Consider the following 120,878-nt stretch of genomic DNA (forward strand, 5'->3'; position numbering starts at 1 on the left):
CCCCTCTGTCCCATCGGGTTAAGCAATCTTGTAGTGTCGCAACATTTCTTCAACAGACATGATGAATTTTTCGTTGGGATTCTGGAGCCGACAATGCCAGGCTTGCTCTGCTCTCCTTTCTTTCGGCGCTGCTGTAAGGATCACGCAACTGCCGCCGAAATTCCTGTCAGGTGATAAGAAATCGCGCATCGCTTTGGAACCATCTTGAGGCCGAGTATTCGAGTGCAACATACACGTTCCTCAGCTAAATTTCCGTCGTGGTCCCAATGATTGAAAGTGGATACACGATCGAAATCATCCAGCCATTTTTCCCCGTCCCTGAAAGGGTCTCCGTGGAAGGACCGCGACATGCGCGTCGTGTAGTGAGCTGACGTGTACGCATGACGAAACGCAAAGTACTTGTGTTATATATGTGAATAAGTGTGGTATAGAAGTTACAAGAAAAGGAACCAAGTGGCTGAGAGAGGCTGGTCAACGTTTCTACAGGCCGACCAATCTGTGCTAAAGGCAGTCTTGTAATCCTCGGTGGGTTAGCTTTGAAGGGTTAGTAGTGTGACGTCACATGCTGTCGATGTCAGCGGCGGCTCTATCATCAAAAGCACCATGTCCATGTTTGTTTTGCCAGCACTCACGACCCCAGAAATCAGTCAGGCAAATCTATAAAAAATTTAGGAAACGTGGAAAAAGAAAAATTGCTTATTACGGGAAAAGAGTGCATGAAAAAGAACGAGGCGCTTTATCAGCTGTATTTAATTAGGCGACAACGAATAACGAAGCTAATAATACTGACTGTTGCGACTATAAACTTAATTGCATTGCATAGACTCATTGTATCAAATTGTAACTATTTATTCAATCAAGTGGCTCCGCTGCCATAGGTGTTTTAAATAAATAAGAATTTTTATAATCAGTAGCACGACAATTGTGCTCCTGTATTTGGCTTTGGTGATTTATATATGGCCTTGTAGAGGGCGTTGAAGTATGTAGTACTCATACTACTTAGCTCACTGCTAATGTTATGTAGTGTGTAACAGTTTTAAATGAAGACTGTAGTGCGGCCAAGTTCCAGGCGTTCGAAATCTCACATTTTTTCTGTGTTATTTTGATTCGCCAGAAAGCGTATTATGCGGCCACAGATGGCACCTTTTCCAGTTCACTTTTACCTCTCACTATAGAGTGGCACGGTATGCTCCATGCACATCCTTCAACAGACCTATAGCAGGCCGACTTCTCAATAAACACCCGAGTATTTTCAGAATAAGATAGGGTATACCGACGAAGAAATCAAGCTTTTACGCGCTTTTGCTACTACGTAGTCAACGTGCCGATGCTGAGAGGGCACATAAAGAACAACTAAACATCTGTACCCTCTAATTATTTGTTGAGTGCATTAATAATCATATGGTCAAAACTTCCCGCAGGCATCCCGTTCGAAAACCTCGTACAGACAATTTTCACTGAATTCACGTCGTGGGACGTTAGGCGTAATTTAACAGTAGGGATTCTAGTCTCCTATGCGGATGTGACACGTCAGCTTTTGCGTGCACGTGCGTACATATCCGCGCACCGATTTTTCCACGCAAGATGTTGTATGCTCATGCGCTGCGCATGTATTCAGACACGTACGCGCCGATCCCGCGTGCAGCTCTAGTGACGCATGCTCTCTATGGCGAAAACAAAGTTGCCATTGTGGAATGATTTGGTTTTGCAGCTCAGGTTCCTCTTCCTAACTTTGTTACTGATGCTTTACTTCAGCCGCCGAGGCCAAGTGCGTTGGAGGCGAGATTCACACTATAGTGGCGAACGTATTATTTTGCGTTCGAGGGGACGTCATCATGTAGAAGAACAAACGCTATTGTACAGATGCGCACCTGCGTATAATTCATTTCCGCACAGAGTTCAAGAATCCTCCCAGCAGGTGCGTCGGGAATGCCACGTGGATGCAGCAATGCAACATGGCTCGGCTAGCCGAGTCTCCTGCGTCACGTGGCTGAACTTGCTTAGCGGCATCAATATTCTCACCGTGTTATTGTCGTAAGTCGCGAGCACCTGCTGCTAAACATTAGAAATGTGGAAGCACGTGTTTTTTGCACCGCTCTCATTGCAACATCCCTCCCGCCACAAGAAAAATATATAAAAAAATAAGAACTGATTGTGCGGCATTGCGGCGTGCACATTGCCAAGTTCTTGGGATCCGTAAATTAACTGCTGTTTTTGCTAGCTGCGCAATTGAAGGACTGATGTGTACAAAACTTGGAAGCTATCAGCCTATATAGGCCCTACCAAGTTCTTTAAAAACTCGCAGAGCATGTTGTGAATATAAAACTTGCTAAATTATTTCAAGAGGTGCGCAATAATACGCGACACCAGCTTGGTTTACGAAAAGGGAAGTTTGCGCAGTTGCGCTGGGCTCAGTATTGGTCCCGCTTGTAGTTGGTGTACACTAATGATGATCTTGAAAACAGGTTTATTGAAAAGGAAGGAAAAATGGGAAGGGTTGCCCCTAGTCCGGTGCTCCAATAACATATTCGGCGATTGCCTGCAACCATCGAATCAGCGGCTGGCGGACCTCGGAAGCGCCGTCGCTGGGGATGCCTTACCACTGCTCTGCGGCCCTCGATGCAAGAAGGATACGGGGGAGGGGACGATATACAACTGGTACCAGTACCACAACACCTGACACTGGGCCCTACGCCAATCACACATCTTTTTGTTGTGCTTACGGCTACTGTGGGATTGACGCAACTCTCCCTATCCCACTTTCAGATGGCATTGTTAAGTCGTAATGCCAATAAAACCAAATGCACCATACTCATAGCTAAAAGTAAGCAATTTGACAATAATTTAACATAGAAATTGTGAGATTTCTGGGTTGAATGACTGGCCCGTTGCAAATTCTGGGTAGTTTACTTGGAGCAGCACTTACATTGAGAAAGACATGTCACTCGCTTGCGAACGAATTTATGAATATGATCGGTGTTTTCAATTAAATAAAATTCTGCTTTTCGAGATTGACTGAGCCCCAACTAGAATATTCAAGGAAAGTCTTTCTGTTGTATACTGTATCTTAATTTATGTTACTACCGTTAAAGGTAACGGTGAACTGCAATTTCTGAAGGACGTTGTCTCCATCGCGAAAAACACATGGTTGGCACGAATAAACATTGGCCTTTGGTTTTTTTTTCGATCCTTATGTATTTTGTCAGCGTGCAGTACTATTCATATTTAGTCACGTTATAAAATACACTACATTTCTGCCTTTATATAGTAGCCCAGGGTACCCCTAAGACCCATGGTCTCGAAAAGGATCACAAATACGTGCGCTATGCAATCATTTAATTTTAGCATACCACAATTATTAAAGGCTCATCCTGAAATAATAAAAATATTTGAACTTTGCAGCAGTGTACGTGCTTACAAAAACTGTTAAATATGTCCCGGTGTAAACAGTTCAGCTTATTAACGTGGCTTTTGTGTTTCGTTTATTAATAATGGAACTCCTGCTATGTGTGTAACTCAAAGCATCCTATTGTTTTTAATGCACTTAAATAATCTGCGCTATTTCATTCACATTTTAATCGATGTCATCTTTTAATTTCTCAAGGGCAATGTTCTCTTAACGTTCTCACGTTTCCTGAGAGACGATGACGAAGTGTCTCTTGGCGGAGTGTTGTTTTCTACCTATGGCTATTTCTTTGCAATCTCCAGTGTATCTATCAGTCGTCGTGCCTTGTGCGATGGCGATGGAAGTGGACCATCCAGGACATCTGCTGGAACCGGCGGCGTCAGCGATCCGTTTGTAGCCCGTTTCCTCCAGGAAACGGATCGGGCTACAGACTGACAGCAACAGCGAGGACCCTTCCAAGGACGATGACTTTGAATGTGTGCGGATCCGCAGGGTGAAGAGAAGGAACACCAGGACCTCTTCGTCCTCCAGTACACAAACTGTTGGGCCCACGCGGAGTTCTGATGCCAACACCAACCTGTTTACACATGTGATACCCAGCGGTAATATGATGCGGCTTAACAGGCAATCTATCTCTATTCAGCTGGACACTGGTGCCAAACGAAATCACGGACATTAGAGTGAACATCCGCAAAAATGTACTGGTGGTTGATGATCTGCATGTGGCTGCTCTTAGCGCTCTACGCAAAGTAACAGATCTTGATGACATGCAGGTGCGCTCTAACATCCCGCCGAGTTCTGATGCAATCACCGGTGTGGTATACGACGCTGATTTGGCCATCCTCAGTAATGATTTGCCGATCCTGGTTAAAGCAGCGAGTGATAGTGACGTCATTCTTGTGTCTTCCGCCTGGGCAAGTCACGCTGCTTGAAGATTGTGTTCAAGGGCATCTGTCTCCCCTCGCTTGTTAAGGTAGGCAACTTTCGTCATCATGTCCGGCGTTTCATTCCGAAGCGTCTGCAGTGCCACAAATGTATAAAACTAGGACACATGAGCATCGTCTGTGAGAACGAAACAGTGCCTCCGCTGCGCTGAGCCACGCGCCGCGCATAAATTTCAGCCATTGTCAAGAAACGTCCAAACTGCCACGCATCTCATGAGGCTTCGTCGAACTACTGCCCAAAAATTAAGAAGCAAATCGCTAACTTAAAAGAGATGGCAAGGGGTCATTCCTCTCATCGAGAAGCGACCGATAAAATCAGGAAGCGACGCTCCCGTCGCTGACGTTTTTCAAGGAAAACTTCTGCGTTGGTGACGCGTATGCCACGTCCACTGTCACCTCCTCCGCTGCCACTCAGGCCATGCACATCAGAAAGGTCTACAAAGCAAGGGCGCTCAGTAGAATATGGACACCAAAGACTGGCCTGTGTCGCCAAAACGGAAACCGCCAGCAGAATCACTGAGTGCCGATGGAAGTAGACCACCTCGGGCATCTCCTGCCGGTGAATTGGCTGGGTAGGATCGGCAACTGGTTATCATGGGGCGATCACTATTGAATACGATTCGAATGCTACTGAACAAGCCGCAGACACCGACAGCTCAACGCGCATTGCAAAGATTGGATGCACTGAATTCAGCACTTGCCAGCCCCATATAAGTACCGTGGTTCACTCAATACTTTCTTTTCGCACTGAAATAAGAAGTGCGACAATTTTTCAATGAAATGCCAGATGCTTGAAGTCCCGAGTCTGGGATTTGCACCAATTTGTCTTGAAGAATCGATTCCCATACTTGTTACTTGCGAACCATACAGATTATCTGGTTACGGAAGTTCTTGCTTCTTACACATGTGAGGAACGGAACAACGTTCTTATTGACATCCGCGCAGACTTGACCTATGTTTCGCATACTGTTCAGCCTCTTGACTGTAACCAATACGTATGCTTCCACGTCAGAAGAAACAAAGTGTCTTTCACTCTTATTTGTTTGGTACATCTCCCCATCAAGGCGGTTTGACTGTGAAATATTGAAATACATATTAAAATAAACTGATGACCCCTGCGTGATCACTGGGGATTTCAATGTACACCACCTGCTTTGGGGAAGCACAAATGTAAACTCCAGAGGAAAGAATGTTGTGTCGCTTGCCTCTGACTATGACCTCTGCACTATGAACGCGGGTAGCCCGACATATCTGCGGGGTCTTACGTAGAGCAGCTGCCTGGACTTGACCTTAGGGTCACAGAGTTTCACATCACTTGTTAAATGGGTTTGCTACGTTGAGACTCATGGGAGTGATTACGTTCCCACCTGCCTAAAGAGTATTGGACTCACGCTGTCTTTATGTCGTGGGGTCGTGAAGAGCACGGACTGGACTATGTTTACGTCGCTTGTAGAAGAAGCGTGTCGGGGAGATTTTGCCGGCAACGTCGACGACACCATCGCAGAAGCAATGAAAGCTGCCAGGTGTTCACTGTCGCTGTCGTCCAACTGAAATGATTTCCACACTGAACTTGAGAGACTTCGTGCGATCCGACGGCGTGCAGAACGATGAAACCGAGGCACTAAATCAACTTATGATATCAGACATGCACGGTGCATTCAGAAGAAAGTTTAGCGTCACATAGACAAATTAGAGACTGAGTGATGGAAGACATTCTGCAAATTCTGCAAACGCTGGAGGATAGCCTGTATCTTTTTTTCCTCCGTTTCTAATATTGCGGTATAATTATAGGGACTCTGTAGGTGCATTTCTGCTATCGCCGCCGCCTTGAGGTTCCGTATAAAATGCAATGGCGAGAAAATCTTCGCCGCATGTTGTGTGCTGGATGTGTGAGTGAAAGCTTGCGAGGGTGAGCCGTAGATGACGGCTCAATCTCACCGACGCAAGGAAGGGAGGCGGGAAGGAAGCGCGCCGTCTTCCCTCGCGTGCAAGGCTCGAGGGGGGCTGTGTAGGGAGAGAGACAGCCCCCCCTCCCCCCCCCCCCTGTCTTTCTCCCTATACTGCCCGCAGAGCCTTGTGTCACATTTTACTCCGGGCGGGCCACGCGCGCCTTCCCGAGGCGCCGTATCTTGAAAGCCATCTGTGACGGGGACCGAGTCCACGCGCGCAGTGTTTTCGCGGCTTATAATTAGCTCGCGTTGGTGCGAGACGCAGCACAGAGGTGAATTAGCTCTCCGATACTGTTGCCGCGTTTCCCCACTCCAGCGTATTGACAGCGAGTTTCTGCGGTAATCGAGTGAGGTGTATCCATGTTTGCTTGTGCGCACGTGACGCCATGCTTGTTAAATTAGTTAGTATGCCTATTTTTACAATTCGATATGGCCGATAAATCTACTATCGCTTTTGCGTGTAGCTGCAGACTAATTTGGTATCGCAATCGATGTTCCGCTTTTCAGGTGAAACTACGACTTTTTTATCATTGAGCAGGTTCAGTTCTTGCAGACCACGCACGGTCTTACATAATATTACACATTTCATGCTTTTCTTCATTGTAGTGGACATTGGACATACGGCCTTCGTATACGTCAACGCATTACATAAATCTATTCCGCCGAGTGCTTGCGTGTGGCACTAGTAGCCGCACAGATAGAACAGTAAAGGGCTTGACATAAAGGCCAAGATTGGGTTAGATACCTAGTCTCGCAAGCCCTGCACTTATGCCGCGCGCGTCAAGTTTGCGTGCTTTGGAATGCAATATCTTCTTTGCTCACTTGAAGTTCCGGTTTATTCATAGACAAAACAAGTACATAAATCTGGTTCACTGACGAAGGTCTCAGATTATTAATACTGAAACGGGACCCTCCTGACGCACTTCGGGCGAGTTTGGCGCATCTAGAATCTGGACTTCTTGCATTAACTTGCAGAAGAAAAAGAAAGGGTCAACCAAGTGTCGCCGCTAAAGAAGTCATGGTCGACGTAACTGCCTGTGAAATACAATAGAAATAAGATCCGCAATGAGTGAATGCTCAACAGTAAAGAAACAAAAAACAGAATGGCGGTACAGAAATCTTGATTCTGTGAAGAATGATGCTGTTAATGGTTACGATATTGTTGCCGGTAGGAACAATTGGCACGTTTTTTTATTTACAGCTGTATTGGCGTAAGTAACCACAATTGAAAACTGGAAGCCATACATTGCTAAAGCTATGATTAAGCGTGCGTATCATAGGTTACAACCTTTTCACACGGAAAGAACATGAACGATAATTGAGCTGCAATTCTTGCCATTGTTTTCAGTGTGGCGTTATTGCAATGCACATTTGTAAACTGTCCATGTAGGCAGTTTCAACATCTTGCTGGATCCTTAAAGAAAAAAAGAACGCGACCACTCAGTAGAATATGGTAGCTGTACAATATTTTTTATTTTGCGTGATACAACGCGTGAAAATCGCCGTTTATAACTGGGCAGTAGGTCCAGGGGGCAGGGGTGCAGTACATAGAAGGCTTCAAACAGGAACGTATTTTACGGCTGTTAAACAAATGCAATTATATTGTGAGAGTGGAGCAGTTTCAAAAGCAAGGGAATACTGCCACTCATGTAGTTCCCGTAGTTGATGTTCCTGTGGCCTGAACCCAAGAAAATTCGACGATGTCATCCTGATGCTGGATTCTGAGTGATACACATAGAAATAAAAAAAGAAAAAGAAAATAAGGCTTTGCTTACTGAACCACGCTAGCAATTATTAAGACAGCAAACCGTGCAACAAGTACTTCGTGCTTAAAGGTTGTGAAGTTGGTTGCATTGCTGTACATGTTAGTCATGCTTAGCTGCGATGCACGTCAGTTGGCCGTACTTGTGCCTGAAGGTTTCTGATTGCTCTAACAAAACTGTAGCTGATGCCTTGTCAATATTGCTAACAGGTTTACGAATAATAACACAGACAGCTTCGAATTACTTACTACTTACTCTGAACACGGAAAATCGTTTCTCAAAGAGAACGTTTAATGAATGGTAGTCGATAATTAAGCAATTAGCAATATGTTAAAAATGCATGTAATTTTTCTTATCCATATTATGTTAACGCTTAAAGAGGAATGCTACGCAAGCTATTCAATATCAGCGATTACGACGTTTTCTACTTTTAAAGCAGCGAAGCACTCAGCTTGTTGGCACGATTAGTGTTATTATTAGGAATTACAAGCGCACTTTGTAATAAAAACCTAATGGAATCATGGTCTGGTAACCATTACTAAAATAATGTCATATTATAAGTCACATTTTGTGTGCAGCTGGAAGGTTTTGTTGGATGAGTTTCCTAACGCAGTAATTACGTAGGATGTAACATAGTACTGTCATGCGTATTGTAAGAATATAACGTGACAATGCAATGTGAGCGCTTCTGCCCAGGTTTTAAAGTAACCGAATGATTACGATGTTCTGTGTACTACGAAGTACCTGATAAGCGAATGTTTGACAGCTGTCTAAAACGAGATCAGCAAGTTCTATTCGAAGTAACGGTGCATTCTGACTTCTTGTAATTCATCTTGTTTTCAGATATTTACCAGAGTGTTATAATAATGTTGCTAATCAACGGAATTTCAAGGAAAAAAGACCTTGACCCCTATTCCAAAAAATTTTCGCACTAGAATAGTACTCAAGAAAAAAATTCTAGCCAATGTTAAGGCTTGGTATATGATTACTGAAGACTGATGACGTGCAGTAATGAGATATAATAATAATTTAAGTTTTACGATTGCGCCCTCCTGATTTGTATGATATAGAGCGTCGAAATCGGGTAAATAGGCTAGAAGAACTCAAAACTAGGAAGTTCGTTTTGATATATATATATGTATGGTTCTGCCTCACCAAAAGTAGCATTTTTCTATCGATCACCAGTATTTCTTTTTATATGTAATCGAACGAGAGTTTGGATCCTTTAACGGCGCCGGCCACTCCCCTTCACCCGGAAAAAATATGGAAACATTGTGTTGGCGCTACTACTTAGTTTATTCATGTATATATGAAATGTAATATGGTAGTGTGAGTTCTTTGAAACATATTCTAAACCTGACGTTGACATTATTCTTCAAGTATCTTACATTTCAATCTCGATCGTAACATTTTAACGCCAGAAAAGTCTGAGAAGGTGCGAAAACTTACTTCGACTTGCTTAAGATGTCCAGGTGTGCTTACGCTCAATCACAGATTACTAGTGGAAAGAGGAAGTGGTCTAGAAGAAAAAAAAAGAAACAAAAAACATGGGCATAGAAAAACATAATTAATATGAAGGTGCGAACATCACATTTATTGATATGTATTAACTAATTATGAAATGAAAATGTTGTAATCCACCTAGCCGTAACACGAAGCTACTAAGGAAACACGAGTTTCTATAAAAAAGGCTTCGCAGGCGAAGTAAAACTCGTCGTGTTCTACAATTTTTCTTGAAGCGCGAAGATTTCCAGTTTCCTCGGTTGCTTGCTGCTACAGTCGGGTGGATGACAATGTACCACTTTCGCGAGCTTTCCTCCACATTTCGGACTTCCGCAGAACTAACTTGTCAGATTAACAACTTTTTTGAAAGTTTAGAAATAGCGCTTCGCGTCTGACATATACGTTAAACGCGAGCACCTTTGCGGGAAGTTATAGTTTGCGCTCCTTCTAAGTTTAGTGTAACGCATGGGAACACAAACGTAAAGACCCTAAAACAAAGAGCGACGTCTGCCGCTTCATGTCAAACATGCCCAAGCCGAGACAATTTATTGGCAAGCGTTCTGTTACTTCTGCTCCGAGGCGTCTGGCCAGGACTACGGTCGATCAGAATAGCCGAACGATCTGAGAAATTTGACTCGTTGTGCGCTCATATCTAGACCTGTGAGGTGAATGTATAACGTAACAGTTTTAGACACCGGGCAAGTTGGTATTTGATGACACAACTTCATAGTAGGGAACCAAAGGATGGGAGAGAAGGGAAACGACATACACTAGTTTAGAGGAAGCGAAAGCGCATTACAACCATTACTGATTAGCCATCACATCCATTTACGGTACAGGTGCCGGCATGTTTAACAACGGTGTTTCTTAGCGTACGTACTATATGTAAGTTAAGCTTGCCAAAAACGTATGTTAGACAGCGCGTGCTAAATCGCGCGCGTAAACCGTAGAAATCCGATAACGTGCAGTGGAGAAAATGTTACTTCACGAAGATAAGGCGTTTTCGTTTCCTTGGAAACGCTTATGTAAAACTGATACCTGTTCTTAAAAGTGCCGACAACAGGGGTGAACATAAGGTGAAATAAGCATTGACTGTAATCGACAGCGCCATCATACTATATAAAATGAGGCACAAAGTATTTCAACTTTTAAAAGAAACTTTACGTTCTTTAGTCTAGTCATGTATACTATAGCTTGTAATTGCTGGCCCGCATGCATGAATCTTAAGCAGGTTAGTTTCTCTTTCTATAGTAGGGAGAGAAGCACATTTCGACAGCTGACAATATTTTATTTCCGTCAGCACACTTATAAACAATTATGGTAGTGCCCAGCCTGAAGCTCAAATGCTTTCATAGCGTTTAAACTGCTCGTGTTTCGGTTTGTTGTAGGGGTACAAGGAAGCACGTGGAAAACTGAAGAGCTGTACAGTTACAAGAGTTTGTCATCACCAGCTAGATTAACAAAGGAGAACCTACAAGCAGTGCAGAGGACACACACACACAGTGCACACACACACACACACACACACACACACACACACACACACACACACACACACACACACACACACACACACACACACACACGCACACGCACACGCACACGCACACACACACACACACACACACACACACACACACACACACACACACACACACACACACACACACACACACACACACACACACACACACACACACACACACACACACACACACACACACACACACACGCTATACCTGTTTGCTTCGTGTCTTTCTCAGAGCCAATCATGTTAACATGAAACATCCATAGTTGGGAAAGGTTGAAGGCACAATGGCACTGCATATGGCGGCCGAAATTTCGGTTCTCCGGGGATGTCACGAGCAATGGAGCTCATGGCACAAGTGGACACGCGTATTTATTGACAGCTAAGTTCTTTGCGTTACCCCACGCTTGTTATTCAATTACAGGTGTCATTTCTAGGTCTCTTTTCCCTGCCATGTTGTGGAAAGCACAAGAATTTCATTCATTCAGGCGAGAAAAGCTATAAGAAAACAATCTAAGCGGATGGCTGATTCAAAGCAGGATATTGCGCTGGGTTTTTTTTTCTCTTAGAGAAATAAAATTGATTTTGAGCGGAATAGGATGGAAACACCTTTTCGAATGCACCAAGAGTGCGAGGAAGGCATCAATACAAATTTGCAAATATTTTCTCAGTTGGCAACAAGACTTCATCAGTGAAGTCCAATGTGGTTCTTTCCACACCGCCGACAAGGCGGGGGTATGGAGAGACAAGTTTAATAAGGTAATAGAAGGAAACATTCACGTGTGTCGTCAGAGCCGCAAGAATTGAAGCAGGCTGGCACCATTCGACCACCAATATCGCCCATTGCTTATCTAATCTAACCACTGCTACTACAGAGAACGGAAGATGCCACCGTTGCATAGTCATCAAAGCAACCTAAAGCATATACCAGTATCAAAAACTATAACATATGGGCGAAACCTGAGCTTTGCAGTGAATTTTGCGAGCAATCTTATGCAATACCTTTAGGTGAACCCCACATGCTAAGGCTACCAAATAACTACATTTTCAGTTCTAGGCTGCTTCAGTAGCTTGAACAGAATGTGCTGCCTTTCGGCAAAAAGAGCTCCTTACATTTTGGGGGAAGGCTGGGAGCTATGACCTCAAGCCATATTAGGGGGAAGTTTTGCCGCGTGCTTCTGTAGCACACCATTTCATTTTCGTAATCAAGGCCGTAACGCCAAACACAACTTTTTCTAGTTTTGCAATCTGCTGCAATTGCATACTTCAAATTTAACACTGGAAAAAAGTCATTCAGAGAAGGGTAGTGTTTCGGGGAAAAGTCTGATTCGCAAAAAGGATTAAGCAGAAACGGGTGAAGGAATGTTCAAGTAAGTGACGCTGGTTATGCAGGTTCACTTTGTGCTTCTGTTCACCTAGCGTGAAAGTTCTATAACTTTAAAGATGACTTGGCAGTTAGAATTTGGCCTGACATGTTTTTGGACTCACGTGTGTATATATTCTCTCGGTAGGGGTGACCTATGCATAACGCACTTACAGTGCGCTCATTAGGCAAGTACTTTCCTGTTCGATTCGACGCCCAGCAGATCCGCCTACATATTTCATTTTATGGAACGCCTGGTAGGCATCTATTGTAGTTGTATAGTATATGCAGCAGAACCATAAATACTGGGATATTGCTGTTGCCGCGTTGGGGCCGCCGAAAATAAATTGCTCGCCGATGTCCTTGAGTACATATATTGAAATTAAAATGCTGAACTTCCACGGCTTGAGTGCCCTACAGTGCTTTGTGGAATGAACGTATTAGGTGGAAAGTCCACGCTTTACACAGATCTCCCTACCACTAATTAACCGTATGGTAAGGGCAAAACCAAGAGGTGACATTGCCACATAAGTGACCTTTATTCAGCGATTTCGCTGTAACTCTCATCGCACCAGTGTGCAAATCACCGATACTGACGAGCTATCCGAAAAGACCACATGTAGCTCATCGATTATTCCGAAGTTATCAAATTTATTTATTAAAAGTATTGTTGTACTCACAATTTTGAAAAAGATTTCTTGACGCTCAAGGCATGGGCGGAACGAAAACGACCATTTTATTGGAAGTTGCAGCTTTAGAAATAATAATAATAATAATAATAATAATAATAATAATAATAATAATAATAATAATACTTTATTACACAAAGTTACAAAGAAAGAAGCGTACATATCAGGCCTGCCAAAGCCACGCAGGGCTTGAGCGGCAGTGCTTTGCAGGCAGCTGTACCAAACAGTTATTCATTTGACATACCTTTCACATTTAAAGTAGACTATGAAGGAAAAAAATAAACAAAAAGAAACGAGTAGTTCCCTGAGGTGACTAGTTGTCAATTTGCCTGAGTGCCTTATTTAATTTGTGTTTGGTTTGAGCGCGCAAGATGGTTTGAGACAATTTGTTAAAATTTACAGGAACATAGTAGTCTCGTATTCTCTTGCCATATCTTGTACAACGCCTGGGTACGACGTACAGATTCTTAGGCCGCAGACAACGTGAGGGAACGTACTTGACCTTGAAATTACTTTCCCAGAAACGCTGCAGCACAACCGTTTCCAGCAGTAGTTGATCAAAGTCGGGCATAAATATGGTTTTGAAAACGCACATTTGTCATTAAGATTTATATCATAGCTGATGTTCTTTAGAATAGAACGGAGAATAGAGTTGACCCTAGTTTGCCAACGAATTGCAGAACGACCATAAACTGTTACGCCGTACCTAATTACACTATAACACACCACATGCACATCTTTTTAAATAGAAAGGGGCATATAATATCTCAAACTGTGTAGCACACAAGATACCGCACGAAGTAGTTTGCATACATAATCTAAGTGGGAGTTCCAGGAAAGATCACTGTCGAAGTACAAACCGAGGTATTTTACAGAAGTCACATAATCTAAAAGTTTACACAGACTGTAGGGGTTGGCGGACGGACTTCGCGGATGAAAACCCAAAACTTGGGAGTGATTTATTCTACATTATGTACAGGGAGGTGAGCGTCAAGTAACATTCGTACAGACATTACGGGCCAGCAGCAACTCGGACGCTGCGGCCCGCGGCAAGAAGTTCGAGAGAGGTGAATCAGGGAATCAGGGCATGTCCCAGAATGCTCCGGTCTCTCTGGAAGGCTTCTTATAAACCCTTCGAGCACTGTAAGTCACGTCATGTTTCACCAATGGGAGAGTCCACTCCGATGACGCCACTTTCAGCCAATGGTAGGCGCCCGTGTCGTGGTGTCACACCTGGCGGCTTGCTGCGGTCTTGCCTCGCAGACTGGCAATGCACTTCGAACGAGGAGAAGGGGAGGGCTGCACCTGCTCCATTGTCGGATGCCCACCTGCTAATCCCGGCGGCGCACGAACTTGTTGGCACGTAAACTTGTTGCCTTAAACTTGTTTGCTCGGCCGCTTCTCTGGAATGCACTTTCCTGCTTCTGCATTCCTCAATTAGCTGTGCTGCCATCCGATGTGGTCTGGGGAACTCGAAGTAGCCTCAGGAAACAGCGCCATATCTAACAGCTCGTCCTCGCCCTGGTAGTTCTGAATGGCCGGTGAACTCAATTCGCTGGCCATGAGGAACGCTGAAAGAAGCTGCAGGGTACTGGGGTCGAGCCTCGTTTGACAACCCTCGGGATCCTGGGCCCTGGAGAACATACGTCAAACAAACCAAACAACACAGCGCTGCACCACGCGTAAGCGCAGGCTCTTCACCCCTGACTCGCCAGGCTATTACTGAGTCAAAATCAACCCTGATCTTTTATTTCCCCAATTTTGACAAAACAGTTCCAACCACCCTTCCAAACAGCTATCCATTTCTCCTCGATTGCCGACAAGACCAGAGTACTATTGTTGTTGCAAAACAAAAGGGTCGTTGACGATGCAAACAACAAATGAAAACAGCCGAACATAACTTAAGTGGCCTAGCTACACGAACAGCATGTTTCCAATCTATCGCAGTGGCGTACTTATCGCACGTATTGGTGCCACTGAACAATCTGGTCAACCTCACAAGCACGTAATCACAAGCGCACTAGCCTTGTGGTCACTAAACAGAACGCGTACTTGCGTTGTAGGCAAACTTTTCACTTACGCTTACTCACGTTTCTTCCCTGAAAGTCCTACAGGACATGTGACGTAAACGAACAATTAAACTTGCGGGACTTACACACTCCGCAGAACCCTTAAAATAATGCGTCTTCTACTAACTCTTTCCACGCACGTTCACTAAAGAAGTCAGAATACGGCTGCCCTCCACACACACTAGCAACCCAGTCATAAAGTCTGCTTCCTTCCGTCCACACAGGACACGCGCTAATGGAACTAAGAACGCTTCTCCGTGCAAATGATGCACTCACTGAAAATCTACGCGCTTAACCTTAGAAAATTCAAAAACGCATAAAAATAAAGAAGGTTAAATAACACACACGCGCGTTACGATAGGCCTCTCAACGATTACCTTGACCTTCAGGTTACTCACACACACATAAAAAAAAGCCTATCTACTTATTAATGAGCATCTCGCGAGACTACATGTTTACACAAACGCGTCTTTCAAATCTTGAGCTTCTCGAACGAAAACATAAACAAAGCTCAAACCTTACATATTGAAAGAAATCCTAGTCTCAAATCGCGAAAACATTCCGATGCTCAAAATAACAAACAAAACAACACGTTTTTCTGCTACGGAAGCTCTCTTGGCCTTCCGTTCCCGATTGCTTACGACTGACTCATACTTTCAGCCGTACCCGGGGTGGTCGCAGTTTCAAAGCTACTCTGGCTACGGAGGAACAACAAAAGGGCTGACTCACTATCAGCTCCTTCAAGACGTTACAGTCTCCTGCCAATTTGCGTCCTCCCGCCCCGCTTTCAACAGGACCTCGACTGACCGCGTCGCTACTCCCCACCTGGTCTCGTCCTGCCACCTTGCGTTTCTTCGAACTGCACGCTGAGCTGTGAAAAGAACTACGGAACGACGAGGAGCTTAACTGCCTCGTGCCCTTTGTCCGCGTCCGTGCAGAACATTCTTCGCGGTCCCCTTTTGACCTGTGGCTCGAACGTTCTGGATGCGTCAACATCGTCCTAGACGACCGCATCTTCTTCCTCGCGCCCTGCCCTTTTGGGTTTCTCGCCATCTTTGGCGGCGCTAAATTAATTACCGACTTTCGGTCTTTACCGCGCTTCTTTTTACGGCGCTTTCTCTTTGCACTCGCCTTCATGTCGCCTTTTCGTGCCTCGTGCTGGCCGGTACACATTTCGTCGGCCCGGATCGGCCTCTTACCCGCACAGTCTGAGTGATTCTTACTTAAACCAACACTCTCTCTGCCTCGACTGGCGGACAGCTCAACCGACTCTGGCACAATGCAGCAGGCTTTACTCGAGTAAGACAACTCGCACTCTTGCGAACTGCCCTCTACTACATTGCCCAGCTCACGCTGTGCATCGGCACACAGCCCGTCGGTATCGATCGCTGTCTCACGCGCACAGTCCGAATGATTAACTGAATCATCCCTATCTAGGCCATCTAGACTGGCGGAGAGCCGCACCGATCCCTGAACAATGCAGTTGTATTCTCTTGAGCTACGCAGCTCGCAATCCTGAGAATTACCCTCAACTGCACCGCTCAGCTCGCACTTCACTTCTGCACGCACCTCTGGCTCTACATGGGTGCTCGCGTCTGTCGCGTCAACAGTACCCTTTTCTTCGCTAGCAACCTCGCTAACCTTACTAGCGACGCACACACGCGGTAACTGTGCCAATTTGTTCGCAGCTGGCCTAGCTGTCTCCACAGTCATCTGTTGGCACAGCACCTCGTCGCTCTCACTCTGGCCTTTAACGGCCTCTATTGCCACTAAGGCATCGTTAGCAGCTAGCCTTTTCCCTTCGCTTATGAATCGGCAGCCAATCTCACAGGCACTGCTCTTCTCGTCGGCTTCTGGCGAAAGTCCGCTAGACACTTCCTCATTCTTTCGCTCTGTGCTACCTACAGAATTCTCAGACAGCCGTTGTCTCTGTGCCAATAACTGATCACAATACTGTATCTCTTTGATCAGTGCTGCCTTCTCTCTCTCATACTTTTCGTCTCGCTCACGTTCGCGTTCATTCTCACGTCCGTGACGCTCACACCTAAGAGTAAGTTCTTGAAGCTCATGCTTCCGTTCATTCTCGCGTTCTTCACGCTGACGCTCACTCCTAAGCTCACGACGCTCTCGCAAACGTACACGACGCACACGCTCCCGTGGCTCCTGTATCACCTCCCAAGCAAGCTTAATGCTTTCATCATCATTGCCACTATCTTGAATCGCCTTTATGATAGCTGGCGTTTCCATCCGTTCGTCCGCCTCAACTCCCAAATCGTCGCACACCAACAACAAGTCTAACCTCGTCAACCTTCTAAGATCCATGGCAGCTGCCCCGACAGGTGGTTAAAACTGTTTTCCTTAATTAATTTGTGCAAACACACAATGCAACAAACTCCCGATTCCCAGAACTATCAAAATTGAACACACAACCTTTGAGTCTGGCGAATCATAAGGAAAAAAACCACGCGCTCACTTACGGTTGCAGCACCCTGCCATCCGGTTCATTTGTCCGCTGTTCCCGGTTCCTTCCGGACTCCCTGGGTCGAAGGCTCGCTCCTTCTTCGATACTCCCAGTCTCTTCGGACCTCTTTCGACGAAGGCTCTCTCTTCTTCGCTCTTCCCGGTTCCTTAGGGTCTCTCTCGACGAAGGTTGATCCGTAGCGCTGCCACCAGCTGATGCATTCGGAGGCGATCCTACCGCTGCCAACCAGATGTAGGGGTTGGGGGACGGGACGTCGGGATGAATACCCAAAACTTGGGAGTGATTTATTCTACATTATGTACAGGGAGGTGAGCGTCAAGTAACATTCGTACAGACATTACGGGCCAGCAGCAACTCGGACGCTGCGGCCCGCGGCAAGAAGTTCGAGAGAGGTGAATCAGGGAATCAGGGCATGTCCCAGAATGCTCCGGTCTCTCTGGAAGGCTTCTTATAAACCCTTCGAGCACTGTAAGTCACGTCATGTTTCACCAATGGGAGAGTCCACTCCGATGACGCCACTTTCAGCCAATGGTAGGCGCCCGTGTCGTGGTGTCACACCTGGCGGCTTGCTGCGGTCTTGCCTCGCAGACTGGCAATGCACTTCGAACGAGGAGAAGGGGAGGGCTGCACCTGCTCCATTGTCGGATGCCCACCTGCTAATCCCGGCGGCGCACGAACTTGTTGGCACGTAAACTTGTTGCCTTAAACTTGTTTGCTCGGCCGCTTCTCTGGAATGCACTTTCCTGCTTCTGCATTCCTCAATTAGCTGTGCTGCCATCCGATGTGGTCTGGGGAACTCGAAGTAGCCTCAGGAAACGGCGCCATATCTAACAAGACATGGAGGACACCGTGAATTGTGTAGCACAAACGGGTAATCGATGTCTAGTTTTTTCAGAGGATTGTGAAATCAAATAAGTTTTGCCTTTGACGTATTAATATTGATTAAGTTAGCGCAAAACCAGTCCATAGCTGTAGTCGCCATTGCGTGTAAGGAAGTAATACCGTGCATAAAGTTTTTAGATTGAGTTATAATGACAGTGTCACCTGCATACTGATACAGTCCAACAGGCGCCATGTCAGCAAGGTCATTCACATAAATATTATATAACAGTGGAATGAAAACCCGCTTTATTAGTAAATTTTCTTCAGAATACTAAGTTCGCAGATAGGTTAGGGTGCTTGAATTATAAAAAAAAAAAGTATCCATGCTCTAGCCGCATAACTGCCCCAGACATATGCATGTTTTGCATAACAGTCTTCTCGTGAACCGTTATGAGCCCGCACGCTGCTGATGCCTGCCGCCAACTTTTACATCTATTGAGTTAAACACGTGGTACCACTTTGGCCTCACTTAATAACTTATTACTTACGGAGTCTCTATACAGAGGAAGTTGTCAATGTCTTGCATAAAAGTTAGCTGGCCATAGTGATACCGTAGAAGTTTATGCAGTGGTAGCTTACCAAGTCATATAGCTACTGCAGGGCACCGAGCTTGACGTCGGTGCTGTCTAGCAATTGTGGGAACTCTCACGGTGATGCTAATATACATAAATGAAATTATAACGTTTGGTAGCTTATGCGGCGCGTCAAGATCGACTAAACGAGATGCTTAATTTTGTGCTTCAACTAGATCAAGGAGAAAGACTGCCTGTATCGATGATATAATTGGCGACATCTGCCTACAAAAGAAAAATGCAGCGCTGTAAATTTCACGCTTTAGTGTGTGGCAGCTAAGCTTAATGCAAGTTATAGTTCTGCTGGAGGTGCCTTGTTTCTTGCCATAGTCAGGGCTAAAGTGGTCATTCAATGAACAGTTTTGCTTGTGTAAGGAGGTTTGTAGGACTCGTCTATTATTGTATTAGCATGTAATTGTTACGAGAGAGGCACGCAAACACGTAATTCCAGCGGCTGATTTGTCTGTCATTTGTCTGCTAAACAAAAGCAGGTTTTTTTACACTTTCTATAAAATCTTACCCATTGCTTTGCAAAGAATTTCTTCTATTCCATGCAGCGGCTTCTTGGCTGGATACGGACGAGTCAAGACGCCTAGCTGTGCCAGGTGAGAAAACCGGAATGTAACCTTGTTGGGCACGGTTAGCATTGTTGCCAAAGTAATCAGCAGTGCTACTACGGCTCGTACCTCCATTGTTGCCAGCGAAGGAGCTGTCGTAATGAAGGAATTCAGCATATATGGGGTAGCCTGTCTGTCGTCTAGGGCCAAGTTCATTCGAGACAAGGGAACCAGCGTCGTTGTATCTGACAGTGTTGTAACGACCGTCAACGAAACTGTCGACGCTGGCGAAGCGACGAGCTCGATTTTCCCTACGGTAGGAGTGAACCCTGGATCTCTTGGAGAAATCATACGAGCCAGGGAAGCTTGAGCTGAAACCTCTTAAGCGTCCGTCGCGAATGTAATTTCTGGAATCCTCTGAATTGGGCGATCCATTGCTGCCACTAATAAAGGCAATCGGTTCATTTCTAAAAACAGATGAGCTGTATCCGCTGGTACTTCGAAGTTTTCCCCTCGTGCTACGCCCAGTGAAGCCTCCGGAGGATACAGGAGGCTGGTCTAAACCATATTTCCAGCCGAGTGTGCCTCCAGCTTGAGTTATTCCAGAACCGGCGTTGGCTCCTAATCGATCGGAAGCATCGGATATTCTGGAGCCCACTTCATTGAAAGAACTTGCTACTCCCATGTTAGGGTTATATGGTCTGTCGTCAGGTATGATAGCGTATCCGCTAGTACCTCCACGTTGCTCCCTAGAGACACCTAGGGATCCTGCTTCGAACTCAGGTCCATTGGCCGATTCGGACTGCCGTCTGAGATTCCCTCCCACTGTGTTGATTGCAGAGCCGGTGGAATCTCTAAAGTGTCTGGCGGCATTCGAAATCCTCGAGCCTGCTTCATTAAGGGATCCTGTAATGCCAGTGGCAAAGGCTGATGGAACCATTTTAGGAAAAAGGAAGCTATCACCACCGGTACTTCCAGAGTACTCTCTCCCTCCGCTGGTAGGTAAATCTCCATCGCGTTTATATGCCTCTCCGAACCCAGGCTGCTGCCCAAAGATACGTCTAAGTCCAGTCATCTGAGAACCACTCGTATCACCTAGGCGTATGACTGGTTGGGAAGTTCCGTCACCTTTTTCAATGACGGACCCTGCGTTACGAATGGTATAGCCATTTGTTGAGCTTTTGGGAGCGAAAACTTCATGGCCACTGCTTTCTCCTGACAGTTTTTTCCAGCTATCAGCAGTGACATCATCGAGTTCAGGTACTCCTCCTTGGCCGTTGAACAAACGAAGGCGGTTCCGGCGAAGGTCCGAACTCCTAAATTCTCCTAAGCGTCTTCCAGGTCTGTAGAAGCGGGTGGTTGTTCCACTGGGTAATTCCGGTCTTTCAATCTTAGAACTAGGCGAAGAATTTATTGGAGAATACTCGTACGCAGTATTAGGTTCAATCTGTATTTTCCTACTATCAGCACTAAAACCTCCTTCGGATTTAGTTTTATAGTCAGAATATCTTGACCATTCGATGGTGCCTCCAGTGCTTGTGGCTGGCGAACCACCAGAACCAGCTCTACGGCTAGAAAAGTCTGAGAATTTGGAGACCGCTATACTAGGTGACATTGGGGGGGCCAATGCCAATTTCAGAGTTTGGCATTTTGGGATAACGTGAGCCATAATTAGCAATATTTCCAGACTGCACTGGTTGAAGCCACCTCCTCTCACTAGCAGTTGGGAAGCCTCCTTCATGTTGAGCTGTTCCGGCCAAGGCGGGCTGAAATTTCATGGTGCTTGCGGCTTCGGCGAATCCGGTGCCGGCCAATTCTCCCATGTGTCCTGGAGGGTGGAAGATTCTGTCTCGCGCATCACTTGGTGATCCCCTGGTGCCGAGGTTGCCATGTCCTACACTATCAGACGGAAAGTTGTGTCCACCTCTGGTAGCGGAAGACCTTATCGAGCTGCCAAGGATACTTCCGGTGGATTGAGGTACCTCGTGTAAGCCGCCCACCATCGCAGGCTGGCCTACAATGGCAGCGTTTCCTGAGTTAGGGGAACCTTCGAAACCTGCAGAAGAATGATATGTCATTGAGGCAGCAGGTGGTTCTGAGGTGCCAATAGTATAATAATATGGTGGTCTTCCAAGTACCCGAGATCCATACTGGCCAGCACTTTCAAGCTGTCTTCTCACATTACTAGCAGGGAATCCTCCTGAATGCTCACGTGTTTCACCTGAGACGAAACGTCGCCCAAGAGTGCCGCGAGTTTCAGTAATTCCAGATGCACCAGAACCTCCTATGCGTTCGGAAAAGCGGAATATATCGGACCCTGTTTTTATAGGTGCTCCTGTGCTGCTAATTGAAAAGTCGGATGGTAGACTTGTAGGCAGGAAGGAGTCGTAAGTTCCGGTCCTTACAGCAGATTGAGGTGGCTTGCTTAAGCTGGGCGCCTCTGCCAGCCTATCTACACCTCCAGCATTTCCAGAACTAGGAGCTGTTTCAATGTGTACGAAAGGAAGCGAGGTCTTAACGTCTGCAGGTGATTCAGAGGTGCCAACGGTAAAATGGAATGGTTGCCCTTGAAGGACGTGAGGTCTATACTGACCGCTATTTCCAATTTGTGTCCTGGCGCTACTAGCAGGGGAACCTCCTACACCTTCACGGCAATCGAATGAGCGCATAGGTAGCCCAAGAGTACCGCCAGCTCTAACTATTCCAGATCCGCCAAAACCTCCTAAGCGTTTAGAAGAGTGGAAGACATTTGAACCCGCTCCTATGGGTGCACCTGCACTGCTAATGAAAAAGCCGGACGGTAGACTTGTATCGATGAAAGAGCCGTATGCTCCGTTCCTTGCGGCAGATGGACGTGGCTCGTTTAAGCCGGCAACGTTTGCCAGTGCGCCTACGGCTGGAGCGCTTCCAGAAGTAGGAGAAGTTTCAATGTGTGCAGGAGGAAGCGGAGATACAGGGGAGTTTGAGGTGCCAACGGTAAAACGAGATAGTTTTGTTTTAAGGACTTGAGGTCTATAAGGACCGCTATTTGCAAGCTGTATTCTTCCGCTACTAGCAGGGGAACCACCTGTATTGTCACGTGAATTGCGTGAGGTTAGAGGTTGCGCAAGACTACCGCCAGCTCTAACAATTCTAGATCTGAGAAAATCTCCTAAGTGTTTGGAATAGTGGACGTAGGAACCCGCTCCTACGGGTGTACCTGGGTTGGTAACTGAAAAGCCGGACAGCAGATTTGTATCGATGAAGGAGCCATACGCTCCAGTCCTTGGGGTAGATGGAGGCGGCTCGCTGAAGCCGGCAACGTTTGCCAGCGCGCCTACAGCTCGAGCGTTTCCGGAACTAGAGGATGCTTCAAGGGGTACTGATGGAGGCGAAGCTGTAGGGGATTCTGATGTGCCAATAGTAAAACGAGATGGTTTTCTTTTGAGGACGTGAGGTCCATACTGACCGCTATTTTGCAGCTGTGTTCTTGCGCTACTAGCAGAGGAACCTGCGGTGTGTTCACGGTAATCGCGTGAGCCTAAAGTTTGCGCAAAAGTGCTACCATATTCAACAGTTCGAGATCCGGCAAAACTTCCTAAGCGTTCGGAAGAGCGGAATATATGGGATCCCGCTCCTATAGGAGCTCCTGTGCTGCTAATTGAAAAGCCGGACGGTAAACTCGTATCGGTAAAAGAGTCATAAGCGACGTTGTTTCCAAGCTGTCCTCTCGCATTTCCACCAGGCAAGCCGGCGGATTCAGTTGCTGCGTTCAAGAGGGGTTGCTGTCTAAAGGTTCTTTCAGACCCAGCGAATGGATAATTGCCAGAAGCGCCTGATGATGGTCCTGCAGAACCACCTAACGCTGCAGTTTCTGAGGCGTGAGCGTTGAAGCCAGAAGGAAGATTTTGATAGCTAATAGTGCCATACCTGCCATTAATTTGAAGCGTTCCTCCCGTGCTACTACTAGGAAAACTTCCGGATGTGGGTGCTTCAGCCAAACTGGAATGCTCTCGAAGGGCGCCTCTAGCTATCGTGATTGCGGGAGTGGCTTTGCCACCCAAGTATCCGGAAAGATGGCTGATTTTGAAAGCCCCTTCATTTGGTAATATTGTTGGGCTTAGAGGAAAACCAGATGGTTTACTTTCCTGGAAGGAGTGGTACTTGCCGGAGCGTTCAGGCTATCTGCTTGCCCTACCGACAGGCATGCCTCTTGCTCTTCCATGTTTGGTCTGCAAGTTGGGGTGACTTCCTTCAGTGGGTCTAACAGCGACGACTGAACTAGTGGGACCTCGTGTGCCTGTCAGTGGATTAGAGGTCTTGGAGTGTACTGCACTAGCTGATTCTGCAGCGCCAGCGGCAAAACCGTTTGGTTGCGTTAAAGGAAGAAGGAAGTTAGGCCCACTGTTACTTCCAAAATGCCTTCTCGAGTTACGAGCATGAAGGTCTTTTGCGGATTCAGATGCGTTTCCCAAGATAGGCTGACGTCGGAGCGCGGCACCAGTTTCATAGACTCCCTTATCATCGATGCCAAGAAAGTGCCCGGAAAAATGGGAGCTTCCGGAACTTCGAGCTGCAGATGATTCTGATGTTACAAGTGGGATGCTATTTCCTGTGATTTCGGTGGTGGAGAAGCCGTTGTGACCACCCCTTTGAGGACCTCCTTTCGTCTCACCAACAAGTAAATTTCCCGCAGATTCAGCTTTGCTCAAGCTAGGCGAATTGCCAGCTGTAGCTGTTCTAATTCCCGTAGTATTTCCTGGTGCTAGAGATGGATCGTGAGTTCCAGAGTCCCCTTAACTGGGTGATATTACAATACCAACGAAAGAGCCAGACCGTTTGTTCTCATGGATATATGTGTTGTACAGACTTGGTGCTTCCGGTGCCTTGTTTATTCTACTAGCAGGAATGGTTCCTTCGAAAGCATGTGCTCTCTTCAAGCCAAGATGTCGGCCGAGCGTCCCTACAGTTCCGGGCATGCGTGAACTGGTCGAAGCTTCTAAGTGTCTCGGCGCATGGAATGTCGTAGTGCCTACCATAGTGGGTTATTGTGCAGTATTAACAGTTGGGATGTGCTGTGATTTGGTATGTGCGGAGTGATGCACTCTCATACTTCCAGATTGCCGGGTCCCGCTTCCGACAGAAAGAACGCCTGCGGAGACCGGTGTTTTGCCTGAGGTGGTGTCACTTCTAAGTACATCGATGTTATGGGAACTGGCACTCCCTCCTAAGTGCTTCTCGTGAATAATGTTTCTTGTTCCTGCTACGCTGTGCGATTCGGCGAGAGCATTAGTAGAGCCGGTTGGTTTGGTATTAGAGGCAGAGGATCCCTTCCCTTCTGTATTCTTGGCCTGTGTGCTTTCCGTACCACCTGGAAACACCACCGTGGATCCTGCTGGTGTTTGAAATGGAGACGTCTTTCTAGGGGTTCCACCAGGTACGTTTATTAAAGACACGGAACCTACAGATGGACCTCTGGCCACACCGAGCTTGCCTGCGCCACGACCTCCAACCAGACCTCCGGTACCTGCCTCAAGTGGAATATTTTGTTCGTCAGTAAGCTTGCTGACGGGTAGGCCTTCAAAGTCGACAGCGGGGGGTGCTGCCAAGGAAGCTGTAACGCTTGGCGGAAGCCACACATTAGCACTGCCATCTCCAAATCCCGTGCCCCCGTACCAGCCGCCAACATAATACAAGATGCCACTCTTGGTTCTTCCGCGGGGTCCAGCAATTGTCAGCGACGGTGAAAATTGGAAAAGTTTTCTTATTAAAGTCGGCGTTACGATCAAGGTAAATGTGGCATTCCTTATCACTCTCTAGGTATTATCATTCGCATAGTAAATTTTCTGCATAGTATATAACCGAAGCCAGGCACGTACCCAGGGGGGGGCCCGGGGGGCCCGGCCCCCCCCCCCCGAAATCAAGTGGCATACCCCCCTCTCCCCACCCACGCCACCACTCCTCGCACATTCCTAAAGCGCCGCCAGATTAATGTTGAGACTTGGCACCTGTTCCTCGGTCAGCCTTATGCTGCCTTTTACACTCCTTTTAGATGGCGGTAGTTATCGGCATTTGCTGTAATGTGAAGGACATTTTTCTCATAGATTCCGCACCTACGCGATTAAATCGAGATGCGCTCAGTTGTCATCAACTATTCAACCGTCACGCGCATAGCTGTTGCTTTTGCTAGTTCAACCTTCTTTGCTTAGGCTGATCCTGGGACCAGGAGAGGGATGCGGCTGTTACTCAGCCGGTCTGTACTCTCATGGAACGAGTTGCGGCCGGAGAAAAGACCAATTGCGTTTAGCGTTTCCCTCTGTTTCATTATTTCCTTGAGTTACGGCTCGCCGCGACGCTGGCAGATGCCCGGAACCATATACACGTGATACGGGTTAGATAAGGTGGGAAATAAAATGATGTGAAAGAGCGTCCATCATGAAACCCTGCAATAACCCAATAACCCTTAAACCCATAAGCAAGATGACTGTCGCCAGTTACCTCGTCTGTTTTTCCTTAATTGTATAGCACTTTTCGTGCAAAATTGAAAACCGGAAAAAAGAAATCGCAAGGAGTTGAGAAATTAAGCGATCTACTAAGGGAGAGAGCCAACGCAACAACCAAACTGCAAGCAAAAGCGAATAATAAAATTGTTAACCGTTGTTTATGAGAATATTTATGGATCAGCATCTTTTTATTTAAAAGGGAAGTAGAGAAAACGCCGCCGGAAGTGGAGAATAATTACTTGCTTTGAATGACGCTTCTATAGTTATCGGTCGAACCGCCTCATGTAGCCACATCTCTGCTGTGCTTATGTGGGTGTTTTTCTAACCTTTCTCGGTGAGCGCAGTACGTCTAGAATCGCAGAGTCCTGCGCTCTACGCGGTTGTATGGGACTGGCGGCCGCACAGCGTTACGCAATTCGCGGAACTGTCAAAACTGATCCACAAGGCGAAAATAACTGATATTCGAAACTATAACATGCGAAAGACTGAAGAAGCCGTAAAAAAAAAAAAAAATGAACGCAGCCTGAAATCAGCAAAAAAGAAACCTGGCATAGGACAAACCATGATGTATGCACTAAAAGATGAGAGGGATAATACCATAAGCAATCTCGAAGATACAGTAAAAGCAGCCGAAAAATTCTAAGGTGACCTGTATACAGTACCCAGAGGAGTCACGATACCTCACTTAGAAACAGTAATGAACAGGATACAGAAACTCTCCTATAACTAGCGATGAGGTCAGAAGGGTGCTGCAAGACATGAAACGATGAAGAGCGGGAGGCGAAGGTGGAATAACAATCCATTTAATCAAAGATGGAGGAGACATAATGCTTAGAAAACTGGCGGCTCTTTATACGAAGTGTATATCGACTGCCAGGGTCTCAGAAAACTGGAAGAATGCAGACATTTTGCTAATCCACAAAAAAGGAGACGGTAAAGAATTGAAAAATTATAGGACCATTAGCTTGCTCCCAGTATTATATAAGATATTTGCCAAAATAATCTCCAATAGAATAAGGGCAACACTGGATTTTGTCAACCAAGGGAACAGGCTGGCTTCAGGAAGAGATACCTTACAATGGATCACATCCATGTCATCAATCAGGTTATCGCGAAATCTGCAGAGTACAATAAGTCTCTCTATGTGGCTTATATAGATTACGAAAATGCATTTGATTCAGTAGAGATACCAGCAGTCTAGAGGCACTACGTAATCAAGGACTTCAGAACGCTTACGTAAAAAAGCTTGAAAAATATTGCTACATGCGTGTGGTATTTGTTTGTTTGAACGAGGTGCGTGGGCGCCATCACTCCAGAAAAGAGGAGGAAAAACGAACTGGGATCGTGCTGTGAATCCAACCGGTCAGCGCTGCAACCGTTGTTGTAAATATAATCTGTAAATAGTTTCTCGTCTCACTGGCTCGTCCTTCGCGTAAGAATATATACAGAGGTTCTACAGCTACCTTAATTCTGCACAAGAAAAGCAGGGAGAGACCTATAGGGAAATGGGTCAGACAGGGAGACACAATTTCTCCAAAGCTATTCACTGCGTGCTTAGAAGAAGTCAAGCTATTAAACTGGGAAGGCTTAGTAGTAAAGATCGACGGCAAATATCTCAGCAACCTTCGGTTTGCCGATGACATTGTTCTATTCAACAACAATGCAGACGAGTTACAACAAATGATTGGAGACCTTAACAGAGAGAGTGTAAGAGTGGGGTTGAATATTATTATGCAGAAGATGACGATAACGATAAATAGCCGGGCAAAGGAACAAGAAATCAGGATCGCCAGTCGGCCACTAGAGACTGTGAAGGAGTACGTTTACCTAGGTCAATTATTCACAGGTAACCCTGATCATGAGAAGGGAATTCACAGAAGAATAAAAATAGTTTGGATCGCATACGGCAGACATTGCCAGCTCTTGACTGGAAGCTTACCATTATTATTGAAAAGTAAGGTGTGCAATCAGTGAATTTGGCAGTGCTGACATATGGGACAGAGACTTGAGAATGAGTTAAGGACCGTGCAAAGAGCGATCGCGTGAAGATTGCTAGGCATAACGTTAAGAGAGAGAAAGAGAGCGGTTTGGATCAGAGAGCGAATGGGTATAGACGATATTCTAATTGACATCAAGATGACAAAATGTAGCTGGGCAGGTCATGTAATGCGCTGGTTAGATAACCGTTGGACCATTAGGGTTACAGAATGGGTACCAAGAGAAGGAAAACGCAATCGAGGACGACAAAACACTAAGTGGAGCGATGAAATTAGGAAATTCGCGGGGGCCAGTTGGAATCGGTTTGCGCAGGACAGGGGTAAATGGAGATCGCAGGGAGAGGCCTTCGTCCTGCAGCGGACATAAACCATGATGATGATGATGATGATGATGATGATGATGGAGGTGGTGGGCCCCCCCCGAAAAAAAATCCTGGGTACGTGCCTGACCGAAGCTGTTCAACTTCGTTCGCTTACATGTAACATTCTTATTTCCTAACATATTTCGATTATCCACCACGCTGCGTGGTTTATTTACTACGGCGCTCTGTTGTTATCTCGCGATGCTGGGTTCAGCTTCGGGTCGTATCCGCCCGTCAATAAAAACTGACCAAAGTAAACGCTCGTTCTTTTGATGCACTAGCAAACCACGCAACTAAATTTAACATAAAGCGTCTTTTACGGCGTTCCTCATAGGGGCGGATCTCTCCCATATCATGTGGCAATGCCCCATCAAAACTCCCCCCCGCGAGCTCAAACCATTAATTAGTAGCGAGGAGCTGTGGGAGACTGCCCTGCGCAGCTCCGATCCCACCCTACAGGACCGAGTCCTGAGGTGGGCTGAGGAGGTAGCGGAGGCCTACCACGACTGGTAGACGGACTTCTAGCCACATAATGTGATGATGGACGCCTGCTGGGACTGGACTACTTAGACCTCCCTCTCTCCCCCCCCCGGCTCCTCCCCTTTCTTAAAAGGGGAATAAAGTTCATTCATTCATTCATTCATAGGGGCGATATTGGTTTGAGACTAAGCTCAAGTTTAGATTGCTTCACGTCAGAAATTGTCCTCATTGACATATTGATGTTTTTTCTTTGTGGAGGTTGATGATTTAGCAGTCATTCGTGTATTGTAGGTTCAAAACGACCAGGTATATACCCGGTGGTTCTACGAAACCTTGAAGTATTATTTGAAATTTGCCACATTGAAATAAAACGACGGTTGCTTCCGAGACATGCCGTGACCGGTGGCGACCATGGGGCTATGGCACAGGCACAATTTTTTTCCGGTGTTGGTATGCACTTTACCGCGAATGGGGCGAGTGAGGGGGTTCAAGGGGGTGCTGAATAGGCAGCAAACTTACGCAGAAATTTCGGGGGTCGGGGGAAGGCCCATGCCTGGTGTGCCGCTCCCCACCATGGCTACGCCACTTCCATGGGAGGACGGGCGGTGAGAGGGGCAGTGTGAAAGGTAACTGGTTGATAATTACCAAAAACCAATAATTTGCTTTTAAGCTATTAATTTTGGCGGCCTCACTCATCGTGATCAGTAAATTGAAGCGAGCTTTCCGTACAAGCCATATCAGCTACCTCGTGACGGCTTCTCTCTTATGATGGAGGTTTCCCGGGGCTGCTTGGCCTAAGTAGCAGCACCTGTTCACTGTACGGACAGCCTCGACGCCAATCGCCGAGCTTTTGAAGATTAGTATTCTCCACATTAAACCTGCACCATACAACCAGGCTGCCGTTTCCGTATACCTAGGCTGAAGTATAATTTTGGCGAGTCTTAGCTCGGGTGAGCGGCCCTAATCAAAAACTATAATTTATGAGTGAGTCTGACGGCGTTCAGTTTATTTTGGAGACCTGTGAATAGGAGTTCTGAGAGGCCGTTTTTCTTGGAGTTAGAATAAACTCTGAAAATGATTATGGTAATAAACGTCATGGTGTGCTAAAATAAAATCTGCGCTTGCTGTTAGAAACATATTTGACCGCTTCCTCATCAACGGCTCCAGCGAAAGGGCTCTGCTTCCAACGGTCAACGCTAGGGGAGCTTTTTGCACTTGCACCGACCATTTGTCGATGAAGCAGCTCTTGTCCGAATTGTTTGCTTCGCGCCACTAGCCGAGCTTTGTTTCTCGAGGCATGCGACGATCACCATTGTCTCACCGTCACCGAGAACAAACGTGGAGATCGTGCCGTGGTTCGGCGAATTCTAAACGCGATAGACTAGCACCGTGTGCAGCCGATTCGCACGCTTTCTACAAGGAGTGCAAAAATAGATTTCAAGAAAACAATGCATTGTCGTGCTCACTGTCACCGCTACAACAGCAGTTGAGCCGCCACTCGCGTGCTCCGTTTACTTTGCGGGGCACCTGCACATGGGCAAGGCGTGGAAGGAACGTCTATGAGTCTTGTCCCACAATAACTACCTGGGACTTGCCACAATGCCCTCTGGAACTCCCTGGGAAGCTGGCACAATGCTCTTTGGACAGCTGTATTGTGTAAACTGTGTATTAGAAGGATTAACCAATATACCAGCAATTAGGAAATATATGCACACACTAAACGCTTTTGTAGTATTTACTATAATACATGACACTGAATATTTGACAGGCCTTTAAGTCCTTTGGTCACGAATGAGAAGTCGGGCGTGGGTTGCGCTTGACTCCGTGGATCTTTAGATCTATCGGGCATGCTCTGAAATGAGCCACGCTCACATGTTTCGGTGGAACCGCTTGTCAGTGTGTGATTCACTATGAACCGCTAAACTGTCCCTGCATCCATAGCTTACGGCAAGGCAGCCAACTCGGCTTGGACCAACTCCCTCAGTAGATAAAGAAGACAAACGCTGTCTGGGAAAGTCCTTCGGAACATTTAGAAGAGGCTCAGCCCGACTTCTGAATGCCCACCTTAGGTGAAAAAGATGCGTGAGAGGTATTCGACTAGGTGGTACATTAAACTTGTCGGTTTGGTCCTACAGTTTTTGTGGAAGAACATTCTCGTGACTGATTAGACCTATAATGCGAAGTGAAACGCTTCCTTACACTGCTTGTCCGTCTAAACAAAAAAAATGCACTTATGTAAACGCCCAATAAATCATAAACTCCAGTCGTGCATAACGTCATACAATGTAGTCAACTGTAAACGGCCAATAAATGACCGCTTGCGAGAAATAAAATGTGTATAAGGAGCGAAGTAAAAAACGGGCCAGAGTACAAAACAGTGTTCCCTTCCTCCCGTTTTCTTCCTTGTCGGTCCCTTTACATTCGCATTCGGCTAGAACGGCCAACGCGTCCAAAATATCAAATGACCAAACGCTTACAAGTTACCACCTTGCGAAGCTCGAGGGGTGATGTAACCAATGCAACACCGAAATAGCGCCAGTTGCAAAGATCCCTTTAATCAGCAGATAGAACAGTGTGCAATACACATGTCATTTTGGCAGAATACATGCGCCACTGATGAGGAACTTGTTACGAAACCGGAAGTCCCAAGTTAAATTTCTGACCGATAATGGGGCCCATTGGCGCAAGCGTTCTTCGTTCTAAAGAAACCCGCTACGTGCGGACGTGACCGTGCTTCCGTCGCCATACTTACACAGGCGTACACCCCTTAACATGCTGTAGTGTGCTTGCGCCACTTTTCCACTAGAGTAGTTTCATTTCTACTGCATTTCATTTAGCCCACCTTAAGGACCCAAGGATATTACATAAGGTTTGCTATACATTTGTGGTTGACGTTGCTTAACACCAACAACAACAAGAAAAAAAAAAGGAAAGCACTCGTGAAGAATACACACTGGGGCTCAACATGGCAATGAGCAAAGTTGAAAAATAAGAAAGGAGCCCAAGATGAAAAAGCAAGACCAAGCCCGCAACAAAGGTGAAATCACGTTTGATAATCCCTGAACTTCGGCGGGATATGAAGAGGCTAGAGTGAATACTATGCCGTATTATAAAAAAGTGTTACCTTTTTGCAGAAAATTAAGCGCTTGGTGCATGAAGCTATGCCTATATACTAAGGCGTACTACTGCTTGACTGCATGCGGAACGAGTACAAAATTTATAGCTTCAGTGGGGCTGCCTAGACTGGCAGCCTTACCGCTATGATTTAGGCGGGAAGGCACCCTCTGAGAAACGCCTTTTCGATCATTCTCGAGCTCTGCTTACTCCGACGGTGACGGCACCACCGCCGTCGGACGCTCCTTTCAGCTAGGGATATTCCAGGCGCGTTTTTTCTTTAAGTCAGTAGAAAATATACTTTTTTAGCGAGATGTTCTTTTTTTTCATTTCTACGTGTCTATTTAACAATGCCCCCTTCGCGATGAGTGTCGTTTCACCGTATAGACTGACACATTGAACAAAGTTAACTCTATATCTAGCTAATCATAGGCAAGGTACTTTCGAGGGCAAGTGTAGTACCTAGTGGAAAAAATACAAATGCTTCAGTTATCGTCATTGGATATCGAAATTTAAAGGCAGGCTTTTACAGCGAAGCTGTTATCCTCTAATTAGTCGGGGGTTTTCTTCACGTGCTCATTCAAAAACCGCCAGTTACAGAAGCGGTTTTCCACTTAGTTACCGCTTAACATAATTAGGTTTTGTCTGTCAATAAAATTGCAATCCGATGCTATCATGTCTGTAGTTTATGCGTAAGTCTTACTTTATGAATCTTCCGACAGAGTTTAATTGAGGAATTCAATTAGTTCAACACCGCATTTGTGTCAGGTTCAGGGCCCAAAAACGGCAGCTGGATGGCTTTCCATTTCAGTTTCCGCATAACCTAATTATGTTTTCTTGTATATTTGAATTACAATCCGATGGTATCATGTCTGCAGGTTGTGTGTTAGTGGTACATGACTAATTTTCGAAGGCATTTTAATTTCAGAAACTTAATTACTGCAATACCGCATAACTTGAGGCAAAGCGCAAAATGGCATGTAGACAACAGAAGGGAACAAAGACGCAGCGCTGCTAACAATTGAATTTTTATTGCACATGGTTGCCCCATATATACCATAGCACAAAAAGAAAAACGGCCATAATCAGAACATAGATTTCCTTTCGGCAAAATTATCAACCATAGGCCGCTACCGCAAAAGGAGTAATATTTCTTTTTTGGAGCAATGAGACAGATGGGCAACTCACAGAGTTATCGTTTCTAATCATTGCAAGCCATAACTCAGTGAGTTGTCCATCTCCTTACTAATTTGCTCTCGCAATTCATGCTTAATGTCTCGAATTATCGCCAGATTTCTCTGTGCCACTTCTAAGATTTTCGAGATTGCTCTTTGCAAGATATTGCCTTTTACAGTAAAGAACTCATTGATTCCGAATTTGCATGGATTTGTCACCGGTCACTCCAGTGTCACAAATTTCACAAGTTTCATGACACAGATCTCCTCAACTGTACTTCAAAGGGGGCAAGTTGACACCATTCATTGTGACCTAAGCAAGGCTTCTGATGTAGTCAGCCATTCACTGTTTCTGGTCAAGCTTATGCACTTGGTGTTCACTCGTCATTGTAAACCTCTTGCGCAGTCATCTTGATAGATCATGTTATGTTAACGTCAATGACCAAACGTTTTCTTTTTACATGGCAACTAGCGGCGTATCTCAAGGATCAGTATTAGGACGACTTCTTTTTAAACTTTTTATTAATGACGTTCTTGCCGCTATTCAGAATTATTCATTCCTTGTGTATGCTGTTAACATCAAGATTTTTAAGGAACATCATCATGTTGGTGACTTTCGCATCTTGCAGTCTGATCTGCTTCTTTCATTGCGAAAGCAATACTGCTGGAGGTTTCCGCTCTTGGCCGTCGTCCCGGAGAATCCACCTTGACCCTTAGCGTGACCTATGTGTGACGTCATACCAGCTGTGGAAAAGCGGGGCCCCAACTCGGCTCGTCGCGATCGTCCCAGTGAATCCTCCATGCTGCAGCTGCGCGCCGCTGCCGTGGTGGAGGTGCTCGCTGTACGTGACGTCATGCCAGCTGTGGAAAAGCGGCCCCCCAACTCGGCTCGTCGCAGTCGTCTCAGCGAATCCTCCACGGTATGTCGGATGATGTGTACAAGGTGAAGCTGCAACAATGTGCTGCAGCTAAGAAGCGGCGGCGTGCGGAAGAAACGAATGAAGAGCGGGAACAACGTTTAGCTAAACGGCATGCATATTATGCAGCAAGGCGAATGCGTTCAACATCTCTTGATCTGAGTACATCTACAAGTATCATGCATGCTCTCAATGCTGGCGCAACTTTGCCGACACCTGATCGTTCGACAGCAAGCCTTATGGATGCTTTAAATGGCGACGAGACTGCATCTACACGTTCGATGAGCAGTATGGAACTCTACAACCTGAACAGAAGATTGCTTTCGCAATCCACTAGGCTTAGCCAAGCTAAGCCTCTGCCAATTGTTTTCTAAACAATGCAAAGTTAACAAGCTTATGTTGTACACTGCTAAGACCAAAGTCATGAATTTCACACGCAAAACCGCAAGCATTTCTTTTTCTGTAGACCCTGTACCACTGTGTAAGGTATGTGAGATCAATGATCTAGGTGTACTTCTTGATACCTTACACTTTTCAGCCCACACATTCTAAAAACACAGAGAGTTCCAGGCACTCTCTTTGAAGGAGTAACTGCTTGTCCCATAGTTCACTCTCTTTTCAAGAGTAGATCGACCCTCTTTGAGAGAGAGTAGGTCAACTCCTCCTGACCGAGTTTCGTTACTCCACCGCAAGGGAGTCCTATTACTCTTCCGCAGAGTGCTAATAGTCTCCCAAGAAAGGTAATAGTACTCCCCAGACCGAGTGTTTCTACTCCTCCAAACCGAGTACTTCTACTCCGCCAAGCCGAGTGTTTCTACTCCCCAGAGAGAATGCTTTACTCCTTCAGAACAGAGTGCTAGTACTCTTCCCAATAGTGAGAAAGCACGATGTAGATCCATGGTCACGTTAGGAGGGATTCGCCATACCTACATGCGGGGAATATTTGATTCCTTCACAAGCAGCTCCTGCACTTATGCTTGGTGAATGGGATGTAATCTGTAGTCGCCGAGTCACTCAAATGAAACATTTTGTCTCCTAAAAGGTCAAAATCTTTATTGATCAGTCACGAGATAAACTGAATAATAATTTGAGAAGCATACTGCAAACACATAAAATCGGATTACAATGATGCCCATGAACTTTAAAACACATCTTGTAATAAAACATAAGTATATTCTCTAAAGTTTCATCAGCATTACAGTGTAGAGATATACTTTATTACGAATGGGCTCCAGCTTCTCAAAATAAAGTGTTCAACGGAAAGTTAAACATAGAACAAACGTGTGCAAACTCACAAAGTATTGACAATATGATCGAAGAGAAATATTGGCTACATTACTGGCCAGCAAACGCATTTCTAGCAAAAAATGCATGCACTTATATGGCAGAGAGTACCAGAGGAGCTGCAAAGCATGGTCCTGGTAATGCAGATAAATTGTGCAAGAAACTTTTTTGCGCGCCATATTCCAAGACAGCAGCTCATTTGATACTGTCCTGTATATTGCATGGGTGTTCCTGACTGAGAGCACAGTGCATTTAGAAATCTGTTGTATATTCTCATGTGAGGCCGCAGGTCTAGCTACTTTGCTTATATTTCATATAAAGTATTCATGTGTGGACTGCGCCTCATTGTTTCTAAATGTGTCTTGTCCTGGTTCTGTAGCAATATCCTGCCCGTATCAAAGCAGTACAGAGACGTATCATATTTCTTATTCGGTTGGCCTCCTCACGTTAAGTAGTTTCCTGGTGTTGTTGGGATTCAACCGTTACACTTACTCACAAATGAATAAAATAAAATTTTATTTATTTAGATGTGAACCAGACATCAGATGTGAACCAAAAATCAGATGTGATAAATGTCATGCATAAAAGACGACGTAAGCATAAGTACGGGCAGGGCAGTGCACGCAAAAGACAAACAAAGGAACAAATCATAAATTGAGAAAGGCACAATCCTGTTCACATACCCATTCCATGCACGTGGGTTTCGCATGCGACTATACATATACTTGCAGAATGAACTAACTACCTGGAATAAAAGCTGCTCTCCTACTTAAGTGGTTAAGATGCGCTAAAGAAAAATTATCGAACGTCACAGAATCTTCGTCTCAAAACAAGTACATATTTGTCTGGGAAGATTAATACATCACCTCACTGTGCACTCAATCTTACGTCCAGATATTGACTGTGTGCAAATGCTTTAATTTTATTTTGTCTTAGAAATTATGTCTACAGAAGCCGTGAAACTAAGGTGCTTTTGCTTATCACTATATGTTCACGTCCACCAGTTGATGAACAAGTGCTGTGCTCAGATGCTCTCAGTTCTTTTCATTGAAGGCATCTCTACCTCCACTAGCATACTTGGTTGGCAAAAAGATTGTCATCCTAATCAAAATATCAAATACCTGCCAGAAGCTATCGTATGACCGTTTCACAGAAGGGGAAATCACAATTTTACGTTTTTAAAATAATTTTAAACTCCAAGTGGCTCTCCGGCTTCTAAGACGTAAGGTGTGCACTACAGTGTAAAATAGAAGGCCTTAATTGCTCCTTGCTTTCACTTCGGGAGACATGAGGGGTTCTAATGAAGTGGTTTCAGGAGCATGCACGTAAACGATAATGGCTTCTTAAAGATGGGATTCTCTTCCCCCAATGCTTCCCCTTTCTGGAACCTAAAATGAAGCCATACTTTTAAACTAGTGTTAAAATAGATAAAAGGGAAGGCATGAAAATCTCTCTGCGTCATGTCAGCATTTCAAATACAGAATGACAGTGGTTTGTATTTGCACCCTTGCATTCACATGATGGTAAATGTAAGCTATTAAAGCTGTTAAATGTATGTAAACACCAAAGCAAGCATGATCTGTTGCTTTTTATAGTGAACACATTCACCATGCTCATCGCAAGTATGTATCATGCCACTAAGCAAATATGCAATTTCACTGTACCACTGTCTTATATCACATGAATCTATCTGTTGAGAGGCAAGGCAATAAGCAGCCACTTCTCACAAAACTAATCAGCTTTAAAAAAGAAACATTTCTAACTTTTCAGTGACACTTGCTCCTATGTTTGTCTCCAGAGAGTATACTTGATTTTGACTTTCGCATGAGACACATTACATAAATGTACCATGTTAAGACGACTACCTAGAGCACATGAGAATTTTCCTCTTGGTGTGACATACAGTATTTTGAAAGTTTTGTTGACATTTAGTCACATGGTACACCCGATATATATCCACCTTCTAGTTTTCGCCTCCAAATTGCGTGGCAATGTATTTTGATTCTTTAGCGTGCGCTCCCCTGCACTACGTGGAGTCGCGCTGGTCTGGCTCTTTAGACATCCTTGTGTCCTTGGAGCTGCCTTCTTGCGCTATATAAAACGGGTGCCTGGAAAATATCGTGTGCTTGATCGTATGATCGTGATATCCCACCGCTTGATCTTCCGACAGCATTATCGACTTCGACTTCAGGTCGATGATTGCGCCGTGTTGGTTCAGGAAGTTCATGCCGAGAATGACGTCTCGTGAACACTGTTGGAGGATAACGAAGGTGGCATGGTATGTCCGGTCATGGACGGTAATTCTTGCTGTACAGATTCCAGTCGGCGTAATGAGGCGTCCTCCAGCGGTCCGAATTTGAGAGCCCTCCCATGCAGTCTTAACCTTCTTCAACTGGGCGATAATGTGTCCGCTCATGACGGGGTAATCGGCCCCTGTGTCGATTAAGGCGGTGACTGCGTGGCCGTCGAGAAGCACGTCGAGGTCGGCGGTTCTTCGTCTTCCGTTACAGTTAGGTGTTGACATCGGTTCACAGCTGTGTCGCGTTGAGATGTGGCTGGTATGGGACGTCGTCAGGTCGTCTTTCGTCGTCGCATTCGTTGCTTCCACACTTTGTCGGGACGGCGGCGTGTCGTTATGTCGTCGAGGTAGTTTCTTCGGCGTCTTCGTCGGCGGCGGAGGATCTTCGTCAGTTCGACGAACAGCAACCGCACCTTCATCGGTTGCTGCTTTTAGTTTTCCGGATATGGGCTCGCTGACCGGCCCCGGACTGGGCCAGTGTATGGAGGGCGCTGCGGCGACAGGTAGCAGCCTGGTGACGGCGAACGGGATGGTCGTCGAGGACTCCACTGAGTAGTGGCGAGGTAGTTGGTAATGTCTCGAGGGCGTTCACCTCCCCTCGGGCGCTGTGCGTTGACGGCGAAGCCTGGCAATCCCAGGTCGCGGTATGGGCATCGGCAGTACACATGGCCGGCTTCGCCGCAGTCGTAGCAGAGCGGGCGGTGGTCGGGGGGGGGGGGGGCGCCAAATATCCGTCTTCCTCGCGTAGGTTCGCTGGGCAACGGGTGGCTGTGCTGGTGGCGGCGACGATGGACGACGGAATTGCGGCGTTACAGACCCCTGGCGCGGTTGCGGAGGGAGACCTTGACGGCGTGCGACGGCGGCGTAGGTCATCGCTTCTGGCTGGGGATGCGGTAATTGAGGTTGGACCTCAGGAACTCCCAGCGATCGCTGAACCTCATCTTTCACGATGTTAGCGATTGAATCTACTTGAGGCTGCGACGAAGGCAAGGCCTTGCGCAGTTCTTCACGCACAATGACCCTGATCGTCTCTTCGAGATCAACGGAGCCCAGCGCTTGGATGGCGCACCGAGGCGGGAGTACTTGGTGGTTATATTGCCTAGCACCTAGGGATTTCACGTGGCAGTGACGTTAAAGAACACAGTAGAAATACTATGAAAGACAAAACTAGCTTTTATTGGTCGAATCTGTGCCCACAAAGACAAGCTACACTTAAAGCACCACGATAGCGGCGAACACAGTCAGTGATCGTCGAAAATCTGATCAGCGGGTCAAGCGCGTCAGCTTTTATAGATCAGTCGTAGAATGTTCCAGAGTAACCGCTAGGACCCGCGTGTCTTCCACCAAGTTCTACACTATTCGCATCGCGCATACATGCAATCAGATTACACAAGTTGCGGGGAAAGACAGCCGATGGAACCATCTATAACATTCCAGAAACTTATTTTACATGCAGGCGCATCCTGCGCTGTGCGATAACATTTGTAAGGGGTGAGGAGTGGTCGCCTGACAAAGATAAAGAAGTACACGTGTCAATATACTTGAATATGTATTATATATATATATATATATATATATATATATATATATATATATATATATATATATATATATATATAGTCATATAATGAGAAGCCAACAAACACTGACACCAAGTACAACATAGGGGAAATTGCATGTGCTTAATAAATGAAATAAAGTAATGGTAGATTAATGGAAATTAAAGTGGATGAAAAAACAACTTGCCGCAGGTGGGAACCGAACCCACAACCTTCGCATGTCGCGTGCGATGCTCTACCAATTGAGCTACCGCGGCGGCGTTTCCCCATCCACTTTCTTGGGTATTTATGTGTACTAGTAGAACCTAGTACACATAACTAGTATATATATATATGCGTGCTTATGTTGCTTGAAAGAGTGTAAATTCGAATCCATTACCCACCCCTTATGTAATACCCCTGAAATCTGGGGTACTTAAGGAAAATAAACTCAACTGAACTGAAAATCACTTAAGAAAATTGTACAATTTCGGACAGAATAGCTTACTATTTCACAGTGGTTCTCACTGAAGACTACGAAGAAACATATTACCATCAGCGTTCCTGCACTCGTCTCTCCACATAATTCAAGATCTACACAAACGTCATTTTCTGCATGCTTATGTCTTTCAAAACCTGTTGTCTTCCTTCTATTCCGTGCTTTGTATTTTCTCATGAGGTTTCTTTTTGCTGCACTCATCTCCGATTTTCGTTTATTTTTTGGCTCCTTTCATAGAAAAATTGTGTGCTCTCTGTAAAGCATCTGTTCTTGCTGTATTGTTGCTCATTATGAAGCTCTTCGCGGTTTTGTGTTTTTTTAGAGCGAAGCTCTTAGGCGCGCGTTCCTGCGGCAAGCCTCAGCGTCGACGTAACCGTGTGAACAAGCACATCGAATGATGAAAAAGCGAACGCGGAGCACAGCGGGGAATGAAAGGCGTGAGGGGAAAAGTGGAGGAGGAGGGCATGGTGAAAACGGGAGAAGAAAATCGTAGTGCGGCGATGATGCCTACGAGATGGCGCCAGGGTAGCGCGCGTCGTCTGGGAGCTCTGTCTGCGGCGGCTGCTGTGGATGGCACCCACGCTTCATACGTGCGCTGACTCTCGGGATCTCCAGTATGAACAGTCCAATAGAACGCTCTCCTCGTTCAGATGAGTTCACCTTCGTTCGTTTTTGTAGCGAATAGCAGTGCCTGCCTTCAAAGGGTTCTCATATGTAACTGACTGACAATAGCCACGGAGGGCGTAGAGCGAGGCATTCGCGCCACAGTTCGCCCCGCTTTCAACGTACCACACGAGACAGATTGGCCGCGCCAGCCAATATATCGCGAAGTCAAAGCACCTATCGAGCTGCGCTAAAATGTCGGATTACGGAGTATGGAATCATCGCTGAACTTTTTTCTTCTTTTCTTTTTGTTCCGGATGTTTGGTTGTAGCTGTTTTAAATTTCTATTTATTGTTTTCTTTTTGACATGCGCGCAGGTTTTAATACTGTTCCTGGGCGCAAAAACTATATATGGGTTGATTAATATTACTATTTTATATAATATGTAGTGGCGCACTGATTGCTGTTGACAGTTCGCTGAGATGTTATGGGCGCAACGACAGATAAAGGGTAAAGGAGTTCATTTAGCTTGAAGGCAGCGTAGCGCACTGTAAAAATTTTTAATCGGAACTTTCTATTTACCGCCGAATGTTTCTCCTGTCTTGTTTGGTGAGGTCATGTCTTGTACTGAAAGTGTCTTCCATAGCATGTACAGAGTAATCTTTGTGGTCATTTTAGGACACCTGGAATCGATTGGAACACGCTTAGGTATTCACCTTAGAGACACTACACACAGAACAAATGCAGCCTTTCTAGACTTTTTGTGCTTTTGTTCGCTTCAGCAAAATAATTTTATCGGCAATTCCTGTGGCAACGTCTTAGACCTTTGCCTCTCGAATGCTCAAGTTGTAGATGTCTCCTGCTCTGACATTTCCCTTGTGCATCCTTATAAGTTTCAAACGTGACTAAAGATAGCTGCTCTAAGTCAGCCCTTAGGGCAGAGCCCCTCCAGTGGCATTAAAAATGAATCATGTTGTTTTGCTGTCAAGCAGGGTGATTATGTTGGTTTATGTGATTTCTTGTCCGCCACAAATTAGTCCCTGGTTACAGACAAAACCAACGTTGATGACCAAGTAAATGAATTTGCGAGCCTTGTTTTGAGCACTATGCTCGAAGAAATTTCACAGCACAGTCATAAACGCTCTAAATATCTCCACTGGCTCTACTCCACTCCAAATATCTCCACTGTACTTATATGCCCCAAAGTATAAAGTTCGTGCGCCCGGTGAATCCAGAAGTCCTTTGCCTAACGATTGAAGACAGTAATTCCGCTTTTTTTGAACCCTTTGTCAAGGCGGGGAATGAGCGGGATAATGACGTAGACATTTCATTCTCAGTAAAGAATGACACCGACGGGCCGGCGTAGTTGTGAAAGTATATCCGCAAGTGCTTTAGTAAACGTGGAGAGTGTTTTCGCCTGCTTGACTTTAGATGAGTGAAATGTCCACAGTTTTGTATTATTTTACTGCCCATTTCTCATCCTTAAACAAAACTTTAGGTTTGATCGCTGGTGTGAGTCAGCAGAACACGACGGTTGCTACATCTAGTGCTGTGTTGTTGGTGAAAAGGTCATCTGCGAGTGCCTTAAGCAATTGAAGCCTTATGCGGCTCTGATGACATCTCCTACGCAATTCTAAAAGCTTAGGGCTGTAGCTTTGGCCCAGTATACCGAGGTAATCGCACAGACCTTCTGCGTCTTGTCAAGCCCCTTCACGGTATCCTTAAACTGCGCCGAAATCCTCAGTTTCATGATATCTTGTATTTCGGGCAAGATCACCAGAGAACACACATCTTTCCATGTTCCTGCCTGTCATCACCAACACTCAAGCGTTCACAGAACAGATTCGTCCTGATAATCATTTATTTTTATGATCTTGATATTTTTCAAGTTCGCTGTCATTATTGTTTTCCGAGCTTTATGTTGTGCCTTTGTTTCATATATAATTCAACTGTCGTTCTCCTGCTTTTTGTTTTGCATTCACCTTGCGCCTTGTTGTATGTACTCTCTTCTTTGCAAGATTGTTCTTCTTCTTCATGTTTTACTTATATTCCTGTGCCGTTGTTTCTTATATTTTTTAATGAATGCGTACGTCAGCACTTAGACCTCATAGTTGTATTTGAACAAGATAAATAATTGATTGATTGATTGAGTATTACGAAATACTTGAAGGATGTAAAGTTTCAGATAAGGAGTCTATCGAACTTAGGAAAGTTTTTGAAAAAAGCCTAGTGTTTCCGCAACGAAGTGTTAAACAGATATATATGCAGAAGCGACTACATGACAAATTTCTTAACTTTAGTATAAGTAAACACGCACTTTCTCAAATAGTACGTTTCCACACATTGCACCGAAGTACTAGAGCCATAAAAAGGTGAGAAAAATATTTGAACAATATTAAATTTCGCTAATCATGTTTATAAATCAGTATATGACTTCATACGGCCTTTTACGAAGTAAACTACATCCCCTTGTAGCGAGCTTTGAAGCTAGCCCCATTTTCGGACAAGGCTCTCAAACTTGCGGTAAAAATGCACCGTTTTTCCAAGTCGTTTTGAATGAAAACTGCTTTTTGTACTATGATGCTCGAAAATAACTGCAGTACCATTGTGTTTTGTCACGCATTTTATGCACATAAATGTGTAATATGGTACTATATGGTATGTGTTTCAAGTACATTGCCTTGTGAAGTCACCGGTCAAAGTTTCTAAATTGCAACATGTGGTATCAACAAATTACTTTAAGAGTTAGTTAGCAAAGGTATGATGATTTGTCGATATTGTATTTATCTTTGTCGTCCAAATAATCTCTACCTGTTAGAGTGGCCCCGCTCAGCAAGTAGTTTTTTACTACATGCCACAAACGTTTCTGAAAAATTCAGTGAACACTAACTAAAAGAATTTATAATGTATGGATTAGAATGAATTTTTGTAGTTGAACGTAACGTCTCTAAAGCCCCAAAAATACATTTTAGAAAGGCTCTTCATAAAACCAGGCATAAGAGTATTAGACAATGCCAGTCTACACCAAGCAATCTGTGTATGCGTGGTGACATATTGGTTTTGCCATGTTAAATGAAGGTCCGTGATACTGTGAACGTGAGCTCACTGGTTAGAAACAATGATAGCCTGATTTATTGTTTCTGAGACTTCTTTGAATATTGTTGACGACGATATGTTGTTGGACTTATTGCCACTTGTTTAAGGAGTCTAAGGACACAATGCAGTGTTACGAAACAACCCCTGAGAATGACACATTCGTACGCATGTCAGAGGCGCTACCAACTACTGCTTTATTCGAAATGGCGCAGGTTACTGGAAATATAGTTTACCGAATGCAGAGATTCGACAAACCTAACAGGCACAATGCAACAGGTTTTCATCAAAATCAGCAACATCATTTGAAAGATTTCATGGAATCCAAAAAGTCATGCTGTGCTTCGCAATTGGGACATGCAGGGCGTTTCCTTTGAGTGTACAATTTTTTATCGGAAGTTTCTGAGCGTAGGGAACGTGACCTTTTAGCTGAGCGCATTATAGGATAGGCGTATATACTTTGTACACAATAACGTCTTTCAAAAAACCACTTAGGAAATATTCCCTATCAACTTTCCTATTGGAGCCTCGAGGACAGTTTTTATACAAGCACCATTAGCTAAGTGCGTGATGGTTTAAACATCTATTCGCGCTCTGTTTTCATAGCAGAGAAGCGTCTTTACCTGCTGACGTCAGTAGCAAAGTTTGCAAGACGTTTCCGAATAATTGTAGATCAGGTGCTGGCCCAACCTGAAATTAAATGCCTGCACTGGATTGCATCCCATATGCTTACGTTTTGAATCGAAGCACAGTTGTCACGGTCTCAAACCGTGCTATTGGAACCTTTTGTTTTTTATTTTCTCTGACCGCATACTGAGGAGTGAACGTTTAGTGTACGATTCTGGGCTACATAAGTAACTGTAGTGTGTTAATGATCTTTGAACTGATAATTGGGGGCATGGCTCATCATCCAAGTAGTAGATATTGTGCGAAAAGTTTGTGTAACGTATACATAGCTATGGCTTTCTAGACCATGACTAAGAGGAATAATTAAGAAGACGACACTTCATTTCTGTTGAAAAATGAGCTCTTTTATTCAGTCTGTAGTAAATGAGATTACTCTGTTTATTCGCCCATTTTCTCTCGTTGCAAAATTTGTTGAAATAATTTATTGTCTAGGAAATTGCAGAAAGTATCTGGAAGAAGAGAGAAAAACGCATGTGGTAAGAACTCGTGCGTATAAATTCGAAAGAGGAAGGGGCATGTAGTAGGCTTTTTTTCTAAACATGCCGACCATAATAACCTGAATTAAAAATATCGGTTACAATGTTTCATTAGTTGAACTGGGTTTTACAATGGTCTTAAAATTTCACAGAGATTCCATGGCTTAAGATTTCGGAGACTCCTCAAAACCGAATAAAAGCATTTAATTTTGGCAAGGTCATAATATTAAAAGGAGGGTACGTATACAGTTGTGTATGGAACACCCACTCACATTTAGCTTCTGTGGGATGGCCAGGAACGGTCCCATTGGGTTGTTATTGCCTTGCGGGTGATTGGCTGGAAAGTAAGCAAAGAAGTCAAAGGCGTTGTTTCGCCTTAGGGAAAAATATTGTTGAGCTTGTTTTTAGGTTAGCCTGAGAACAAGCTTTTTTTTTCATTTTTTCGCAACATGACCAAAAAGAAAATATAAGAAACATCAAGGATTGAAGGAAAAATGCGGATGCGGTATTCGAGAGAACGTTGCTGGCCTCTATGAGGAACCTGAATTCCGTCAGAGCCTAGCTATATGAATAAAAATCAAATGTTCTTTATATTGCATGGGGCAGACAGAGGCCGCATTTAGCCCTCGAGTTCCGACTTGTATGATAACTGGAAAGAAGCTTTATGTGTCTGTTTATGGTACCAAATATTGAAAAACTCTTATTACTTCGATTGATTTCGCCAGGATATTTTTGAATGTAAAACCTTAAACGCAGCTGAGGTCTCAAGTAAGCTACTTCTTGCTGGGCTTTGCTCGTTAGGATACCTCTAGGTGAAGTTTATACAAACAGATGTCCCATATTTTTACATGAATATATGTTGCAGTGAAAAGAGTAAGCAGGACGATTAATATTTATCAGCGATGACACATATAGTAGCAGCAATATTCGCGACGGCTTTGATCATCCGAGTAGCACGCAGCCGTAAGTGATCTTCCTCTTCTCCACCTGTCGTGCATACCTCACATCTTGCTGAGGGGTAAGCACAAAATGCAAATGAGAGTGTCACAATATCTTTCGGGAGTATCTACGAACCTAATGTTTAATCATACTATGAGATTGGGTAAAATGATTCCGAATACATAGATTTGAAAACGTAACGTTAAATCGCAAGTGAATGTTTCGTGGTAAATTAACCACAGCACTTATAGACGTAAGCCTTCAACTCAATAAAAATGGAATGTGCAGAAGCATCGCAGTATTACATGCGCGTGCGCAGAAGGGAACAAGGAGACAGGCGAAGCTATTGTGTTGCTTAAAGCTACCCAATACTAGCGAACTTACACGCATGAAGTGAAACTGGCGTTTTGTGAAACTGGCTTTACTATGTGTGTCAGTTGAGGCGAATATGCTTGAACTCAAGCATGTTGCGAAGCTACGGGTGCTGCATGACGCAACATGTAATAAAAATTTTTTTGTAAGCCCTCCATTACACGAGTAATTTGATTGCGTAGAATTGTCGAAGTGCATTGATTCACATTATACGTCTGGTTTGTAAGGATTAAGAAATTGCGCTATATCAACTTTGTAAAATTTGTGCTCAGTATTTTGTCATTGTTACGTGTGATGAAAGAACAGTACGTTTATTTTGGCGGAGCTTTACAACTTGCTTGTGTAGCTTGTGAGCGTTAAGTAGCTGGTGTTTCGGTAAAAGATAATGTTATGAAAATTCATGTGACTTTGGTGAGATCATTCTCAGTTTTTACAGGATGCAGCATACTGCAGTACCCAAGTATGACGAACTAAGTAAATAGTCCGAAAAGAGAAATTCACGTCTCACTTTTTCTGGGCACACAATGTGTTCCTCACTGTCACACACCAAAACAAACGCCTATAAAGGCGTCGGGAGAATGTCAAATCACATATCAAATAAAAGAATTCTATGCATCAGCGTGCTGCTTACCGAAAAATTTGATTGATCAAAAGGAATTTGCGACTTTCATGGTAAAATTCTTACCTGGCGCTGCTAGCACTGCCGGGTGCACTAGCTCTTCCAGCTGCAAGGCTACTACTTCCAGCGCCCTGGCCAGCGGAAGAACCGGCAGAAGACGAAGAGGCTCCAAAACCTCTGGAAGCGTGAGGGCCCCAGGAGAAACCCAGGCCAGGGTAGCCATAACCATAGCCACCGAGGCCGCCCCAGTAGCCGTTATCGCCGAAGTAGTCTCCGGGAAGACCGTAGAAGTATCCGCCGAGAGGAACGCCAGCCGAGCCAAAACCGTAGCCATCACCGAAGCCAAAGCCGTAGGGACCGTGTCCGTAATATACTGGGTCATACGTTGGCCATACGTTGTAGCTACCAGGGTACCATGCTCCAAGGACGACACTGCTGGGTAGGAAGCCTCCGGCTGGTGCTCCAGGTCGGCCAACTGAGGGTGCAGCGCTAGGACCAGCAGATACAGGGCGACCAACGGGTGAAGCGCCGGCTCCGGCGGGGGATACTCCGCTCGGGCCAGAGAAGGCACCGGGGAAACTGGGAAATACGCCAGCACTGCCGGGTCCTGCGGGTCCACCGAAACCCTGAAAGCCAGAACTTGGGCGGCCAACTTGTGGGCCAGCGCCGGCAGATCCAACGGGTGCGAAAGGTCCGGCAAGTCCGCCAAGTCCGACAGGTCCGCCAAATGCGCCAGGTCCGCCAAATCCGCCAGGTCCACTAGCTCCGCTCATTCCACCAGGACTGCTAAATCCGGACGCTCCGGGAAGTCTGCCACTAAGTCTTCCTGATGTTAACGGAGCACCGTTGGCGCTGGGAGAGTCGGTCTTCACGCGTGGCCCAGCATACGCCAGGGAGGCTGCAGTTGAGGTAAAATAGATTTGCAGCCCAATTATGGTGATTTTTCACACATGTACTGCAGCTATACGCGCAGACACCGGCAGCTGATCATAGCGATTTTGGAAAAAAAGAGTGCTCCCTAAATGTGGGGAGCATTCTTTTTAAAGCAGTCTTCTAAATTTTAAATGTGGCCATACAGCCACATTTAAAAAGCAGCGCACCAGAAAAGCTTAAGCATACCCTTTTTTGCTGTACGTTATTTCTTTCTTTTTGCGTTTATTCCGCGAAAAATCATTGTTCAGTACTAGGTATTATCCATCTTATTCTGTGCAAGGCTTTCTGGGCATCGGATGTTTATTATATATGCTATTAAAGTGCTGACTCGATGTATTGAATATGTGATTTGCTTCCTACATAACATGAAAAAGCTATAGATGTATCTGCTCGCATGCACCTACAGGACCCGCTTCATGGACGCTTTAGATCCTGAGCAAATAATTTTGTGCAGTGAAAAGTGGGTTTGACAGATCTAGCTGTTGCGGGCAGCTCAATAGAGCCTGATGTATATGATTAAAATGAATGTACAGTAGGCTTAAATAAAAAGCTTAACATTTCACTTGCTGTATACAAAAGAAATCTTGCAAGTAGGGCCGAAAAGCTCAGATACAAGAGGTATATCAAAGCGATGAAGTGCCGGCTATCATTACCACCGGCGCTAAAATTAATAAAAGGAGTGTGACCACGCACTTGTTTTGGTCATCTATTTAAGGCAATTGCACTCAACTGCGCAGAATGTAGAATCTAAAGCATTCCTGCACAAGTGGTAGGTCTGCATTTCTGACGAAGAGGATCATGATCACCCGCCAGCTGAATTGCCAACGCTGCACCAATAGGACTGACGGCGATGTTAGGAGACAGCGCACTGCCCTATGGTGCAGCTGTATTACCCGTTTTAATAAATCTCGCTGTGATCGGTGGAGGTGCGGTGTAAGAAACTTTATTGCCAGCAGGTGAACAAGATGGAGCGAAGGGAAACAATAGCTAGGGGCACCCGAGGAGCTCCTCGAAGCAGTGCCTTTTCAAGCGACAACACCTTTTGAGAGCGCTCTTTAGGGATCGTTAGAGATCATCGGGAAAGTTTCCAAATCGGTGATGGAAGTTCATGGTCTCCGCACTTGCCATCGTAGCTGCATAAGCAACACTGCGATAATACCAGCTTCAATCTTTAAGATCTGAATTTTCTAAATAACAGCTGAAATATTCCGGAAACCTCAGTTCAGGCATTTAACACTGAACGTTGCAAAAAGAAATAAAGAAAAAAAGAAGAAATAAAAAACCATTTTTCAATGTCCGTTGGAACCATTCATATTCAGAATATCTTTGTCCGTATTTATTGCGTAACGTATATTGCATGTATAATACTTGCTACCAGTAGCAATCTATCCATCCATATATATATATATATATATATATATATATATATATGGCTCTCAACAATGTTACTTCGCATGAAACTCAGTGCTGCTATTACGTCTTCGGGGGCTGGTGTGTAGAAAACGTTACATCGGAGAACTCATATTTCGGGCTATGCTGAACGGGCACACTTTCCTAGCAAAATGGTCTGGTTTGCTTCAGCATTTGCAAGTTGGGAATCCATTCTCGTCAGGTACTTTCTTTGCACTTAGAGCAGCCCGATAAAGGGGGACTAAAGTCAAAAGATAGGTTCACCAAATTGGTGTTCGGCTCTTTGGTAAATGCTAACAGCTGTAGTTTAGCCTGCGCTAAACGAGAGACTGTAATGGCCACATGGAAGCCTTACTTTGCGCGGCTTACTGAACAATAGCCCTGAAGGTTTGAGCCTGGAATTAATTGAAAACGAAGTACGAAGTTTCCGCGCACAAAAACGGTTTAAATTCTCAACAGTACCACCGAATCCTTGACATGGCAGCGACGTCATTAGCATGGGGCTAATGTGGGATATTCAAAAATTGGAATTCAGCCTATATTTATTCGGCGAAAATTCATCAAACCTTTCCTGAAACAAAAGCGCGTAGGACATATAAGAAATTATGGAGGAATATAAACTGCAGCTTACATTAGGTCTTTGTCTTCGATGCTTTAGTTTCAAAAATACCAACTTCAAACAAATAAAAAAAATTTGCAGCTTCTCACCAGCAGACAAGAGTGCGATGGCAACGAAGGTCTTCATGACGGCTGTTTCCTGCGGTGGCTCTGGTTAGACGACCTGCAGAAGTGCGAATTTCGGACTACAGCACTGCTTATTATATAGTTATCAGGCAACAATGGGGACTTGGGAGTACAATGCCTTGCTAAGGCATATTTTTCTTTTTCTTAATAGAGCTGATCATAGTATTAAAGAAAAATAAACCCCATTTATTTTTCGCGCTGCAGCGTTATGCTGGCTCTCGGGGTGACGTAGAGGACACGTACATGCGGTAGATGTTCCAGCTTCCTGCGTTTCCCTTTTTTATTTTTCTTCTCTCGCTAGCACGAACATGGTGATGCCGATGTGCTCTACTGTTAGGAACACAATGTAAAGCGACCACACCATACGCCATATTGCTATTGTTAGTGATCGGTGACGCAAAAGTCACGTTAAAGCCCGTCTCCCAGCGTCGCTGCACAATAGTTTCTGCGCGATTCCAGCTTGCTCTACGCATGATTTGCACAAATAGAAATAAAAGGCATTCTCCTTATTCATCTTAAGTGTTCTATATCCAGTTTCACCTTGCGGCCGTCTCAGTTACCATTTCCGCGTTATTTGCGAATTGAAATATATGTTCATCTGCGGTACTGCCCTAAAGACAAGCTTTTTCGCCAAGCTTACGCGCTCGATCTACATGCGCAGCTATTGCTCTTTCTTCCCAGGCCACGTCAGCAACGTTCACGTGGACTGTAATATGGGGCGAAACTGTAAGAGCCACCGCGATAGGTTAGTCTAAGCTTTTCTTTTTTAGGTGCACGTTAAAGACCCTCAGGTGGTCGAAATTTCCGTAGTCCCTCACTACAGCGTGCCTTACAATTAAAATGCAGTTTCGGTACGTAAAACCCCATAATTTTATTTCTTACTTATTGACGAGTATCTCATGATGGCATCCCGGCTGCCATTATCCAATATTAAGGCAGTATTATTGTACCTGTCTGTCTACAATCTTGCTTAACTGCCTGAATAATTGCACTTTTTAGTGTGCCAGGAAGCCCGCTTGCTCTTATCCTCTATATATATCTGGAGCCAAAACGGATGTCAGAAACTACTGGCCTATTCCTCTTCTCTTTGTCATTTATAAGATTTTCGAATTAGTTATTCAAACTGTATTGTTCAGAGTAAAAATGTTCTTGTTCCAAGTCAGCATGGATTTTTTTTCTCGCCGCTCAATGACCGCCAACCTTGTCAGCTTTCTAATGCAGGTTTCCAAGCTCGTCACGCAAAGGGGGCAAGTTGATGTTGCGTACTGCGCCCTCAGCAAGACCTTCGACGAAGTAAATCATACCCTACTGCCCGAGAAGCTTGTACATTACGTTGATGAAGCTATTCTATCTTCTCTACGCAGCTACCTTGTTGAAAAGTTTTGCTTCGTGAGTGGCAATGATCAATAAACTTTTTTCTATACGTTGTCTGGTAGTGTGCCACATGGTTGCCTGTTAGATCTAGCTCTATTTTCAATTTTCATTAATGGCATTGGCTCAGGAATCTAGAAGTCTTCATTTTTTTCTTGATGTTGACATCAAAATATTTAAAACGATACAAGGTATGGGGTATGGGTATGGGTTCTGCCGCGATCAGCAGTCCAACCTGTCCTCCTTCTCTGAATCGTGCCAATTAAACCAACTGACGCTAAATTCACCTAAAACGACATTTTTTTCCGAATTCGCGAGAAACTTTAACATCCCCTTCCGTTATTCTGTGTATCCTGGAGTATTTACCTGAATGGCTGAAAAATGTGTATTTTTTGATAGTACATTGTGCATATGCAGCGACACGTAAACGCGTAGCACCACGACGCCTGCGCACTGTGAGATCCTTCGGCAAAATTGAAATAAATTTCTGTGCCGCTCTTTCGTTGCTCGAACATTTCATATCTATATGTCTTCCAATAATTTAATATGCCTCAATGGTGTGGAAATCCAGGAAAAACTCGGGGAAGGCGGGAGTTGAAAATTAAAGACGATGAACGCCACCTATATATAGTGGGGCGATGACAGCATATGTCGCCTTGAAGAAGACAAGTCCACTTGTCGAAACATTGTCTCCTGCTTCAACTTGTTCTCGTTTTGCTCATCGTCAATGGTGTGGAATGGCATAAGCAGTTCAGGTACCACATAATAGCTCTTAGGCGCCCGTTCCTGCGGGAAGCGTCGGAGTCGACGTAACCCAGTGAAGTATCTCATCGACAGATGGAAGAGCGAACGCGGAGTACAGCGGAGGATGGAAGACGCGAGGAGGAAAGTGGAGGAGGAGGGTATCATGAAAGCGTGAGAAGGAAATCGTAGTGCCGCGATGATGCCGACGAGATAGCGCCAGAATAGCGCGCGTCGTCTGGAAGGTCTGCCGGCGGCGGCTGCTGTGAATCGCGCCCATGCGTCACACACGCGCTGCCTCTCGGTTTCTCCAGATTAGCGAGGCATTCGTGCCACAGTTCGCTCCGCTTGAAACGAGCCACACGAGAAAGATTGGCCGCGCCAGTCAATATACCGCGAAATGATGATGAAAATGTTTTATTTTAAGAAAAAAAAGGAGAGGGGAGTTAGGAGAAGGGTGATCGGATTCCTATTCCGGAATTCCGTTGGGTAAGGCCGCCGCCCTAGCTCTTTCCACGAGGGCTCGCTGGTCCTTGAAGGTTGAGCTGGAGAGGGCTGCCTTCCATCCTTGCCACGTTGGCTATTTTATAGTTGGCCCATACCATATGGTACAAATCTGCTTTCTGCCCGCAGAATTTACACTCGGCCGAAAAAGATTGTGGCCCAATAGCATGTAGCTTCACTGGGTTATTAAATGACAGGGTTTGTAACCATCGTAAATGGCATTCTTCTGATATGTCTAATCCCTTAGCTGGGCCCGGGTATTTTCGTCTCGATAAGCGCAAGTGTTGTAATACGTCTGCATAAGTTATTAACGGCACTGGGAAGTCCGAGTCTTCGGGGAGGGAGGAGGATGAACCGCGGGAGAGAAATGCTCGGGCGGCAGCGTGTGCACGCTCGTTTCCCTCTACACCCTCGTGACCTGGCACCCAAATCAGCTCTTTGCGCGAAGCGAAGTCCCCAGATTGTTTGAGGATCCTGCAAGCTAGCGGTGCAATTCGGCCCCGCGTGTAATTTATATATGCAGTTTGCGAGTCTGTAAGGATGTATTCTGAACTAGGATGCGAAGCCGCCATGGCGATCGCCGCCTCTTCCAATTCTGCAGTTTCCCCGTGCCGAACAGAAAGTCCATTGACCGTCTGCCCTTGATGCACCACCGATATTGTGGAGACTCCTCCCACCGGACCCGCAGCATTCACGAAGAAGGCCCCCTCTAATTTAGAATAGATCTGGTCCATCTTCTTGGCTCTTGCCCTCCTCCTTGCTTGATGATGTTCTGGGTGCATGTTTTTAGGAAGGGGCAGTGTCGCGAATTTGCCCCTCCACTCTTTCAGAATGTCTTGTTTTGTTGCCGTATAGTAAGGACAGCTGATATTTAGGTCCTCTAGTACCTTGCGTCCTGTTTTCGTTCCTGCAAATCTGGCATATTGACTTGATAGGTGGGCCTCAATTATCTCATCTGTTGTATTGTGCACCCCCAACTGCAATAAGCGCTCTGTAGATGTTTTGACCGGCAGTCCTAGTGCCTTCTTGTATGCTGTTCTGATCATGACATCGAAATGTTTTAAATCGCACCTCCTCTTTCGAAGGTACGGAGCTACGTACACAATTCTGCTGAGTATAAAGGCTTTGACCAACCGAAGAGTGTCGTTCTGCATCATCCCTCTCGTTTTATTGGTGGTACGTGTGATCATCCGCATTACTTGTTCGCATGATGTACGGAGTTGAGTAATCATTGCTGCGTTGACACCCTTGTTGTTAACCAGTAATCCCAGGATACGCACTGTCTCCACTTCAGGGATCGCAGCATCGTGCACCCTAATTTTGACCGGGGCTTCATCTTCTCGTCTGTGCATGATTAGAAGTGCCGATTTTTCCGGCGAGCAGCGCAGTCCGCACTCCTCGGCACATTTTTGGACTGTCGAAGCAGCCTCTTGGAGCGCCTCTTCCATCTGCCCCAGACTGCCCTTCGTCACCCAGACCGTGATGTCATCTGCATAGAGAGCGTGTCGAATTCCTTCTGTGCGATCGAGTTGCTCAGGCAAATGAAAGCACATATCGAGCTGCGCTCAAATGTCACATTCTGGAGTATCGTAATCGTTGCTCAACTTTTTTCTTCTATTCTCTTTCCGAAACCTTTGGTTGTAGCTGCTTTACATTTGTACTTATTCTTTTATTTTTGTGCATGCACTTAGGTTTTACTATTGTTCCTGGGCACAAAATTTAATTATGCATTGATTGATGTTACTGTTTTTTATTATATATGTAGTGGCATACTGATTGCTGTTGACAGTTCGCTGAGATGTGAGAGGCGCAAGGACACGTAAAGTGTACCGGAGTTGATTTCGCTTGAAGTCAGTGCTGCGCACTGTGAAAACACTTTAATCGGAACTTTCTTTGTACCACCAAATATTTCTCCCGCCTTGTTTGATGATGTCATGCCTTTTATTGAAAGTGTCTCTCATAGCAAGCACAGAGTAATCCTTCTTGGTGATATTAGGATACCTGGAATTGATTGGAACACGCTTAGGTATTCACATTGGAGTCACTACACAGAGAACAAATGTAGCTTGTTGCTAGACTTTCTGTCCTGCTGTTCGCTTCTGCAACCTGATTTTATCACCAATCCCTGTGGCAACATCTTAGACCTTTGGCTCTCGAATGCTCAAGTTATAGATGTGCCTTGTTTTGACATTTCCCTTGTGGTTACTATAAGTTTCAAAGGTGACTAAAGATAAATGCTCTATGTCATCCCTGAGGTAGAGCTTTTCCAGCGGCATTAAAAATGAATCCTTTGTTTTGCTGTCAAGCCTGGTGATTATGTTGGTCTATATGATTTCTTGTCCGCCCCTGATTAGTCCCTGGTTACAGACAAAACCAATGTTGATGACCAAGTAGATCAATTTGCGAACCTTGTTTTGAGCACTAGGCGCAAAGAAATTCCCCAGTACAGTCCTAAACTGTCTAAACATCGCCACTCGCTCTGCTCTGAACTTATATGCCCTAAAGTATAAATATCGTGTGCCCGGTAAATCCAGAAGTCCTGTGCCTAACGATTGAAGAGAGTAATTCCGCTTTTTTCGAAGTCTTGGTCAATGCGGGAAATAAGCGGGATAACGATTTAGACACTTCATTCTTAGAAAAGAACGACACCGACTGGCCGGCGTAATTGTGAAAGTATATCCGTAAGTGCTCTAGTAAGCGTGGAGAGTGTTTTCGCATGCTTGACTTTAGATGAGTGAAATGTCCACAGTCTTGTACTGTTTTACTGCCCATTTCTCATCCTTAAACAAAGCTTTAGGTGTGATCGCTGGTGTCAGTGAGCAGAACACGACGGTTGCTACATCTAGCGCTGTGTTGTTGGTGAATATGTCATCTGCGAATGCCCTAAGCAATTAAAGCCTTATGCGGCCCTGATGTCATCTTCTCCGCAATACTAAATGCTTACGGCTGTACTTTTGGCCCAGTATCAACACCTATATTTGATAACTCTCTGAATACTTCCACTTTCCCTCACATGTGGAAAACTGCTCGTCTTTCTTCTGTATTTAAGACTAGATGTAAAGGGGATGTCTCAAATTATCGTCAGATTTCTCTGTGCCACGTCTAAGATTTTTGAGATTGCTCGACTTAAGATATTGCCTTTTACTGTAAAGAACTCATTGATTCTGAATCAGCACGGACTTCTCACCCGCCGTTCCGCTGTCACATTGTTCACGAGTTTTATGACACAGATTTCCGGGCCTGTATTTCAAACGGGACAAGTTCAAATAATTTATTGTGACCTCAGCAATGCTTCTGACGTAGTGAGCCATTCACTGTTTCTGCTCAAGCTTACGGACTTGGTGTTCACTCGTCGATTGTAAATCTCTTGCGCAGTCATCTTGTTGATAAATCGTGTTATGTTAACGTCAACGACCAAACGTTCTCTTTTTAATTCGCAAATAGCGACGTCTCTCGAGGATCAGTATTATGACGACTTCTTTTTAAAGATTTTATTAATCATCTTTCCCCTATTTATAATTCTTTATTTCTTCTGTATGCTGCTAACATTAAGATTTTTGAGGAACTTCATAATGCTTGCGACTATCGTATCCTGGAGTCTGACCTGTTTCTTTCTCCTAAATGATGCAAATTTAAAAAGCTCACCATGTATGCTGCTAAGACCAAAGTCATGACTTTCACCCGCAAAACCGCAAGCATTTCTGCATGATCAGGTGTACTTTTTGATACAACGCTACACTTTCCAGCTCACACTGAAAGCGTTAAAATGTGTGGTATGCGGTCTCTTGGCTCTGTTTGAGGACTATCGAGAGAACTTAGTTCTCTTACACCTTCCTCTAAATTGTGCACAACAATCTGTCTTCCTCAATTTAAATACGCGCCGATCGTCTGGAATGGCGTTTCTAGATCGACAAGTGTGGTTAAAGATTGTGTTTAGAAAAAATTTCTAAGCATATATCATCACCACTCTCCTAACACGTACACAGGACCTTGTTCTAACAGCGTTAGATTATTCCATTGCCTTTCCTTCACTGCCGAGATAATCGCGCAGACCTTCTGCTTCTTGTCAAGCTCCTTCACCGTATCCTTAAACTGCGCCGAAATCCTCAGTTTCATAATGTTCTGTATTTCGGGCAAGATCACCAGAGATCATATATCTTTCTATGTTCCTGCCTGTCATCACCAACACTCAAGCATCCACAGAATAGAGTAGTCCTGATAATCGTTTATTTTTATGATCTTGATATTTTTCATAATTCGCTATCATTATTGTTTTCCGAGCTTTGTGTTGGGTCCTTGTTTCACATATTGTTCAACTGTTGTTCTCCTGCTTTTGTTTTGTATTCACCTTGCGCCTTGTTGTATGCACTCACTTCTTTTCAAGACTGTTCTTCTTATTCATGCTTTCACTTATATTCCTCTGCCGTTACTCTTTCTATATTTTAATGATTGTGTACGTGAGCACTTAGACCGCATGGTTGTTTCTGAGAAAGATAAATAATTGATTGATTGATTGAGTATTACGAAACACTTGAAGGATGTGAAGTTTCACATTAAGAGTCTATCGAAGTAAGGAAAGTTTTTGAGAAGCCTAGCTATTCGGCGACGAAGTATTAAACAGATATATATGCAGAAGTGACTGCATGACAAATTTATTAACTTTGGTATAATAAAAAAACACTTTCTGCAAATAGCACATCTCTACACATTGCACGGAAGTACTAGAAGACGTGAAAAAGTCAAAAACAATATTTGACTAAAATAAAATTTCGCTAATAATGTTTTAACTGAGTATAGGACTTCATACGACCTTTTACGAAGTAAACTACATCCACTTGTAGCGAGCTTTGAAGCTAGCCCCATTATTCGAATAAGGCTGTAAAAATTGCGGTAAAAATGCACTGATTTTCCAAGTGCTTTTGAATGAAAACTCCTCTTTGTGCAGTGATGCTCGAAGGTAACTGCAGTGCCATTGTGTTTTGTCACGCATTTTGTGGACATAAATGTCTAATATGGCACTATCATCAGCATGTGTTTCAAATGCTTTGCCTTGCGAATTCACCGGTCAGGGTTTGTGAATTGCTAGATCAGAAGTGAACAAATTCGTTTAAAGCTAATTAGCACCGGTATGGTAATTTGTCGATATTGTATTTATCTTTCTCGTCCAAATAATCTCTACCTGTTAGAGTAGTCCCGATAAGCGAGTAGTTTTATGCTACATGCCACACACGTTTCTGAAAAATTCAGTTCAGACTAAATAAAACTATTTGTAATGTATGAAATAGAATGAATTTTTTATAGTTGAACGTCTATAAAGCCCAAAAAATTCTATTTTACAAAGGCTCTTCATAAAAACAGGCATAAGAGTATTAGACAACGCCAGTCTACACCAAGCAATCTGTGTATGCGTGGTGACAGATCGGTTTTGCTGTGTTAAATGAAGGTCCGTAATACTGTGAACGAGAGCTCACTGATTAGAAACAAGAACTAGCCTGCTTTATTGTTTCTGAAACTTCTTTAAATATTGTAGACGGGGATATGTTGTCAGACTAATTGCCATTTGTTCAAGGAGTCTAAGGACATAATGCAGCGTTACGAAACAACCTCCGAGAAGGACACATATATACGCATGTCAGAGGCGCTACTACCGACTACTTTATTCGATATGCCACAGGTTTCTGGAAATATAGTTTACCAAACTCAGAGATTCGACAAAACTGACAGGCACAAGGCATAAGGTATTCATCAAAACCAGCAAAATTATTTGAAATATTGCAAGGAATCAAAGTGAATACAAGCTATGCTTCGCAACTGGGAAATGCAGGGCGTGTCTTTAGCCGGTACATTTTTTATAGGAAGTTTATGAGCGTTGGGAACGTGACGTCTTACCTGAGGACATTCTAGGTGAGGCGGACATGTTTTGTGTCGAAGAACATGTGTTTCAAAAGACTAATTAAGAAACATTCGCTATCAACTTTGCTACTGGAGCCTTGAGTACAATATTTATTCAACCACCATCGACTAGCTACGTGATTGTTTAAACATCTCTTCGCGCTCTGTTTTGATAGCAGAGAAGCGTCTTTATCTGCTGACATCAGCAGCAAAGTATGCAAGTCATTTCCGAAGAATTGTAGATCAGGTGCTTGCGCAACCTGAAATTAAATGCCTGCATTTGATTTCATGCCATATGCTTACGTTTTGAATCTAAGCACCGATGCCACGGTCTCAAACTACAACTGGAATAACTTTTTTTATTTCTTCTTACCGCATACTGAGGAGTGGTGCTTTATTGTACAATTATGGCCTACATAAGTAGCTGTAGTGTGTTAATGATCTTTGAACTGATCATTGGGGGCATGGCTCATCATCCCAAGTACGTAGTATATATTGCGCGAAAAGTTTGTGTAGCATGTACAATGGTATGGCTGTCTAGAGCGTGACTAACAGGAATAGTTAGGAAGACGACACTTCATTTCTGTTCAAAGATTGGCTCTTTTATTCAGTCTGTAGTAGATGAAGTTGTCCTGTTTAATTGCCTATTTTTTCGCATTGGAAAATTTGTTGAAATAACTTATTGTCCAGGAAACCGCAGAAAGTATCTGGAAGCAGAGAGAAAAACCCTTGTGGTTAGAACTCGTGCATATAACTTCGAAAAAGGAAGCGAAATGTAATATATTTTTTATCGTAAGCATGTCGACAATAATTTCCTGAATTAAAAAAAAACATGGTTACAATGTTTCATTAGCTGAACTGGGTTGCACAAAGTACTTAAAATTTTACAGAGATTTTATGGCTTAAGATTTCGGAGACTCCTCAAAACGGAGTGAAAGCATTTAGTTTTGGCAAGGTAATAATATTAAAAGGAGGGTACGAGTACAGTTGCGCATGAAACATCCACTCACACTTACCTTTTATGGGATGGCCAGGAATGGTCCTATTAGTTTGTTATTGCCTTGCGGGTACTTGGCTAGAAAGTAAGCAAAGAAGTCGAAGGTGTTAGTTGGCCTTGAGAAAAAATATTGCTGCCCATATTTTTAGGTTGGCGTAAGAACGAGCAATTTTTTTATTTCCTTGCAACATGACCAAAAATAAAATTTAAAAAGCATCAAGAAGTGAAGAAACAAATGCGGATGCGGTATTCGAGAGACGGTTACCGGCCGCTATAAGGTACCTGAATTCCGTCCAAGCCTGGCTATATGAATGGAAATCAAATGTTCTTTTTAGTTCGCGCGCCGACAGAGGTCGCATTTAGCCCTTGGGTTCCAACTTGTTTGATTATTGCAAAGAAGCTTTACGTCTTTGTTTATGGTACGAAAGATTGAAAAACACTTATTCCTTCAAATAATTTCGCCAGAGTATTTTAGAGTCTACAACGCGAAACACAAGTGGGGCTTGAAGTAAGCTAGTCTTTGCTGCGCTTTGCTCGTTAGGGCGGAAAGCAAATAATTAAATGCAACGTCGAAATACTCACATGTGAAATTTCTACAAAGAGATGTCCGATATTTTTGCATGAATATATGTTGCAGTGAAAGTAGTAAGAAAGACGATTAATATTTATCTGCGATAACACATATAGTAGCAGCAGTATTCGCGACGGCCTTGATCATTCGAGTAGCAAGCAGCCGAACGTAATCTTCCTCTTCTCCACCTGTCCTGCATACCTCACATCTTGCTGAGGCGTAAGCACAAAATGCAGATAAGAATGTCACAATATCTTTCGGGACTAGCTAAGAGCCTAATGTTTAAGTATGCCACGAGATTGGGGAAAATGATTCAGAATACATTAACTTGAAAACGTTATTTTAAATCGCGAGTGAATGTCTCGTGGTAAAGGAACCACAGTGCTAATAGGTGGAAGCCTGCAACTCAATAGAAATGGCATGTGCAGAAGCTTTGCAGTATCACATGCATGGGTGCGGAAGGAAAGTGGAGACAGGAGAAGCTATTGGTGTTGCTTACAAGCTACCCAACCTTTCCGAACTTACACGCATGAATTGAAACTGGTGTTTTGTAAAGTTGGGCTTACTATTTGTGTCAGTTGAGTCGAATATGAACTCAAACATGTTGCGAGGCTGCGGTCGCTGTATTGCACAAGATGTAATACAATTATTTTTTTTGTAAGGCGTTCGTTATACAAGTAGTTTGATTTCGCAAAATACTCGAAATGCATTTATTCCCATTACCCGTCTAAACGCAGAGTAAGGAATTATGAGTAGGGCTACGTCACCCTTGTGAAATTGGTGCTCAGTATTCTGTCATTGTCACGTGTGATTGAAGAGTGGTAAGTTTATTTCGACAGAGCGTTAGAACTTGCGTAGCTGGTGTTTAGGTAGAACGTAATGTTAGGAAATATTTATGTTGCTTTAGTGAAATCATGCTCATCTTTTACAGGCCGCCGCATTATGCGGTACCCATTTATCACCAACTAAGTCAATAGTATAAAAAGGGAAATTCACATCTCACTTCTGTTGCGCACAGAATATGTTTCTCACTTCCAGGCACCAAAACGCACGCCTATTACCACGTCAGGAGAATGTCAAATCAGATATTCAATAAAATAACTCTCGGAGTAAAGCTACTGCTTACTGAAATGCTTGAGTGATAAACAGGGGTTTACAGCTTTCGTGGGAAAATTCTTACCTGGTGCTACGGGCAGCTTGACTGGCTCCTGCAGCTACACGGTTGCTTCCTGATGTGCCCTGGCTAGAGGCAGAACCAGCAGAAGACGGAGAGGATCCAAAGCCTCCAAAACTCTGAGGGCCCCAGGAGAAACCGTGGCCAGGGTATCCGTAACTATAGCCACCGAGGCCGCCCCAGTAGCCGTTATCGCCGAAGAAGTCTCCAGGAGCACCGTAGAAGTATCCGCCAAGAGGAACGCCAGCTAAGCCAAAACCGTAGCCATCACCCAAGCCGGGTCCGTAATATGCTGGACCATACACCGGCCATACACTGTAGCTACCAGGGTACCATGCCCAAGGGACGACTCCACCGTGCACGAGGCCTCGGGCTGGTGCACTAGGTCGGCCACCTGAGGGTGCAGCGCTCGGACCAGCAGCGCTCGGACCAGCGGGGGAAACGCCGGCATCAGCGGGGAATCCTCCTGCGGATACGCTTGGCCCACCGAAAACGGCAAAGCTTGGGACACCACCTTGTGGGCCAGCTCGGGAAGGTGCAGAAGGTCCGCTAACTCCGCCAAAGCCTGCAGCTCCGCCAAATCCTGGTCCGCCAAAGCCTGGTCCGCCAAATCCTGCAGGTCCGCCAAATCCGACAGGTCCAGCAGATGGACCAGATCCCCCAAATCCGGCAGGTCCAGCAGATGCGCCAGGTCCACCAAATCTACCAGGTGCAGCAGATGCGCCAGGTCCGAAACTGCTGGCGGCCCTGCTGGGTCCTGACGCGAGGGCGCCGCCACCCACGTCAGTCTTCACGGCAGCACGTGGCGCAGCATACGCTAGTGAGGCTGCAATTAAGGTAAAACCATAGATTTACAGTCCTGTTATGGTGGTCATCCACAGATGATCTGCAATTACATGCACAGACGCCAGCAGGTGATCATAGCAATTTCGGAAAAAGAGTGCTCCCTAGGAAGTCATACAGCCAAGATTTAAAAGGCAGCAGCAAGGGAAAGGTTTCAGCCTACCCTTTTTGCTCTACGTTATTTCTTTTTTTGCTTTTATTATGGGCAAAATCATTGCTCATTATTAGAGTCGATGAGCAAAACGAGATCAAGGTTAAGGCGGAAGCCAACGTTTCCACACGTGGACTTGTCTTCTTCAAGGCCATTCATCGAAACGTTGGCTCCTGCTTTTACCTTGTTGTCGTTTTTCTCATCGTCTTGAATTTCCACCTCCTGCCTTCCCCATGTTGTCCCGGTTCAGTATTAGGTACTATTCCCGTTATTCTGTTCAAGAGCTTTCTGGCTATTGGATGTTTGTTATTTGTGCTATTAAAGTGCTGATTGCATGTACGGAATATATTATTTGCGTGCTATATAATATGAAAAAGCTGTGACTGCTTTAGCTCCTTAGAAAAGATTTTTTGAGCAAAGCGCCATGGCTACAGTGAAAAGCTGGTTTTATGAATCTAGGCGCTTCGGGCAGCTGAATAGAGCCTGATGTAAAGACTAAGGCGAATGTACACAAGCTTAATTAAAAACATTAACATTTCACTCACTATACACAAAAGAAATCTTGCAGGTAAAGCTGAAGAACTCAGGTAGAGGAACCATAGCAAAGCGATAAACCGCCGCCTGTCAGTGGCACGGCGCTAAAATTATCAATATAACAAGTGTAAGTAGACACTTATTTTGGACATCTAATTAATGTAATTGAATTCAACTGTACATAATGTAGAATCTGAATCGCCCCTGTAGAAGTGGTAGGTTTCCAAATGTGAACACCAGCGGAATCGCCAACGCTACACCAAAGGGACTGACGCCGATGTTAGGAGACAGCGCGCTTCCCTAAGATTCCGCTCTATAGTCCGTTTTAATAAATATTCCAATTATTGGTGAAGGTACGGGGCAAGTAATCTTGTGGCCAGCAGGTGACTAATATGGAGTGAAGGGAAATAATAGCTACGGGCATCCGAGGAGCCCGTCGAAGCAGCGCCTTTTGAAGCGACAACGTCTTTCGAAGGCGCTCGTTAGCGAACGGTAGAGAATATCGGGAACGTTTCTGAATCGTTGATTTTCTTAAAGTTCATGGTCTCCACTCTTGCGATCATAGCTGCATAAGCGGTACTCTGCGATCATCGTGGCTTTAATCTTTGAGGACTAAATTTTCTATAAAAAAAAAGCAGCTGCAATATTCCAGAATATTCAGTTCAGGGATTTATTACTGAAGGTAGCAAAAAAAGGACAATAAAAATTAAATTAAGAAAGAAACCAGAAAAAAGGAAAGCCCACTGTTTGATGACTGTTGAAAGTATTCGCATCAAGAATATTATTGCTTATGAATGCTCACATTTTATGCCTCCGTTTCCTTCCTAACCTATATGGTATCTTATAATACGGCCTACCTGTGGCAGCCTATCCATCCATATAAATAATAAAAAAACAATATGGCCCTCAGCAGAGTTGCTTCATCTGAAGCTGAGTGCTGATATTACGTGTTCGGGGGGGAGGGGTGTAGAAAACGTTACATCAGATAACACGTGCGTTGGGCTATGCTGAGTGGTTACACTTTCCAAGCAAAAAGACCTGGCTTGTTTCAGCATTTACAAGTTGTGAATCCATTCTCCTGACACTATTTTCTTTGCATTCCGAGCAGCCCAATAGGGAGGGACTAACGTCAAAATAAAGGCTCACCAAATTGGTGCTCTGCACTTTGTTAAATGCTAGCAGCCTATAAGGAATTACCAAAGTGCAATATGCCAATCTTGCTCCACCTAATATTCCTGTTTACACAACCCTAGTTTAGCTTGAGCTAGAGGAGAGATAGTATAGGCCGCACGTAAGCCTAACTTTGAGCGGCTTGCTGAACAAAAGTTCACCTTGTCTGAGCCTGGAATTAGTTGAAAACGAAGTACTGGTGGGGACGCCACCGTCCAATTCACACACTAGCTTCTGCTCGAGGATATATATATATATATATATATATATATATATATATATATATATATATATATATATATATATATATATATATATATATATATATATATGTCCGGGTCCCTCGGTGAACCCCCTTTCTTCTCGTTTATTACATAACGAGGGTCTCGAATCCGGCAACATTGATGCCTTCAGGTAGCATATGTGGGTTTATTGACCAGTTGCCTTCACCCGAAACGATCACGTTCTCGTGACGCCTGCGGCAAAAAAGACGTTCCTCGTCCGCCGCCAAGGTCTGTGAGTGGGGGCGCTGGCTAACACTCCCAGGGTTCTACTAGTACACATAAATACCCAAGAAAGTGGATGGGGAAACGCCGCCGCGGTAGCTCAATTGGTAGAGCATCGCACGCGACATGCGAAGGTTGTGGGTTCGGTTCCCACCTGCGGCAAGTTGTTTTTTCATCCACTTTAATTTCCATTAGTTTATCGTTTCTTTATTTCATTTATTAAGCACATGCAATTTCCCCTATGTTGTGTCAGTGTTTGTTGGCTTCTCATTATATGACTAATATATATATATATATATATATATATATATATATATATATATATATATATATGAATGTATATATATATGTAATGAAGAAGCAGAGCACAAGGACAAGGCAGCCCGATCGCCAGTGCTTAGCACGAGCGTGAGCCGTTCCGGCAACCAGCTGTTCCTGCACTGCGTGACCTTCCTTCTCGATTACGAACAGACGCTACCAACTGAACTGTTCAAACACTCCATTACAATTACCCCCGGGGTAAGTACAATAAGTACAATATATATATATATATATATATATATATATATATATATATATATATATATATATATATATATATATATATATATATATATATATATATATATACATTGCATTCGCAGTCCATCACCGAGTCAACCTCGCGCCATTTTAACTTTCGCTGCACAAGAACGGTTCGAATCCTCGACAGTACCGTGGAATTTTTGACATCGCCGTGACGTCGTTAGCTTTGCGACTAATACGGGATACTCAAAAATTGCAGTTTAGCCTACATGTTATTCTGCAAAAATTCCTCAAACCTTGTCCCAAGACAAAAGGGTGCAGGCCATTTAAGAAATTGCATTTAAGAAACTGCAGCCTACATTATGATCTGTGTCTTTTAAACTGTAATTTCTAGACTGCCGATTTCAAGCAAATAAAAACAATTGCAGCTTCTCACCAGCAGACAAGAGCGCGATGGCAACGAAGGTCTTCATGACGGCTGTTCCCTGCGGTGGCTCTGGTTAGACGTCCTGCAGAAGTGCGAATTTCGGACTGCAACACTGCTTATTATATAGTTATCAGGCAACAATGGGGGCTTGGGAATACAATGACTTGCCAAGGCATACTTTTATTTTTCTTAATATAGTTGATAACTCTATTAAAAAGAAAATAAACCCCATTTATTTTGCGCGCTGCAGTGTCATGCTGGCCCTCGGGGTAACATAGAGGACATGCACATGCGGTAGATGTTCCAGCTTCCTTCGTTTCTTTCTCTTATTTTTCTTCTCTCGATAGCACGAGCGTGGTGAAACCGATGTGCTCTACCGTTAGGAACACAATGTAAAGCGACTACACAATACGCCATATTGCTATTGTTAGTCATCGGTGACACAAAAGTCAGGTTAAGGCACGTCTCCCAGTGTCACGGCACCATAGTTTTTGCCCGATTCCCGCTTGCGCTGCGCATGAATTGCACGAAAAGAAATAAAATGCGTTCTCTTTATTCATCTTAGTGTTCTATAGCCAGTTTGACCGTGCGGCTACCTCAGCTACCATTTTCGCGTGAATTGCGAATTGAAATATATTTTCATGTTTGGTCCTGCCCTAAAAACAAATTTTCTCGGCTAGCTTACGGGCCCCATCTACATGTGCCGCTCTTGCTCTTTTTTCCCAGTAAACGTCAGCAACGTTTACGAGGACTGTAATATGGGACAAAACAATGAGAGTCACCGCGATAGGTTAGTTCAGGCTTTTTCTGTTCATTGTTCTCCCTAGTTAAGAATTTCTGGTAAAAGTGCTTACGTTCCTTGCTCCTATTCTCCTTCTCACTTGGTATGAAAAACCAAAAGGCCCATCAGCGGATTTTGCTGGTGCCCTGCAAAGGCCGGCGTCGTTTTAGTAGTTGGAAACTGGTTTTGTTCGTAAGCTAGCCTAAGCCTAATACAGTCAGCTTCCACTTGTGAAAGTACGAACTATACAAGCGTATGGTGGGACTCCTATTTTAGGAGAACACGTGTGCATCGTTCTTGTGGACGGTTGGACGTCTGGTCACACGCAACTAGTTTAGGGACGCTTTTTACACAGTATTGACGGTGTTCGTGAAACTTTATCGTCTTTCAGCAAAGTAATTTTGCCTCTTCTAACACTGATATTTACTGACTGGAGAGATTCTTGTTCAGGGAGAGAACAGTTGGGTGATGTCTCCGAACGGTTGACGGGAGATGCCCCACACGACAACAGGATTCATATTTTTTCCCTACATTAAAATAATTATAGCTTTCGTGACCCTGAACATAGCCTGCCTTGTGAACTTTTCTACATAATTTTTAGTTTTTTCTTTTATTGCTTTGGAGTGACTCCAGATCGCGTACCATGAAATGCTCTACTGTGTTTCCACTTCTCTCAAGAACGCACCGTTGTAAGTTCCGTATAATGAAGAAGGTTGTGGAACGGGCAAACACTGTTTTAACGGAAAGGTGAGGGGGTGGGGATTCTGGATTTATGCACTCGTAGCTGCTACTGCATGTGCGTATCCTAGAATATGTGGCCCTATTATTGGGCACATGCAGCACAGAAACCGTGTGCATGCACTCACTGAGAATGTCGTGATTAAATTTTACTGGCAAGCAACCAGGGAAACCGCCAGGGGAGGCACCGTGAAAGAGAGAGAGCAAGGAGAGGAAAGGCAGGGAGGTCAAGCAGACGAGTGCCCGGTTTGCTACCCTACACTTGGGGTCAGGGAAAGGGGGAATCGGATGAGGAAAAGAGAGGGAAAGTGAACACCGTGGAAGCTGCTACGGAATCCACCGGCTGCACCAACAGGGCATCCGGAAGCGTCGCCGGGAGACATGCTGCAGGTCCGCTCGGCCCACCAAAAGAGGGAAAGCCTGCGCTTGGGCCTCCACATACGAAAGAGCCGCTGGCAACTGGTTGACATCGTCGGCCAGCGCCGACAGGTGCAGCAGGCCCGACAGGACTGACAGGTCCGGCAGGTCTCGCCGGGCCAACGGGACCTGCCGCCAGAGAGAACAGCTGAAGCTTCACCGCTTGCCACTATTTGTTATCGAGTGCAGCATCACATACAGCGTGCTATTTCTTATTTGAGAGTCAATGGGAAAGAGGCAGTGAATGTGCGCAAAGTTAGGAAAATTAAGTGAAAATACCTGCACTTGAAAGTACTACAGTTACGTATCTATACTACTGTATATATATATATATATATATATATATATATATATATATATATATATATATATATATATATATATATATATTTGCGTTTTTCCATAACTTTCCAGCTAGTCGGAGTGGCAGACCAATGCAAATTATGGCTTCGCAGCAATGACAACGACCAGAAGCTTAATTTCCCCCGCCTCAATTCGCCTTGGGGCTGCATGCAATTTTGTGGGTTTATTAGAACTTCGAATAGGAATTTAATGCTATACATCCCACTAGATCAACGAATACACTCTTGGGAACGGAAATGAGGGTACGGGTCATCTCCTGTTCCTTTATTAATGTATTTTATCCCTTTAATGAACGTACATATAAATAGCAAACAAAATATGTCTAGTTTCCATCTAAGTGTGCGAACCACATCCAGAATAACCTTAATGAATGAAAAATATATATATTTTGCGGCAACATTTTCTGCAATAGGGTGGAAACCCCCTGCGGAAGACTGGACGCGGACTTCACTACAAACTACATAAGGCTCTGCTTTAAAGTCCTTGTCATATGTCAGATATATGCGTAAAATCAATTGCTTTACATCCCATGTGTGACAGCCCTGCAGAGAAAGATCTTGCACCGGTCTGTCTCTGACCGTGTTTTCAAAAGAAAGCGTTGCAGTTTGGGGTAGCGCTATGCCAGGAATCCACCTGGCACTCTGATGAGTACGTCTGGTAGTAGGAATGAAGGAAAAAGGGTTCATTTTACATTATTTACAGTGGCTCAATATACGGAAGCCGAGTCCATGTAGGAGCATACTAAACGTCCGAGTTCACACCAGGACACGTCAGGGCCCCTCACTTCGTCAAAGGTCTCAGCTTTTAAAACGGTCGTCTTCCGTAGGGGAGTGGACTATGATATCCTCATTATTAAATCTCGGCCCATCACAATCGTCGAATCGGTCGCAAAATGCATGCCATGACGTTGCACCATTCCGCCAGACTCCGCCTCGTGCGTTGCACCTTCGACCCCGTATGTGGCGCAAGCGTGTAGCTTTGTGGGAATCCGAGGTCGACGCTCTTCCCAAGGTAGCCTTGAACATTAGCAACTGTCACAAATTAGTTCAGCTTGTCAGGGTCAGGTTCAGGTAGAGTGATCTTCGCGGTAATCCCTGCATCTACGGAGGACAGTGCCTGTTGTCGCCTCACCAGTCGCGTGCCAAACTTGTTCCTCCTCTGGTGTTCCAGTTCTAGTCCAACAAATTATGCTTGCCGCCTGTCATTGAATGTTGGCCGAAGACATATAGCAAGAAACTTCGCACACAGTACAGGAACCCAGGAGAAAAAAATTGGGTATCTTGCTTGCAGGCAACACACGCAAACAAAAGGGGGTAATGTATATACGTCTTTCCGACGAGGAATGCGTCCACTAGTAAAATCCATTAATTGGGTTTAACGTCCTAAAACAACGTGCAGGTTATGACCGACATCGTGATGAAAGATGCTGGATTTATTTTGCGACTACAGGGGTTCCTTTATTGGGCAACTATCCAGATAAAGGAGGGTTTTTTTGCATTGCGCCCATATAGAAATGCGTCCACCCGTGTCGAAATTCGAACCTGCGACCACGCTCTCAGCAGCAGAGCGCCGTAACCACAGGTTATGTCCTAGAGTACAAGTACCAGTCAGGTTTGGAACAAGATCTTTCATGCAGTGAGATATCATGATGGTGTATAACCTTAATGGATATCTGGAAATGTGGCGTTTACAGCGGTGGATGCAAGGGTACTTAAAGATTTTATCGCATTGTGGCAGGTATCACCATTTAGTCGTTCTGGTGGTTTATTGTAAAAAATTGTCTGAAAACAAACATCTCTTGTAGCGTATCTCAAACACAAGTCAGTGTTGATGACGGGTCTCAAATGATAGGCTTGTGCGATATCGTGTGTATAGTGTCCACTTTCTTGCTAACTCTCACGTATATCCAGCCACGATTCAAACGTCGGTGAACGTCGTTTCAGCTGTCGTGCCGTCGTGTTGCCGCTGTCCTCGTGCGGTCAGCGTCGTTTGGCAGGCTTTCGTGGTATTACGTCACATTTAAGGATTTTTCTTGAAGGGCATTTTTTCACCTTGAAAACTGTTGTGAGCTCTATAAATACACTGGAAATAAGGTTGCAGCTGGTGTCTATCGTCAGTGTGGTTAACAGAGATCCTCTCTCGGCAGCAGCTGGGCTGGTGCGCTGTCGAACTAGCGTCAAAAATTTCACAAGGGTCATTTGCAAGGTGATGATGTCATGATACGATTATTAGGAAAAACCTAAGGACATGTAGTTGGTCCATGACGCTGTCGCAGCTATCACAGTGCCTCTGGACTCGCAAAAGATGCTGGGACTTATCTATAACGTTGCTTTACATTAGCCAAGCATGCAACAACATCTGGGTATTCGACATCTTTCATAACTTCCATTCTTTTGCGTTCCATATGATGTCCTATATACAAGAGCAGCAGACAGAAGGAAAATTGCTCGCTTTCTTCTATTCAAATGTGATCCGGCTGCTGCGATTACGGTCCATCGCGTACCTCCATAAGGAACTTAGTGGAAGCAAACATGTAATGAATGGTATTTCAAGGCATTAACTCTATATAATAACATGTCGTGGCTGGGTGGTCCGTATAGAGTGCTTTTATGGAAGCAGTTGTGCGAGAGAGGCAAAAACGTACGTGGCAGTTCGCGTGTAGAAGTGCTGCTTGCTCGGCCAGTTGGTTCATGGCGACACTCGAGAAAACCAGTGAGAAATTGAGACGCAAACACGACAAAAAGAAGAGGAACCACAACGCTGGATTAGCAACTGACATATATTTCTATGTCTCTTCTTTCTGTCGTGTATGCGTCTCAATTTTTCGCTGGTTTTCTATAGTGTCAGTTCCTGCGCGCATTCCAGGGATCATGCTTGTGAAGCTCACGAATCACGCTACCAGTTGGCGGCCGCTTGGCGTAAATGCAAACAAAGGAGGTTTAAGAAGTACTGCATGCAGGAATGTGGAAACACTGAGTTGGAAGCTGTGTTTCTCGCTGAAGCTAGAGTTCACGTCTACATTCCTGACATTGGCACCAGCGTGAATGCACAGCGAAGTTCTTTGAACTCCTTAAACGAAAAGGTACACTCTGTGTCGTCAGTGTTCGGCCAGCGTGGCGATGCGTAACCAGGTCACGACATTGAAGAATTTATAAGCTCAGCTATCATTACACATGATCTTTCTCAGCATAAGCGGAATGCACAACATTCACATCAGTTATTCCCAGTTAAGACACTTGCGCTCAGTCTACGGAAGCTCATTATTATTTTTTAGATTTCACATAAATTATTTGCATTGGTCAATATGTCCCCTCATATATTCTCGCGCACCGCAAGCTGCATGGTCGTTGCCTTGTTTCAGGGACCATGGTCCGTGCTATTTGCTCAGCTCTCGCCTCGCTAGCCTCCTACGGCAACGGTTCCGCAATTTGGAATGGGTAAACGTGAGCGCCAAGTGAGCGTTATTTGGCGTCATGCGGTTGACGATGGCACAAAGACCGCCAATTAACGCCACTCGAAGCTGCTTGGCGCTTATGCTTAAAATATATTGAATATTTTTTCCCTTGTGGCTCGCGCCCAACGAACTATAGTAGGCTGTTGGTGCGAAAGCTGCATATTATTGGCGAATGCGGGAACGGTAAACGGGGTAGGGCTCGAATGTATAGTGAGAGAAAGCGGCAGTAATAGAACATGGGCTGTTGAGGTCTCTTCCCTCATAAAGCAAATAAAGCAAATGAACCCCAGTGTTTGGCGCGTCTCCGCTGCCATAGGAGGCCTCGCCGTGTAACATGGATCGACCCCGCAGTCAATCTGATACTAAAGTGGGCCGATCCTGGCAATAGTGTATTTAAAACTGGGCCGATCTCGAAGACAATGTAATTAAAGAGCGTCACTTGGTGGGCCGATCTCGACATCACGGCTACGTAATGTGTCCACACAAATGTTTTATTAGGGTTTGTAACGCCGGTCAATCCTGGAAGTGGTGCAGCCAGAGGCGCGGGTGGACTGGTACTGATAATGGTAACGGATTATAATCGCTCAGATATCACGTGGCGACCTCGCTTTGCCTTTTTCTCTGAAACGTCTGTGTCTTTCCACGTGCAGTAGCGGAGGGCCTGGCACAGCTGAGGCACGGAGAAAGAAATCACGAAGAACAGCTGGGACAATAGCATGGGCAGCTCGGAGAGCAAGCACTTGCGTGGTGGCACAGGCTAATGCGTCACAAACGGTGTTCGTTACCTACTGTGTCACCCTGTACGACATTTACCAGCCTCGCGTTAAGAAAGTGCAATCGATTATTTCTCTTTTTCAAAGGTGCAGACGTTACGTTCGCACATTTCAATACATATGCACCCTTGCTTCCAATGTTACCTGCTCCCCGAGAATGACGGCATGTTGGTATTGATAATGTCGTGGAAATCTACGAGAGCTTCACATACCCTGATTTCAAGAGTGCGTAGGATCCGCACAATTTCTGTCGACTAATCCTGCCACGTCATAACGAAGCATGACACCCTTTTCTCTAGCTTTGCATACTCGCGTAGAAGAAAAAAAAAGATTGCAGAAAAAGTTTCTGTGTGTAAATTTCTAAGAACAGCGCTGGCAACTGGTCATGATGGGCTAATGATGTAAGCTTTCCTTATATATACAGATTCGAACAAGCGTACTAAAAATGAATCAAGTTGAAAGCTGCTGTTTGATGCTTTCGACGGAGCCGATAACCGACACATATCTGGCTTGGGAGAAGGAAGCAGTCCTAAGCTTCTTCAGGAAGCTGATTCCGCTCTCGCTAAGTATTCATTTATGTCAAATGGAAGATGACAGATATTCTACCAGTTCTACCTCACTCACAGGTATTACTCTGAGAAGAACTTTAGTGGAGGTTCATAGGCAGCTCAATTTTATTCACAAATTCAACATTCAAGCTAAGGACGCGTTCCCTAATTCCTCCAAGGCGGCTCCTCGCGCTTGACCGGTTCATTGGTGCTTGGAAAGTGTATTTTGACTCTTGTCTTTTCTTCGAGTTGTTAATGGGTCTGTCTTCGCCCTGCATATGCTAGCAGCCTGGTTGACTGAGATGGTAGAGCAACTGGTCCGGAAAGGCGGTGGTCCCGGTTCGAGTCCCGGACCAGGATCAATGTTTCTTCTCGAGGTTTTCCTTTCGAGGAACCCATATCGGTATCTTTTGTTTGTAGCAACTGCTACGATTGGGTGGATGTCTAATTTTCCCTTTATTAATGTATTTTATTTTATTAGATTCTCAGATGTGTCCTCGAATGTATTTTACTGCGAGCTAATGTGCAGCAGAATCTGTGTCATTGGAAGCGTCATTTCGTGCACTTATTTTGTGTCTTTTTTAAAGTGCTATAGCAGTCATGGGACATAGAAGCTAGACTAGTGATGATAGTTGATAGCTAGGCTAGTGGGTGATAGTTGTGGGCAATACGTTTCCATTGCGATCTTGCCATATCCACAAATTTTGGAGATTGCTGCGCTGGCATTCTGATGAATTTCGCCTCAGTGCGCCAGCGTAATTCAATGGGCGTCGCAATATTTAAAGTTAGGTTTTGAAAGGTCGCCCAGAATTTCTTCTACTTTCCATTAGCAAAGTGGAGAGGGCACACCCTTCTGGTAGCTTGCATGTTTACAGCAGGCACTTATTCCTAATTTCCATGCTGTGTTATAACAGTTGTTTAACCATGACCGTAATTCTGCTGTAACACAGCAAAGACGTTACGGCTAAGTGCCGTAGATAAGCATGCTGATAGCTGAAAATTATTGAAATTCGAGCGGACTTCTGAAATGAAATTTTTTTAATGCCACTGCTTTAGTTTTTTAATGCTGTCAATTAGGTGCCCTGTACCTGGCAAAATTTTGGGTATACCCTGCCGCAAAAATTGTATATGCCGTGGAGGATTTGCTGAGGATGGTCGTCTGGCATTTACATGTTAATGCGAAAGCATTAGATGTCCCATGGAGCGGAAAATCCAGCGTCCGGTGCTAACATCCGATGGTACCGAAACCCACGTGACTAAGTGGTGACGTCAAGTTACCGGCGCTGGGCCTGCGGCAGCTCGCCCTGCGACATCCAACGGTGAACAGCCATGGCATCGGACGGACGCTGTAGCCCACACACACAACATAACTGACTTTGCCCAATTTGATTACTGACGGCGCCGTGTTTGTCTCCTCCTCTTTCTGGTCCTGTCATCTAGCGCTGTTAGAATTTTATTGCAGGGTGTCTACCAACCAGGAAAATCGGGAAAACCGGGAATTCTCAGGGGTTTTTAGTAGTCTGGAAAACGTCAGGGAAAACTCAGGGAATTTGGGCCTCCATCAGGGAAAATTAGCGGCTATTTTACTGAAAGGGTCGAAAGTCGCAGTAATGCTGGCTCGAGTAACAGACAGGAATCGTAATGAATCGTCTTTGACGCCCTGCCGTCGGCTGGAGGAGTTGCTAGTGTACAGTCAAGGACTGACTTTCCGGATTCCCGATAATTTGGACGGCTTCGCGGCACCGTCACGTACCCCACAGAGTCAACGTATCAGAACGTGTGGAATTTCCGACGCAAGAACTCTTCGCCGTCCGGTTTTCCGGACGTTTTGCCGTGACGGCAGGTCCGAAACGGCAATAATCAAAGGAACCACGGCTGCCGTTTTGATTGCTTCGCCACCTCGAACCGGCACTCTCGCACGCAGATCCGCTGGCAGCCGTTGCCACCACTGCGGCAACGCTAGGCCTAGCGGCTTCGACGTTCTCTATGAAACTTCTTGTCGTTGGGTGCCGAGTTTTTTATTGAAAGAATTAGCTGCTGCCAGCAATGGCATGGACTCCGCCTTTGTGATCCTCGCGATTGACATAGAAAATGCCGTTTCCTGAAAGTCAGCTTTGCCTTTGAAAGAAATGTTACTTGGTGAAGCATACACAAAAGTATTGCAGTGAAGCATAACAAGTGTGGGAAGGGGCTATTGCCACGGAAAACAGTATGTATTCCTTAATTATACATGCGTGCACCCGGTATTTCCTCTCACATTACGAGCACCGATATGTCTAATATGTGTAGCGACAGGCCTTCAGAGCGTTTTCGAACGTGCCTGTGGCGGTTTGAGTCCCTAAGGGCAGTAAATGACACGCATTTATTTTTTTGCAACTGGCCGAATTTTCGGACGTTTTCGCGGCCCCTAGGGAGTTCGAAAAATCGGCCGTGGACTGTGCAACTGACAAAGATGCTTCAAATGGTCCTTGGGGCGAACGAGTGGCGGAAGGAGGACAAGAAGAGAAATGAACTACGCATTGAGGAATAAACGGGAAAGGAAGCTTGCTGCCGCCGTTTTGAAGGAGCTTGAGCTCAAAAAATAAAGTTTTGGCTGATGCCGAGATGCAGGTGTCCCTCATCCAAACCAAAATAAACTCTTTAAAGCAGTGAAACACAACACTCGGGCGTCGTGCGCGGGCTGAGAGTATTTCAGAACAGTTAAGGTTGACTTACGAGTGTTGACAGAGAATCTCAATTGTGACAGAATTCGGGCCTCATAACATTGAGAGTGCAATCAGTTGATAGGAATAGCTCATATTCGAAAATATTTGCTTCTATATGCATCTCCTTTTTATTCGTATTTGAGAATGTCCGACTCCATTGCAATGTTTTTCGAAGACACTTTATTTGCTGTGCATTTTACTAACCACTGCCTTCTATTCTCTTCTTGAATAACATAAACACTACTTTTTAGTATTCAAATTGGATTAAGTCGCTTCTTTAATTTTTTTCATGTGCCTACTAGGGAGTGACAGCCTCAGGCGACATGGTTTCAGCCCGTCCTGACATAAAACATAGTTCTGCATCACTCAGGGAAATTTGCAATGGCACTCAGGGAAAACCTGGAAAACTCAGGGAATTTGGAAATGTCAACTTGGTAGACACCCTGTATTGATAACTGAGTGTACCCACGTTCTAATTATACCTGGCCCACTCCCAAAATTGACTTGGCCCACCTCCAAAATTTGTGTGGCCAACCCCTAAAATTGACTCTGTTCAATTCGAAAACTGAGTTGACCCACGTTCAAAACCGACCTAGCCCGCTCCCGAAATTGACTTGACCCACACCAAGTTTCGGGTGGCCAACCCTGGAAATTGACTTCGCCCAATTTAACAACATGATCAAGTGAAAAGTATCGCGCGTAAGGGTCATACTGCGTTCGCATTCATTGCACTTAATGAGACTAAAGTGTCTCTGTACCTTTTTGCGATATACCATGCCTTATTTGTAACGTGGCTCCACATAAATCCTTGTACGGTCAGTTTAGCTTTCTTAAATCACATAAATAGTGGTTAGTGCCGCTTGATATCCTCCAGTTTGTCTTATCTAACGGGCTTGTGCGCTCATTGGCGCGGATGAGATGCAATAGCCTAGCACGGAGCGCACAAATATGTTGACCTTAAGGGACCGCTATATGCTGCCAACCGTAGACGAGTCGCTGAGCCTGTTTAGCGGGGCAGCATACTTAATGAACCTAGACGCCAACTCCAAGATTTACCAAGTAAGCTTATCCAAAGAGTGACAGCCGTTAAACACTTTGATCAAGTCGTACGGCAGATACTTCCCTGAACGAAGGCATTTCAGAACTACTGCTGAGCCTGATTACTTTCACGAAAGGATGTCCGACATATTGGCAGGCGCGCAAGGCCCAGTAAATTTAACGGATGACATCTTTGTTTGCGGTGTAACCAAGGTTGAACCCGACAAACGTTTAGAAAGAACGTTACAAACGCTCGCAAAAGCAGGTGCTACCTTGAAAAGAGCAAAATCGTGTTTTAGTATTAGTTAGATTTTCTTTCTTGGATGCCTCCTGAGTAAATATGGTAGTAACGTTCGATCAGCAGAAAGTAACTGCTATCAATACCATTATAACGACTAGCAGTGAATCTGATGTGCGCCGATTTCTTAGCATGGCGAATCATTTCGCTCAGTTTCTTCATCATCTTGGGAAAAAGCGCTCGATTGCGCCAGCTGCTTCGAAAGGTTCACTAGTAAAAATGGAACTAAGCAGAAGAAACAGCTTTTACCAATATAAAAGACTTGCTATGTTCAAGCAAATGCAGGGCCAAGTTTATTTCTAGCTACGCAACGCTAATTTCCGCAGACGCCTCCACCTTTTAGTCTAGAGGCTGTTTTGTTGCATCAGCAAGTAAAGGGAGAACGACGCCACATAGCATTTGCTTCCAGAGCCTTCACTCCTACTGAATCACTCTATGCACAGATGGAAAAGAAAACCATGGGGTTGACTTAGGCTGCGGAGAGGTTCGAAGCGTAGTGAAGAGGTCTAGAGGTACCATTTGAGATTGAGCACAAACTGCTAGAGACGTTCTTAGAAAAGACCCCTATCGGCCTGCTACCGCCGCGGGTTCAACGCTTGAGAATGAGGCTAATGATGTTCATGTTTGTGGTTGCTTTTGTCCCTAGGATTGGATTGGATTGGTAAAATGTTCATTTGAGCCTGCAGTAAAAGGCGCGCTCACGCGCGTGCTCCGGATGGGGCATACGTCGTCGTCCCTGGGAAAAAAATTGTAACCGCGGATGCCCTTTCAAGGTCGGCGCTTCGAGCGACGCCAACAAACTGGGAAATTGTCAGCACAGGAGGGTCACTAGCTACGTGGGAGCGTGCTTCCCCTGAGTGGTCGAGGTTGGACAGATAGTAAAATGTAACGAAGCACAAGTGGGTTACGACATTTGCCAAGGTTTGGTTGGCTTCTGTCGAAGTGGGTGGCCCAGGTACCATTCACTTTCTATGCTGTTGCGGCCTTATTGGGAAGAAAGAGTATCTATTGCGTTTTGGAAGAATCTGTTACTAAAATTCACATGGATCCTCATACCCGTATGTCCATGGGCCGAAGTGCTGCGTAACCTGCATGATGACCATCACGGGATATCAAAATTGCGGTCCGAAGCACGTGAGTTCATATGGTGGCCCGGATTAAGATCAGAGCTCGCGGAATTAAAAAAAAACAATCCCGAGTGTACACAATATCACGAGAACGGCGCACAAAACCGATGATCCTAACGAAAACACCACAACTACAATGGCAAAATTTGGCGTTGACCTATGCCAGATCGATGGCGTAGACTACGCTGTAGAGCATTCTTGCATGGCTTGGTCTACAGAATATTGTTTTATCTGATAACGGGCCGTAATTCTGGTCGACGAAATTAGGCTTTGAGCATGTAAAGACGAGCCCGAGTTGTCGGTAATCTAATGGGCAAGTTGAGCGGACTATTAAACTTCTAAAGAATCTGATAAAGAGAACGAGCGTTCCCTACCTTGCATAATTAGATTTCAGGGATATCTCGGGACCCGAGAAGTCTAGAAGTACTAATAGGCCGCGTCTGCCTACTATCACTCCACTGCATCCCAGTAACATAGTAAACGATAAGAGTGGCCACTAGAGCCGTTTCGCTGCCGAGCTCGAGGTTTCCCGATGCTGGTAGGTGGCGCTACGTGGTTCCCGATGAAGTGGCTGCAGACTTGGCTACGGCTGCCGCTACAGCTAGCAGCTTGACAGGCGGCACGGCCCGGCACATGCGGCACCCAATCGAACCCCGTCGCCGGGCTCTCTACGTAGTTACTATGTGAGATGCACCCGAGGATCGTTGTTGGGATTTTCTGCCAGCGTCTGGTACTTCTGCTTCGTCGCCGTATTATGGTATGGCCGCAGGCGGTTCTTTTTCACGCTTTAGGATACGTATTCTCTTCGTAGTTCGTTGCGTCACTGTTAGCCGCATGAATGAGTGACGGAGGAGTCAAGGGGGCCATGAAGTCATCAACAGCTGCTGCCCATTTGTAACGTAGGATTTAATTTTACAATCTCTTTTGTTAGCACGCGCTGCAATGAGTTGGGATGCCTGCGATAACAACGACGCGGGAGCGTCCGAGCTGCGAGGCGAGTTCGAAACAATGATGAAGTTCGAAAACAAAGGAAAATGAAATGATTCGTTCAGAAATGCGGCCTATGAACACATTAAAACTTCTTGGGCGAGTTGGTTAATATGTATTGAAGCCATTGTAGCGGAAAGCAACACGGTCAATGAAGAGAACAGGACCGCACGGGCGCTATCTCACAACTGGTTTATTGGGTTCACCCCAGAAAAATAGGAAATCATAGATACAGTCAGTACAGCGCATGCTGTACTGACTGTATCTTCATTAAAAAGCACAAAGACGGTTCTTCATTAAAAGCAAAAGAAAATTCAAGAACGCGTGTTTTGCTGCCAAATAAGCAGATCGACGTGTCGCTAACGCAATCTGTGCCTCTTTATCTAATCTGATACACTTCCAAAAGTACGACAGACTCGACGACAGGTGCCTTCTGGAAGAAGTCAACGCTCTTTCACGAATTGTCGGCATGAAGAGTGCAAACCTACACTACCCTACAACGTCCGTCATATCTTTTTTTCCAAAGAACAGTTTGGCCCTTATGCATTCCGACAAAAAAGGACCATTTGTGGGGTTTGCGGAGGTGCTTACATCGACAAGGCACGTGAAGTGGTAAAAAAGACGGGAAAGCTTCAAGGATAAGGAGTAAGCTGCAGCTTTGTGGAAGGACTTACAAGTGACAAAATTAGCCAAGACAATAAATGATTGTAAATTTGGCGCGCTTAGTCTGTTCTTCACGGCAAAATCGCATAAACAAGGCATTCCGTTCAGAAAGATTGTCAGCGAAATAGGCGCTTGGCAGCACCACCTAAGTCAGTTTCTTTTGAAACAACCTAATTTACTCCGACCTAAAACCTAATTTATCATCAAATATAATAATATATAATATATTATATTATTAATATAATGTATAATGTATATATATAATATATAATATAATAATATGTTATCAAACCACCTAATTTACATCACAATGCGCATTCCGTTCAAGCATTTCAATCATTGCATATTACTTGTACTTAAGCATATGACAGAGCCTTATATGTTTTATCGAAACGTTGGTGCCACTAACATTCCTCCTTAGGGCTGCTGTTCATCTTTATTACTTTGTTATTCGACTTGTGATTTCAAGTTAGTGCGTTCGCAAAAAGAACCGTGAACCAACTAGCCACAATTATTGATCTGCAGCCTAACTACTAAAACAGAGCACATTCAACGCATTATTTTGGAATTTGGACGATGGCCGCTTTGAGCTCACACCGCAACCGTTTATTTACACGTGTGCCTGTTCAAACTGCAGCTGTCCTCCATTCAGGCTCTGGAGGTGATGACCCTTGGTAACTGTAATTTTCCCTCGTGAAAGCCTTCAGTAATTTAGTGCCGCTTACTCGCAGTAATCTGAGCCAGAGGCATATATAGTACAAGAATACATCGTGAGATGGCATTACTAGTAATACTTTTCTTGCAACTCGCACAGCCGCAGGCTGTAAGCTGGGGTCGGTTTCAGCAAGGGAAAACAGCTGCTGAGAGGAAACACCGCGTCCGTGCAGCACAATGCGCTACGGCGAAAAAGTGACATGGAAAACACGGTGCGAAGGCGTATAGAAACACATGCTCGCCAGAAGAAGCCGCACGTCAAATCAGGCGTTGGAGCCTAGAAACCCGATGCTTCGCTGGCGCCAGCGTGTGACGCACGAGGACGCGCCGCAGAACACCACGTGTACCGAACGCCGCGCACTCTCTAGCATGTAAGCATGCTACGCAAGCACGGGCACATTGAGAATGACTACGTGGGAGGGCACACGTTCCAGAGGTGGCGACTACATGCAGTGCTCACGCACAGGCTACAGAACAGACGTTGAGGAGTTTTATAAATATTGGAACAACCAAAATTTAGAGGACGCTTTTGGTCTAGCGCAGAGAGGCATGCAAAAAGTGTACCACGGAAATCAAGCAAATGAGGATGCGGTTCATAGTTGGGTGGAGGGTAAGGCACGCAAAGCAGTTTGACACTCTAAATCTAGTGCTGCTGGCTAACGCACAATGCTTCTACTTGAGATGGCTTTGATCTTACATTACTGCTCTTTATAACGTTCACAGGAACCCTGCCAAAAGAAAACACTGCTCCAGTGGGCATGTGCCTCGCGGTGTTTTTGAATAGCATTAACTTAAGGCCTCTGGGCCGAGCGGAAGTGCCAGAAAAATTCAAACGCTGTCACTTATATTCGTAGAACAGCGTCTTTCGTCCGTCATGGCATGGCTGTGCAACCGAAAGCCGAGAGTCTTCTTTTATTAACGGTGCACTGAGCAATCACTTAACTGAAGTTTGCAGCTTGAAGTTCCCACAAGACACAGTGGCTACGAGAGATGCCGTAGTGGAGGGCTTCGGATTGAACTTGGAGAGCTGCAATTATTACGTGCATCTAATGCAAGCTCACTAGAGGTGCTGCCGGGAGTCAAACCTGCAACCTTGTGTTCGGCACCATCGCGCTAAGGTCCACCGCAAGAGGTTGCAGTATCTGCAGCTGAAACGCAGTCGTAAACAACATTATTAAAATATTTTTTTTCAGTGGTGTTGCTCCAAATGAATAAGAGGAAATTTAGGGAACAATTGTGACATTGCATTGTTCACTCAGATAATTTTCTCGGTGGCTTGCGGGACTTGTTCTTTGGAAATTGTCACGGCGAATGTGAAATCGCTTGCCGTTCTGTTACTACTACTGTTGTGTTCATATATATTTTTTGCTGCCCTTATTTCGGCCTGAGAACTTCGCAGCATGGAGACCGGCTTGCAAAAGTCGGAGAACAAACGTGAAAAGCAAACGGCCGCACTGCTCCCTCGTGGTCTCTGAACTTGGGGCGGAAATGCTCCGCAATTGCCGTGTTTGGTGCCCTTTACTTGCGCTATATTCAGCCTATAATTGAATGGATAGAGTGGGTATGGAATTGGCGTTCCGCGGCTGTGCAAACTACTTTTCTGGTACACTTTCGCTCTACGAGTAAGGAAGAAATGAGCAAAGCACGCCAGTCAACAGATATTGTCCTGCGAATCTATCGAAACTTAAGTTTAATGCGACTAGCATCGATAGCATACATCGGCTACCTTGAGTCGAGACTTTTTACGCCGCTCCTAAAGAAGGAAAAAGAAAAACTTTGCAATTTATTTTGTTGTTGGGCGCAATCAAAGCAGCGTCACATGATTTGCTCGGGTTCACAAGCATGACGTTTTGGATCGGTCACACCAATGCTCTTTGCTTCTTGAAAAAGTTATTAGGTTTTACGTGCCAGAACCATGATAAGATTATGAAGCACGCCATAGTGGGGAATTCCGGAAAGTTGGACCACGTGAGTTTCATTAACGTGCACCTAAAATCTAAGTACAATAGGTGTTTTCGCATTTCGCCCCCATCGAAATGCAGCCGCCGTGACCCTCTTTGCCCCTTCCTTTATTGCGATGGTAAAATTGCCAACCGTGCATTGTTAAATTTATATCTTTACAATTGTTCCATATGTAACGAAAATCCCATGCGGGTGACTCGCTCGAGTACACAGGTTTCCATTTTTCAACTTGTTTTTCTATTTGCAGAATCAAAATGAGAGACGCGCGAAAGTGCACTAAGTGCGACCAGCATGAATATCTGCATAGCGAATTGCCATTCGTGGTGTCCATATATAATGTAGAGCCATTAAAATAGTAATATCATAAGGAAATTCATTTTTATTATCAATAGGTACGTTATTCACTGTGTGTCCAAGCAGAAATGTTTCTTCATGACCATTTTCAGGCACATACCAGAAGTGCTTCCAATCTCAGCCTTCCAGGAAGACGTGCTTAATTGTTTCTGCTTTGGAGCGCAAGAAACAGCATTCACCACACGGAACGAATAACTCCTTTTCAGACATTGACATCGAAACTGCCGGAACACGGCCTTAAATTTCAAGAAAACGTTTGACCCCTATACGTGCAGGCTTGTTTTTTTACGCGTTTCAGCACTTTTCACCATGTTCCCACAGAGAATGGAAACAGTGCAGTACAATGGAATTAGGAGAAAAACACAAATTCTTGCACATTTTTGTTACTGGACACAGTGCCTATATAACAAACCGAAAATGCTACCGCCAGGAAGTGACAGGACTCAAGAACCCTCTTGGAATAACCCTGCATTGGACCTTCCATGCCAATGGACGAGAGAACAAACTGGGCCACTGCCCTAGCCAAACGTACTTGGCGACTGTGCGTAGGAAATGGCTTTTGGACATTATTAACGTAAGAGAAGCTGGTTGCAACAGGTAACAGAAATACATGTCATAAACTATAGCCTCCTTCCCAGACATGCTGACAGAACCTTGTCCAGCTTATTGCGCTCCCGTGTCAATCTCCTTGTAATATCTCCTTGCAGATATTCTTACAGGTCTCCTTACATAAACATGGCGAAAACGCAATGGAGTCTGTACAAATTGAGTACAGTTGCTACACATGCCACAATTTATGATCAGGAACAGATTGGAAACGGTCACATATGCAAACACTGATAAACATTAACCTTATACTTCTCTGGGGGCTGCTTCTCGGATTCTCTCGGCCTGTCTGCACCAATAAGGATCACTCTCACTGTGATGTTAAGTTGCACGTATTGAAATTAGTAAATTGCAATATGTGTTGTTGGATAAGAAGTTAATGAGCGAATAAGAAATAAGTTACTAATCAGTGATTTTTTTTGTTAATTAGTCGAACATGCGTTTCACTTTCTCGGGCTAGAAATGTCCACCTCTTCGAATAATCCCGCTCAAGGACGGGAATAATGCTATCTGCCACGATCGATTTGTAAAAATGTCTACATCTTCAAATAATCCAGATGAAGCGCAATAATTATGCCAGTCCGCGCGTGAAGCCATGCTTGTTAGTTTAGTTAGTAAATGAATTGTTACCTGCTTACATGGGGGCTATATCTGCAGTTCTTACTTCGTATATCTGTCTACTAATTTGCTATTGCAATCGATACCCCGCTTTTCGGTCGAAACTGCAACATTCTTTTTCAGTGTGAATTTTTTCATTCTGGAGTTCACAGCAGAAAATGTCGGACAAAACTTTTTTGTAGGGTTGGGGGCACTTTCTCCGTCAATTCATATTTGTTGCATGCCAAATTATTTTTAGCCAGTTCCTCGGGCACAAGCTACGCGCAGTAAGCTGGGCTAGTTAGCTTTTAATAGCATTATGAAAGATCGTTCCAGCACACGAATAAACATGGACCTGCAGAAAAGGACAACAAGAAAGCCGGACTTCCGCTGAATTTTGCTCACGAAAATTTATTCACGGGGAAACACTGCTGGTGCGCCCGACCGCTCAAGGATATTTCCTTCAACCAGGTCATAATCGTTAAAGACGGCAAGAACGAAAAGAGGGCAAAAGTTTCACGTCACTCGTGTACAATCTTGCACATCTCCCGCCCTACCTAGCTGACACAACACGGACACTTGCGCTGAGATAAGCTAGCTCTTTCTTCGAAAGTGCAACGGAAGGAGCAATGGTGCAGTTATCTTTTTTTTTAGATATGAAGAGCCTCAAAAATTTCGCGGTTTTCCTGAGTGTTAAATTAGCGCAACACCCATGTTCGCTCAAAAAAAAAAAAGAAAGCCGACGATTACGCTTCCTGGTAATGCGAACTTTGAGCGCAGCTGCTGCCCTATTTTAACAGGCAACCGCATGCAGAACACGCAATGCGGGCGGAGGCGGTTCTGCGTTTCGGGTTTGGCAGCACACACCTAGATCCCTTGGTACCGAGCTGGCGCTGCGATGACGTGCCATCACACCATATTATACTGGGTCACCGCCGCGGATTGGGGGGGGGGAGGTGGTGTGATTAGCAATTATTATTTAACGTTTCTTCTCAGGTGGGATCAGGCAACGCGTCTAGGACAAGGGTATTGCGCAGATGTCCCACGCTCATTCACTCACACACAGGCCGCAGTGTGGCTGCACAAAGTTGGGGTTCAAAGTAGAAGTAAGAGGACGAAACGAGATAGCTGTCTTTCGAGGAACCGCAACGGCGCTGCGCCAGGTGAGGGAACGTATAGGGTAAGAGTGGAAGCGGAATAAGGACAGCCAGGCGCAAGCAGTGCCGCAGGCGACAAATGCCACTGAAGTATGCGCCCCGCAAACGGGGTAGCGGGAGACGCGGCTGAGAGCCGTACAGCCACGCCACGCGGAGACGGAGGAGTGCAGAGCCGTGGATCACGGGCGAGGCGGCAAGGAGCGCCCGGCACCGGCGCCGTGGCAGTGCCGCGACAGCGGGGAAAGGGACGGCGAGGGCGGAGTGAACATATTTGAAATAGAACAGCGCAGTGTTCACGGGGACAAGCAGGGAGAAACGACACAGACGAGCGCTGACTTGCAACTGAAGTTTATTGCTTGGAACGACGCATATATAACAGCTCCAACCAACAAAAGAAACAAAAAACCATACATATATTCACAATCATTCCTACGCGCTGCACTGAACAGGGGAGATACCTGTAATCATCTGTAAACAGGACATACCTGTTTTAACGGAGTGAACCGTAGCGGCGAGAGTCACCGCAACGGCGCTGCGCGGAGGAAGGGAGCAAGAGGATAGGCGAGAACACGTGATGCGGCTTTGGCAGACAAAGGGAGAGCAAGGCTTGCGCCACGCGCGAGAGTGGCAGCAGGAGCGCGCGCAGCTAGTGCAGCACGCTGATTACCTGGTTACGGCAAGACATGACGGCGAGGCCGACGGCGATGTGAAACGCGGGAATGGGGCCCAAAGAACTGGGCTCTAAAACACCTCCCATCGCAGTTTATGCGTGCAAAGGCGAATGTGATTGACTGAGTGACCACCGCTACTTACTGAAGCAGCATTCCTGAGATGCTCGAGAAGCGTTCATTAAGACAGCAGCCAGACCGGCCAATATAGTATTTCCCGCAGGCGAGGGGAATGCTGTACACCACACAAATCTCACATTAAAAAGGACTTTGGTGTGCATTAATTGGCAGGCTGGCCTCTTCTGGTAATGGTTCACTAGACGGCACTTTCGTCTCAGCTTTTTTCAGGGCTAAAAACACCACGTACCAAGCACTTGTCACTGACCTTACTGAGGCGGTGTGAAGCCTGATGCCAGTAGGACACGCCAATAGGTCGTTGTGGCGGGTGTGTGCTTTCCTCCAGTCTGCGCCTCGCACTAAATTTTACCTCACGAACCTGGCTTTCTACCACCGAGGCCACGATTTCTCTGTGGAACACATCTTTGTCATTCGTGGGCATTCATGCGGTTGTCGTGGTACCATCGTCTTCGCGCGGTTGGCTTAACACCATCGCCATATATTAGGAATCTGCATGTTATTGTCATCCCGCCGGTGTCGTTATACCACCTTTGTCATCCCATCGATATCGTTCCCTCATCATTCCATAGTCGCTGCGTCGGCGTCATACAATGGTCGTCATGCCACCATGCTCTTGGGTGACCTTGACTCATGTAGCAAGAGAGCCCTCGGCCAGTTAAGCCTAACGTCAAAAACTACGACCAAGAAACACGCAGGCGCCCGAGCAACGAGCCGGAAACGACATCAGAGACAGAAGCTTCTACAGTAGCTTCTTGTTTACGTCTTAATTGCGGTTTTGAGCCCTGTTGAATTACCAACTGAGTGTCATATACTTCATGGCCTAAATAATGCTTTTTTGCCTTGTGATCCATGAGTACGAACTAGTTCATACGTATACTTGCAAACCTTCTTGTGACAAGTTTGATCGTTCATATGGAATTCAATGGCAGCAGCTTCTTGAGTAACGTGGTTTGGTGGAGAAATCAAATAGTCCTTAATTTTGGCTTGCCCGCGCAGCATCGTCATTTATTTTCGAGCGTCATTGACAGCTATTTCTTCGTACATTGCAACTTTTTCATTTCAGCGATATATGATATTATTATCTTTATGCAACGAAAGCAACAAGAAAAAGAAACCAATGTGCCTCACACCAGGATCCAAAATATCTCTGAGAGCAAGAAACACAATTGTAGGTCCTGAATGCGTTCTAACAACTTCAAAGATGAAACAATGAAATTATACAGCTTCGCTTACAATGACCGGAGCTTAAACAGTCATTCTCGCAAGGCTGCTCCTGCATGCTACTCTAGTATTGACCCCTGGTCACGAGTCTCTACGCGGAAATCAGCACTCTCACGCTGTCACTCCAGCCTGCGCAACCCGGGCACCGCACGTGGAATACGGTGGTATAGCCAGCATGGTCTCAATAATTATACAATATCGCAGAATTCTCCAGCGCTATCGCCTTGCACGACAAGGTTACCCACCCTCACATAGCTTCCGTGCCCGGCCAAAAGCCTTCGCCTGGCTGCAGCTACAAACTAACACCTAACCCCACATCGTTCTCTATCCTGCCATGCCCACGATTATTCACGCATATAGGGCCCTATAACGTAAAACTATTCCAATATGTTTTTATTCCAATCCCCTGACGTCAAATTTGCGCAACCGCCGACGCAATCATCGGGCGGTAACCCGCATGGTTGTCTGAAGAGACCAATCAAACGCTTGCCTAGTTCATAGGAGGTCACTTTTGTCTGCTTGAAAAACGAATAACATTGCCTACATTGACCGGCTTGTCTCATCGAATTGGCTGACATGAGGTGAGGAACAGGCTCCGGTGGAGATGCATTCGATGGGGCCGAGCCACTGCACGGAAAATCGAAAACCGGATGAAGAGGGTGGTGCCGGCGTCTGCGATTTGTCCGCTTTACCTTACTTAACTTGCGGTGGGTGGTCAAAAATCGTGGCGGTATGGAACGGAACCTTAAGAATGACGCGAAAACGGATCCTCAGCAAAGAAGAGTTGGCATAACGAGGCCGTAAACGTGCCGAAAGTGCTGGAAAATGTTACACGGCCACGCAAAAAGTTTTTTTATACGCAAATAAACCCTTGCTATCCAGCAAGTGCTAGTAGCCAGTGCCTGAGCGATAGGCGGCAGCCATCTTCGTTCCTTTCGGAACGGGGCAGCCTGCGGCTATTCAGAAAAAAATTCAGTTTTGTTCGACATATTAATTTATCTTTAACGCGTACACGTAACTTTGACGTGGTGAGCTTTTGTGGTTTTGTGACGTCGCGTGACAGGCAGGTGAAGTGGGTGCAGCCCGAGAACTTTTAGCCAATAGCCGAGGACTAATAGGGAAAAGGTGTCGCATCAGAAATAACTATTTCTGTTTGTTCACTCAAATCATGCATACTCAGTGTGTACACTTCATATCAGACGGGGAGCTATCGCGGTTCTCGTGACATCGCCTGGCAGACATGTGAAGTGGGGGGGGGGGGAGGGGGGAGTTTTTGACCAATCGCGGAGGGATGATTGAAGAATTGGTATAGAAAAGGTTGGAATAGTTTTACGTTATAGCACCTCAGGTGCGGTCAATAAACATAGCCTGCTTCGCTTTACTACACCACTTGGAAGGGCTTCAGTGCACGAGCACTTCCCTTTATACAGCGACCCCCAAATCAGTAGAAAGCCTAACTTGTATGGCGAGCAATCTCTGGTGTTGCGGGCGCGAGCAGCAGGCCGGGCTGCTGGGATCCTCTAATGAGGACCCAATTTGCTGTACGGCGGCTGGATCACATGTCGACGACGACACATTAATCAATACCAAATTAGCCTTTATTCTCTATCTGTCTCTCCAAAGACTAGAGTGCGTCGATCTTTTATAACTAGCAAACTGCCATTGCATTATCACAAGTTTTGTAATACTCCATGTTCTGCTTCCTAAAGGGTGGACACTTGTTATTTTGGTTGGAGTTTCGTGAGACTCCGGACATAGAATGGAACCGTACTGGGCACAAGGACGCCAGGACATGTGGGTGAAAAGACAGTTTAAAAGAAATAAAATAGAAATAGCGCAAAGAACAGCACCTTTTCGTGTTTTTCTTATCGTGGTTTCATTTTCTTGTTATTTTAGAAATATGTACCAACTAGCCCAAAAGCAAAGAATCATAACAAGAAATTTCGTTTCATGGACGGTGGCTTGCGGACACAAGAGTTCAAGCCTTGATTACGTTCTTCGATGCCGCTTCCAAATTCAAATAGAACATAAGCTGTTTGTGTCGCCTGGCCTAACGCTCTGTAAGATGCAGTTTTAAAGTACTTGTTTCCCAAGCATTCATAAAGCTGGCCTCTAGCGTTTGAAAAAAAAAAAGAATGCTGTTTGTTTCTTCTCCTCCTCTTACAAATCTTTAAAGGACCCCTCACCAGGCAGCATCGCAAATTTTGTCTATGCACGGAAAGCTATAAAAGGAAGTTTAAGAAGCGTTTTACCAATCTTTCTTAAGATGGTTCCTTACTGAAGGAGTTACATTTAATTAACTGTCTTGTTATGCTGGCAGGAGGCGACCGTCACTGCTAAGGGAGACACTTTGTCCCTCTGGCTCTATTAGCATTCCCAAGAGGTGTTCCTCCCCCGCCTTTTCCCATACCGGAGCTGAGGTACGTACCGCGGCGTAGACGCTCCGCCTCCTTTTTTGCCGCATTATGCCTTCCACGTTGGATGATTAGTCATGGTGAGTAAAGAAATACGCACTGCGGAAAGGCATTTGTGCGTGTGATAGCGACTCTCTGGCTGGGAGCGCGCTGCCTTGAGAATGCAGAAACGTCGGGTTGACTTGAAAGTTCAGCTGTTCCTTCCGCGCCCAGCGTCGTAATATTTTGCACACACAATCATTAATGCGACATGTTTGCGCCACGCTTGTTTGACAAGCATGCCCGAACCTTGTGAGGGGCCCCTTTAAAGAAATAACACGAACGCCATTCCGGTCCTGCTTTACACCGAGTTTTTATTTATTCTTGTAATCAGATTTGACATCGTCGTGGGGTGTTGGTTCATTAAAATGAACATCCTTCGGAGAGTCTTGCTTAAATCAACCAATTTCACATGACCAGGCACTAGAAGAAGGAAAAGAAAATAAGAATAAGACCAACGTTTATTAGATATTAGGTGAAGATTAAGCGCTTGCGTACTTTTCTAGTATATATTATCGTTACGGGATAACTCCCGTGTGTACTAATGACAACTAACTTGACAATCAAATACAGCGTTACCTCAATTCATTGTGGGAAAGAGATGGGGTTCTTATTCCTCATTGTCTTTGTCCATATTTAAAGCAAAGATATAACAATACGTACGAACACTAAGGCTTTGAATAGGGCAGCAGAAGCACATTTTTCTTCTCTTGGACGTTTTACATTAAGCATGCCATGTGCAATTTTTTTTCTGATTCGTGCGGGCAGTACGATGCCGTCGTACTTGTTTCTGCTACATCGCGAAGAACCTTGCAGTGCTTCGCTTTATAAAGTGTCTCTTGGTGCACATGACCAAACGCAACAATAAGGTCGCACATCGAATAAAACATACGAGGTACTTCAAAAAACCCTACAAAAGCTAGCCAAACTTCTTTTCCTGTGGATTAGTGCTGTACACGTCATTTCGCGTATTTAATTTTAGCGCGTACTGCGCTAAAGTGAAATGCTTATTTTGAGTTTTTGGCCTACAATTGCTAGAATGTGAAATTATGTCGTTTATTTCTGTGCCATCTGAGCGCGAAATGAAATACACTTCTAATTCCTGCAGGCCCACAAATGATTCATGAGCAATAATCACGTGTCATTGGTGAAATGCCAAATAATATTTCATGGTAATATCCTTTGGACAGTACCTTACCCGCATTCATGTCATGCTTCCAGTAATGGCCGTGACTGTAGTTTACTGCCTACCGGAGCTTGAGGAACGGCTGGAGCTACTCCTGTAGGTAAAAAAAAAAAAGTACAGTGGACTCGTTATCGAGAATAAAAGACACCAAATGTTGTATATAGAAGTAGTATTATTGGGCAGTAATCCATGCCTTTATCATATTTCTTTGCCAGAGGAAAAACAGGCAAGCGAATGACAAAACCCAAGCGGAGACTGGTGTAAACAGCCTAAGTATTTCAGTCAACCGATGATTGTTTGCCTGACGATATTTCAGTGATGTTTACCTAAAAACACGCTCTGCACCGAGTCATTATTGCGAAGTATATCGCCTTTGTTTGAGGAATGCTCATTTCTGTGCACATATATCAATAAAGTCCTGTTATTTTTTTCACACGAGCTTCTATGAGCTATTTCCGTGCCACATCCTGGGATTCCATGCTTCACTGATATAAAGCACCATTACCTTGGTTCTGCCCAGGTATGTGGCCTTCGCATACTTTGAAACCTTGGCTAAAGTTAGCTGGGACATCCTGTATATATATCCTTTGCCTTATGCCAACTGGTTATTGGTGTACGCGGAAACGTACTGAGATTGTGGACTGCTTAAGCCCAATTCTGGTACAGAGAAAAGCGTATGGTGGCTTTCTGGGGCTGAAGTAAGTGCAGCAATATTGTTCGCCGCCGCAGAATCTCGACCGCCCATTAAGTGGCGAATACGGACCGGTGCTGCTTCAAATAGCGCTATGCAGTCAGTTGTATTGAGCGCAACAATGTCGAAATCGTCTCTTAGAGCTTTGTAGCATCGTGCAGCAGCTCTCAGCTTTATGATCAGCTCGCAGTGGGCGCACGAGCCAAAAGTCAGCCGATAGAACTTGGCATAGTCCTCACTGAACATAGGAATATAGCACAGGGTGGCCAGTGGTTTCTTTTGTACGTCCCCACCAGTCGTGAAGGTAAGCAGAAACCTTTGAGATTTTCTGACACATACACTAATAAATACTCCCACGTATGGCTGCGCATCACCGCAATTCTAAGAACAACGTTACTGCAGTATTCAACGCTTCTTCGTGGTTAGAAAACAGGCCATATGTATTAGTATTAGGTTACAAATAACGGTAATCTGTTTATTAATTTAATATATCCTGAGGGCTAGAATCATTAAAGAGGGAAGAGGATGCAACAGAACAATAAAAATTGAAAAGTGGAGGGAGGGACACTGACAAAGTAGCTGCTACATATGCAATGTTAGTAAAGATGTTGTGTTTTGGAGAAAGCTATTATCGTTAATACATGTACAGCCTAATACAAATAGCAACTAATTAATGAAAAATTACAGATATACAAAATAGATATCAGCTTTTCAATGTTACCTATTACTTTCCAGAAAGTGTGGTCATCAATAATATAAACAATTTCTCTGGGAAGGTGGTTGTATTCTTGAGATGTGCGACGAACAAAAAAAAAAGCTGGAAATGTTTTGACATGTTAACAGTCCCTTCCTATCTTGTGACGACGGTCTTTGTGATGGCACAAGTACTGAGGACACGCAGGTAATTTATCACGTAGCACAGGGCACGTAGCACGTAGCATGTAACATTTTTGGTTCAACTTATGGATCAAATTTTAACGGCGAGTTGTTAACGATGGCAAATCGAGATTAGCTTTCATAGCTGTTATTCTCGCATTTCTAATAAAGTAAGAAAAGAAATCAAGTCAACGGCATTAGTTTAAAAACGTTCAAGACAATAAAGTTATCTGGACTGCAGTCCCACCCTGCTGACTTATTCCAGCTTAGGGCGTAACTCGAAGGAGCAGAAATAAAATTACGTCACAAGTAATTAAGCGTACTACTAGCGCAATTAATCGTCTATTCCGTGTAGACATTCAAAATTAGGTTACTCGTGATACGACCACTGAGAAATAATTGCGCTTTACGCATTCTAATGTTGTGTTATTTAACCGTTATATATTTAAACAAGTAATGGTACGAGATGGACGCAGTAGTTATAATTCGTTCGTGTTTAGTTCGATAAGCCATACTTAAAGCTAGGTCGAAATTTAAGTGCGATAGGTTGAGAGATAGCTCAAGCTTTTATTATGGTTTATTTTTCGGGAGAATGTGCAGTCATCAGTGAACAACTGAACGTTATGACATATTACTAAAGTAAGGTCTTAAGCATGTGAAAAATAAGAGGGGACGTAGCACAGAACTCTGCGGTATGCCTGAGTGCACCTGAGTAGGGAGTTATGATCGTTAGCAGTAAGAAATTGTGAGCGATAACTTGAAAAAGACTCAATAATTTTAAGACGTTAGACTGAATATTAAGTCGAGCTAGTGTATATATTTGAAGCGCGTGGCACATCTTGCTTTAAACGCTTTAAAGTAATGTTCAAGGAAATACAGTGAGCAATAGATCTTGTGTCTAGAAGGCGATGCAGGCTACTCGTAAGTGGTCTGAGTTGCGTATCACACAAATATTTATGCGAGAACCTTTGCGCGGACGTAAAGTGAGTTGGAATGGAATAAACTGACAATGTTACCAGATATATGTTCTAGCATTTTGCAACAGGTGCATGCGAGAGATGTGCCTAAAATGAGTAGAAGATTGATTGCCGGATTTTTTTCAATGAAACAATCTTTCCCATTCTTATTCCGTGGGTTGGATGAACGTGTACATGGATTGTTGAACATTTTTTGGATAAAATTGGTTCCAAGACGGGCTTAATAAGTCGAAAATTTGATGTCTTCCCGAGAAAAAATGGGCATAGGCCAACTGCGGCGTCAGGTGTCGTAATGTAGCGTTTATAATACGACGTTTTGCCCTGAGCTAATGTGCATATTGACCCTGCAAGCTTTATTAATATCAATACTTCCTTCAGACAGCGAAAAGCGTGTCCCAGTTGCTTAATGTTGGTGGCATTATGCTTTGGAGCACGAGGTCGCGGCTTCAATGTAGGAAGCGGCGTTCGCATCTAGAAACGGACCAAATGCGAAGAACTATCGTGCAGCGTTCACTGTATGCACGTTAAGGAAGCCCAGGTGATCCAGATTTGTCGCGAGCTCCCCACTATAACGTGCCTGATAATCAGGTTAGGGTTTTGGCACGGAAAACCCCTGAATTTTATTTATTTATAGAAATGACAAATTAGCGGAATCGTCTAAGCCTGCTGAGTTGTGCCGTGCGTTATGGTAAAGAGCACCGCTTGCCTATCAAAATACGGAAAAACTAACTTTAGAGATCGTGTGCAAATTTCCATCTCCCGTCTTGCCCACGTTTTCCCTAACTTTACAGATGTTACAGTGTTTGAAGTATACAATACATGCAGCAATATTTCTCGCAGAGCTCTGAATGCAGGTGGTAACAGAGAAAGGTCTCGCTTACAAGAGAAAAGCTGCTCAACCGAGAGCAGCTTGCTTAACTATCATTATTATGCTAAATTTTTATTTGGACTGGTAGGCAACTATAATGAGGTTGAAGGTGAAGTTTCTTACCCAGAAGATGCTGAAGCACCGCGTGTAAGGGATACTTGGGAGCCGCTGCTCAATCCAGGGCCACTGCTGACGCCGCCAGCGCCAACAGGGTAGCCGCCAAAGGAACCCCAAGGGGCACCATAACCATAGATATATGGTCCGTAATAGCCATAGCCACCACCAGCGGCCCAAGGGAAGCCATATGGATAACCGTAGTATTCTCCGCCATATAAATCTCCTCCGTAGCCACCGAAATCGTAAGGTGCATAATAGCCCCCGAAAGCACCTCCGCTTGGAAAACCACCAAAGCCTCCTGGTCCATACGCTCCTCCGACACCAGCTCCATAAGGTCCGGATACACCAGGGCGGGAGGCTCCGAAAGTGCCGGCGCCACTTGGACCTGCTCCGAATGCAGGTGCACCAGGCCTTTGACTTGGATAGAAGCCAACGCCAAAGCCGCTTGGGGCCCCATGCCCAGCGCCTGGAAATCCAGCTCCAGAGGGCCCTCCAAAGCCAGCGCCTGAAGGTCCGCTGCTGCCGAACGAAAGGCTGCCGCCAGTGCCGAACGCACCGGTGGAAACGCTACCCGGGCTACTGCCGGCATTGCTTCCAAAACCGAAACCAGGGCGGCTTGCCGGACTATTGCCAACTCCGCTGACGCCGCTTCCGAAATTTCCACCAAGACCGCCAGCAGATGAGCCAAAGCCACTGAGTCCTGGTAGGGCACCGCTGCCACTAAGGCCACCGCTGCCGCTAAGGGGACCGCTGCCGCTAAGGCGACCGCTGCCGCTAAGGCCACCGCCGCCTAGAGATCCGGGACCTCCGGCAACATCTAACTTTGTTGTTGCGGGGCTAGGACCAGCATACGCCAGCGACGCTGAAATTGATTTGAAAAAAAAAGGAGGGTGGGGGGCAGAGATAGATACAATTAGTGCAAAACAGTTTAGAGATCACACTCTTTTATCAACGCAGGACTAATAAACCATGGTAGAACACTAAATGCGACTCATAACAGCTACATCTTGTGCTCGTTTACGATACCTTGTTTTTCGTGTAGTGAGACATAAGTACTAGGTGCTTTAGCACAAAAAATTAAATTCTGGCACTTGCTGAAACCACGATATGATTATTCGGCATGCCGTAGTGGTGGACTTCGGAATAATTTAGACCATCTGGGGTTCTTTAACGTGCACTCAGTGCACGGCACACGGGCGTTTTTGCATTTCGCCCTAATGGAAATGTGGCCGCCGCGGCCGGGATTTGATCCCGTGAGCTGATTGTGCGTTGCAGCGCAAAGCCACAGCCACTAAGCAACCATGACGGGTGCACTTCACTATAGCTTTTAGTGTCAGTAGATTAAAGGTACCCTATCTTGTGCACTAACTCATAAATGTTTAAGCGCAGAGTAATTTCTCTAGTTATGTGTAATGTTATTGCGAAGCCGTATGTTTAATAAGTACTATCTCCGAAGCTTCATGCGCACAGGCATGCCATGGTTGTCGCGTAATTTCAACACTTGCTTGCGTGAACGCAGAAATTATTGTAAATAATACATTAAAACTTAAGAACTGAGAGATTTAAAGGTAATAAATATTTTATTATTACAATATTGCACTGCCATTATATTAGAACTCAAATATTAAGGATGGGACAAAAATATTTTTTTCTGAAGCAATGCACTAATGCATTCCTCGCCGCAATATGTATGTTTACATATTAACGGCGACGAGGAATCGTCACTCAGATTCCTAATGCGAAATTATAGGCACACACGCTGCATGCTTTCTAAAATTTGTTTAAGCTCCCACAAACATCGTTTCACAACATTTCAGTTATATTGCTCTGAGCCTATTTTTGAATTGCAGAGGAGGGCAAGTGCGGTTGAGAAATCGCATCAAAATATGGTAAAGGTACACTCAATACAGACAAACCAGAAACTGAGATTCATTAGACAGCGTACACGGGAAGCATGGCAAGTAGTTAAGCCTACTCGTTCAGCGATGTGCAGATTGAAGTTCGAATACAGAGAACAAATTGATTACATGAATCCGCCGTGGGGGCGCAATGGCTTTCACGTTTTGTTGCTTAATATGACGCCGTGGGGCCAGACTTCAATGGGGACTGTTACGTTTCGCCTATGACGCGCGCTGTAGCCAGCGTGGATTCAACGGACGCCGGGGCTTCGTTCAAAGCGGCGGACATTTTGGCCCGTTCGGAGCGGCCGCGACGCATCCCCGCCGAGCGCGTCCAGGCATGTTCAGTGCCACGTGTCTTTGTGTGTGCGTGTGTGTGTGTGTGCCCACGCTTGTCAAAGCGCGGCAGCCGGGGAGAGGAGCTCCCCCAGTGTGAAGCGAGGAGGTCTGACCGGCGCCGGCCCGGCTGATGCGTCACCTCCTTGTCTCTACATGTCTCTCAGTCCGTCCGTAGCTCGCTGTCACGTGGTGTCATCTCGTGACCTTCCTTCTTGCCCGCGACGCCAAGAGTATAAGAGCAGCTGCCCCCGGACGCCAGGAGAGAGGCTCCGATTTCTTCTGTTGAGTAACGTGCTCTCCCGTCTCTCTACTTCGGTCGACCTGACCGCCCGCTCTTTGCGATGCTAGAATAAACAAGTTGTTCTGTTAGCAGTCGCCTCATGCTTTGCTGGGACCTTCGGATGCTTCCAGTGTGCCCCAGGCCGCCAGGCCAACGCTACCCTTGGAGCTTGCGACCCATTTGCAACAACGGGCGCCAACGGTCCGGTTGCAACAACGGGTGTCAGCACTGAGGTTCCAACAGCCGGTGGCAGCGCTGAGATTCCAACAGCCGGTGCCATCGGTGCGGATCAAACATCTGGTTGCCAGCGGTGAGATCGCGACAACGGAGGCCAGCAGCGAAGATATGCGGTTGACTGTATGCTGAGCAGCACAACGACCATCCGGGAGCAGTGCAACGAGCCCTGTGCGATGACTGGTTGCCCGCAGCGGAACGACTGCGCTGAATTCTTGGCTGCGAGGTTTGGTGAGTGCGGGACTTTCTTCTTCCGAGTTTTGCCAGGCTTTTGTTAGTGTCAGAAACAGAGCTGGTAATTGTGGTTGTCGTTGCTGCCGGGTTAGTTGCGGCAAGACAATAGTAGGCAGTAGAGAAAGCAGCATTCAGAGCAGCCATGGATTTGAAGTCGTTGCGCAAACCGAAATTGTTGGAGCTTGCAAGAGAGTTGGGTCTGGATGTCTCAGACAAACTCAGAAAACCAGAACTGCTAAGGGCTATTCTTGAGTTAGGAGCTGAGGATGACGAGCTGTCGGAATGCCTTGAGACCATTGAGGAGAGGGAGACGGCAAAAAGACAGGAACGCGAACTTAAAGAACAGCAACAGCGAGAGAAACAAGAGAAAGATGAGCGTGAACGTAAAGAACAGATAGAACGAGAGCAACAAGAGAAACAGATAGAACGAGAGCAACAAGAGAAAGAAAAAGAGCGAGAGCAACAAGAGAAAGAAAGAGAGCGCGACCGTCAACACGCTTTGGAAATGAAGCGTCTCGAGGTAGAGATGGAACGCGCTCGTAATGGAAGTCAGGCACACGGTGCAGGAGAACGAGTATTGTTCAAAATGACTGACCTGATGCGGCCGTTTAAGCTTGGAGAGGACATTGGTTTGTTCCTGGTTAACTTTGAGCGAACGTGCGAGAAGCAGGGTTTCTCTCGGGAAACGTGGCCACAGCGCTTGCTCACTTTGTTACCCGGCGAGGCGGCCGACGTAGTCGCTCGCTTGGATAGAGAGGAGGCAGAGGATTTCGACAAAGTGAAATCGAGTCTGCTAAAAAAGTACAGGCTGTCCGCGGAGGCGTTCCGTCGGAAGTTTCGAGAAAATGAGAAAGGCAAAAGTGAGTCATATACAGAGTTTGCCTACAGGCTAATGTCAAACATGCAGGAGTGGCTCAAAGAAGAGAAAGCGTTTGGTGACCACGAGAAAGTTCTGCAGTGTTTCGGGCTAGAACAGTTTTATAGTCGGTTACCTGAGAACGTGCGGTACTGGGTCTTGGATAGGCCAGACGTTAGTACGGTGGCTAGAGCCGCTGAGCTAGCCGAAGAGTTTGTGACGCGTCGGGCTCGCGGAGCTAAGGACGGTCAAAAGGGTGAATTTGGCTCCAAGTTTGAGAGGCCGAAGTTCACGCCCATGAGAGCAAAGGGGGACACACGTAGTGCGGATGCGAGTGAAAGCAGTCCGACCGAACGTAAGGAGACGGCGGCAGCCGAAGCCGAACGCAGAAAGCGGTTCGAGGCGAGGCAAGCGCGCGTGTGTTATACGTGCCAGAAGCCGGGTCACTTTTCGGCGCAGTGTCCGGAAACAAAAACAAAAGTAGTGTTTTTGTCATTATGCAGCACTGACGAGAACATGAAGCTTCTCGAGCCTTACATGCGAGACCTCCTCGTGAACGGGAAGGAGTGCCGAGTGCTTCGCGATTCCGCAGCTACGATGGACGTAGTTCACCCCTCTTACGTAGAACCCGATTTGTTCACGGGCGAGTGCGCATGGATCAAACAAGCCGTGGAAGCTCATAGCGTGTGTCTGCCCGTAGCAAAAGTGCTTATTGAAGGACCTTTCGGATCACTTGAGACGGAGGCGGCGGTGTCATCTATGCTGCCCCCCCAGTACCCGTACCTATTTTCGAACAGGTCCGATCACCTCCTGCGCGAGAAGGGGCTTTTGTTTGGTGAGGCTAGCGTTCAGGCCTTAACCAGATCGAAGGTTCGGGAGCTCGCTGCAAAGGCGGTAGTTGCGGGGCCGACGCTGTCGAACAATGAGAAAGGGTCAGAGGCGCAGCAAGCTGATATTCAGAGCACGTCCGAACTGAATAAAATTGTGCCTGTAGCGTTGAAGGCACCAGATACTGGAGAGGAAATGTCCGATGCGGGAAAGCTAGAAGAGCTATCTGCAGATTTGCTCATAGCGCCTACGTCAGACGGACTTGATAGGTTGCTAAAAGTCAGCCGGTCGGCTTTGATAGCCGAGCAAAAGAAGGATGGCAGCCTAGAAAACATACGCTGCATTGTCAAAGAAGGTATCGCCAAGAAAAATGCTCGCTTTGTGGAAAGAGGTGGGGTCCTGTACCGGAAGTATATAGACCGCAGGGGAGTGGAGTTCGATCAGCTGATCGTGCCGCAGTGCTACCGTCAGGATCTGTTGCGCTTGTCGCATGGGGGTTCGTGGTCCGGACACCTAGGAGTTAAGAAAACTAAGGACCGTCTCTTGCAAGAGTACTATTGGCCAGGGTGTTTTCGGGACGCAGACCACTTTGTGAAGACATGTGACACCTGTCAGCGGGTGGGCAAGCCAGGGGACAAATCGAGGGCGCCGTTGAAGTTGGTACCTATCATAACGGAGCCTTTTAGACGGCTCGTTATTGATACAGTGGGACCTCTGCCGGTAACAGCCACGGGGTACAGACACAGTTTGACTGTGATCTGCCCAGCGACAAAGTTCCCTGAAGCAGTGCCGCTTAAAGAACTCAGCTCAGTTGAGATAGTCAATGCACTACTGTCCATATTTGCGCGAGTTGGTTTTCCTGCGGAAATCCAATCAGATCAGGGCACAGTGTTTACTAGCGCTTTGACGACAGCCTTTCTCGAAAGGTGCGGGGTAAAGCTGTTACACAGCTCAGTGCACCACCCCCAGTCGAATTCCGTTGAGAAGCTCCACTCCGTCATGAACCGCGTGTTGAGAGCATTGTGGTTTGAACAACAAACTGATTGGGAGCTGTTTCTGCCTGGGGTGATGTTTGCATGGAGGACCGCGCCGCATGCGGCTACGGGGTTTTCGCCAGCTGAGCTAGTGTACTGTCGCTCGCTGCGATCTCCGCTTCGCATGCTTCGAAACGGATCACTGCCCTCTCCAATGGCTGCAGACCATCTCTTTCACAAATGGCCGCCTCCTGCGCTGGAGCCTCGCTTTGCATCAATATTCCTTTGAGGTGCGTTACAAAAAGGGGAGTCTCAACGGTAACGGCTTAACGGCTTAAGTCGAAGCCCCTAACGTGGGAATCAAAATTGTTTGTTATTGATGTTTTTCTTCCTGAGGCAGGATTTTTAACATATTGCTTTTGTGTAGTGTTTCAAAGTGATGATGTGCTTTCTAGTGCAATTTTCCGATTTGTGGACGCGTTCTGAGTGCTGCTAGACTACTGTAAGGAACTAGGCAGTAGTATAAAAGGGGAAAGAGCCTGGCATGGCTTAGTGAGGGTTGCGCCGTGCTTGCCGACTGAGCGGCTGAGTTTCGGCGTAGTTCTAACGCTTGCTGGGAACGAGAGAAAAATGAGAACTCTCCCGAAGTCACTTTGCAGTGTCCTGTGTGAACCTGAACGTCAGAACGAGGCCTTCTCGGTGCGCTGCGCTCAAGAAACGCCGAGGGACGACCGACTTCGGTTATGAGCATCATCGAGCGACATCCCTCCGGACAGCGGATGCAGTCCCCTGACCATCGGGATCTCCTTCCCCCGGCGGGGCGGTCTGTTACGTTTCGCCTATGACGCGCGCTGTAGCCAGCGCGGATTCAACGGACGCCGGGGCTTCGTTCAAAGCGGCGGACATTTTGGCCCGTTCGGAGCGGCCGCGACGCATCCCCGCCGAGCGCGTGCAGTCATGTTCAGTGCCACGTGTCTTTGTGTGTGCGTGTGTGTGTGTGCCCACGCTTGTCAAAGCGCGGCAGCCGGGGAGAGGAGCTCCCCCAGTGTGAAGCGAGGAGGTCTGACCGGCGCCGGCCCGGCTGATGCGTCACCTCCTTGTCTCTACATGTCTCTCAGTCCGTCCGTAGCTCGCTGTCACGTGGTGTCATCTCGTGACCTTCCTTCTTGCCCGCGACGCCAAGAGTATAAGAGCAGCTGCCCCCGGACGCCAGGAGAGAGGCTCCGATTTCTTCTGTTGAGTAACGTGCTCTCCCGTCTCTCTACTTCGGTCGACCTGACCGCCCGCTCTTTGCGATGCTAGAATAAACAAGTTGTTCTGTTAGCAGTCGCCTCATGCTTTGCTGGGACCTTCAGATGCTTCCAGTGTGCCCCAGGCCGCCAGGCCAACGCTACCCTTGGGGCTTGCGACCCATTTGCAACAACGGGCGCCAACGGTCCGGTTGCAACAACGGGTGTCAGCACTGAGGTTCCAACAGCCGGTGGCAGCGCTGAGATTCCAACAGCCGGTGCCATCGGTGCGGATCAAATAGGACGCAATTCAATACCGATTGTATACTTGGATTTAGATGCACCTACAAGAGCCCTGGAAGGTCAGAATCAATCTGGAGCCCTCCACAACGGCATCCCTCGTATCCCAACTTTTGTTTTGTAAGGCAATATGCACTCGTATTAAACACCGTGAATGAATTACTAATAAATAAAAACGCCTATCAAGTTGTTGCTCGATGTTGTTGCATAAATGGTTTCACTGACAAGGTATTGTTATAAGTGCTATAGGGCATAAAAAACAAGCTCATGAAAAATTTCTTGTGATTTCGTTCAAACTGTGACGCACGGAACGCTATATCGTTGGTTTGTTTTCCTTCTGCTGATAACTAGACAAACTTCTGCGTGTGCCATGTAATGCCACTCTCCAAATAAGGGTCGCTGACCCGAACGCAAGTGATTTAAAGAACATTTTAAAATAAATAACTGAAATTGTCAATAAAGATACATGTTAAGCTATCAGTGCAGCAGCCACATCACTGCGAATGAGAGCTTCGAAAATGAAGAAAATAAAGAGAATTGTAAACTGACTAGCAGCCGCTTATAGTGCTGTTGGTTTTCATTTTGTTTTTCCTTGAGCTCACTTTCTGCTCGGGTGACGCGCACTGTTAAAGCAGCTCATACTTCGGAGTTCCTTGCCCTCTTCTTTCTAGCTGCAGTCTTGTGCTCTTCATTTGTCTTTATTGTACAGAAAGTACCTTCCCTGATATCTACTGGAAATAAAGTCGATTGGTTTCTTGTTTTTTTTTGTAAACATGTGCTTGTTTGCAACAATTGTAACATTGGACGAGATGCTGCCGGCCTTACTTTAGGAGGCAAGGACCTTCTAACTAGTGCGCGAGTTACATATAAGGGGAGTGGTGCAGTGTCTTCGGTACCTTTAGGAAGTAGACTCCTGCACCAACACTTCACAACCTTCAACGAAATATTTTTAGCCGTCTAATAGTTAGCGTGCTTGGCCTGCACTCAGAAAACTGATGGTCGGCTCTTGCAATTTCCCATTTTCTTTTTAACCCACGGCTGGCATCGTTTATGTGAAATGATGCCTGCCAGTTTTATCTGGGCAATAGCCCATGAAAGCATTAGTTGTGAAATTCTGTGTTGAGAAGACTGGTGCCTTGTTTTCCGAAGCAACTATGAGCAAAATAAATTATATTTTTGTAGTTTCCCTCGAAACCTGTATGACACCCACAACACTTCTTTCACTTGGCGAGCACAAATCCTTGATTCTGAAGACAATATGGCTTTATGGGTAAGTTATCCCTACTTTTCTGTATCGAGTATACGTGTTTCTACCCACTTTCATGTTGTCGTCCCGGAGGTAGTGCGGTATAGAACAGGTAGAACAGTGCAAAATCGTTCCCGTGGTTATTTATAGTGTAAAAATTGTAGGCTGATCCCAAATATAGTACAGTAAAAAAACTTCAGCCGTCCGAGGCTACTCCTATTCCCAAAACGTGAGGGATAACCTGACAGAGTGCCGGGCTTAATGACTCTGCCCTATTCTCACCGCTAACTCGCTCAGGAAGACATTGACCTTCAACATACTCAACTATGAATCGCCTTTGAACATTTTCTACACTGCATTTAGGAACCATTGATGGTAAGTTGATCATCGGGCGTGGTATAGCCACCGCAACGAGTGTATAGCGAAGACGAATTGTTAGCAACACGTGCTTCCACATCGGTGAGCCACATCGCAAATTGTATTGGTTAGACTAAATGTAATGTCGAATAAATGTTTTAATGATGAAAGTAGCCTGCCCTTGCCACAATATGCAAATATTTGGCAAGAATACTTATTCAAACTTGTAGAATGGTGCCGGGTATGGCAGATGACGAGATATATAAGCAGAAATAATGCTATCTTCATCTCTTTCTTAAAACCCTTTAAAACGCACCCCACTCTTTCTTAAAATGAACCGCAAACAAAGTTTTGAAGAGACTTGCCTTTGTTAGGCGTCGTTTATTATTTGCCAATCCGAACGCAAGCCATCGCGCTTGCACTACATTGATAAGAATAAAACTGGAATACGAATCTGTCATCTGGCATCCGTATACAGTTAACCTAATCAACTGAAATCGAGTTCGTACAGAATAAAGCAGCTAGATTCACTTTACCATCGTGCTGTCTTTACTAGAGCTAAATGGTGTGAAGAGATCGCAATGGCTTTCGGAGCTTAAAACCCACAGAAAGATTGCCCGCATGCGCTTCTTTTATCACCTTTAATACAGTGATTAAATATTCGCATTTAGTTGTAGTACTCGGGCACATTACGTTTCTTCTCGCGCAAGTCACGTCCTTCAAATTTGTCCGATATAAATTATGGGGTTTTACGTGCCAAAACCACTTTCTGATTATGAGGCGCGCCGTAGTGGAGGACTCCGGAAATTTCGACCACCTGGGGTTCTTTAACGTGCACCCAAATCTAAGTACACGGGTGTTTTCGCATTTCGCCGCCATCGAAATGCGGCCGCCGTGGCCGGGATTCAATCCCGTGACCTCGTGCTCAGCAGCCTAACACCATAGCTACTGAGCAACCACGGCGGGTAATTTGTCCGATATATGCTCGCAAAAAGAAACATAGGAACTCGCCTTTGGACTTAGCCTTTTAACAGGGGAATAATTTGCCTCCCTACATACGCGCTGTGAATAATCCAACCTGTCTTAAATGTTCGTTTATTGATTTGTTTGCTTATCCTTTCTCGCAAATGCTAGTAATTTTTATCTCATCGGCTTTATATGAGGGATAAGTTATTCCGGCTTTGCACATTACAATTTTTTATGTTCCTGCTAATTACTAATTTATAGTATTTATTTTCCAAAGTCGTCTATTGCGCTTTGCAGTGTTGCATTCTGCTATTATGAGTTCTGCACGAATGTTTGTCCAATAAACTTTTTTCCCTTGCTGTTGACAGGATTGGGATGAAGCTTGTATCGCCTCTTACGAGATTGTAGTGGTGCATCTTATCACCCATCAGTGTGTAACGAGTATTGGTGGTCAGCTTCTACTGCCTTTCTGACAAATCATTGTTCTCTGATTATCCCCCGTCTCTTCTCTACGTAGGGTCCCAACATGCCTTTAGGCAATCTGAAAAAACAAAAGAACAAAGAAAATAACCGCCCACCCGAAATCGCACTGCTCCCTGAAAACCTCATCAGGGTATGGTGCTTCCACTTGTGAAGTACCTTTCAGTAGGGGATGAAAGCGGCTGAAGCGAAATCAGTCGACCATAGCTGGTGTTCAGAAAACACTAAACTTTCGCGTTGTAAGGACAATCACTCATACCTCTGCGGGCTCTGCTCCTCGCACGCAGAACGTCAAGAACAAAGGAGTTGGTAAGGCATCAGGCAAAATTTTGCGTCTACACGGTGATGAAGTTTTAGTTCATGGTGCACCAATGACTATCTGCACGAAATAGCACTTACGTTTTGAGGATGGTACTTAATGGCATTCTTAAAGGACCTCTCACCAGGTCTGGCCATTTTGAAGTGACAAGCGCAGTGCATACAATGTGCGCTTACGATCGTACTAGCAAAGTATTACACTGCCACGCGCCGCTAAAAGAGCTGAAATCGCAAACGACACGCCCTGTGCTCTTCTCCTCGCGGGCCCCGCGCTCCCAGCCGGAGAGTCGATGTCAGTCTCGCAGGTGCGCCAACGTAGTTCGCCGTGCTGCCACGTCACTCACAGTGACACGTGACTTTGAGAATTGTTTAAGGCAACAGCAGTTACTTATTTCATCTGTTGCTTCAATGAACGAATTAAAGGTTATAGAAAAAAATGGCTGTGGCTTAGGTAAGGTTAAGCCCAGGATGCGAAGCATACTAGCCTTTATTTTAGTTGTTGAACCACTGTTTAGCCTGGTGAACTGCTGTTGCTCGGCTATATTTGGTTCGGCTAGACGAAGAAACAACTCATGCATTACTGCTTCGCCTTCAAGAGTGAAACGCGACAGCGTTCCCGTCGACCCGCCAAGGGGTGTAAGACAATGGGCTACAGGGCAGCGACTACGCGCCCCGCATTGGACGCGGTGAGCGTCGAGCAAAGCAGCGTTCGGCGCGGCAACGAAATGTGCGCCTGAGCAAGAGACGCACGCCTTAGAAACAGCTCGTTTCTAAGGCAACACCGCATTCACTAGAGGCGCTTTTGTACCGCTTTGAAGCATCGTACTCGTGGCTCAGTGGTAGCGTCTCCGTCCCACACTCCGGAGACCCTGGTTCGATTCCCACCCAGCCCGTCTTGCAAGAGTTGAGCCAAAGCCACTTCTCCTCTGTCGTGACGTCACGGTGTCACGTGGTTTCAAGGCGACACCGCCGCGCCTGAGGAGCTGGGTTGAGCTCTCGTAATATGCTTCGCATAATAATAAAGCATACAGACCGAATGCCTGCCTGCTTTTTGGTTTACTTCGTACCGTAGATGCACAGGCGCGGCCATTGCTAGTGGGAACACGGAACCCATGGAATCGCTCCGCAGAGTGGCCCGCCACCGGCGCCTCATGAAGTCGTGCGACACAGGCTCAATCAGAGTGATTGTATAAAAAGCCCGGGGATTCGTCTGCTATGGTGGTTCAGCTGCCAAAACTTCACGAGTCGCCGGTGGTGATGCTCCGCGGAGCGCTGCCACGGGCTCTGGTGTTCCCGCTAGCTGTGGCTGCGCCTGTACTTATGTTTCGTGTGCTCGCTCCCATGTCGTGCAGTCGCTCGCGTGGAGAAAGAAACTATGTCATTTGCTACCGTGTTACGGCGCGCGATAATGTTCCGTGATCCGCTTGTGTCTGCCTCAGTGTTTGTGAGGCGCTGACTTATACCACTAGTCAGGTGTTCTCGTGCACAGCGCGCAAAATTGTGCGCTGTGCGTTACGAGGCAAACGCAACAGCTTGCGCGCGAGACCGTCACCGATGAGCGCAGCGCGCCAAAAAAGCTAGAAAAGAAAAGAAGGCAGGGCCCGTAACGTATGCATCGCGCTATCCTCCAGCGCCGGTGTGGAAGAGTGCAGGGAAGGAATTTCGCTTGCGGAGCGTGGACGGGTGCAAGTGGAGACAGTCAGCGTTGGCGGTGACGCTCGTCTCCAGAAATCATGGGTTCGCGGCAATGGAAATATTTCTATTTCGGCTAATAACGAACCTATTTGAAAAATTACTGCGGTAGAACGCTCCCAGGGGGCACGTAGCAACTTCCAGCGTATAACCAAAATTTCCTACGCGTTCTGCTGAGGGGCCGTTTAGGACTTCATGGTGGCTGCACATCGATGCCGCTGTCTTTGCAGAAGCTTTCACTACACAAATTATAAACTGCTGACGACCTTTAACGTGAACAATTGCATAGTAGCCTACAGGTAATTACTGCCGAAGGCGCAATATAACAATGCAGGTCACTTACAGAATTACATTGAAAAGAGGAATTAAGAAACAGGTTTGTTTTAGGGAAAAGGCAATATATATATATATATATATATATATATATATATATATATATATATATATATATATATATATATATATATATATATATATATATGCGAAGCATGATAGCATGGAGCTCCTAGACATTAATTATTGCTTTTCTACATTCCTACTGATCTGATACAAAGAATACTTTCCTCAGAAGTAGCGGCTGCCCAAAACCTGAGTTATTTGTACAGGTATGTCGAAGCAAAAGTACATACTAGTCTAACTTGCAGTCGTAAACCTTGCAGTCCTCAAAGGGCGGCTGAAGGGGATTAGTGATCCTCTTCAAAGCACATGCAACGAAGTCGTGCGAACTCACCGGCGGAGAGAAGCGCGACGGTAATGAAGGCCTTCATGGCTGCGGTCTTCTGCCCGGAGTCTGTTCGCCCACGATGTGCAGAAGTAGGATTTGTGGGTGCTACGGCAGCGCTTATATACCGAGCATTGACGCAAAAGTTGCAATGAGTCTACAAAAGATTCTTTTTTTATGTTTTCGTACTTGCCCTAAAGCTTAGTAAAAAAAAAACTAAATGCACATAGTGCCATTTCTACACAACTACCCACTGTTTCTTCGCATCTGAAATCGGACAGGAATAAAATGAAAAGGCCTGCCAGTGGTGACGCATCGCAAATTGTGTTACACTCTCTGATACCGTTTTGTCAGTTGGCTACTAGAAGAAAGTGTAACAAAGTGTATATTGTACGTTAAATTCCCGGAACATTTCTTTGTTCTTTGTCACGCAAGGGCAGCCACTTGCCACAGCTAAGCTAGGGCATGACTGTCGCTTTCCGAAGTGAAAAAACATAGTCTGGCTGCACAAAAATGCTTTTTTTTTTCAGATTTGCTTGCTTTGTCTAATGTTTTCTATAGCCGACGAGGCTACTTAATGTATGCTTTCAGCAGGTGGTGGTTCCGGTTTTCTTCTTGCGCGCACTGACACGGTAACAGCTTTCCTGCGTGTGACGCAGTCTCGCATTTGACGCGGGTCCTGCGCCATGCAGTTTGTTACGTATGCTCATAGCGTTTGCTGCCCATCATTCATAAACATAACAGAAATCTGCACTGAAAGAAAAATCGGTGAGGTTAGGCGCTATTCCTGTGCACTGTAATTATCCGCGTTGCTCAGCGCGCTATCGTGTTCGCGCCGAGAGATATCGTTGGCTTCACTTATTGCTGAGTCACTGTACAATGTCAAAATGATGAAAGCATTTCTAAAGGAGCTCTAGTCCCTGCCATTTTATCCGATGCTGTAATACCCTGCACGATTTGAAAAGCATTAAAACTACATAAAATTAAGCCACGTGTAATGATTTTATGAAACCACACTTAGCACTTCAACAGGGCTGGGTAGGTGAAATCGCGCATACCGTGCGGTAAGTTCGAACAACTTTGTTAAATTGCATGTAGCATATTTTAACGAAAGTATGGGTTTGCAAATGAAAACACGTGCAAAAGGCAGCCGCAAGGAATGTCGAGTCTTCCGCTGAGTTAACGCGCCTCTACTTCTAGCTTGAATGGAATCGAATTATGGGGTTTCACGTGCCAAAACCACAATTTGATTATGAGGCAAGCCGTAGCGGGGGACTCCGGTTTAATTTTGACAACAAGGGCGACATGACAAGGATGACAGCATGACGACAATTGGATGACACTTAATATGACAGCAAAACAATTACATCGGATGACATCTACTAAATTTTGAATGGTTGTGCGGATGGCTAAACAAAGGACTTCATGGTACACCTGTTACAGACAAAGACTACCTCTGAGCTATGTTAAGGAAGTAGCAGCTAAACCAAGCGTTGCGAAGCTTTCTGACGCTTACAATGCAGCACATTATAGGCATCACGACCGGGCCCGGAACCCACGGCTAGTGTAGCTGTTTGGTTTACAAGACAGGAAGGGAGGGACATCTGGTTGAAGAGAAGGGAGGCTTCGCGGAAGCAGACTGGCAGCGTGTATCTTATTGGAAACATGATCAAGAATTGAAGGATTTTGAGCATGGTCACTTGTTAAGGCATTAGTCATGAAGCCTGGATATCAGGTTGCCGAGTTAACACAGCGAAATGGATTACGGAAAAACAGTGTTGGGAGTGGCCGCATGCCATTAGCCATCAGCGACAGCTTGTCTGCCCTAAGCGAGTCTGAGTAGCTCCGGTGATGTGATTTAGTTACCAGTTCTGTAAATGACAGACTTAGGTCACATATATTTTCAAGACCTCAATAATAAGCTTTAGTCTAACAAAGCCACTCTCTCTGGTTGTTTTACATTTCAACGTTCAATCAATACGCAGTGTTTTTTAGCAATTTACTGCACTATATTAAATAGTGATGCTCACAGAAACATGTGGGCATTGTGCAATGCCTACGAGCTTCCTGACATGCAGATTTTTCATGTGTCGCGAGAAAATCGTTGAGGGGAAGAGGTATATATTTTAGGTCAGAATGGCTTGGAAGCTACTCCACTCTTTGACATTTCTTTTGACCGCTATACTCATACCCATACTCTACACTCATGCATATACCATACACTTCATATCATATCCTCATCATATACCCATACACCATACTCATACCCATACACCATACGCCAATAATCAATGACAACTAGTATAGGGAGAATCACTTGTTTATTAACTTTTAATGTTGCAGTTATAAATAATGAAAAGAAAGTGGATGGAAATACAACAGCCCGTATATGGGATATGAACCCTCGTATGCGCATTACGTGTGGGATGCTCTTACCATTTGCGCTACGGTGGCGCCGTTTTCTAGTCCACTTTCTTGCGTGTTTATATATGTGTACTAGAGTTAACCTTGGCAGTGTTAGCCATGGTGTCGCCACTTACGGCCTTGACAGTGAATGTAGCACATCCGCCGCCAAGGCTATCAGAGGTCAGGAACTCTTCAAGCTATTCGCTGTGGCTTTTTTTCCCAACCTTCTCCATTTATTTTTAACTAAGAAAAAAATGTTTGATTTCATTTCAACTATAGTGCAGTAGTCGAGAAATCTTGAATCTATGTAATCAAAGAATATGTAACGACCTAACATCGGTATCTAAAATCCACCGTGATAGTTATCTACAAAGCAATCAGACATCCGAATTCAATACCATGTGATTTCGAATGGCATGACTGATTTTTTAAAATTTTACTACCCTGTTCTTAAAGACTATACATACGTCATTGGATAATCGGGCTTATATAGCACGGAATTTTTTACGACTTCTTGTAATTTCTTTTATTAGGCCACAGAGTTTGCCCATTTTAACAAACCGGAACGTAAAACCTCAAATATGCGCATGTATGTGTTGTCATTTCTGCAGGCTTACACTCCTCCTCAGCATTCTCCTCTCGACAAGCGTCCAACATTGCCTCCGTCCTCATTATATCCTCATTTCTGCGTCGACGTCTCACATTGCGCATTCGCATGAAGTACAGTTTACGAACAGTGTAGTGCATAAGCCTAAAAAAATACATGACAATAAAGGTGATGCCTGTGCGATTACTAAACGTAAATGGTGCACGACCTGGCATGGGGTATTGAATTCAAATAAACGCAGTTGTACATGGGTACTGCATTAGGTTCTATACCATTTAATTACCTGCTTCACGACCGTTTCGCCTCAAGCAGACTTCAACTTGGGCATTGGATCTGCAGATGTGTAAGAGCCATGTGTCTCCTTGCATATTTTGTAAGGTAAAAGTTTGAAGAAGGCTTCATATAACGCTGAATTTAGCAATGCGTTGGATCTGCCTTTAGATTTTGGCCTATATTTTGCGTCGCTCCACACATACTGACTCATTTCAAAGGCGGCTACCAAACACTACCATCCCCATGTGGACTATGTTCAGCGCTGGTGGTCAACAGTTCGTGCTAATGCTGTTTCTAGCACCGGGTGATGCAGAGCCTACTGAGGTGCATTAGGATTGAAGAAAAAGCTGATGAAGTCTCTAGGCTTCCCAAGGATGACCACACAAACCACAACGTAGTGTCTGTAAGGACTGGAAACAAGGTATGCCAACACAATAGAGCCGTTCGCTGAAGCGAAAAACAAGCTTTTATGCCCTATGCGCAAGTGTTGGCGGACAGATAATATTGATGGTTGTTCTTTTGTAGAACTAACCAAGGAAAGCATGAAAGATTGCAACGACATCTTGTGGAAAGTTCCCTAAATGCTTAACTGTCGTGTTCACAGACTGTCCGTCGCTTGTCACGAAGGAAAAAAAAACGAAAATTTATATATTATGTCTCTTGAAATCAAGATATAATAGCACGCATCGGGATTTTAATAAACGTTACTTTACCTTTTCAATATTGTAACATTGATGCACCTCAGTGGGTAGCTTCGTTTCTTGCATAAATTTAAATAAGCGTAGAACTGGGGCCTATGCACATAAAATTACGACAAATGTATATATACATAAGCCGCAATATTGTGCGAATGGGCCCTATTTCCACTCTTGAAATATAAATATATGTTTAAGCATTCTATACGATTGGTGAGACAGTCGCTCATTCAGAGAGATTGGCCCCAAATATTTGCGTGCCCACTAGGACATATTCAGTGACTAATACCCGGTTAGTAAATATTGGGATGTACTTAGGGTATTTAGTTTTCTGGTTTTCTATATATATTAATCAGGCGGTAAACATCGGGCGTGATTTTGACAGAGGAAAGCTGGGAAATAATATGGCCGTTTTGTTTTCAGGCAGCGAAATGTTTGGAAGCTTTCTTGTAACTTTAACAAGCAAGCAATGACCTTCTTTTAGGCACAACCGTTTTATTTAAAGAAACGTAATTATTCACGGGAAAATTATTGTCAAAGGGGACTGCTCGCAAATCATATGACTAACTTGTCCTTGCAAAACTGGTCGGGCACTATTATTACATTTAAAAGAAGTCATATTAATAACGACAAGGAAACGGTTTTGGAAATTTCAGCTTTGCATAGTTATCTACACTTTTTAACAAATGAAAACAACACTAAAAGTGGAGCATCAGGCGTTTGCTACGCAGGAGCTGCGATGTTTTTTTTTTATCTTACAAGCCTTTGTTCACGTAAATTATCATGATCAATAGGTGCATTTCTGTCTTAATCTTGAACCTATCAGGCCTTTCGTCCGTGTCTGTTGTCGTCCTGATTTGCTCATTCCAATATACACTCTTGCAACAAAATTAATGAACTGCCGTATAGACGACCCGGGTCATTTATTTGTAAGTAAAGTAGTTGGGTAAACGTCCTCTTAACGTCAAAGCTACCATTCGCACATTAGAGTGAGGTGAGTGCGGCGTAAGTTCGCTTTCTAGAGCATTACTGGTGTTAATTGTCGTATTTATGTAAAGGCGATTACTAAAAAAGCACCAATCTTTCGTTTGATCAACGCCCAACAGTTGCTTACATTATATTTCTTTATACGCCGGCTTTCTATTAAGTGTTATGCACTACACGAGGTATATATATATATATATATATATATATATATATATATATATATATATATATATATATATATATATATATATATATATATATATATATATATATATATATATATATATATGTATATGTATATATATATATATATATATATATGTATATGTATATGTATATATATATATATATATATATATATGTATATGTATATAGTAGTAATACTAATCTTATTACCTATATTGAGTATTCGTTCACAAAAGATTGGCAGGTGTTTGGTAATTTTCTAACAACTGCACTCATTCAATGCTTTAAGACGGGGCAAACTTCGAGAGAGATATTGGTTTAACCCGATTTGCGCAAAATTTTTTCATGGTGCAATAATCAAGAATTATTATATGTTACCCGAAAACGAAGAACCGTAAGTATACCCCAAATGCAAGACATTAAAACAATCTGAAAAATCGTTCAATATCAAGCGCTATTACAGGAAGAGGTCTAACAGCTTCACAGATACCTATAGGGTGACTCTATATGGCTCAATTTCTTTGTCTCGATCGATTGTTTGATTATGCAAAAGGCATGCTATTCGTACCTACCTACTAAGAAAGGTGGGCATCAATGCCAATACTGATCCGCTATGAAAATCATGTGCATATACCGCGTTGGGGAAATTCGGTTCAAGAGGGCCCTTCCTTGTGGGCATCCGAATAGCGTGATGCGTTATGAGCGAGTATTTGCACATATTGACCACATGATGAAACTGGGCATAAGTTTTCATTGGGAAACGCTTTGCATGCAATGCAAAATGCTCGTGCCACTTATGTTTAGGTGCATGTCAAAGAGCCCTAAGTCGCCAAAATTTATTTACCATCACCCACTACGGCGTTCCTTATATTCACATCCTATTGTTGGCACCTAAAACCTCAGAACTTATCTTAAAGCACATTTTGCAGGTCTGCGAGCAAAGTACAATGCCCTGATTTCTCTTGGCTCGTTGGCACTATCTTCGGTATCGGGCATTCGTGCAAGAAACAGCAGCCAGCTACCGCGTTGAACCCAGCCCACTAATGCTGCTACATGACCAACGTGGACACTTGTATTCCTAACCCTTCGTAACGCATAGTTGATGCACCCTCAAAGGGGAAGAAGCTGCCAAGAAAACATCACTTTAAATCATTTTTGTTTTAAAAAGGTACAAGCACTGTGCATCTTTGCCTTAGTCAAGGGCCTCGCTTGCAACAATCTGAAGGCTGGGCTAGAAAAGTTCAAAAGTTGGGCTTGTTTGTGGTTTATGACAATGCTGAGCTTACATGAAGCTGATGAAATTGTCTCGAACCAGCTTGTCGGGCCCACAACAGGTCGGCGGGTTGCGTAAACGCCAGCACGTAGGGTAGAGCGAGCGTCGAAGGGAGCTCGGCCAACCTGTCTGCAAATGATTGGCTGACTCGCTCAACCCGCTCGCGTCGAGCTTATGTAAACGAAGATTGTAGGTACTTCTCAGGAATATGAGACACGCAGGAGTACGAGAGGCGCAGGAATGAACACACACAGCTATGTGTATGTCTACTCATGTCTCTCTCGTTTTTCGGCACTGTACCTATGATATACTCAATAATTTTTGCAATATGATCGAGGTAGGTACTAGCACTAGTGAGCCAGTCGGGGAAGAATGTGCTGGTTAGCTGATGGGGACGCGATGGAGCTGGCCCGAGTTGCCAGAGTTGTCCCATGAGGGGTTGTGAGGCGTCACATTGCTTGCAGAACGGGGTCTGCTTGTGAAGCAACCGGTTAGCAGACGAATGCAGTCAGCTGGAAGGTGCGTGTGTCTCGACATGAGGACTGCTTATATTGGTTTGATCTCGGGGTGTAGAAGACCCTTGCTCAATCTCTATCGATGTGAAATTGTGATAAGAATAAGCTAGAATGTTTGTGGAGTTGGCAAAAGCCAGGAGTCGAAAATTCGGTTTTGCAAGAAAAATGTTTAGTCCTTTCAATACTTAGTCCTTTCACTACCTTGTGTCCCGAAACCCAAACAATCCCCAAGGTGTTGTAAAAGTGTTCACACTGTTATTTCGCTACGCTTTTGGAACATGCTTGTCAACGAGTCTGTGGCAGCTGCCTTGATGTCAGCAAAGATAATGTATGCATATGTGTAGCGAAGTTAGAGAGATGTAAAATTGCTGTTTCAATGGCAATTTACTCTTCGGTGGTGTAGAGTAAGTGGCGGTGATCAGTTCTGTTGACGTCGTACGAAAACTGTAATGAACAAATCTATGGCAAAGCCTTTCTTTTAAGACACTTTCTTGAACATAGCTTTACGTGCGATTTTGATGACAAATTATGTGTTTTGTATGGCGTATGATACGCTGCTGATTTTGCTATGTGGTGGATGGCTGACAAAAGGAGAACCGTAGCAAACTGAATCTGGAGCATACTAAACTGAAACTTGAATAATTCTTTAGGTTTTATTTGGCAAAACCACTATTTGATTATGACGCAGGTTGTAGACGTGACAGACTACGGATTAATTTTGACCTCCAGGGGATCTTTAACGTGCCCCGAATTCGAGACACGGGTACTTTTGCATTTCGCCTCCATCGGAATGTGGCCGCCATGGCCAGGATTTGTTCCCGTGACCTCGTGCTTAGCAGTGCAACGCCGTAGCCGCTAAGCCACCGCGGCCGTTCAGACTGAGGCTTAAGTATAGCAATCTGATCCGCAATTATTTTAGAACTAATAACGAAAGACCTACTAACCGGATTTGTCTGTGAAGAGTGATTCCTTTCTGCAACATTGCTTTATTTGCATGGAACGAAAACTTGAGAAACAAGCAACCAGGTGCCTCCCACGAAGGACTTCTCATACATTACATCCAAAAAAAAGGTTATCATACACATTAGTATTTTTCGCTTAATGTAAGAACACAAAACTGACAAGCAGGTACGTTTATTACAAACTACTAATCCCATCTTGTTTCTTTATTTCTTCTTCATGTTTACCTATCTTATTTCGCTACCCACTGGCATGTGCCACAAAACCTAAGTAAAAGCGTATTTCTTGCATCTTTCTGCCTTTGATGTAGTAATTCGTGTGTTGGGTTTGAGGTGGCGTATAAAGAACAACAAGGAGGTTCACCACGTTACCTCTCTCCTTACTTCAATTTAAAGGTATAAGATCATATGTGTAGAAAAATTGACGGAGTAAATCAGAAATCAAGCATCTCTCAGACAAGTTAGTTTCCTCCCAAGGAAAGCACGTTATGAATGACAAGGTCTCACTGGCATTGTCACAAATAGACCGTGTCTCCAGTGCCACGCTATTAGTTTGTCACACGATTCCGTCTATTTTACGTGACGCAGCATTGGCACTCATTCTGATCTCACAGGAAACCATCGGCGAAGAATATAAACTTCTTATATTGGATGATTGTCCGCCGAAGATTGTTCTGACGAGGAATAGCGTGACAAGCGTTTTCTTGTTTAAGCCACTATTTTCCATCCATATGTTATAGACGTTCGGCCTGTATTCAGTGCTTTTAGGTCAGATTGTTCCTGAGGGAAAACGGAGGCTTTTTTGAGGCGGCGAAGCATTAGCGGGATCAAAAGAGACAGGCCTAAATAGAAAGCTATCATGTATGTGTTAAAATCTTGTGTCATTTTCCGGCCAGATACTGCGCGAGCGTTATTAAATCAAACCGCCATCAGACTGCAGCCTCCTTTGCGTAGCGTAGAACTTGACATTTCGGCCAGCAGAATTCTCTACATGTTGCGTCCTCTTATGTAACCAAATACGGTCAACAAAGCAGCGAAGCTGCGAATGACAAAACTTGCCTTTTATTGGGCGAACCTGTGCCCTAAAAAAACAGGCTACACCCAAAGAACAATAGCGGCGAACACTGTCGGCGATCGTCGAAAATCTGATCAGCGGGTCAAGCGCGTCGGTTTTATACATGACTCATCGAACGTTCCACAGTAATTCCCGGTACCCGCGTGTCTTCCAGGAAGTGCTACACAATTCGTGTCGCGCATACAATCAGATTACGCAACGTTCGGTGACAACAGAATGGACAGAACCATCGATAACATTCGAGAAACGTCCGATACATGCGGGTGTGCACTGCGCTCAGCAATTACATTTGTTGGACGGTGAAAAGCAGTGAGCCGTGAAAGAAAAACAGGTACATGTGTCTATATTGAAGGCATGGGACCTCCTTTAGCAATATTTATTTCCGCTTGAGTGCAAAAAACACTTGCTTTCATTTTCCGAGCATCGGGTTATTTTGTCAAGAAGCCGTTGCGGAATTTTAGTTGACTTGCAAAATTTTGACAGCCAATGTGGAAACCGAAGCTTTTTTATATTAAGAAGTTTATCACAATAAAGGCTAACATATGAGACACTCTGGGATCGTGTTAGTCCATATAATTTTTCGTTAATTTTTGTCAATGTATTGAAAAAAGTCGCTTTAATAAATTATTCGATGGAATGTCGGTGGTGTTGCAGCAGGCATGGAATGCCTGGTATCGATCGCTGGCAAGTTTTTTTTTGCCTATACATTGCGTACTTTGTTAGAAAGTATGTGTCACCAAACACTGATCAACTCCGTCTTTCGAAAAAAATTCAGATGTTATAAATGTTGGCACCGAACTAACGTATTGCGCTACATGCTTGCGGTGTACTCTTGGGCCATAGTTGAGCTTTAAAACACGTTAAGTTACAGGAGCCACCTATGATCGGTTATTTTTCAATGGAGGTGGCTATCACGATATTATTATTCTCGTGTAAAGTTACATTGTTCGCGACATTTTCTAGTCCGTTTAACGCAAGAATTTTCAGTTGTTGCTGTATTGGACAATTGAAGTTTACGACCCTAATACGTCTGCATGTTTAGCAGGAGCCATCATGAAGCGCGGCAATGTAAATACTAATTGTCGTTTTTATAGGTGTCCAGGACAAAGAACCTAAAAGGCATTAGCTGAAATCACGGCGAGATATTGGTACCTCAGGAGTAAGAGGTAAATAATTTTTTTTATTTCAATGACAGCACTTGGTAAATTCCCCAAAAGCAACAAAAACCAATATTTCTTACACCATTATCACGGGCTTCCCGTCCCAACGTGGGTGCGGCCCGCGACCCCTGCCGACCACTAAACCAAGAGTGGGTGGGGAGGGGTTCCTCAGGACCCAATAAAGTTATTTCTTCCTCCTCCTCCTCTTACACCATTATCCGAATTCTCATGTATGTGATTTGCCGCATATTTTGTCTTTACGTTTGTTCAACAGAGCTGAGCAATCTTCAGAAAGCAATGTTTAATGATGACCTTACGCGCCGTGGTTGCTCAGTGGCTATGGTGTTGGGCGGCTGAGAAAGAGGTCGCGCGATTGAATCCCGGCCACGGCGGCCGCATTTCGAGGGGGGCGAAATGCGAGAACACCCATGTACCTAGATTTGGGATCACGTTAAAGAACCCCAGGTGGTCGAAATTTCTGGAGTCCTCCACTATGGCGTGCCTCATAATCAGAAAGTGGTTTTGGCAAGTGAAAGCTCATAATTTAATGATGACCTTTATTTTTGGGGATGGTGACAGAGGAGTCCTGTATTAGGTTATGGAAAATTACCTGTTGAAAATAGTGCTATCTTAAAACGCTCCAATCTTCTTTTAGATGAACTGAATGATTCTGAAGTATTATTAACTGCTGTCAAAAATTACTCAGCAAGATGCTGCTCTGGAAATTAGAACCTTCTTGTGTTGGTTTCGAAAGGAAACTTGAAAATTCTGTTATCTTTGTCAAAAATTTACTTTGAGGCTGAAGTGGGAACTTTCTTCCACCGAAGACGATGTATTTCGTGCTTCGAGCACTAGGTTCAGTATCTGTGTTCTGCATAATTTCGTTTCACTGACGCGACTTGGGGCAACTCGTGCGAAAGAATACACTACCTAGTTTCTTGCAGCGACCAAAAGGGTGTGCCACAGGACGGGTGATATTTAAATCACGTGCTAGCGCTACAGAAAAAATAAATTTTGCGCCGGTGTTGTAGCGTTCTCTCTTTGTCCTTCACTGGTCATACTCTCCAGGAAAAAGAAAAAAAGCCATAGAGCTGCTGGAGCCAGCCTATTAAGACAAAATAGTTTATTTGAAAATGTAGAGAGTGAGACGACGTCAGCAAATGTGGTGTCATATTTTACTGCGTGTCGACGCTACCCTAAGTCTTTGTGCTGCCCTTTGTGTTGTCGCGACAGTGTGACGGTGTTTGTGAACAATGCGTGCTGAAGCTTGACGTTAAGCGGCTGCAGGGGTCAAAAAGTCATGGCGAGACTTTTGCTCTTTAGCTGTAGTTAGTCATCGATTTCGTTCGGTTGCTCCATTTTTTTCGAGGATCGTGTGCTCCGACAGAACAATAAAGCATTGTTCCACAGTTCGCAAAACAGGATTTCTCTTCCCACTGTAGAATTGTTTTCGTTCCTTTGCTGCAGTGCTGTGCAGGTATCAGTTGTTTTTCTCAACGTGGCGCCCGCGACCTCGTGTCATTGAGAGTATTTCTTGGCTACGTCTTGAATAAATTTAAAACTTGCGTTTGTCAAGCCTGCAGTCTTCGACATCTGCAGCTGAGGTTGAACAGCGCGAACAAAACAAGGACACGAGGAAACAGAAACCACAGACAAGCGCTGTCTGTGGTATTTGGGTCCTTGTGTCCTTGTTTTATTCGTTCTGTTCAACCTAGCTTATAAATATGAACCAACAAGCCCTCATCAAGATCTTACTAACGCAAATTTCGTCATGTAGTTTGTGCGAAAACGCCTTCCGACATTAAAGCTAGCGCCCTAGCTTCAAGAGGCCCAAAGAAGCTACCAACTTACAACAGATACCCAGAACAAAATTTTTTAAATGATATAAATTAAGGAAACTCTACTGTACCAAGTGTCCACTTCAATTCTGTAATAGTACCAAATCTCGGGAGGAGGCAGATAGGTATAGGCGAACATTCAAATAAACTACCACATCTTGTATTTAGCCAGTTAAAGCCGCCGTCACAAACACAATAAATGTTGGAAACAGCTGACGGCTGGTTCTTCCCTTTCACGGCGGGTCAGGGAGCCAGCGAGGTTGCTCGCAACTCCTGTTCCTGTGTTGTCCACTCATGAATATCCTGTGTAGGTTCAATATCCCAATGCAAAGGCGTCAGCAGTTTGTGCTGGTTGCATACCTTCCTCGCCTTGCGATGCGTCATCACCGCAGATAAAATCGAACCGCATAAGGTAGCTGAGCACATTCATTGAGACAATGAATTACGTTGCTCGTCCGTGTTTGCAGACAGTGATAGGGCTGTAGGATTTAGGTAATGGGTAGAAGATAACATGAAGCACCATTTAAACTGCAGTTTCAAGTGGCGGAGTGGCGATTTAGAAGCGATAAACACCAATTTGTCGCATGCAGAATGATCAGAAGGCCCAAGTTCGAAGTGCTGACCAGCTCCATGCATTCCAGTACATTGATCATAACAGGTCAGAACTCATCGTAAAGAACGACAAGCAAATCTCACCTGCATGACCTAACGGTTGAATTACTTTTTGAGACCAAGGATGCGTGCTTAGCGTTTTCTATGGTTAGATCTAATACAGTCTACAATAATGCGCACTAGCAAGAACTGTAACTATTTTGCGCCTTTCCCAAAATAAATGGGTACAGGTAGCCCCTGGTTGCAGGACAACGTGTATAAGAACATACTAATAGTGAGTTGCTCAGTTTCCTAAGCGATATCTTTGTAGGAAATACGAAAGGAATGAGAGCTTGCGAATGTGAGGTAAGGAAAGAAGGCTTTGTGCATAATGATTCGACAATGCGATTGTGCTGGAAAAAATGTCAAGGTGACATGACTATACGCTTCGCTTGCGTTGTGACACTTCATTCGCCGGAGTGTCATTGCTGCGAATGAAGGTACGAGGAGTCCGTGTAGTGGGGAATAACGTAGTAGCTCATCGCTCTCACGTAGCACGTCGCCAGACACAACTCATCTTTCTTCATATATGAGGCACGTCTGCAGCGTACCCTCCATTCGGGCAGGGCCTGCATCGCAATAGCTTCAATTATAGATGTATTCACATTGGATTGGATTGGAGACAACTTTATTTATGCCTGCAGTTGGGCGCGCGCGCGCCCCGACGAGGACCTACGTCATCCTCGAATTCGCCATTACTCGGCGCGGGTCTCTGCTCGCCGTTGCCGGCTCGCTGGGTCCCTGCCTTTCGAGCGCCTCGAGGACCTGCTGGACGGCCCAGAGCTGATCGTCTCCGTCATAGCTCTTCACGGCTGCCTCGAGCCGCGGTGGGAGTACAATAGCCGCCCGACATTGATCGAACACAGATGATCGTATGTTCTGAAACAAACTGCAGCACCTTGATGTGAAACTTTGTGTTCATGGCTATACTCCTTCACTTGGCCTACGCATGGCTTTCATTACCGAGATCATTTGACAAAAAAATCAATTTTATCATCGAAACAATTAGGCTTAGGCTATACGGAGAAATCAGGAGCTTATGAAACTACTCATTTGCTGATTGCACAATGGGTAGTGCAAAGGCGAAGAAGTGGGCAGTGCTTTGAGTGGGACGAATTCCTGACAAAAATTTTTTCGGCCACCATGAGCGCACTCTCATTTTTTTTTGTTAGGGTTTCACGCAACCCCTTAACTACAAAACGCTGATTGTGTCTACAGATATTCATCGGCACACCTTTCAAGCTAGAACTGGAATAGCAGGTTTTTCAATGTTTTTATTAAGCCTTAGGGCAATGCTACGAATAAAAACAGAAGCTAGGGAAAGTTATAAGAATCAGCGATAGGTGCTTCCCTTTCGCCTATATGCCTGTACTATGAAGCTTACGCGAGATCTCACTTTCAATTCCAGGCTGCGCTAGCTGCATTCAGGTTTATGCGAAGTGAAAACAAGCTCGTGTACAATAATTTGTGTGCATATTAATGTTGTGAAAATTAGCGTGAAGCCCTGGGCTACGGCGTTTACCACAGCTGCTGTATTGCTTTGGGATGCCTACTCCGATCAATAAAGCGAAGTAATATCTTTCTGTCTGACTCGCTTTTGTTCATTAACTCCTTTATTTGTTTGATCTACATCAATAATACCTCAAATCTGCTTTGCGAACTCTACATTTAAAACAGCACTTGGAATG

General features: G+C 45.0%; 3 protein-coding genes across 3 annotated transcripts; all 3 read right to left on the reverse strand.

The window, feature by feature from the left end:
- Positions 1 to 44,559: 44,559 nt before the first annotated feature.
- LOC135917266 (spidroin-1-like) lies at positions 44,560 to 49,835 on the reverse strand. Its single transcript, XM_065450814.2, has 4 exons — positions 49,695 to 49,835; positions 46,710 to 47,541; positions 44,986 to 45,050; positions 44,560 to 44,686 (listed from the first exon to the last, which is right to left on the reverse strand). The coding sequence occupies exons 1-3, from the start codon at positions 49,729 to 49,731 to the stop codon at positions 45,029 to 45,031; spliced, it is 891 nt and encodes a 296-aa protein (XP_065306886.1). The 5' UTR covers positions 49,732 to 49,835; the 3' UTR covers positions 44,560 to 44,686; positions 44,986 to 45,028.
- Positions 49,836 to 58,818: 8,983 nt separating this feature from the next.
- LOC135917264 (uncharacterized) lies at positions 58,819 to 65,281 on the reverse strand. Its single transcript, XM_065450812.1, has 4 exons — positions 65,146 to 65,281; positions 60,987 to 61,806; positions 59,255 to 59,313; positions 58,819 to 58,945 (listed from the first exon to the last, which is right to left on the reverse strand). The coding sequence occupies exons 1-3, from the start codon at positions 65,180 to 65,182 to the stop codon at positions 59,292 to 59,294; spliced, it is 879 nt and encodes a 292-aa protein (XP_065306884.1). The 5' UTR covers positions 65,183 to 65,281; the 3' UTR covers positions 58,819 to 58,945; positions 59,255 to 59,291.
- A 23,911-nt stretch (positions 65,282 to 89,192) lies between these two features.
- LOC135917282 (keratin, type I cytoskeletal 9-like) lies at positions 89,193 to 106,720 on the reverse strand. The gene is made up of 4 exons (XM_065450833.1): positions 106,575 to 106,720; positions 93,620 to 94,475; positions 90,097 to 90,178; positions 89,193 to 89,321 (listed from the first exon to the last, which is right to left on the reverse strand). The coding sequence occupies exons 1-3, from the start codon at positions 106,609 to 106,611 to the stop codon at positions 90,139 to 90,141; spliced, it is 933 nt and encodes a 310-aa protein (XP_065306905.1). The 5' UTR covers positions 106,612 to 106,720; the 3' UTR covers positions 89,193 to 89,321; positions 90,097 to 90,138.
- Between the last annotated feature and the right edge of the window lie 14,158 nt (positions 106,721 to 120,878).

Source organism: Dermacentor albipictus, chromosome 5, assembly GCF_038994185.2.
Source record: "Dermacentor albipictus isolate Rhodes 1998 colony chromosome 5, USDA_Dalb.pri_finalv2, whole genome shotgun sequence".
Lineage (NCBI taxonomy): Eukaryota > Metazoa > Arthropoda > Arachnida > Ixodida > Ixodidae > Dermacentor > Dermacentor albipictus.

Excerpts from the sequence above, each read along its gene's own strand:
- LOC135917282 (XM_065450833.1), bottom strand. The coding sequence starts at position 106,611 with ATGAAGGCCTTCATTACCGTCGCGCTTCTCTCCGCCG. Across the intron at positions 94,476-106,574 it reads CGTCGCGCTTCTCTCCGCCG|CGTCGCTGGCGTATGCTGGT; the intron begins GTGAGTTCGCAC and ends AATCAATTTCAG. Across the intron at positions 90,179-93,619 it reads GGTGCTTCAGCATCTTCTGG|GAGTAGCTCCAGCCGTTCCT; the intron begins GTAAGAAACTTC and ends TTTTACCTACAG.
- LOC135917264 (XM_065450812.1), bottom strand. The coding sequence starts at position 65,182 with ATGAAGACCTTCGTTGCCATCGCGCTCTTGTCTGCTG. Across the intron at positions 61,807-65,145 it reads CATCGCGCTCTTGTCTGCTG|CCTCACTAGCGTATGCTGCG; the intron begins GTGAGAAGCTGC and ends CCTTAATTGCAG. Across the intron at positions 59,314-60,986 it reads CAAGCTGCCCGTAGCACCAG|CCAAGTACCCGCAAGGCAAT; the intron begins GTAAGAATTTTC and ends CTTACTTTCTAG.
- LOC135917266 (XM_065450814.2), bottom strand. The coding sequence starts at position 49,731 with ATGAAGACCTTCGTTGCCATCGCACTCTTGTCTGCTG. Across the intron at positions 47,542-49,694 it reads CATCGCACTCTTGTCTGCTG|CCTCCCTGGCGTATGCTGGG; the intron begins GTGAGAAGCTGC and ends CCTCAACTGCAG. Across the intron at positions 45,051-46,709 it reads GGCAGTGCTAGCAGCGCCAG|CCAATCACCCGCAAGGCAAT; the intron begins GTAAGAATTTTA and ends CTTACTTTCCAG.